At 42.9% G+C, this 144,179-nt stretch overlaps 4 protein-coding genes across 4 annotated transcripts in view; 1 reads left to right on the forward strand and 3 right to left on the reverse strand.

The window, feature by feature from the left end:
- Window positions 1-41,302: 41,302 nt before the first annotated feature.
- On the forward strand, window positions 41,303-96,745 carry LOC115198228 (protein AF-9). Its single transcript, XM_029760012.1, has 14 exons — window positions 41,303-41,475; window positions 42,075-42,255; window positions 73,771-73,853; window positions 74,157-74,300; window positions 75,143-75,181; window positions 76,257-76,385; window positions 80,055-80,660; window positions 91,606-91,678; window positions 91,833-91,886; window positions 92,009-92,147; window positions 92,425-92,524; window positions 93,161-93,217; window positions 93,504-93,575; window positions 95,161-96,745. The coding sequence occupies exons 1-14, from the start codon at window positions 41,464-41,466 to the stop codon at window positions 95,290-95,292; spliced, it is 1,821 nt and encodes a 606-aa protein (XP_029615872.1). The 5' UTR covers window positions 41,303-41,463; the 3' UTR covers window positions 95,293-96,745.
- Window positions 96,746-108,248: 11,503 nt separating this feature from the next.
- LOC115198230 (histone H2A.Z) lies at window positions 108,249-109,980 on the reverse strand. The gene is made up of 5 exons (XM_029760013.1): window positions 109,878-109,980; window positions 109,519-109,596; window positions 108,997-109,110; window positions 108,704-108,833; window positions 108,249-108,592 (listed from the first exon to the last, which is right to left on the reverse strand). The coding sequence occupies exons 1-5, from the start codon at window positions 109,878-109,880 to the stop codon at window positions 108,531-108,533; spliced, it is 387 nt and encodes a 128-aa protein (XP_029615873.1). The 5' UTR covers window positions 109,881-109,980; the 3' UTR covers window positions 108,249-108,530.
- Window positions 109,981-126,403: 16,423 nt separating this feature from the next.
- On the reverse strand, window positions 126,404-128,929 carry LOC115198231 (DNA damage-inducible transcript 4-like protein). Its single transcript, XM_029760014.1, has 3 exons — window positions 128,775-128,929; window positions 128,347-128,470; window positions 126,404-128,003 (listed from the first exon to the last, which is right to left on the reverse strand). Exons 2-3 carry the CDS (start codon window positions 128,438-128,440, stop codon window positions 127,513-127,515), a joined length of 585 nt encoding a protein of 194 aa, XP_029615874.1. The 5' UTR covers window positions 128,441-128,470; window positions 128,775-128,929; the 3' UTR covers window positions 126,404-127,512.
- An 8,449-nt stretch (window positions 128,930-137,378) lies between these two features.
- LOC115198232 (mucin-17) overlaps window positions 137,379-144,179 on the reverse strand; it is a 7,180-nt gene continuing 379 nt past the window's right edge. The window contains exons 2-12 of the mRNA XM_029760015.1: window positions 142,229-142,300; window positions 141,941-142,060; window positions 141,483-141,599; window positions 141,047-141,112; window positions 140,900-140,920; window positions 140,752-140,796; window positions 140,092-140,133; window positions 139,711-139,812; window positions 139,578-139,602; window positions 139,092-139,174; window positions 137,379-138,208 (exon numbers count right to left, since the gene is read on the reverse strand). Coding sequence (XP_029615875.1) covers window positions 138,195-138,208; window positions 139,092-139,174; window positions 139,578-139,602; window positions 139,711-139,812; window positions 140,092-140,133; window positions 140,752-140,796; window positions 140,900-140,920; window positions 141,047-141,112; window positions 141,483-141,599; window positions 141,941-142,060; window positions 142,229-142,300 — 707 coding nt within the window. The 3' untranslated portion in view covers window positions 137,379-138,194. The remainder of the gene's footprint in view (window positions 138,209-139,091; window positions 139,175-139,577; window positions 139,603-139,710; window positions 139,813-140,091; window positions 140,134-140,751; window positions 140,797-140,899; window positions 140,921-141,046; window positions 141,113-141,482; window positions 141,600-141,940; window positions 142,061-142,228; window positions 142,301-144,179) is intronic.

Genomic DNA, 144,179 nt, shown 5'->3' on the forward strand with positions numbered 1-144,179 from the left:
CAAGATGGAAAGATTCCCTGCATCATCGGACTGCCCCTGTTGCCACGAAGACACAGGTGTAGCACCGGATGACCATGACAACCGTAGCAGGACTGATCGCCCTCGCCAACCATACAGCTTGGCTATAGGCCAGTGCTCTTCCATCCTTGTGTTGTATTAACCCACCTGGTTCAACTACTCAAGGGTTTGAAGAATGGCATTTGCCCAGTCTATCCCAGGGATAGAGGGAGAGAGAGGGAGGGGAGAGAGGGAGGGGAGAGAGAGGGGATAATGGGTGGAGATAATAGAGGGAGAGAGGGAGTGAGAGGAAGGGGATATAGGGAGATAAAGGTAGAGAAGGAGAGAGAGGGAGGGGATAGAGGGAGGGGAGACAGGGGATAGAGGCAGGGAGGGAGGGGATATAGGGAGAAAAGAGGGGATAGAGGGAGAAAAGAGGGGATAGAGGGAGAAAAGAGGTGATAGAGGGAGAAAAGAGGGGGCAGAAGACAAGGAGGATAGAGGAGGATAATTTAGAGTCTGTTGCTGGATGGAGGGGGGATGGGGGATATTTCATCTCCTCATGCCTGATTTATGATCACACACACACACACACACACACACACACACACACACACACACACACACACACACACACACACACACACACACACACACACACTCACACACACACACACACACACACACACACACACACACACACTTTTCATCAGAGCACAGAACATCACTCACATGGCTGGGTGAAATGGCGGATGTCTGCCCCAGTGAAAGCATCCACTAACCCCGATGTTCCTGCTGGAATGTGTGTGTGTGTGTGTGTATGCATATACAGTATATATGTACACATATCGTATAGGAATGAGCGTGTGTGTGTGTGTGCCCACACACATTCGCATGCACACAGTAGATGGATGTGTTGCTTGGTACATGACGCACAGAGCCTGCCTGTCTCTACCATGCGCTGTGTCTTGGCCAGCCAGTCATTCATTTACCAGCCTAGAGAGCTTAGACAGTGGACCATCTGGGCTTGAGGTAAAGGGTGGGGCTCTGCACCACGGGGCGAGGAGTGCAGGCCAGGGTTAGTACAGTGTGTGTGTCCCTGTTCCCTGGTCAAAAATAGTGCACTATATAAGTTATCAGTTATCTTTCTAGAAGAATCTGCGTTGCACATTTCCCTCATATCACTGTGTCAGCCATGAATAGTAGAAAAGTGGTCCTGTGTGACTCAGTTGGTAGCGCGTGGAGCTTGCAACGTCAGGGTCGTGGGTTCAAGTTCCACCCAAGCATTAATGTAAGTTGCTCTGGGTAAAACATGTGAAACTGTATGCAACAACTACACACACTATTTTCAATCTCGTAGTGTAATTCAGTGACAGAAACGACTAAATATATTTTTACCAGGTATTAGTGTTTCCCCAGCAGTAAAGGGCAGAGTAATGTTAAGAGCTGAGATGTTTTTGATTATAGGGAGAGGGATGAAATGACAAGGCTTTATGGTGGAGGCCACAGAGGAAGTGATTCAGAAAATGACCATCTCCACAAAGGTCAAGTCAGCCCCTGTTCTTCTGTAGTTTTAAATAGGTCACAGGGATCAAGCAAATGTGCTACATTATAGTGGAATAGAATGGCATGTTTTTTTAAACCTTTATTTAACTAGGCAAGTCAATTAAGAACACATTCTTATTTTCAATGACAGCCTAGGAACAGTGGGTTAACTGCCTTGTTCAGGGGCAGCTCAGCTCAGGGATTTGAACTTGCAACCTTTCAGTTAGTAGTCCAACACTCTAACCACTAGGCTACGCTGCCACCCCTATTTAAAGACAGGTGTGTGTGTGTGTGTGTGTGTGTGTGTGGTTTCATGTGTCCTGTTCTTCTTTAGTTATCTCATTATATTACAGCTCAATGGGTAATACTGTAGGTATTATGGTCACTTGCTCCTAATCTTCCCCTGGATGGTTGTGTGTGTGTGTGTGTGTGTGTGTGTGTCTACCAGAGCCAGGAACAGTGTTGTTGGTACTGTAGCTCTGGTACAGCAGCTCCGTTCTGCTGCATCTCCAGCTCCGCCCAACGACCCTAATGAACAAACATAGAATTAGGAATTAGAATACCAGAATGGACATGAACCTTCTTATGATGGGATAAAGGCCAGCCATTTTGGTCAGGAGGTTGGTCAACCATGGTTTGTCAATGCTGTGATAAAATATTGTGTAAAATAATGAATTTTAAGAATTTATCTGCACTGTATGTTTTGTAGCTAGCTAACCATGCAGTTTTAGAGGAATGGGTGGTAGGTAGACTAGCGGTTAAGAGCATAGGGCCAGTATCCTCAAGCTGACTGTCACGTCCTGACCAGTAATAGGGGATATTTGTTATTGTAGTTTGGTCAGGACGTGGCAGAGGGTATTTGTTTTATGTGGTTCGGGGTGGTGGTTTGTTTAGTAGGGTATTTGATTTATGTATTCCGGGGGTTTTTGGGCACTGTTCTATGTCAGTGTATTTCTATGTTCTGTGTATAGCCTTGTGCCTTACCAGCCTGTGAATAGTCGTTGTGTTTTCTTTGTGTACGTGTTTATTTTGGTTCTCCTTCTTCACCAAATAAAAGAAGATGAGTGCACATATTCCTGCTGCGTTTTGGTCCACTTTATCCGACGACAACCGTTACACTGACTAGGTGGAAAAATATGCTGATGTGCCCTTGAGCAAGGCACTTAACCCTAATTGCTCCTGTAAGTCACTCTGGATAAGAGCGTCTGCTAAATGACTAAAATGTAAATGATTCTATTCGCATGTGTAAAAGATGTCATGCTGGTTGCTTAGCAAGTACCACAATTGGCTGATACCTGGCACGAGCTCTACCCTGCGAGCACGTGACTCCTCCTCTGAGGCATCTCACCAGGTGGTGTCATGTGAAAAGAGCGTCTAGCTATTCGCTGGCGCAAGAGGGAACACTTCGGACTGAGGAGTAAGTTTCACACATCCCCACGTGCTCCACATGTGCACGTTAGATGTATGCATGTGATATGCCATACTGCCAGTATGTCAACCACAGGAGGTTGGTGGCACCTTAATTGGGGAGGACGGGTTCGTGGTAATGGCTGGAGCGGAATGGTATCAAATACATCAAACACAGGGTTTCCATGTGTTTGACACCATTCCATTCGCTCCGTTCCAGCCATTATTATGAGCTGTCCTCCCATCAGCAGCCGCCACTGATGCCAACATTCCATTCAAACAATGCAGTCAAGCCACAGCAGTACACTGGCTGAAATCAGTTGATGATGGGACTTAGACAAGTTGTAAATGCAACAAGTACTGATATTGTATCACATGATAGCACTCTCAGCTTTCCACGAAACAAACATCTAGACATGTATAGTCTGTTTACATGTATTATAGAGACTATTTATACAGAAGATTGTTATAAAACCTGTATAAACTGTTATATGACAATATTTTAGATTGACAATAATTATATTACACAATTTCTGATATATCACATGCCTTACTTTTATTTTTCTACATAAGTAAAATCAGGATTATGCATCTACTGCCATTCATTCCAATTAGACTGGTATGGATTTCTCCCTGACCAATATGGCTACCATTTTCACCCCATCCTGGAACTTTTAGGGTTGATGACATAGCCCCTCTAGTAATTTAATAGGATCTGTATGACAGCAACATGATCACAAATACACCGTATTCATACTGAACAGCAAACTCAGATAAACAGAAAGACATGCAGTATTCATACGGCACACACACACACACACACACACACACACCTGTAGGATGGCATGATAAGCTCGCCTCCTGAACCCTCGCCAGGCCTGTGATAGAAGACGGGCACGATGCCACTCGGAAGGCTGAACGGTCACCTGACCACAGAGAGAAGAAGAGAAAGACTGATAGTCTATGTGCATACATGTACATGTGTTTCAGCACAGTATGTGTACAAATGAACAGAAACATGCGGACGTAGGTCGTCCATCTTTTAACATGTTCATATGAAAATAACTGAACATGTTCCAAAGATCGAAGATCATCCCACACAAAAACACTCCTTGGTGTAGAGTTTTCATGGAAGGCGTTTTGCCTGGCTAGTGGAAGCCTGTATGTACACAAACTCATTTAGAAAATTAACTCTCATATAGAAAACACTTGGGATGAATGGACTGCTATAATAAACAGTTTGTGGAGCATGTTGAGCATGCCTTAGACTGTTACTGTAGCGTACAACCAACTGTCCATTTCAAACTGTTGGTTGCATCACAGGCGATCACCAGATGAAACCTCTGGAAGTGTGTACAGATGTAGGATCTACATTTGAACACCCTGTTGCAGGATAACTTTCCTGCAATGCAGGACATTTAAAACCTGTAGTGTACTTGAGATTTAAAAAGGCTTATGAAGTTTGTAATTTCTACTTTGAAAATTCAGACTTGATGTCCCATTACGAAAAATGTATCAACCCCTACAAAAATGTCCCTTAATTACAATCCACAGAATAATTATATTCCTGTTGCTGCAGGATTATTTTCCTGCTGTAGCAAACTGGCTCAAATTAAGATAATACATCTGAAGAAATGTAGAAATGGTCAGGTTACTTTCCTCAAGAGAACCAAATATCTCAGGCATGGACATGACAGACAGCCACTGATGATTATAGAGGGAGAGAAAGAAAGAGAGACAGGACACAAAGAGAAACTGAAAAAGTAAGGGCAGCAGAAAAAGAAGAAAGATTGAATGTGAGTAGACAGAGAGAATATGAGCGAAGGAAAGAGAGAAGAAATATGAGCTGGATGGGGAGAAATGGAAAGGTGTCTACACACAGAGAGAGAGAGAGAGAGGGACAGAGGAGAGCTCACCTGGTGAAAGAGAGTGGCTAACACAGCGTTCCCCAAACTCGGTCCAGGGGACCCCAAGGCATGCACAAAAAAAACGAAACGTGCAACAAGGGGGGGCCCCCAGGACCATGGGCTAACATCTGCTGGTAGCTCCGCCCCCTGCTGAGGAGGAAGCAGTTGATTGGTTGTCGGTCTGGACAGGCAGGTCATAGGAGAGAAGGAAGCAGGCTAGAACATACAAACATTAATCACATAAACCTTAATTTGCAGAAGACCTAGCTAACCTGGTCCTAGTCAAATAAATGATCAATATTAATTTGAGAAATGTTACCTTTATTTTCATGAACAGTATACTAAATGCATAGTAAATCGTGCAGTCAAGAATAGTTTATTTTGAATACATTTAACTGACTGGATGATTCACCATTTTTATTAATGTATCCTTATATTTCAATTCAGGTGACGTCATTGAGATCTTATTGAACCTCTCTCTTTGCGGGTGTACGTGTGTTCCTTCCTACCTGCCAGGCTGGAGACCAGGCTGTTTGTTTTTGTCATAGGTTTTCAGCATGACGCCTGGGATCCCCGCTACGGTTTTCTCCTGGTTCGACCGGAGGCTGCCCCCTGTCAGGGCAGAGCGGTACACCCTGCGGAGCACCTGGCCCATTCACAGGGTATGTCAGGATGAACTCAAGTGCGCGAGCTGGAAGCCTCAGTCAAATACTATTTAAACCTAGGCCTATGTAAGGGATGTCATAATGAAAGTCCCCAGCCAGTGTAAGACCAGGGAAGTGTGTTCACAGTTTCACACGCAATGGGAGACTATGGTGTGAACAAACATACTTTATTTTAACGAGGCAGAGAAGGGAAGAAATGGGAAAGAGTGGCCGGGGACATATGTGAACAAAGCAAGTCGGCAAAAGGACATTTAGTGTTGGTTTACTTCTCAGAATTCCTTATCGTTTAATATAAATAACACGCTTCATTAAATTACATTGGAGCAGGCAACTGGACAGGGGTAGAATTTGGCGAAAAGCGACTGTCTTGAAGGATCGGGACGAATTTTTGATTTATTTGAGTCAACTGCTCTGTGGTGTTGCGTTTCAGCACAGAGACAGTCCTCGGTGAGTATTGCTGAATAGTTTCACACAGAACAAATACCGTATTGAATTGAGTTCCCGAAACCCCGAAAGTTGGCACGGTGCTCGATACTGCCGCTGTGGCGTGTATTACAGGACTGACATCAGCTATCTTACTTCAGCTATACTGCGCCAGGTTGCCTAGCGGTTAGCGCGTTGGGCCAGTAACTGAAAGGTCACCGGTTCAAATACCTGAGCCGACAAGACGAAACATCTGCCAATGTGCCATTGAGCAAGGCACTTAACCCTAATTTGCTCCAGGGGTGGCGTAATACTATGGCTGACCCAGTAAAACAACACATTTCACGGCACCTACCAGGTGTGTGTGACAATCATTTTTAGTTTCCTTTTCCTTTTTCATTATATGACTTTATCTACTTATTGACTTGTTTTTAAACTTGAAAGGAGAAAGAACCAAGGTAGTCAGAGATGTGGGGTATATTGGACAGGTACAGCTTCTACCTGGTAGGACTCAGAGGGATGTTAGGCCAAGGAGCCTTCTTTCTCCTTCTCTTTCCCCTGTTCCTCCTCCTCACTTTCAGGAAGCTTTCTGGCCGGCCTGGCCTATCAGGGAGACAAGCCAGCATACCAAACACATGATTGGCAAAAAATATGAAGACAAAACAGCATAGCAAGACTCAATGGGCAAAATATTTGACATGTCCTTTTGGCTAAATTCATATCTATTGAGACTTGGAATTTAGTCATTTTTAGCAGACGCTCTTATCCAGAGCAACTTTCAGTAGTGAATGCATACATTTCATTATTATTATAATTTTTTCCGTACTGGTCCCCCATGGGAATCAAACCCATAACCCTGGCATTGCAAACACCATGCTCTACCAACTGAGCCACACGGGAATGAAGCAGAATGTCAACACTATAAAGTTGCTGGGTGGTTGAGAGTGTTGTCTCACTAGCTTGGGGAGGTGAAGGAGTGTGTGTGCTGCCTCTGGGAACTCTGAAGTCTTGTAGCCACAACTGGCTACCTCAGAGTCCTGGAACACACACAAATGTGTCAATGTTGTGCGTCTGTAACATTACTGTAGTGAACAAAAACTGTGTATGAAAAATGTATGCTGATTTCTCTGGTTTCACCAACCTTGTTGAGAGCAAAGCCCCAGAGAAAGCTAACCACCTGTCTTTGAGTTTCTGTAGGGTGACAAACCAATGAGTACGGTTACATGCACACAATAACGCGATTACTGTGCATGGTCAGTTCGATTAAAAGGTTTACATGCTTTGCAAGAAGAACGATTCACCAAATAATATTTTTTACATGGACACATCTGACATCAGGTTACCTGATGGCACTCTGATAAAAGCCCAAAAATTGCCAATGAAAATAAACGTTCCACCACAGCGAACACACTATTTTTGGGAAGCATATTTGATTCTGATTTCGGACGTATAAAGTTTGTATGTGAGGCCTACCTTTACTACGCTACACTCAGTTGTTCCGAACTCACTTCCCTTTTTATTAAGAGGGAGGCTCTCGGCTGGTGCTAGCATATGCCCAGATCAAATACACCGCTGGAACACCCGTTAAGGTGTTTACATGTCCTAAAAATTCAAAAGATTGCTCAGAAAACCAGATGTTTAATCGGCGTATGCTTACTTCGATTTTCATCTTACCCCGATTAAGATAAGCAGAGTAAGGTGTTTACATGACTAATGCATAATCTGCCTACTGCCATAATCCGTTTAATATCAAATTATTAATGTGCATGAAAAAGTCTTGGTCTAAGGTTCGGGTGTTGCTTAAATCTAATCTAATACCTCATACTCCTCTGTTTTGACAGTGAGCCACGAGCTTCACTATGACCTTTGGAGCCACAGCTCAGCTTGGGGCCCAGGGCCCTCTATGTGGAGCCCATGTCCACCAACTTGAATAAACACATCATCAATGTTTACCGCCAGAAAACAAAGCTATCCTATGTTTGCAATAGATGAGTAAGACAGTATTCTGCCCCCACGGAAATCTAATGAACATAATAAAAAAATACCAAGCAAAATCTGTCTGTTTAAGCTAGATATATCCACCGCATCCGACGTTATCTCCGCTCCGCATCTGAGGTGGAAGGTGGAAGAGCTAGAGCGGTGTTTGTCAGACCATGAGACACCCTGAATATCGGTCTTCTCACAAAAACATCTGTAGCTATAGAACACTAATAGGACCCCTCTGTGGCCAGCTGAGACTCTCACGAACACTATGGTGCCTCCGTTTGCTCTAGGACACCCACAAGCCTCACAAGACTTGTCTGAAGGTCCCTGGTGCCAGTTAAAAAAATGTATGCAAGTTTATATGGAGATAGTTTAGTGCCTAAAATAATGGGATAAATACATGTAAAAACGAAATAAAACAAAGTTTCCTGATCTTTCTTATCTTATTTCTTATACAGACAATTCAGAACGAACTGCTTTTAGATTTTCTTTGAGACTATCTGTTTTTCCATGTGTTGAATCTGTTATTCAATGCGTTTCTATTAGCTAATAGCAGAAATGCCAAATTCAATGTTTAATCCCCCCCAAAAAAAGTCTATATATTTTTTGATACCTTAAGGGGTCTTAAAATTGTAATAGCTAAATTATCCTTGGTATGACCATCTTAAAACAATTCCATATGTTAGATAGGATGCTAAGGAGGCAGTGGAGGCTTTAGGGAGAACACTGAGGAGACAGTGGAGGGTTTAGGGAGAACACGGAAGCAGCAGTGGAGGGTTTAGGGAGAACAATGAAGAGACAGTGGAGGGTTTAGGGAGAACCCTGAGGGGACAGTTTAGGGTTTAAGGAGAACACTGAGGGAACAGTGGAGGGTTTAGGGAGAACACTGAGGAGACAGTGAAGGGTTTAGGGTGAACACTGAGGAGACAGTGGAGGGGTTAGGGAGAACACTGAGGGGACAGTGGAGGGAACACACAACTGATACAGACACACACACTTCAGAGGAGAAGACCACACACAAACACACTCACACACACACAAACACACACGCAAACACACTCACACACACACAAACACACTCACACAAACACACTCACACACACACAAACACACACGCACACACACACACACACACACACACACACACACACACACACACACACACACACACACACACACACACACACACACACACACGACAACCATGACACTTTTCAAAGACACTCCTGCATGAATTAGTACACATGAAAGCAGGCACTCTTGGCAGGCTTTGCATCTTATTCAATGAAAGACAATGATGCAAACCTGAGTAATCTATTCTTCAGCTTGTTTACACACTCATACTCAGTCTCTCTTTCACACACACTCACATTTTTCTTTACCTCGCATTATATACTGCTCAAAAAAATAAAGGGAACACTAAAATAACACATCCTAGATCTGAAGGAATGAAATAATCTTATCAAATTCTTTTTTCTTTACATAGTTGAATGTGCTGACAACAAAATCACACTAAAATAATCAATGGAAATCCAATTTATCAACCCATGGAGGTCTGGATTTGGAGTCACACTCAAAATTAAAGTGGAAAACCACACTACAGGCTGATCCAACTTTGATGTAATGTCCTTAAAACAAGTCAAAATGAGGCTCAGTAGTGTGTGTGGCCTCCACGTGCCTGTATGACCTCCCTACAACGCCTGGGCATGCTCCTGATGAGGTGGCAGATGGTCTCCTGAGGGATCTCCTCCCAGACCTGGACTAAAGCATCCGCCAACTCCTGGACAGTCTGTGGTGCAAAGTGGCGTTGGTGGATGGAGCGAGACATGATGTCCCAGATGTGCTCAATTGGATTCAGGTCTGGGGAACGAGCAGGCCAGTCCATAGCATCAATGCCTTCCTCTTGCAGGAACTGCTGACACTCTCCAGCCACATGAGGTCTAGCATTGTCTTGCATTAGGAGGAACCCAGTGCCAACCGCACCAGCATATGGTCTCACAAGGGGTCTGAGGATCTCATCTCGGTACCTAATGGCAGTCAGGCTACCTCTGGCGAGCACATGGAGGGCTGTGCGGTCCCCCAAAGAAATGCCACCCCACACCATGACTGACCTACCGCCAAACCGGTCATGCTGGAGGATGTTGCAGACAGCAGAACGTTCTCCACGGCGTCTCCAGACTCTGTCACGTCTGTCACATGTGCTGTGTGAACCTGCTTTCATCTGTGAAGAGCACAGGGCACCAGTGGCGAATTTGCCAATCTTGGTGTTCTCTGGCAAATGCCAAACGTCCTGCACGGTGTTGGGCTGTAAGCACAACCCCCACCTGTGGACGTCGGGCCCTCATACCACCCTCATGGAGTCTGTTTCTGACCGTTTGAGCAGACACATGCACATTTGTGGCTTGCTGGAGGTCATTTTGCAGGGCTCTGGCAGTGCTCCTCCTACTCCTCCTTGCACAAAGGCGGAGGTAGCGGTCCTGCTGCTGGGTTGTTGCCCTCCTACGGCCTCCTCCACGTCTCCTGATGTACTGGCCTGTCTCCTGGTAGCGCATCCATGCTCTGGACACTACGCTGACAGACACAGCAAATCTTCTTGCCACAGCTCGCATTGATGTGCCATCCTGGATGAGCTGCACTACCTGAGCCACTTGTGTGGGTTGTAGACTCCATCTCATGCTACCACTAGAGTGAAAGCACCGCCAGCATTCAAAAGTGACCCAAACATCAGCCAGGAAGCATAGGAACTGAGAAGTGGTCTGTGGTCACCACCTGCAGAACCACTCCTTTATTGGGGGTGTCTTGCTAATTGCCTATAATTTCCACCTGTTGTCTATTCCATTTGCACAACAGCATGTGAAATTTATTGTCAATCAGTGTTGCTTCCTAAGTGGACAGTTTGATTTCACAGAAGTGTGATTGACTTGGAGTTACATTGCGTTGTTTAAGTGTTCCCTTTATTTTTTTGAGCAGTGTATTTTCACACTTTAGCATTTGTGCTAAACTGATAATGGTGCCAAAGTGTTTGATCAGAATATATGTCATTTGACCACAGTACTAACATGTCATTTCCAGCATGAGACATTCAAAATCCCATAATTTCTTTAGCTGGAGGTCTTCTATAAAACTGAGCGCTGTCTTTTGCCGTACTAGTTATATCAGATAAAAGTATGTAATTTCCCACTACGTTGAGGATATCCCCCTGTGTTAGGGGATACAACGAAGTACCTTGTGGTTCCCAAGGTTTGGCAGCGAGTAGAGCACAGCGTGGAACAAGTATGGGTCCCACTCCTTCCCCAGCTTAAACAACAGAATAGGAAGGAGGGATGGGACCTGCAGAGAGAGAGAGGGGGGGACAGACAGAGAGAGAGAGAGAGAAAGAGAGAAAGATGGGAAAGAGGAAGTGAGAGAGAGAACATGAGTGAGACAGACAGACAGACAGACAGACAGACAGACAGACAGACAGACAGACAGACAGACAGACAGACAGACAGACAGACAGACAGGAAGGAGGGCATGCCATCCTGAAGTACTTTTTTATTGTATGGGGGAGAGAGAGGGAGTAAATGGGGGTAACATTTCTACTTTCTTGCCGAGTTCTTCACACATCATTACGGGCAGCACTAAGCTGCACACTGTCACACCCGATCCATCTGGCCCGCCGCCCCCGCACAGGGTAAGGAAGTGGTGAAGGAATCGTCAGGCTTTGAACTTTGAAAGTTGCGTTCCAGCACTGGTGTAACCCCGCCCTCTCTCTATCTCTCGCTCTCTCTCCCTCTTTCTCTCTCTCTCTCCCTCTTTCTCTCTCTCTCTCTCTCTCTCTCTCTCTCCCTCTTTCTCTCTCTCTCTCTCTTTCGCTCTCTCTCTCTCTCTCTCTCTCTATCTCTCTCTCTCTCCCTCTTTCTCTCTCTCTCTCTCTCTCCCTCTTTTTCTCTCTCTCTCTCTCCCTCTTTCTCTCTCTCTCTCTTTCCCTCTTTTTCTCTCTCGCTCTCTCTCTCTCTCGCTCTCTCTCTCTCTCTCTCTCTCTCTCTCTCTCTCTCTCTCAAGGAGCTCCCTGTTCTTTCCTTTCTGAGTTACTCTCTTTCTGTTTTCCTCTCTCACTCTTTTTCTCTCTCTCAAGGAGCTTCTTAATCCTTCCTTCCTTTCTATCTCACTCACTCACTTTTTGTCTCTCTCACTCTTCCCCCTCCCTCTCTCTCTGTTTCTCTCTCCCACTCTCTCTCTCCTTCCTTCCTTCAAACCTCTCACAGACAGACGGACGGACGGACGGACGGACGGACGGACAGAGAGTTGTACTATAGAGTCTTTCCCTGGAGGCTCTTCCCATTCCAAGACTCCTAACTAAGCTCTCTCTCTCTCTCCCTCCCACAAATCCTGACAGACGTGTAGGGCCTTGGGGGCAAAACAGACAACCCAAGCCAAATTAGTGTCAGTTCAAGTGGAGGTATCATCCTCCCATGCCAAGACAAGAGAATATGGAAAGGGAACTAAAGGAAAATGAAGCCGTTTGTTATAAAACACAAACAGGATTTACAGCTTGAACTTGTATAGCTGCTTTTTTCATATCCTTCAATAATATATACAGTACCAGTCAAAAGTTTGGACACAACATATATTTTATATTCTTCAAAGTAGCCACCCTTTGCCTTGATGACAGCTTTGAAGATTCTTGGCATTCTCTCAACCAGCTTCGCGAGGAATGCTTTTCCAACAGTCTTGAAGGAGTTCCCACATTTGCTAAGCACTTGTTGGCCTCTTTTCCAATTCATCCCAAACCATCTCAATTGGGTTGAGGTTGAGTGATTATGGAGGCCAGGTCCTCTGATGCAGCACTCCATCACTCTCCTTCTTGGTCAAGTAGCCCAGATGGGATGGTGTATCACTACAGAATGCTGGGATATCTATTGCTGGTTAAGTGCCTTGAATTATAAATAAATCACTGACAGTGTCACCAGCAAAGCAACCCCACACCATCACACCTCCTCCTCCATACTTCATGGTGGGAACTACACATGCGGACATCCTCCATTCACCTACTCTGCGTCTCACAAAGACACAATGGTTGGAACCAAAAATCTCAAATCTGGACTCATCAGACCAAAGGACAGATTTCCACCGGATGAATGTCCATTGATAATGTTTCTTGGCCCAAGCAAGTCTCTTCTTCTTATTGGTGTCCTTTAGTAGTGGTTTCTTTGCAACAATTTGACCATGAAGGCCTTATTCACAATAGGCCATAATATGGATTTGATCTTTTACCAAATAGGGCTATCTTCTGTATACCCCCCTACCTTGTCACAACACAACTGATTGGCTCAAACGCATTAAGAAGGAAAGAAATTCCACAAATTATCTTTTAACAAGGCACACCTGTTAGCTGAAATGCATTCCAGGTGACTACCTCATGAAGCTGGTTGAGAGAATGCCAAGAGTGTGCAAAGCTGTCATCAAGGCAAAGGGTGGCTACTTTGAAGAATCTCAAATCTAAAAATGTTTAACACTTTTTTGGTTACCACATGATTCCATATGTGTTATTTCATAGTTTTGATGTCTTCACTATTATTCTACAATGTAGAACAATCCTGGAATGAGTAGGTGTGTCCAAACCATTGACTGGTACTATATATAAAACATTTATGCAATCAGGACAAATGAGGTAATGCACACATGTCCAACATACAGCCATACAGTAACGTGCAGGTCTGCCAAACAGCAGTCCCTAGGGTCAAATGTGGCCAGACAGAAACTGTGGCCAGATAGAATGTACACAACTCCAAAAAGCAATGAGCTATGCAAAACTGGCGGCGGCGAGTTACAAAAATACGCTGGACATATTTGCGTGTTTTTGCTATGTGGAACGTGGAACGTCCTTGCCTTCTTGTGTTGCGTACGTAAGGTATAGATTAGGCTTAATACCAACCTCTGGAATGGGATTGCTCAGTGGTTCCCTCCTAAAATCATATAGCCCCTCCTACCCCCAACAGCTGTTCTAACCTCTGAACTGAGACAGCGCGGGATTAACTCCTTGAGTCCTGCGGGACGTATCTGTAACCCTCACCCTCCCTGTGCCCCCATTAACAGGGTTGTAACCTCTGACCCCTCCCCATGGATCGCAGGGCTCCTTCTTTTGAACCATTCATGATTTGGCCAATTAACATGGTCTTATGGACACCATGGTGTGATGAAGAATACCACCTTTGGGGGGGGGGGGTACTGTCACGTCCTGATCAGTAAAGGGGTATTTTGTTATTGTAGTTTGGTCAGGACGTGGTAGGGGGTGTTTGTTTAGAGTGTCTCGGGGTTTGTTGGTCTATGTGCTTATGTAAGAGAGGGTGTTTGTTTAGAGTGTCTCGGGGTTTGTTGGTCTAATCCTTACGACGCCCGTGACAGGACATGCCCGAAATTGACAGATTTCTGGATATCAATTTGAGACGTTTTCTAAGATATTGGAGAGACCTATAGAACCTTCTGGCTTTATTGCATTATTCAGAGGGGCACCACAGGAGGCCCGTCTAAACAGTTCTATGGGCAACATACTCTTCTAGCTAGACGTCTTATACTATTCAAGTGGAAGGATCAGTTTCCTCCTACTTTTAACCATTGGATAAAGGAAGTTATGCATCATCTCAAGCTAGAGAAAATACGCTACTCCGTTAGGGGATCTGCAATTACACTACAATTACATTTTATAATATCTGACAACCTTTCCTATCCTTTGTAGAAGACACGGACCCAACTAATTTCACAAGTCCATAAACCAACCCAAATTAGAATTTGTATCATTATTTTTACTGTTTTAACATTTTGTTTTATAATATCTTAGCATTTTTTTTACTATTTGATTATTTTACTCACTGTGTATCATGCCTGCTTTAAGTCTGGTTTTGGGGTGGGGCTCTGTTAGAGCATAGGGGGTTGGGGTGGGTTTGATTTGGTAGGGGATCAGTGTGTGTTCTGCCCTCTACCTATTCTGTCTGTTATCTGTAGAATCATCAAAAATGTCAAATAAAAAAACCTCTGGTTTCATCCCAGAATGTTGGCATTAGAGGCTGTGGACTTAAGTTTAGTGCTCTGTGAAAGAGCTATTTTCAGTTAATTATATTTTGGGGGAATCCTCTTAAATGCACCAATGGAAGTGTGCCAGGGTACCAAATTCATAGTATGAAGGCAGGAATGTTCGTGCCAGAGCAAAGAGGATAAAGCACTCCTCCACTCCTTCTCTTCACCTTTTTCTTTCTTTCTTTCTTTCTTTCTTTCTTTCTTTCTTTCTTCCTTCCTTCCTTCCTCCGTTCCTTCCTGCCTTTCTAATTTCCTTCCTTCAGGGGTAGAAGAAGGAAAAAAGGGGTCTTTCTCTGAGCCCTCGGCTCCATGAGAGCGCCGGCTCTGCCACTGCTACGCCTAAATTAGCATAACACACTTATCGCTCCCAGTTCGCCTGGACCGTGCCCTGTTGCCTAGCAACCCAAACATCTGCATGGCTTATCGTGGGGGTGGGGTTAGAGGACAGTGAGAGGGGGGACATTTTCTCTCCTTTTAGAGGTAATGGCCACCTGTGTTCTCCAACACAATAATCAACCATCTGATCCTTCCTTCACTTGTAGCACTGCAGTGCCTGAAGATGCTACTAGTTAGCATTGTAGTGACAAGACAGAGACTTGAATACAGGGACATGAATACTGTAGGTACTAGCCTAGCCTTATGTTTCTGGCTTGTAAAATCTTGTGTTTGCAGCACCCTGGTTTCTGTACGCTGCGGCAGCCACAGTGGAGATGGTGGTGTCGTGATTTAGCCTCAAAGTTACTGAGAGATATGGGGGTCAGAGGATAACCTAGGCATAAATAACCTACTTCTCCCCACCTAATTAGCAGAACTACAGGCATAAATAACCTACTTCTCCCCACCTAACTAGCAGAACTACAGGCATAAATAACCTACTTCTCCCCACCTAACTAGCAGAACTACAGGCATAAATAACCTACTTCTCCCCACCTAACTAGCAGAACTACAGGCATAAATAACCTACTTCTCCCCACCTAACTAGCAGAACTACTGGCGCTCAGGGAGCGATTACAGAATCAAAGGCGTGCAGTAAGCTGTTCCAAAACAATTTGCTATGGTTTGCTGTTCTGTACACGACAAGGCCGGCAAATTATCCAAAAGGGAAAAAAATCTTGTTTCTCGTTGATTGTACGTGTAATATTTATGTGTGCCATAGAGTTGAACTTGTTTTTTTTGTTGAACAGTCTAATTAAATAAATGTGGGTCCTGCATGTGGTTAACAGTAAATTCAATAAATGTGTTCCAGTGTGCAGTTTCCAGTAGCTACCTGTGCAGGGTCTGCCTGGGGGAGGCAGACTCAGAGCTGCAGGGGATAAAGATACACTATATATGCAAAAGTATGTGGACACCCCTTCAAATTAGTGGACTCGGATATTTCAGCCACACCCGTTGCTGACAGGTGTATCAAATCAAGCACACAGCCATGCAATCTCAATAGACAAACATTGTCAATTGAATGGCCTTCCTGAAGAGCTCAGTGACTTTCAACATGGCACTGTGTGACGACCCTCCCACTCGGTCTGCCGAATTCTTTCTCTTTGCTCTTGTTTTCCTTAATAGGATGTCGGTGGGCGAAGCCGGGAGGCTCGTCAGCGAAATGGGACACACCTGGATTTGGATGTGTCCCGGGGATAAATACACCTTTCTCCCCCATAGTCTGAGGAGACGCTCTCTATTCAGACATACTGTTGTTTTTGGTTGCGGCATTTTGGGGGTTCTTTGTGTTCATTTGTTTTAGCACCTCTCAACACCCCTCATTATCACCATCTATGCACGCATCCACTTACTTACACTACTGACTACACACACACCATTGTTACTTGGATATAGTTTACTTTATTAAATAAATAAATATGTATGTTATTTCTTTATTTCCGCGTTGTCTCCCTCTTTGTTACGGGCTACGAACCGGTTCATAACACACTGTCATAGGATGCCACCTATCCAACAAGTCAAAGCACATTTCTGCCCCGCTAGATCTGCCCCGGTCTACTGTAAGTGCTGTTACTGTGAAGTGGAAACTTCTAGGAGCAACAACAGCTCATACGCGAAGTGATAGGCCACACAAGCTCACAGAACAGGACCACCGAGTGTTGAAGCACGTAGCGCATAAAACTGCCTCTGGAAGCAACGTCAGCACAATAAATGCTCATCAGGAGCTTCATGAAATGGGTTTCCATGGCCGAGGAGCCGCACAAAACCCTAAGAACACCATGCGCAATGCCAAGTGTTGAGTGGCGTAAAGCTCACCGCCATTGGACTCTGGAGCAGTGGAAACGCGTTCTCTGGAGATGATGCATCACGCTTCACCATCTGGCAGTCCGATGGACGAATCTGGGTTTGGTGGATGCCAGGAGAATGCTTCCTGCCCCAATTCATAGTGCCAACTGTAAAGTTTGGTGGAGGAGGAATAATGGTCTGGGTCTGTTTTTCATGGTTCGGGCAAGGCCCTTAGTTCCAGTTAAGGGAAATCTTAACATTACAGCATACAATGACATTCTAGACGATTCTGTATTCCAACTTTGTGGCAACAGTTTGGGGAAGGCCCTTTCCTGTTTCAGCATGACAATGCCCCCCGTGCACAAAGCGATGTCGGTGTGAAGAACTTGAGTGGCCTGCACAGAGCCCTGACCTCAACCCCATCGAACACCTTTGGGATGAATTGGAACGCCGACTGAGAGCCAGGCCTAATCGCCCAACATCAGTGCCCGACCTCACTAATGCTCTTGTGGCTGAATGGAAGCAAGTCCCCACAGCAATGTTCCAACATCTAGTGGAAAGCCTTCCCAGAAGAGTGGAGTCTGTTATATTAGCAAAGGGGCAATGGTGGAAAAAGTACTCAACTGTCATACTTGAGTAAAAGTAAAGATACCTTAATAGAAAATAACTCCTTTAAAAGTGTTTCACCCAGTAAAATACTTATTGAGTAAAAGTCTAAAATAATTTGTTTTTAAATATACTTAATTATCAAAAGTAAAAGTATAAATCATTTCAACCTCTACAGGATTGGTGGGTCCCCCTCGGGACGGTTGAGCTAACGTAGGCTAATACGATTAGCATGATATTGGCAGAAAGCTTAAATTGTTGTTAATCTAACTGCACTGTCCAATTTACTGTAGCTATTACAGTGAATGAATACCATGCTATTGTTTGAGGAGAGTGCACAGTTATGAACTTGAAAAGTTATTAATAAACCAATTAGGCACTTTTGGGCAGTCTTGATACAAAATGTTGAACAGATATGCAATGGTTCATTGGAGCAGTCGTAAACTGTGCACATACTCTGCTGCCATCTAGTGGCCAAAATATAAATTGTGCCTGGGCTTGAATAATACATTATGGCCTTTCTCTATCATTTCAATTACTGTGATTATTATTATTTGACCATGCTGGTCATTTATGAACATTTGAACATCTTGGCCATGTTCTGTTATAATCTCCACCCGGCACAGCCAGAAGAGGACTGGCCACCCCTCACAGCCTGGTTCCTCTCAGGGTTTCTTCCTAGGTTTTGGCCTTTCTAGGGAGTTTTTCCTAGCCACCGTGCTTCTACACCTGCATTGCTTGCTGTTTGGAGTTTTAGGCTGGGTTTCTGTACAGCACTTTGAGATATCAGCTGATGTAAGAAGGGCTATATAAATAAATTTGATTTGATAGTACAAAAAAATACCAAAAAACGCATGTTTTACCAGAGCTAATGTGTTATATTCTCCTACATTCACTTCACATTTCCACAAACTTCAAAGTGTTTCCTTTCAAATTGTATCAAGAATATGCATATCCTTGCTTCAGGTCCTGAGCTACAGGAAGTTAGATTTGGGTATGTCATTTTAGGCGAAAATTGGAAAAAAAGGGTCCGATCAAGCAAACGAGATGGCACATTTATTTCAGATGTTTTTAAATGTATAGATAGCCTTTGTGTTTAGTGAGTCCGCCAGACCTCTTGCTGCTGGTGATTATCTGATCCACCTCTACGCAGACGACACCATTCTGTATACTTCTGGCCCTTCTTTGGACAATGTGTTAACAACCCTCCAGACGAGCTTCAATGCCATACAACTCTCCTTCCGTGGCCTCCAACTGCTCTTAAATACAAGTAAAACTAAACGCATGCTCTTCAACCGATCGCTGCCTGCACCTGTCCGCCCGTCCAGCATCACAACACTGGGCGGTTCTGACTTAGAACATGTGGACAACTACAAATACCTAGGTGTCTGGTTAGACTGTAAACTCTCCTTCCAGACTCACATCAAACATCTCCAATCCAAAGTTAAATCTAGAATTGGCTTCCTATTTCGCAACAAAGCATCTTTCACTCATGCTGCCAAACATACCCTCGTAAAACTGACCATCCTACCGATCCTCGACTTCGGCGATGTCATTTACAAAATAGCCTCCAATACCCTACTCAAGAAATTGGATGCAGTCTATCACAGTGCCATCCATTTTGTCACCAAAGCCCCATATACTACCCACCACTGCGACCTGTACGCTCTCGTTGGCTGGCCCTCGCTTCATACTCGTCGCCAAACCCACTGGCTCCAGGTCATCTACAAGACCCTGCTAGGTAAAGTCCCCCCTTATCTCAGCTCGCTGGTCACCATAGCAGCACCCACCTGTAGCACGCGCTCCAGCAGGTATATCTCTCTGGTCACCCCCAAAGCCAATTCCTCCTTCGGCCGCCTCTCCTTCCAGTTCTCTGCTACCAATGACTGGAACGAACTACAAAAATCTCTAAAACTAGAAACACTTATCTCACTCACTAGCTTTAAGCACCTGCTGTCAGAGCAGCTCACAGATTACTGCACCTGTACATAGCCCATCTATAATTTAGCCCAAACAACTACCTCTTTCCCTACTGTACTTTTTATTTATTTATTTATTTTGCTCCTTTGCACCCCATTATTTCTATTTCTACTTTGCACTTTCTTCCACTGCAAATCTATCATTCCAGTGTTTTACTTGCTATATTGTATTTACTTCGCCACCATGGCCTCTCATCTCATTTGCTCACATTGTATATAGACTTATTTTTTTCTACTATATTATTGACTGTATGTTTGTTTTATTCCATGTGTAACTCTGTGTTGTTGTATGTCTCATACTGCTTTGCTTTATCTTGGCCAGGTCGCAATTGTAAATGAGAACTTGTTCTCAACTTGCCTACCTGGTTAAATAAAGGTGAAATAAAAAAATGAAATCAGAGGCAATAGGGATGACCAGGGATGTTATTTTGATAAGTGCATGAATTGGACCATTTTCCTGTCAAAATGTAAAATGTACTTTTGGGTGTCAGGGAAAATGTATGGAGTAAAAAGTAAAGTACAGATTCCCAAAATAACGACTTAAGTATTACTTAAGTATTTTTACTTAAGAGAGAGGTGAGTGAAAGAGAGAGTGAGAAAGGTGAGTGAAAGAGAGAGAGAGAGAGCTGAGTGAAATACGGAGAGAGAGATGAGTGAAAGACAGAGAGAGAGAGGTGAATGAAGAACAGAGAAAGGTGAGTGAAAGAGAGAGAGAGAGAGAGAGTGAGTGAAATACAAAGAGAGAGAGAGGTGAGTGAAATACAGAGAGAGAGAGAGGTGAGTGAAATACACACAGAGAGAGAGGTGAGTGAAATACAGAGAGAGAGGTGAGTGAGAGAGAGAGAGTGGTGTGTGGTAGAAGTAATTGTAGATAAGAGACAGGTTACAAAGCGAGGTAACAGTGTGTGTAAGGAGAGGAGGCTGAGAGAGGGATATAGTGTTGGGTCATTACCCAGTGTGAGAAGCCCTGTCTGCTGGGACAGATCAGAGCCAAGCCCGCTATCATCTCCTCTACCGGGAACTCCTAGAGACACACACAGAGTCAGACACACACACACGCAGGCACACACACAGAGTCAGACACATATACACACACACACACACGCACACACGCAGGCACACACATAGAGTCAGACACACACACACGCAGGCACACACACAGAGTCAGACACACACACACGCAGGCACACACACAGAGTCAGACACATATACACACACACATACAGGTACACACACAGAGTCAGACACACACACATGCAGGCACACACACAGAGTCAGACACACACACACGCAGGCACACACACAGAGTCAGACACACACACACGCAGGCACACACACAGTCAGACACATATACACACACATACAGGTGCGTGCGCACACACACACACACACACACACACACACACACACACACACCACACACACTTTAGAGGAAGTGGGACTACAAACAGATCCTCAAGGGGTCTTGACAACGCAGGGATCGTAAGCGCACTGAGCTCAAAAGATTCCATCTCAGTCTCTGACAACAAGAGGAATCTTTGGAGCTGTGTGCGCTCCCCATCCAATGCTTTGAAGAGATTAGGATCACACAGGGAGTTGGATCTGGATACACTGGCAGGGCAATGTAGACAGAACCTTAACAAAACTTCCACAGCTGCAGGCAGACAAACAAGCTAAAGAGCTGCTATGCTTTGTGTCTGTCTGTGTGGAAACGGTTTGCTGGGGGTTCTTCATTCTTTTATACTGAGAGAGCAGTATGACATGACCATAAACAGCGGTGCAACATCGAAAAGCAAGAGGCTGATCTCATTAGAACTCACACAAACTGTTTTCTGATCTGTGCATATGAAGGGGAGGAGGTGGGTTAAGACTAGTGAGATGCAGCCCTGGTCTACTTCGTCTTGTGTGACTGGCACACCTCTGTACGGGCTGGGAGAAGCTGGTGCAGTAGTTGGAGAAGCGGTCTGCAGTCCCCGCTGAACTGACAGGCACACAGCAGCTGAAGGGCCAGATGGGCCCTCTGAGTACTCCAGCCTTCCCCCAGGGAACCCTCCAGGGCCGGGATCAGGGCCTCCACGAAAAGCCCCGCAGCTCCAACACCGCCTGCACACAGTCCACCTATAGATAAAGACATAACACAGGTCGCGTCAATGGTCCCCCACCATACCTGCTATATGTTTTGTCTTTCACCTACTGTGTCGTGTACTGTGTCGTGTACTGTGTTGTGCCGTGCTACATTATGTTCACAGGTCCATGTCTACACTGTAAGTGGTGTGTTGTCTCAAAATAATAAAAAGAGAAATCTATCTTGTCTCACCTGCATGAAGGTACCAACTCGTAGAGACAGGAAACTATTCTGTGGCGTACCACAGGGCTCTGTCCCGGGTCCTGTTCCTTTTCCTGCTCTTCTTTCTTTTCTTGGTTCTGGTTCTGGGTGTGGTCCCCTTGCTGGAGCTCACAGTACAGGTAGAGCAGGAAGGGAGCCAATATGGTTACGTGCGCAGGCTCACCCCTACATGCACACACACACGTGCAAGTGTTATATGCACGCACGCACACACACACATACACACACACACACTGACAGGAGAATTCAATGTTAAACACACACCTGCATATCCATGTCATAAAATTTCACTTTAAAGCATATTTCAAGTAGATAATATCATGCCTCCAAGAAAAACAAACATCACACAGGTTAGCCAGCTGACAGTCATGAGTTATGGAGGACGCTCCAGCTGTACGACCAGATTACTTTGAAATGTTAGAAGGGAGAGCAGTTTGGCCTCTCTTCTAGTTGGTTCCTGTGGAGGTTTTATCGGCCACTCAAGGCCCCTGGCCCAGGTCTGGCCAAGGCCGGAAACCCTTTAGCTAACCTGTCAGCGGCCCACTGGATGAAGTCATCAATCTCCAGCAGCAGAACGGGCCAGCAGTCGGGATGGTTTTCCAGCACTGTGATGTGTGGATGGGGGCTGCCCCTGTAACACATTCATTTGTTCATTTGGCTATGCTTTGGGTTACCAGCAGGTACACAATCTCTGTGGATATGTGGAGATGAGCTACGTTTGCTCGCATGCTGTAAATAACCAGTAAACTATTCCCTATATATTGCACTACTTTTGACTACAGCACTATGGGCCCTGTTCATAAGTAGTGCACTAAATCAGGAACAGGGTGACATTTGGGACTGTCTCAGTGTATTATCAGCTCATATGTCTGGGCTTAGACATTTAAACAATAACTCATAATCAGTTATCTGTCTTGTGTCATCTCATTAAAGACAATGTAACACGGTCAGGATTTCAGGTTACACACCATGGGAAAAGTGCTGGTCTGCTGGCGTTTAGCTTGAAAGCTAATGTGACACATATGCTTTAATAAATAAAACATACATGTGGAAACAGGAAGAACCATCATCCATTGCGTCCAACGAAGACATATGGATAAATGGTTTCATGTGTTCTGTTCTTCTTTAGTTATCTCATTATATTACAGCATAGTGGGTAATTCTGTAGGTATTATGGTCACTTGTTGGGCTCCTAATCTTTCCCTGGGTGGTGTGTGTATGTGTGTGTGTGTGTGTGTGTGTGTGTGTGTGTGTGTGTGTGTGTGTGTGCGTGCGTGCGTGCGCGCATGAGCGTGCGTGCGTGCGTGCGGGTGTGTGTGTGTGTGTGTGTGCGTGCGAGCGTGCGTGCGTGTGTGCGTGCGTGTGTGTGTGTGTGTGTGTGTGTGTGCGTTCACGCCTGTGTGTGTGTAATAAAATGCTGCAATATGACATGCTAGCAGACGCCTGGCCTTGAAGACATGTGTGTGACTGACTGAGGCTTCTGGGCTTCATCGGCTAAGAGTTTGTCAGACAGATGTTCTTCTGAATAACTTATTTTGAGGCCTAAAGTAGGCTATCACTTTTTATTCTTTAAACAGTATGCTAGGAGTTTTTTGTCATGCTGATTAGCCTTAAAAACATGCACAACCAGAGTTTTTAACGTTTCTTCGGTCTACAAATCTATGTGTAACTTGATCTGTCCAAAATGTACAGAAATTCCTCCGGGACAATGGATCCACTTCTGACCACCAAGCTTCAGAAATTTGAATGTATGTAGGTGCTAAGCCTCAAGCAAAGATGAATGGAGTTTAGGTTTTACAAGAAACCAGTTAACATAGGAAGCCTTTCTAACCAACAAAGTTCCTGTCAACGCCTACAAATGGCCTGGCTATCATTGTAACAGGATCTTGCCTTGTCTGCTGTGAGACTGGACAGTAAAACAAAGAGGCAAAAAAACGTTACCAGGAAGAGCGCCAAAGCCAAATAACCCTCTTCTGAGGCTTATGCCTGCCCTCGCCCCTCACCCCCGTCTTCCCCCTACCTCTCCCTGCCACCTGGGGTTTGGGGAAGGGCTGGCGTCAGGCAGACTGTACCCGGGCTAAGATCTGGCCACGGGCCCACTGGCAAACAGAGGGCCTGTGGTGTTTCCAGTCACAACAATCCACAATGATGTTCAATTAGGTCAGAAGAGGAGCTCCTGGGGAAAAAAAGAATGTCTAGTGGTTGAAGAAAAGTGGATGAACTCCAAACCCCTGGTGGAGCTGAAGACCCCAAAGAACCTTTCATGAAAAGTGATTCATGGATTACAATAATGAGGAATCCCACTCTTTAGAATCATAAATCTGAATGTCAAGAGAGATTGGATATGACCTTTGAACCAACCAAAGGTTGAGGTTAGAACAACACACTTGAAGTGTGGCAAGGAGAAACTGCCTGCAGACAGACAGGCATGATATTGACCATTGCCCCACCTCAATCATTGCACGCATCACTGAGTGCTCCCGAAACACCAGGGGAAGGAAGTCTGTCTCTCGCTCTGTTAACTGAGAGCGTGACTGACCAGCTTGCCTTCCACAGACTCTTAGGGACAAAGCGTCCCCCTTCCCTTTGCCTCCCCCCTCCCTCCACGTCCCACAGCTTAATCTGTCTGACCATCTCTCTATCCCTGTCCTCAGGTTCCCTGTGGCTTGTCTCGGCCTCCAGTTCAATGCGGCTCATCCATCAGGCCTTCTTCTTTCTCTCTAGACAGGCCAGGCAGACCTAACATTACCTGCTTTCACAGCCAGACAATGGAGGGAGCGAAACTGACAAGACTGACCTTGCCGTTGTTGAACTGCAAGTTCACTGGCAGTGGCAGAATAGAGAGCGCTGGGTTGGAGGGTAGCGGGGCGTTAAAGGGACTGTTTGCTCCAAAACCAAAGTTTGTCAGATGTTTTCAGATATCAAAGTGATGTAATGTCGAGATGAGTCCACAATCGATGGCAATGGTGGTGTAGAAAGTCTATATGAGTTATATAGCTTAAATCCTAATGAATCGATAATGGAAGTACTGAATAGAATTAGGAAGATAGTGCTTATCTTTTCCGTTCATTTGGGATTGAGGCATACAGCTGGATCTAGCCTGATGGCGTGCAACATGAACACATCTCCACATTAGACCAGTTATGAGGTCAGAAAACCTCTGACAAAAAAAAAAAAACTGTCCCTTTAACTGTCCCATTAACTTTGGACTGTACGTTTAAGAACACACCTGTCTGGCAGTGTGTGCAGGTTACACTAACTCCCAGATGAACCCAGAACACACAAAAGGAGGTAGGGGTTGGGGTGAGGGAGACCCGACAGCTTTAGTGCCACACCAAGTCTGAATCGGAAATTGGTCAGATGCACGGGAGAAGCCTGTCTGGTTTCGAGGGACCAAGGAGGTTAACGGGACAGACAGACATACCCAGGACGTAATCCTGGGAGAATGCGGCCCACCTGAAACCCCCTATCCCCCTCCTCATGGTCCCGCTGGGTAGTTAAGTGGCTTAGTGTCCCTGTGGCAGATTGCGCGGAGGCAGCGGCGGGCAGACAGTCAACAATGGGCACCTAGTGGGTATCCTTCATAAATCCTGCAGCATTTAAACCGGCCCGGCATTTAAACCAGGCTGGTCCACCAATGACAGGCCCGTGGCGCCACCCTGGTGCCCCCGGCGCCACCCTGGTGCCCCCGGCATATTCATCTTCTCACCAGGGAATGACAGGGAGCGAGACGGAGAGGAGAGGTAAAGAAGGGAAAGGAGGGAAAGGAGGAGGAATATAGAGAAAGGGAGGGATGGAAAGAAAGACAAGGGGATGCTGTGAGAAAACAAAAGGGAGGGAGAAATAAATAAATTAAAGGATAGGCCTAACTCAGTGTATTTATCCGCCACTCTGTAACTGATTACATTGGCCCCGGGATCTTGGCAAAGGTGCATATCAAAGACCAGGGGACAGAAAGGAGGGTTCTCTCTGCAAACTCTGAGAAAAGCATCTATATGTGTTCTGGGTATAGCTAAGAGATTTTTATTTCATCATGCCTAGTATTGACGGGCCTCCAGATTCCTCTACCCCTGGTGGTTCATATCCATTCATTCTCAAAACCCGGAATCCCCATGTCTGCCTTGGAGAGTTGTATGCTGGTTAGATGGCTCAAGGTGCACACCTACTTACTCTATGGCTGTATGTATCAAGCGTCTCACAATATGAATACTGATCTAGGATCAGTGTAGCCTTTTAGATCATATTTAACATTATTACATGGACATGGGGGACCTGATCGTAGATCAGCAGTCCTACTCTGAGACATCTTGATACATACAGCCCCAGGTCACTAGTGTAGGAGTAGATGCTGGCCTTTTGTACCCCCATGATGCAATTCGACCCTACCCCCAATTCATGCTCCTTATTCCTGACACCTTAGGTGACGCCTGAGGGGGTCATGATTCATGGTCCATTGCTCCACTATGAAATTAAATCAGAGCTGGGCCTTAACAGCCCATCAGAGTAGGTTGATGTTACCCAAATTAGATATTAATCAGCATCAAGAGGATGGCTCGGCCAGAGAACAATCCTATGGAGGGGGTTGGTATGCTAACTTACTAGCATCGCTCCGAAGGGAAATGATTCTATACTTCCCAAAGGAAACCGTATTCCCTATAACGACTACTGTTGACCAGCCTTGGTTAAAAGTAGTGCACTAGGGAATAGGGTGCCATTTGGAACACAGACATGATCTATAGTCACATGATTGCAGTAGAAGGCAGAGTACTCACATATTACTATGATATCAGTGCAGCATTTCCATGACTTCACAAAGGACTAACTCAAATATTACTACTCAGAAACAGAATTATTATGACCTCATGGTAGTGTTTTCATGAAAACCCAGTAAGAAATTACTAATGTACAACATCAGTAGTATTTTCATGAAAACCCAGTAAGACTACTTACAACAAGTTATGACATAATATTTTGACTATCATGGCTACTAAATGTTATTATGACATCATGATATTATTACCACTACAGAAAGATGTTATTACGACAAAATTGTCCATGGGTAGGCCGTCATTGTAAATAAGAATTTGTTCTTAAGTGACTTGCCTAGTTAAATAAAGGTTAAAAATTACATAGTGGACTTAAAATTCAAATATACTGTATAGTATCATATATATTCCAAGATTCTCCTTTCAAATAATATTTCTTCATACTAAAGTTGTGTGGCATTTTCACAGGGAATAACCAAGACTGGATGATGATACTGTATAATAGTGTAAAGACATGTGTAGTGAACTGACCTGATGGAGTAGGGACAGGTGAAGTGGACTGACCTGATGGAGTAGGGACAGGTGGGGTGGACTGACCTGATGGAGTAGGGACAGGTGAGTGGACTGACCTGATGGAGTAGGGACAGGTGAAGTGGACTGACCTGATGGAGTAGGGACAGGTGGAGTGGACTGACCTGATGGAGTAGGGACAGGTGGGTGGACTGACCTGATGGAGTAGGGACAGGTAGGGTGGAATGACCAGATGGAGTAGGGACAGGTGGGGTGGACTGACCTGATGGAGTAGGGACATGTGAAGTGGACTGACCTGATGGAGTAGGAACAGGTGAAGTGGACTGACCTGATGGAGTAGGGACATGTGGAGTGGACTGACCTGATGGAGTAGGGACAGGTGAGGTGGACTGACCTGATGGAGTAGGGACATGTGAAGTGGACTGACCTGATGGAGTAGGGACAAGTGAGGTGGACTGACCTGATGGAGTAGGGACAGGTGGGGTGGACTGACCTGATGGAGTAGGGACAGATGAAGTGGACTGACCTGATGGAGTAGGGACATGTGAAGTGGACTGACCTGATGGAGTAGGGACAAGGGAAGTGGACTGACCTGATGGAGTAGGGACAGGTAAAGTGGACTGACCTGATGGAGTAGGGACAAGTGAAGTGGACTGACCTGATGGAGTAGGGACAAGTGAAGTGGACTGACCTGATGGAGTAGGGACATGTGAAGTGGACTGACTTGATGGAGTAGGGACAAGTGAAGTGGACTGACCTGATGGAGTAGGGACAAGTGAAGTGGACTGACCTGATGGAGTAGGGACATTTGAAGTGGACTGACCTGATGGAGTAGGGATAAGTGAGGTGGACTGACCTGATGGAGTAGGGACATGTAAAGTGGACTGACCTGATGGAGTAGGGACATGTAAAGTGGACTGACCTGATGGAGTAGGGACAAGTGAAAAGCTTGCTCCTTTGTCTCTCTGGTCCACTTGCGTCTGGAGAAACCTTCCTATCACTTTTATCAACCCCTGCACATTTCTGTCCACAATAAACAGAAGTAAAAAAGAATAAGGCCAGGGATATAACTAGCAATTTAAAGAAAACCTATAACCTATACCAGTGGTTCCCAACCAGGGGTACTTGGACCCATGTACATGGCCTATCCACCGGGGGTACTTGAGAAGAATCATGAAACCATAGGCCTACTGGTAAAATGCACATGAGGGGGTACTTCAGGGGTTCTCCGGGCAGAGATAAATTCAGTTAGTGGAACAGTAACTGAAAAGGGTTGGGAACCACTTACTTACAGTATACTGTGTCGAGGACCTTCATGATATTGGTGAGTGCACATGGGGAAGAAACAGCTCCAATCTTCATTTTGAAAAACATTTAAACACTGGCCCACGGATCACTATACAAACACCGCATCTCTGTTACGTTTTAATTTGACCCAAAAATATACTATTTTACATTGATGACTGACAGCCTGAGTCAGTCTGACAAACACTCAGACACATCCCTCTTCATCTGGGATGTTAAATACCAACCAGTCCCTCTCAGTCTCAGCGCACGCTTCATGACTGACTCAGTAATAGAAGAACACTGTACATTTACACAATGATGTTAGACGGCGCATGCCATAATATCCAAGGCGGGAAAGGTCACAAGCTGATTGACGTTCCATTTCCTGCTGTGAAGGCCATTCAAGCAAGATCAATAGTCAGCAGCAGCAGCCTGGGGAGTAGCAAGGACAGCGTGTCCCTTCCTCAGTGAAATGACTGTCATCACCTTGTTTACAGCGAGAATGCCCATGGTGTGTCCGAACAATGTAAAGAGAACAGGGCAAGGTGCCCAGACTCAAATAAATGACCATCGTTAAATGTGTTGACATGGTGACAGACCTTAATGAATATGATGTAAAAAAGAATACAAATAAAATAAACAACAACATAGGCATCAGTGTCATACAGTGAATCATAGTAACCATAGTGATGATTCTGCACGGATATGATCACTAGGCCTATACACGTAGAGTGCACTGTATTTTATTTTCTTCCTATAGCGAATAATATAGCATGATTTATACGATTGAGTGACGTCTCAATAAGGCTTACAGGAGAGCTAGGTTGAGTTTCAAAATGACTTTTAGTATAACGTGATCAGCTGCTCTACAGAATGACGTGACAATGCTGTGTAGCAGGATGTCCTTATCAGTGTTGAACCACAGAGAGATAGAGGAGGGACACATGTCTGACAGTATGGATAAGATCTGTTCAGACCCCTACAGGGTGGGGCATGGAGGCTGTCAGGAGGTTGAGGATGCTGTTGAGTACAGGTCGGCGTGGGCCTGCCTCTACCAGGAGCACCACGGCATCACAGGGCCTCTGGCCATGCCTGCTTGTAAGGGAGGGAGGGAGAGAGAAAGATTAGGCCTAGAAGGTAAATATTCCTGTTTTTGTGCTTTCAAATAACTTAAAACTCAAATAGAATGGCGCTCTACTGTTGGAGACAAAAGCACACAGCAAAACAAAGATTATTGATTATTGCCTGGAAAACCAAACTTTCTGGCCATGTTTCAAAGATATATTTTACACTACATTTGTACTCCTAGTTCCCAGCGGACTGACATGACAACCTATGAAACAGTAGTGATGGCCAAACTGTAGCCATCTGCTGTGTCATATACAGCTAACCTAATGCGCTGTGTACCTACGATGAAGAACAGCCCTCTAGCAGGTACTGTACCTGCATCCATTTGAAAGATCACCCCTGCAGTGTAAACTAAAGCTCTGACAGGTGACACTGGCCTGCAGCCACTGACATCATTTTTAATGCATTTAATGCATTGTTGACGAGACACCTTGACCTTCCCAAATACAGAAAGATGACAAGCTCCCAAGCAGTTTGCTAGATGCTACATTGAATGCATTGCAACCTCGACCATCTCAGGTTGTCTTCCCATTAAAGAAGGACAATGAGGCAGAGAGGACAGATGAGTGGAGTGGACTGACCACTAGATGGTTACTCTTAGGGCCAAACCCTGGCTGCCTGGCTGGCTGATAGCCAGAGGGAGATCTGTATGTTATCTGAACAGAGGGGGAATACGAGAGACAATGTAGCCCCCCCCACTGCACCCTACCCCACCCCAGCCCCCCACTACACCCTACCCCACCCCAGCCCCCCCACTGCACCCTACCCCAGCCCAGCCCCACCCGTTCCCCCTATATTAAAGAGCTGATAAGTGACAGGCCGACAGTGTGCAACAGCCAACTCACAGCCTCTGACGCGGCTATAACATTCACTCCCAACGACTTAACAAAGCAGCCGCAGCAAAATCCACACTACTGCAGCCCAAGCTTATGACCCGGTAAGGTCCTCATATTCAATGCTAAAAGTTGACTTCTGACAACTGTCTTCTACAAGTTGGTGTTAATGGTTGAAACTGATCGTAGGCCTTTCTTTGTTAAGTGACTTTGACTTTGTGTTAAAAAAGAGGATAGAATCCACCACAATGTTATTACACTGCACAAGGTGTTCCGTTCCATAAAATGACATTTTGTTGTGAAGGGATTGAAATGTAGAACAAAATTGTGTGCGGTGTGTAGTTAAATGTGGATAAGAGACAATAAGAGGAATAAAGTAACATTCATATTCTTTGAGTGGAAAAACACATTTGTGGTTGTTGAATTAGGCCTGAGACAGATGGTGTTCAATAATTTATGGCTTGAAATGACGACATTCAAACATTTACCTTGCTAGTCTAGCTTAGTGGCAGGTAGCTTAGCGGTAAAGAGCGTTGGGCTAGTAACTGAAATGTCACTGGCTCAAATCCCGAGCCGACTAGGTGAAAAATCTGTTGGATGTGCCCTTGAGCAAATCACTTAACCCTAATTGCTCCTGTAAGTCGATATGGATAAGAGTTTCTACTAAAATGTTAAATGTAATGTCTATGTCGAGCTTTGACCTCCAGATAGTATAAAAATCTATGTTATTTCACTTGTGCTGCATAGCACATTTTCCAAACTCAAAGAGGGATAATACTCAGCAAAACACATGTAAATGAAACTATTCCAGGGGTTTCTAGACTGCCTTTAACTTGTTCACTAACAATGTAGACAGGCCTGTACTGCTAGCTCGGCATTGCTAGTGGAAACAATGGTCCATCCTGTGCCTTTGAAAGTGACAGTCCTGCCGCTTGTGGATAGCAGAATAATAGCTTGTTGCTTGTCCTCCAAAACGATGTAGTTACTGGTTAAGGCAGGCCGAACACATAGGACATTCTCTTTACATTTTCAATGGGATACATATCATAGAATCACCACAAACTCTACCAACAGTGTAGCATTGACTGTATAGTGGCCTAATTGAACTATCTGTCTAACTGTTGCGCCTGGGGTTACTAGAGACACAATAGATTTCAGTGGAGGCTCCTGAGGGGAGGATGGCTCACGATAATGGCTGGAATGGAATCAATGGAATGGTGTCAAACACAGCCATAATACTCCATTCCAGACATTATTATGAGCCGTCCACCCCTCAGCAGCCTCCACAGATGTATAGATACAGTGCCTTTGGAAAGTATACAGACCCCTTGACTTTTTCCACATTTTGTTACATTATAGCCTTTTTCTAAAATGGATTAAATAAAATAAAAAATCCTCAGCATTCTACACACAATACCCCATAATGACAAAGTTAAAACAGTTTTTAGAAATGTTTGCATATATATTAAAAATAAAAAACAGAAATATCTTATTTACATAACTATTCAGACCCTTTGCTATGAGACTTGAAATTGAGCTCAGGTGCATCCTGTTTCCATTGATCATCCTTGAGATGTTTGTACAACTTGATGTGAGTCCACCTGTGGAAAATTTAATTGATTGGACATGATTTGGAAAGAAACACACCTGTCTATATAAGGTCCCACAGTTGTCAGTTCATGTCAGAGCAAAAACCAAGCCATGAGGTCGAAGGAATTGTCCATAGAGGTCCGAGATAATTTTGTGTTGAGGCAGAGATCTGGGGAAGGGTACCAAAACATTTCTGCAGCATTGAAGGTCCCCAAGAATACAGCGGCCTCCATCATTCTTAAATGGAAGAAGTTTGGAACCACCAAGACACACTGAGCAATCGAGGGAGAAGGGCCTTGGTCAGGTAGTCGACCAAGAAACCGATGTTCCCTCTGACAGAGCAGTTCCTCTGTGGAGATAGGAGAACCTTCCAGAAGAACAACCATCTCTGCAGCACTCCACCAATCAGGCCTTTATGGTAGAGTGGCCAGATGGAAGCCACTCCTCAGTAAAAGGCACATGACAGCCCGCTTGGAGTTTGAAAAAAGACACCGAAACACTCTCAGACCATGAGAAACAAGATTCTCTGGACTGATTAAACCAAGATTGAACTCTTTGGCCTGAATGCAAAGACTCACGTCTGGAGGAAACCTGGCATCATCCCTATGGTGAAGCATTGTGGTGGCAGCATCATGCTGTGGGGATGTTTTTCAGCGGCAGGGACTGGGAGACTACTCAGGATTGAGGCATAGATGAACGGAGCAATGTACAGAGAGATCCTTGATGAAAACCTGTTCCAGAGCACTCAGGACCTCAGACTGGGGGCGAAGGTTCACCTTCCAACAGGACAATGACCCTGAGCACACAGCCAAGACAATGCAGGAGTGGCTTCAGGACATGTCTCTGAATGTCCTTGAGTGGCCCAGCCAGAGCCTGAACTGTGCAGCAACGCTCCCTATCCAACCTGACAGAGCTTGAGAGGATCTGCAGAGAAGAATGAGATAAACTCCCCAAATACATGCGTGCCAAGCTTGTAGCGACATACCCATGAAGACTCGAGGCTGTAATCCCTGCTAATGGTGCTTCAACAAAGTACTGAGTAAAGGGTCTGAATACCTATGTAAATGTGAAATAATTTTGAGGACTTGATAACTTGCAAAGAACACGCACAGTTGGCAGTACAAACTAACAGATCGTATGTGTAAATTATAACTACATTTTATGCATTTGTCAAGCTTGCTAAGTTAGCTAGCTGGCCACTATTAAATAATGTTAGCTAGCTTGTAGAACTTCTGCAACATCACCAGTGCACACAAAAGCATATTCCAGTTGAACTAAACACAAAACATAGAGTATTTAAAACTTCTATACTTTTACATTACAGATTTAAACTTTCAAGCTAAAAAAGTTAAAACAATATCATAGAGATAGATAGAGGACATCTGGACATCTGACTACAACAGGGTCACCAGGAGAGATCAGCCAATGAAGATGTAAGTACCACCCAGTTGACTACATTAAAATGATGGAAGCCCTCAATGGCTCTGCCCATGCCAAAACAGATTATTTTGGCCACTAGAGATCTCTATCGTTCTCTATGACCAATATCTATATTTTCAGACTGTACCTCTGGTCCAGATCTGCCAAAAACACAGTTACGGTGTGCAGTAAAGGTCAAATGGGTATGGAAAACTAATTAAGAGTTCCATACGATGTCATGAAATCTTATTTGAATTAAGAATGAAGTTATAATTAAATAAATAACATTCCTATTTTTCTGACATTCATTATTATTGCATACATATATTTAAATGTGCATTGATTTGGATCTAGCTTTTACTGATGATGATGAGGAGTAGGAGGAGGAGGAAGAGGAGATGGAGGAGGATGATGATGATGAGGAGGAGGTGATGGGGAGGAGGAGATGGGGAGGAGGATAGGGGGAATCATTGGACACACATCTTGTGCTTCCTGTAAAACACCAAATTGCCACCCCCAAAAATGTTTGTGGTGTTAGATCAACATTTCACTAAAATGTGGTTTTAGCATGTTTTTTTCATGGTTGTTTCCTTCATTTCAGCATGTAAGATCATAACTGAGATTGTGTTTTTAACTGCAGTAAATTGCTGTTATCATTAAAAGGAAAATGTTTTTTCAAATAGCATTGTTGATAAGAATGGAAAATCAGCTTTCAGGAAATGGTCGTGTGAAGAAATGTTTCTGTTCTGCTTGAATTTTAAATTAACATGTGCCCCCCCACACATTGACTCTGCACCGGTACCCCCTGCATATAGCCTCGTTACTGTTATTTTATTCTTTCTCTTTAATTATTTGTCATTTTTATTTATTGTTTACTTGAGTTTATTTACTAAAATACTTTCTTAACACTTATTTTTTCTTAAAACTGCATTGTTGGTTAAGGGCTTGTAAGTAAGCATTTTACTGTAAGGTCTACAGCTCTTGCATTCGGCGCATGTGACAAATACAATTAGATTTGATTGATTTGTACCCTTGAACAAAGTAGGATCGTTGCCTTGGGATTGCCTTGGGTTTCGGACATTTCAAGACGAATTTCTCTGTGAATGTGCTGGATGAGTGGCTTGGCCAAACCAGTCCTCACAGAGCATGATGGTGTTGATAAGTTCGTAGGGTAAACAGGTGAAAACAGTGCTATTGAATTAGTCCTTCTGTTACATTAAATGTCTAGGAAAACAAAATTAGATTGAATCCTAAAATGTAATCATATCATAATGAATCATAGCCACTGTCATCGGTTTGTTCGCTTGGGATAGTTTTTTCAGCAAACATTCGGTGTGCCAAACAATTTTTATTTTATTTTATTTTATTTTTTCCTTAATTTTTTTACACTTTTTTTTTATTATCAACCCCTCCACCATCCCCCCTCTTCGGAGGACAAATATCTTAGTTTTTTACATCTTTTTGCTACATTTCACATACACAATTTACATACATGGTACCCCGGTCATCCTACAATCTAAGCTTGATGCTCTCAATCTCAGACAAATTATCAATGAACCCACCAGGTACAACCCCAAATCCGTAAACACGGGCACCCTCATAGATATCATCCTAACCAACCTGCCCTATCCAAATACACCTCTGCTGTCTTCAACCAGGATCTCAGTGATCACTGCCTCATTGCCTGCGTCCGTAATGGGTCTGCGGTCAAGCGACCACCCCTCATCACTATCAAAACACTTCAGCGAGCAGGCCTTTCTAATCGACCTGGCCCGGGTATCCTGGAAAGATATTGACCTCATTCCATCAGTAGAGGATGCCTAGTTATTCTTTAAAAGTGCTTTCCTCACCATCTTAAATAAGCATGCCCCATAAAACATTTTTTGAACCAGGAACAGATATAGCCCTTGGTTCACTCCAGACCTTACTGCCCTTGACCAGCACAAAAACATCCTGTAGCGTACTGCATTAGCATCGAATAGCCCCCGCGATATGCAACTTTTCAGGGAAGTTAGGAACCAATATACGCAGGCAGTTAGGAAAGCAAAGGCTAGCTTTTTCAAACAGAAATTTGCGACCTGTAGCACTGACTCCAAAATGTTCTGGGACACTGTAAAGTCCATGGAGAATAAGAGCACCTCCTCCCAGCTGCCCACTGCACTGAGGCTAGGAAACACTGTCACCACAGATAAATCTGCGATAATTGATCATTTCAATAAGCATTTTTCTACGGCTGGCCATGCTTTCCACCTGGCTACCCCTACCCCGGTCAACAGCCCTGCACCCCTCACTGCAACTTGCCCAAGCCTCCCCCATTTCTCTTTCACCCAAATCCAGATAGCTGATGTTCTGAAAGAGCTGCAAAATCTGGACCCCTATAAATCAGCAGGGCTAGACAATCTGGACCCTCTCTTCCTAAAATGATCCGCCGAAATTGTTGCAACCCCTATTACTCGCTTGTTCAACCTCTCTTTCGTATCGTCTGAGATCCCCAAATATTGCGGTCATCCCCCTCTTCAAAGGGGGAGACACTCTAGACCCAAACTGCTACAGACCTATATTTATCCTACCCTGCCTTTCTAAGGTCTTCGAGAGCCAAGTTAGCAAACAGATCACCGACCATTTCGAATCCCACCGTACTTTCTCCGCAATGCAATCTGGTTTCCGAGCTGGTCATGGGTGCACCTCAGCCACGCTCAAGGTCCTAAACGATATCATAACCGCCATCGATAAGAGACAATACTGTGCAGCTGTATTCATCGACCTGGCCAAGGCTTTCGACTCTGTCAATCACCACATTCTTATCGGCAGACTCAACAGCCTTGGTTTCTCAAATGACTGCCTCGCCTGGTTCACCAACTACTTCTCTGACAGAGTTCAGTGTGTCAAATCGGAGGGCCTGTTGTCCGGACTTTTGGCAGTCTCTATGGGGGTGCCAAAGGGTTCAATCCTCGGGCCGACTCTTTTCTCTGTATACATCAATGATGTCGCTCTTGCTGCTGGGGATTCTCTGATCCAACTCTACGCAGACGATACCATTCTGTATACTTCTGGCCCTTCTTTAGACACTGTGTTAACTAACCTCCAGACGAGCTTCAATGCCATACAACTCTCCTTCCGTGGCCTCCAACTGCTCTTAAATGCAAGCAAAACTAAATGCATGCTCTTCAACCGATTGCTGCCCACACCTACCCACCCGTCCAGCATCACTACTCTGGACGGTTCTGACTTAGAATATGTGGGCAACTACAAATACCTATGTGTCTGGTTAGACTGTAAACTCTCCTTCCAGACTCACATTAAGCATCTCCAATCCAAAATTAATCTAGTATCAGCTTCCTATTTCGCAACAAAGCATCCTTCACTCATGCTGCCAAACATACCCTCGTAAAACTGACTATCCTACCGATCCTTGACTTCGGCGATGTCATTTACAAAATAGCCTCCAACACTCTACTCAGCAAATTGGATGCAGTCTATCACAGTGCCATCCGTTTTGTCACCAAAGCCCCATATACTACCCATCACTCGCTTCATATCCGTTGCCAAACCCACTGGCTCCAGGTCATCTATAAGTCATTGCTAGGTAAAGCCCCACCTTATCTCAGATCACTGGTCACCATAGCAGCACCCACCCGCAGCACGCGCTCCAGCAGGTATATTTCACTGGTCACCCCCAAAGCCAATTCCTCCTTCGGCCGCCTTTCCTTCCAGTTCTCTGCTGCCAATGACTGGAACGAACTGCAAAAATCACTGAAGCTGGAGACTCATATTTCCCTCACTAGCTTTAAGCACCAGCTGTCAGAGCAGCTTACAGATCACTGCACCTGTACATAGCCAATCTGTAAATAGCCCATCCAACTACCTCATCACCATATTGTTATTTATTTTATTTATTTTGCTCCTTTACACTCCCGTACCGCTACTTGCACACTCATCTTCTGCACATCTATCACCCCAGTGTTTAATTTGCCATACTGTAATAATTTCGCCGCTATGGCCTATTTATTGCCTCATCCCCTTTATCCTACCTCATTTGCACACACTGTATATTGACTTTCTCTATTGTATTTTTTGACTGTATGTTTGTTTATTCCATGTGTAACTCTGTGTTGTGGTATGTGTCGAACTGCTTTGCTTTATCTTGGCCAGGTCGCAGTTGTAAATGAGAACTTGTTCTCAACTAGCCTACCTGGTTAAATAAAAGTGAAAAAACCAATACTTTTATATAAAGCAGTCACATAACAATAATACATTACCAAACATAAGCTCTTTAATCCCAACCCTCAGCCACTCTCAGACCATCCCACCTATCACCATAGACCACCCTCGTTTGGTTTCCATGCGCCATATATTTTTTATTTGTGCTGTGTTGTTTTACAAAATGTTGGAACCTTTCTAATCATATAGTATCCACAGATTGTGAGCTAAAGATGAAAACCTTTCCTATGAGTATTATTATATTATTTATTGACTGACTATGGCCTTCCAAATCGCCCAACACTGCTACTTGTAAGGTGAATTTTAGGTGCATGTTATGATTTTTTTTAACCATTCCTGAACCTGTGGTCAGAAACAAGCTACATAGGGGCAATACCAGAATAAATTATCTATTGATTCTGTCTCTTCACAGCAAAATCTACAGAGCTGAAATTGTTGTATGCCAAAAATATATGTAGCATTCTGTTGGAGGCAAGAATTTTATATGATCATTTAAATTGAAAAACTTTAAGTGTTGAATCAAGTATAGTTTTTTTGTACCAGTTCATAAACCATATGCCACGGAATTGGTACATTGAAAATCTCCTCCCATTTATTTGCAACCTGTATGGCGCAGCTGTCAACATTTTTGCCCTTAGATGAAACTGGTATATTCTTCTATTTATGCCAGTTCCTTTCAGCCAATTTATATCTTTAATAATATATGGCAGGCAAACAAGTTCCCCACTTCTCCCTTTTCCACTTGCCTCCTCCATTTTTGTGGTAATACGGCAATCAGTTGGTTGTAAATTTGGATTGAGCAGATATTCCCATACATTTTCGATAACTGCATATGTTACATAACTCCTCCATTTCTATTCATAATATCATTAATAAATATAATTTTAAAAAAAATTCAAATTCCATAAAGAATGTTATTTTTTAACCATAACATTTGATGTAATATTTGTTCTATCTTTTCTGGAGGATAAAACTGACATTGTAACCAGCTTTGTGTGGCTTGTTGAAGAAAGGGAGATACTTAAAAAAAAAAAATTCAATTTGCCGGAAATGAGAAGTTGTAATCTGTATGAAGACAAAAAAGGCAATTTTTGAACAAAGGATGAGCCTTTCTTAATAATCTACTGGAGAACCATTTTGGGGTTTAAGTATAAGTTATGTATGAGTGAAGCTTTTAGTTAGAGGTTTAAAGCTTTAATATTTAATACATTTAGCCCCCCAAACTCATATTCATTATATAAATAGGCATGTTTAATTTTGTCTGGTTTAGCATTCCATATAAAATGAAATATTTTTTGCTTACATGATTAACGAGTAATCTGGATTAGGCAGTGCCATTAGTAAGTAAATAAACTTTGATGGGACCAAAGAGTTAATCAATGTGATTTTTCCATAAATAGACAAGTATTTACCTCTCCATGGTTGCAGAATCAGATCTATTTTTGCTAACTTTCTATTGAAATTAATTGTGGTAAGTTCATTTATATTTTTTGAAATGTGAATACCAAGTCTGTCTACTTCACCATCCACCCATTTTATTGGTAAACTACAAGGTAGTGTAAACACTGCATTTTTTAACGATCCAATATGTAGTATGGTACACTTGTCATTTACATTTACATTTACGTCATTTAGCAGATGCTCTTATCCAAAGCGTCATAATTAGGTTTTAATCCAGAGGGGCTAGAAAAGTGATCAAGATCTTCAATGAGACTTGGATCTAATTTTGATAGCTAGCATTTTAATGGCCATAATAAATAGATATGGAGACAACAGACAGCCTTGTTTTACTCCTCTTAAAAGCTCAACACTTTCTGAGAAGTAACCATTATTTACATCTGGGGTTGCTGTACATACCTTTAAACCATTGTATAAGAGATTCACCAAAATTAAAGTAATCCAGGCATTTATATATAAATTCTAATCGTACTTTATCAAACGCTTTTTCAAAATCTGTAATGAAGACCAGGCCTGGTATCTTTGATGTTTCATAATGTTCAGTTAGTAATTGTCATATATTATCTCCAATATATCGTCCATGTAAAGAACCTGTCTGATCAGCATGAACAATATCTGGTAAAACCTTTTTTATTCTATGTGCTATGCATTTCGCCAGGATTTTCGCATCACAACATTGAAATGTTAGAGGCCTCCAGTTTTTTAAATGGACTGGATCTTTATACTTACCACCTGGGTCCTGTTTTAGTAGTAATGAAATCAGACCTTCTTGTTGAGTACCTGAAAGTCTACCATTTGTATAAGAGTAATTAAAACATGATAATAATGGATCTTTGAGTACATCAAAAAAGGTCTCATATACCTCTACTGGTATACCATCAAGCCCTGGTGTTTTTCCAGACTGAAAGTATTTTATTGCCTCAAAAAGTTCCTTTTCGGCAAGTTGGCCTTCACACAGGTCTTTCTGTAAATGTGTTAATTTTACATTATTATTATTATTAGGGAATAAATCATTTAGTGGAAATGGAGGAGACTGAAAAGAAAAAATATGCTTGGCACCATGACCTCTGCTCCCTGCAATTGGTCACCTTTTTGTCCTCGCCTCCATTCTAGTGAAATTAAGAGCTTTCAGATTAGGGCACCACCTGACCTGATCTTCAATAAAGTAATTATTACCTCTTTAACAATAATCCATGTGTTCAAGCAGAAGCAACATCAAGTTGCCCCAGCAATGACAGTAAAAACAATCGTTTTTCAACGGGGAATGATGAACAGTTGGCTTGTTGTCAAATCCAACACTTCTTAGGTCCATATGGTGAGGTCTTTATTTTGCTGCTGGCACAACTGAAGAACACACATCTATTGAAAGAAAGTGGAAACTGACACCTTGCATTCATTGATTTCTCAGTCAGAAATTGTATTTAACTCATTCAGATCATACTGTATGTATGTAGGCAGGATCATAATTTGTGGGCTATTTGGAGTATAGTCCAAAATCAAGGTGTTTATTTACTTGGTTGTCACATTATGGGCGGTGATGATGGAATGGGCATTATAGGAGGGGATGGTCGAATAAAACATGAATTGTTATCTATTTTGGGGCTCAATAATATGTTTTTTGATTTGATAAGAATGGTGTATGAATGATTATGTTGATTCAATTACTATTTGGGGAAATGTTTGAATGTATTGACATCCAGTTGTCGGCTAATTGATACTTTAAAAAAACCATCTAATAGCAGACTGTTTATCATGTTGGATTCATTGAATAATGTTAAAGTATTAGTACTAGTCATCAATGGTTTGAAGGCATGGGGTAATAATCCCTTGCCTATGTGGGGAAGTTGTGAGGTGGTTTTACCACGCATTGGTTCTCTGCGCGTGTGCGTTGTCTCATTGGTTCTCTTCCCCCTGCTCTGTCTGTCTCTTGTCAGTGCACAAAACAGCGCATGCGTCTTACTTTGCTCCTCAGTCTGAAACTCGGGGGTTGAGTTCAATTAGGAGAGACCATGTCCGCCATCAGCCATTTGCACTCCTATATCTTCTCATTTAGAACAAATTGTCGATGAAATAGCGGTTGCTCGCGGCCTCAAGAATGGCCACGTCGGTGAGTACACTGCTCGCGACCATGCTTAGGCAGGGTGTGTTCCAACGTATTGTTTTCTCTGCTCGAACAAGGCGGTATTGCCCGGCGCGTCTGAGCCGAAGATTTCCAGACATATTGATATTCAAGTACAGTAGAACTAACGTTAGTTGAGCAGCGAAGCGCGTCTAGAATGTTGCATATCTCACGTATAAAGTATGTTTGCGAAAGTGATGCTTGGATAGTAAAATCATGAAAGAAGTCTACACTGGCAAATTACAGTCTCCTTGTAATAGTTTTTCGGCGTTCAAAATGATTTTGCCGTTTGTAGCCTAGGCTACTTCATGAACATAAATACATGAATGTCTTTATAGTGTAGGGAAGGCTATAGACACATTGCTTTCTTTGCTGAAATGCAAAGCAGGATAGAGTGCAAGTGATTATGAGTAGACCTATCAAATCAGAACATGTTAACGTGTGATTTGTTTTATTTAATTTATTCCACGCATCTATTGAGACAATGTATGGTTTTACTCGTGGATAGATGTAGGTAGGCTGTACAGCATGCAATGATGCCAGCCTCCGATTGGCAACAATATGTGATATGACTTTGGATGTTCTAGGGTGCTGTTCAGGTGAAACTAGAACTCGGACATCGTGCCCAGGTCAGAAAGAAACCCACGGTGGAAGGCTTTACGCACGACTGGATGGTGTTTGTCCGAGGACCAGAGCACAGCAACATTCAGCACTTTGTGGAAAAAGTCGTTTTTCACCTGCACGAAAGCTTCCCAAGACCAAAACGAGGTAGGCATATAATTTACCCTGCCTTTTGAGTTTTACTGACATAAAATAATAGACTGCTTGATTTGTAAAGCAAAGCTTATAGCAGTAGCCCACCACTCCGGACAAATTAAGCCTATTGATTTGTGTGCGCGACCATCCTTGGCGGTTCATTGAAAATACATGTTTTTGTTATAGCCTTCACTTTGCAAAGTTTGTAAATGGACCCCCCCCCCCCCCCATTCATTTGAACATGCCCACCTGTAGCGCATGCAGAATTAATTAGATGCGCTATTGGATCATTTATACTGTAAACATCTTTGATCGTCATAGGATAGAGTTCCCCTTATGTGTGTATCTCTACAATTAAAACATAACCCGAGGGGTTAGATTAAAGCATTATTGGGTTGTTTTGTAAACCAGTTTTAGTAGAATAGGTTACTAATTCCACCCCACAAGTTTTATAAGAGATTGGGCAACCCAAATGAAGGTGAGAGTAAACTACAAACCGTAACAACGTTGCTAGGTTTGGCATTAATAACTAGAAAGGCTAAATGTGACCACTACCCAGCATTTGGTGATGGTAAACATAAGAGGGCTTGTTCAAACAGTGGAGAGCATAGTGGTTGTTTAAGCTTCTGGCATGGCTGGAAGGGATCAATTATAGTATTTGTTGGTTTGGTATTTTTACCTCCTTTCCTGCTGGTGTGTTGTTTGGTGTGACAAATGCAGGGAAATGTGCCAAAGTCGATGCCTTGGAGAGACCCTGTCATATTAATTACATGCGACTCAGATTACCAGGGAACATTTGCAGTTTATTGGGAACAGTTGTAAGATCATGCTGTTGTTCAACCATTTCATTATTTACTCTCCTTTTAAAACGATAACCCCACTACTCTCAACAGTCTGAAGAATAGTCATTGCATCAAGAAAAATATGCGTTATGCAATGTACCAAATGGGTTCATAGCCTGCTGAGGTGCAGGAGAACCACTATCTTTTACTATATAAATAAAGTCTTTTGCGTAGGCTATTCATTTATAACTCTTACTCTTTTATGCTTTCACCCCTATATAGTATAAATATTAGTGACTTGATTGTCCATTTTTGTAGGCTGTTAAACATAACCTGCCAGTGTCTTCTAGTATCACACAGTGATGTTGTTGCATAGACAGCCCTCTCATAGGCTACACATCACATACCTGTTACGTTATCCAGGGAGTTTTACAGTTCACAACATGGTGTCATTGTGATGTTTACCAGTATCACCAGTAAGTGTCCGACGCGTTCCATTGACAGCTGGGCCCTGTCTGCTGTCATGATGTTACCAATACCCTATAGAAGCATAGTGATCTGATTTTCACTCCTATTTCTAAAATTCAAAAATGTCACACGAGTTGTCACAGTTTTGATTTGACCGGATGAATTTCATAGCCTATTACAATATTCATTAAAAGGCTGGTAGATTTGAACACAAGACAACCGTAGAACCAGCCAGCCACCACCATAAGGTTGTTTTGCTGGTGCTGCATATGCTCGGTCTCTGTTCACTGGTGCAGGTAGGCTACAGTCTGTCGTACATGGTTGACTGTACAAACCCCTCTCTGCCAACCCCCCCCCCTCTCCCCCCTCCACACATACAACCCACCAAAGGCTGCTTTTGAGTCTGCTCTTTAGTCGGCTCTTTGTGGTGCAAAGAGACAGAACAGCCTGCTAGACTAGTGCCAAGGAACGAGGTTGAAATCAGTTAAAAGAGAGGCTTTGTTTCTTTCACTGCGAGAATACTGAAAAAACAATGTAATTGTAAGCTGTCTTGCTACTGGACTTTTGAATACACAAATAAACAGTTGCTGGTAAATGTTTAGTTATTTTGTCATAACACCAATGTCATGTTCTGTAATAGCTGAGCTACAGAGCTTCATTTGAACATGGTGGCAAGTGAAATAGAAATGTACGATGTATTTGGTTACGAATCCACCTTAACCATCAGTTTCCTGCTAAGTCATTTAGCAAATCAGTGTTCTGTCAATAAACTGGAATGTCTGGCCATTTACATGCGTGTTGAAAAGAAACCGTATTTTTCCCATTTCAACGGGCATAAATCTATAGTGTGTAAATAGAGGGGAGGGGGTCAAGGCAAGGGCTAGTATACAAAGTGTTGCTTGTATTTGATGCTCCAAAGTGCTGCTCCAATGCATGCAGTGAATTCTTGAGGCGTATGTAACCGATCTCTTCCCTAGTCTGAACACCTGACCGGAGAGGAGAGTTGGTGGTTAGCGAAAGTACTTATTATCATCCAGTACTCTGATTTATGGCACAGGAATAGATGCAGTTCAAAGTTCAAAGCTCATGAGAACAGATGAGGTGTTTTATTTCTACCGGTGTGTGTGAACTTCAAGCTAAACGCGTACCTGATATGGAAACAGCGCTGCGTGAGATGTATGTTCCGAAGAAGGCCCTTTGATGACGAGGTGAGCCCAGTGAGAGTACCCCCCCACCCCTTCTTGATAAATATTGTGCTGGGCCTGGAGAAAATGTCCCAAAAACCCATCAGAAAGATGCTTAACCTCGTGTAAATCACCTGATGACACATGCCATGAGATCCTAGCCCAGTCTCAAGGAGGTGAATGGTATTCTGGTACTTCTGTGTGTTTTCACATGGTGACAAATTGCCAGCCTAAGTACTTCCTTATTTCTTAGGAAGGGTTTTGTATAAAACGTAGACGCAATACATTTGGGTGCGTGGGTAATGAGTGACTTATTTCTTTTGAGGCATTTTTTGGGGAAATGAGCAGTGTTTCCATCATTGGGTATAGTGGTTCATTGTTACCCTCTTGTCGGCACAAGTGCTGTCTCACTTATCAAAACGTGGTGTTGCCTACAGTGACATTCGTTACTTTGTTAAGGCAAGCTCAGGGTTTTCAGGCTAGGCCATGGTTTTAAATTCTTCCAGCCTTGCTTAAACTCGAGTGAAAATGAAAGCGCATTTGGATCTTGTTTACAAGGATAATGTATTTGCAGCTTATCACTGAATTTGACCAATTGGCACTCTCCTTTTAGGCTGAAACCTGCCTTGGCAAGTTCATGCTGTATCATGGTTAGCAAACTGTCTCACAGGTCTTGTTCTGAAACTTGGTGGTATCTCGACCTGTTAGGGGAGTTTACCTGTGTTTTGATAGTACACCTACATTTGACAACAGTAGAAAGATACTCTTATGTTACGACAGGATACATTTAGCTTATGTAGAATTGAATGAATCGAGCTTGAAGACTCTTCAGGAGCAGTGTGGCATCGGCACCCTCTCTCTGTTCTGTTGGGTACAAGAGACGTCCACAAGCCGTCTTCAGCCCGGCTGAAGCCCCCCACCCCTACCCCTCCGGTACCTTTGATCAACATTGGGCCCCTGACGGGCGAAGCCAAAGAAATTGAGGGGAAACCTTGTAGCGTAGACAAGCATGTGTTTGACAGTTTTAATACTAACAGTCTCGCAGAGTGGTCTCATAAGGGCGCAGCTGCCTGCCCCTACTCCTGCAGAGACGCACAGACACTCCTTCCAAGGAGGTGCAGCTCGGCATTAGGTCAAGAATGTGCAGCTCTGCATTAGGTCACTCTTCCACTTTCTCTCTTTCTTCCCTCTTTCTTTCTCTCTTTTCTTGTGAGGCGGCTAAACGCTGGCTATACTGTTTTAATATAGTCCGTCTTGCAGCTGTTGTGGATTACACCAGTGCCTTCTCCTCACTTGAAAGGGAATCTTTTCACTCACCTTGCTTTGAAAAATGTATTGTGGATGGTTATACTTTTTAGCCATCCTAAATGTGAAAAATGTGGCATAAATGTAGAGTAAGGCAGGCTATATGTGAATTAGGAAGAAAACTAAAATGGCTAACATTTGTCACAACAGGAGTGGTCAGTTACTGTCCCTATTCTCCACTGTGCTGCTCTCTCGGTTAAAGCTTCCAATTTGGAGTTTTATGGCCAGCAAGACATTTAAACGGACCTGAAGAAAATGGCTATGATTGGCTGCCATGCTGTGTAGCCTTGGAAACCTGATATTTAGTGCTGTGGGAAGGAGTGTAAGACCGACCCCATCCCAAAATAAATGGACTGGAACACGGTTTGGTCGGCATATTCATGATATTCATATTCACCGATATTCAGAATGACGAGGGATTCATTTCTTTCACTGGCCATTTTGCCTGTCATTTCAGGTTCTGAAATGAGCACTTACTCATATGCTGTGTTTTCTGTAAGGGTGCTCTCACCTGCTTCAAAGCCAGTGGGGAAAAGCTGGCCTTTTCCCATTACTCCTCAGTCATAATCGTAATTCAAAACCTCAGTGACAGTTTTAAGGCCTGATGGTAATATATCATGACTGTTGGCTCTATGGGAAGTTTGATTTATTGATTTTAGGGAGCTGAGCGGGTCACATTTGTGTCACTCTCTAAATATATTTCCCTGTGGAAAGATGCCAGTGAACTGATGGTTCACACCGGCAGAGACGTCAACAAGGTATTGGTCAAAACGGGCTCTCGGAGCGTTGTTCCGAATCTTAAATCTTATCCTCTATTCCTGTTTTTGCTTAACCAGCCTTTAATTTTCTACTTGTTTGGACGGTTCTAGCTCACATCACTTTTACTCCCCTGGCCATGATGTGGTGCTTAGGAAGCGAACTGGAGACTTTGCTGTAGCGCTCCGCTCACGTTCCCCCACAGGTGCACTGATTTTCAGTTTCAGTCCGGGAGGGGAAGCTGCTTCTTCTCAACACATTAAAATTAATGATGCAACGGTCTATAAAGTCACAGTGCCGCTTCATTATCGCCGGCAGTTGAGTCCTGGCGTTCAGGTGTTGCCGTGGCGACGGCCGCTGCGAATGGCATCGCTGTCGTGTCGGTGGAGCTCACCAACCTGGAAGTTGGGTCTGGACTGGAACCGAGAATGGGCTATTTTTGTATTGAGCTCCAATGGCACTCTATTTGGCACTAGCACTCTATTTGGTGCCATTTAATCAAATCAATTTTGTCATATGCTTTGTAAAAAAACAGGTTTTGACTAACAGTGACCTGATTTATTTACTGGTCCTTTTCCAACAATTCAGAGTTAAAGATGAGAAAAAACACACAACGAAAAATAATAACAAGTAAAAATAACATGGCTATATACAGAGTGTGCCTGTACCGAGTCAATATGCAGGGGTATGAGGTAGCTGTGTGTGTGTGTGTGTGTGTGTGTGTGTGTGTATATATATGTAGGGGGAAATTTGAATTGGTGCAATAATGGGTCAATGCAATTTTATTGTGTTTTGAGATGCCTCATAAGATGTGCAGGTAATATTTAATGAATAGTGTCACTTAAAAGGGATACTTTGGGATTTTGCCAATGAGGCCCTTCCTCAGAATCAGATTAACTTTTGGATACCATTCATTATGTCTCTGTAAAGTATGCAGGAAGTTAGAGGTGGTTTCACAAGCCAATGCTAACTAGTGTTACCATAGACTTCCAGTCAGAATGCTATCTGAAAGCAGATACCCATAGACTTCCAGACATTATGCCCATGCCAGTTTGCAATTGCGCTAGAGCTAGTTAACAACTTGCTTCAAACTGCACGCAGCGAAATAAAAATGGTATCCATGAGTTCATCTGTCTCTGGGGAAGTAGATAAAGGGCCTTTCGGCATTACGGGGGCGGAATGGGGGAGTTGACAGAAGCGTTAATAGATCTTTCTGTGGAAACAGACTGACAGTGAAGGGCTCTTTTCAGGCTCTTTGTTATTATTCTGTAAAAGAAGCTCTCCGATAACCAGATTAAATAAACTAAGCGCACACACACCTGCCCTATTCCCTCCATAGTGATGGCTTAGCTTAATGATTGGGTCAGTATGTTGGACCCTTGGGCCTCTCCTGAGCCCCTGAAGTTGTAGCATCAAGCCTTAACTTTCCACATCCTCTCTTTGCGTTTCTCCATCATTCTTTTGTGGCTTGTGTGTGTGTGTGCACATACCACATAAGTCAAATCACTGGAGTAACCCATACATGATCTCCTCAGGCTAAAACATGTCTTAGATGTTGCGTTCCTTTCCTCCCTTTGCTGTGGGTTCCCGAATGTGATCTTGTCTGGCTTTGATATTGATGGCCATATTGTCTTTGTCTGCAACGTAGAACATTCTGATTCGTTTAGGGGAGTCTGGCTTTGGAGATTGTGGTAGCCTAGATGTATGGTTCAATTTGTAGTCAAATTTGAATGTTCGAGTTTGTCAGGTGAATGTGTGCGTGACTATGCCTGTCTTTTACTAGTGGTAATGACTTTCAAAAGTGTTAATGGATCTTAACCCTCTAGAGTCTAAGCCGGGTGTTCAGGGGTCTACTAAGCTAACATATGCAATTGTTTTAAGATGGTCATACCAAGGATAATTTAGATTTGATTTTTGACCCCTTAAGGTATCAATATATATATATAATTATTTGATGAAACATTGAATTTGGCCTTACTGCTATTAGCCCATAGAAACACATTGAATAACCGATTCATACATGGATAAGCAGATGGTAAAAAAAAAAAATCTAAAGGAAGTTTGTTTTGAAGAGTCTGTCCTATATCTGAGAGAGATGAGTTCAGTAAACAATTTATTTTTGACACTGATTTAAACACCTTTTTTTTTTTTAGGCGCTAAACTACTTCCATATACTTTTTACTCGTACCGGGTTACCTTCAGGCGGGGCTTGTGGGCATCCATGTATGTGTTCATGAGAGACTTCCCTTTCCATAGAGGGGTCATATGTGACCGACAGGCTCGATTCGGTCTTATGTAGCAACATTAAAAAAAAAAAAAAAATCACATTGGATGAAAGCTAGAAAATTGTATATCATACACTATAGTTGAGGAATAATGGGGAAAGTAATTCTGCTTTGAAAGTTGATAACCTCACTTTTGAGAAAATGGCCCTTGGTACACCTACTGGAGAGCTCTTCTTTGTCTACAGTACACCCCATTCAGCATCATTCACACCCTCTTAAGACTTAGCCCCACCCATCTCTATAAGGATTCACATATGAGGCCATGTACTAAACAACCAAAGATTTCAAGACTAAAAGCCTGTTTATACTACAGGTCTGTTTTTATAAATTCAATCTGGAGTGCCAGAGTGTGCTCGGAGCGTTCGTAAACTCAGTGTTGTCAGATTGTCTGTTTGTAAATTCGGAGCGTTTCGCTCTGAGTGTTCATAGTGCACACTGGACTCTCTGGCCGAGTAGTAGGGTTGATCCGGAGTGTTCTGACCTCACAACAGGAGTCAAGCACCCAAGCTAACATTGGCTAGCTACTTCCAGACACAAATGGGAGAACAGTTCACTCTGACCGTTTTACTCGCCCTAGCAGAGCTGGATAGGCTGTTCTATGTTATCCAGAGCGTTGGTGATTGCAACTGCTGCTGGCAACATTTTAATGATGCTTTTTGCCAACGTTTACTGACACTGGCCATATTCAATGGGTGTTGCGCGTTTGTGAATTTGTCAGTTATTCTGCACTCTGGTACACTCAGACGAGAGTGCTCTGAAATCGGAGTAGATGGCCAGAGCAAATTTACCAGCTATGTCTATCTACAGTCGTCGCAGTGACATTCATGAACGTTCTATTGAAATGGTTACTTGCATAGTGGAGTCTTTTCTTCTTTTTTTTTGACTAACCAACCAGGTTCAATGTTAGCTAGCTAGCATTAGGCTATAACTAGCAATGCAAATAACTGAGATACGAATAATATTACTACGCAGATCATACACATAACATTAGCTAGCGAGCCAGCCAGCTAACGTTAGCTAGGTAGCTAACAGTATGCTTTAACTTGAAATGAAAACAACTTTCTGACAAAATTGGAAACGTGTAATATCTGCAAATGTAGCTAGCTAGACTATCTTACCCATATACGTGCAAGGATGCTTCTCCCTCTCACAGATGCCATGGTTACTCTTAGTTTGAAGATGTAATCCGGAGACGGGTGTTTTATACCACAGCCTTTTGCGTGTTCTCTTTTCGACTCTGATTGCAAATATGCAGACAAACGCCAGAATTTTCTCCTTAGCTATCATACTCTAATTCCACAGGGCATTCCACTGATTTTAAAACTTGGTCCTCCCATAAAGTGGGGAGCAACACTTTTCCAGTTCTACTACGAGATATCTTTCAAAAAAGCCGCGTTAGAAAGGATTACCTACACATACTGACCAGCTCATGTTACAGACAGAAGCGTGCTACATGGCAGACCAATCCGAACTTATCTCTCGGCATACCCAGCTATTATCTCAGTCAATCATGGCTAGCGGGAAGGTTCCTGTCTTTATCTGTGGCTAAACCAACTAGGCTCGTAATTAAAAAAATATATTCGTTTTTACATATGGCATACAAGTTTGTTATTAAGGAATGTGAAAGTTCACATGTTCCAGACAGCATTTCTGCTAAAAACCGCATTTTGACAAAACAAGTTTTTAAATTTAAATGGCTCTCCTGTGAAGAAGTGATGCGCAACAAACACCTAGTTTCCTGAAATGAGACATAAGTGGTCGGACGCTACAGACCGAAGTTGGCAGATTGGCGGTACCGACTTCAGATGAGTCCCGTGACTTGTGGGGGTCGTAGAGCAAAACCACCGACATATGCTACCGGTCAAAAGTTTTAACACCAACTCATTCAAGGGTTTTTCTTTATTTTCTACATTGTAGAATAAAAGTGAAGACATCAACACTATGAAATTATACATGGAATCATGTAGTAACCAAAAAGTGTTAAACAAATAAATATATTTTATATTTGTGGTTCTTCAAATAGTCACCCTTTGCCTTGATGACAGCTTTGCACGGCATTCTCTCAACCAGCTTCATGAGGTAGTCACCTGGAATGCATTTCAATTAACAGGTGTGCCTTAAGTTAATTTGTGGAATTTCTTTCCTTAATGTGTTTTAAGGCAATCACTTGTGTTGTCACAAGGTAGGGGTGGTATACAGAAGATGGCCCTATTTGGTATAAGACAAAGTCCATATTATGGCAAGAACAGCTCAAATAAGCAAAGAGAAATGACAATCCATCATTACTTTGACCTAAATATCTTAATCAATACGGGAAATGTCAAGTACTTTGAAAGTTTCTTCAAGTGCAGTCGCAAAAAACATCAAGCGCTATGATGAAACTGTCTCTCATGAGGACTGCCACAGGCATGGAAGACCCAGAGTTACCTCTGCTGCAGAGGATAAGTTCATTAGAGTTACCAGCCTCACAAATTGCAGCCCAAATAAATGCTTCACAGAGTTCAAGTAACAGACACATCTCAACATCAACTGTTCAAAGGAGTCTGTGTGAATCAGGCCTTCATGGTCAAATTGCTGCTAAGAAACCACCAAAGGACACCAATAAGAAGTGACTTGCTTAGGCCAAGAAACACGAGCAATGGACATTAGACCGGTGGAAATGTATCCTTTGCTTTGGAGTCCAAATTGGAGATTTTTGGTCCTGTGTCTTTGTGAGACGTGGTGTGGGTGAACGGATGATCTCCGCATGTGTATTTCCCACCGTGAAGCAATGGAGGTGGTGTGGGAGTGCTTTACTGGTGACACTGTCAGTGATTTTATTTAGAATTCAAGACACACTTAACCAGCATGGTTACCACAGCATTCAGCAGCGATACACCATCCCATCTGGTTTGCGCTTAGTGGGACTATCATTTGGGAAACTCCTTCAAGACTGTTGGAAAAGCATTCCAGGTGAAGCTGGTTGAGAGAATGCCAAGAGTGTGCAAAGCTGTCATCATGGCAAATGGTGGCTATTTGAAGAATCTCAAATATAAAATATATTTTGATTTAAAACTTTTTGGTTACTACGTTTCCATACATGTTATTTCATAGTTTTGATATCTTCACTATTATTCTACAATGTAGAAAATAGTAAAAATAAAGAAAACACCTACTCATTCAAGGGTTTAACTTTTGACCGGTAGTGTACGTGTTCGTAAGATTCACCTTTCCATAGAGGTTTGATAATAGTTTGTAGGCCAAACCGTTTGGACGCTACAGACGTTTTCGTGATAAGATTGATTTTCGAGATGTCTCATGGTCTGACAAACACCGCTGTAGCTCTGCCATCTTTTCCCACAGATGCGGAAAGCCGACATCGGCGGATGGAATGAGACGCAGGCCTTGCAAAAAACAGATTTCTAGCTTAAAACGACAAATTTTTATGGGGATAAAAAAAAATGTATTTTGTTATCTGAGCTGAATCAGGAGGAAGTGTGATGTCTTTTACGCTAGCCTTTCCCATACAGGTACAGGATGCACGCGCACACCAAGTATTCAGACCCCTTGACTTTTTCCACATTTTATGTTACAGCCTTATTCCAAAATTGATGAGGAAAAAAACTATTTAATCCATCTACACACAATACCCCATAATGACAAAGCAAAGACAGGTTTTTAGAAATGTTGACATATAATATCAGTATTTTTTTTATTTACATAAGTACTGAGTAAAGGGTCTAAATACTTATGTCGAAGCACCTTTGGCAGCGATTACAGCTTCGAGTCTTCTTGGGTATGACTCTACAAGCTTGGCACACCTATATTTGGGGAGTTTCTCACATTCTTCTCTGCAGGTCCACTCAAGCTCTGTCAGGTTGGATGGGGAGCGTCGCTGCACAGCTATTTTCAGGTCTCTCCAGAGATGTTCGATTGGGTTCAAGTCTGGGCTCTGGCTGGGCCACTCAAGGACATTCAGAGACTTGTCCCAAAGACACTCCTGCGTTGTCTTGGTTGTGTGCTTAGGGTCTTTGTTCTTTTTGAAGGTGAACCTTGACCCCAGTCTGAGGTCCTGAGCACTCTGGAGCAGGTTTTCATCAACGATCTCTCAGTACTTTGCCTCGATACTGACTAGTCTCCCAGTTCCTGCTGCTGAAAAACATCCCCACAGCATGATGCTTCCACCACCATGCTTCATTGTAGGGATGGTGCCAGGTTTCCTCCAGACGTGTGACGCTTTCTTGGTTTCATCAGACCAGAGAATCTCATGGTCTGAGAGGCCTTTAGGTGCCTTTTGGCAAACTCCAAGCGGGCTGTCATATGCCTTTTACTGAGGAGTGGCTTCCGTCTGGCCACTCTACCATAAAGGCCTGATTGGTGGAGTGCTGCAGAGAGAACCTTCTGGAAGGTTCTCCCATCTCCACAGATGAATTTAACACAGGTGGACTCCAAGTTGTGGAAACATCTCAAGGATAATCAATGTAAACAGGATGCACAGGAGCTCAATTTTAAATCTTATAGCAAAGAGTCTGAGTACTTTTGTAAATAAGTTATGTCTGTTTTTTTTGTTGGTTTTTTGCTTTGTCATTATGGGGTATTGTGTGTAGATTGATGAAAAACATTTAATTTAGTACATTTTAGAATATGGATGTAACAAAATGTGGGGAAGCGGTCTGAATACTTTCCGAATGCGCTGTACACACACCAACATTGAGCGCACACACTCTGCACACAATTTCTACACACACAATTTCTATACACACATCTCAGCTGAGGTAATTGGGTCTCCAGCCCTGGGGCTTGACATGACATTCTTGGCCTCAGACTGATTATTTCCTATTGGAGATGTGCAGAGTGTAAACCATTGCTCTCCCCCGATTTCCCCCTCATGATTTGGGAGGTCTGTCAGCAACACCCTCCCCTGCCAGAAGCCTGTTTGGTTTCCCCCTCTTCTCTGCCTGTATCCTTACCTCAGTGTCACCCCAAGACCACAGTCATGCCAGAAAGGCATACATTCTTGACTATTGCCAGCCGGCTGAATGTTGGCTCCACAGATTTTAGTTCATTTAGTTTAAGGGGGCACGAAGTTGTGATTTGAGAGACAGGCTTTTGGCGAAGTTGAGAAACCGCAGAGAATACAGTGCCGTCAGTTGTAGTTTGGCAATTGGCATCGGTCCTTCTTGGGTTTCGAGTGTCAACTGTTTGGATTTGAGGCAATTTACCTTTTTTGGCATTGAACCCCTCTTTACTTTTTAAAGATGTTGTATACATTTTACAATCCAATATTGTTTCATAGTAAAGGTGTTTTATTAATCGGGGAGAGACAGGAAGTTGGTCAACGGTACTGGGAATTTGAAGACTGCTAGAGGTTAGCAACTGCTCATGTTATGTTGGGACCTTCAGTTCATTCTACTGTTTCCTAATGACCACAGCATCAGCACTGTCACAAAGCTCCAGTATTCCTTGATGTTCCCAGCACTGGACAAAGCCCCCTCTGCCGCTCCTTCCTTGTGCCCCCCCGCCCTTCACTGTATAGCAGAGGTACCATCAGCCGCCCTATGGCCCTTCCTCCGCCTCTTCGCCCCCTTCAGCCTCTGGCCAGAAATCAAAGAGCTGCAAGAATTTGCCAGTAATTGTTTTACGACTCGGCAGAAATCATACCTACTTGTATAGGTGGAGCACAAAGGTCCCGGGCCGTGAAACTGCAGGCTGCCTGCCGCTGCTGCTGTTCTTGCTGGCATGAAAGGATTGGGAAAGGGGAGGAGGTGGGGATGGAGAGGGGGGCAGCCGCCTGAAAAACAGGAACTGAGCCGTAAATGCTCACTCTCCCCTGGTTTTGTCAATGAAAGCGAGGGTGGCGGAAGTGCTTTATGGAAGCACTGCTTTATAAGGGCTGTCTGTTGCCAGGTCTTTCACTCTTGCTCCCTGCTTACCATACATTTTTAAAATTTAAACATTTTACAGAAACTAAAGCTGGAACATTTTAGTCAAGACTTGCTGCTGTTAGTGATTTCTTCTCATTTTCAATAATGAGCCAAATGGCTTGGCTGAACTGGGATATGAGCACAAGGAGACATTTTAATTAGTGTGAGATTAATACACTCCTGCCATACTCTTATGGCAATTTGTTATTCTTGGGTACTGTCTTGATGGACTAAACTGATTCAGTGTTTGTGAAAATTGAGAGTGGGGTCTAAACGAGTGGCCTCACGAGAAACGTTGATATGAAAATGGTTTCGGTTCCATTTTGGCCTCCAGGTTTCCATCAAAGACTAGGTTTTCACAAGATGATTCCAAAGGCGTGCAATGTATAATAATCAAGAGGGGTGAGGGACTTGATATGTGGTGGGCACAGCAAGGATACAGGGCAGAAATCCGACCTGCTGCTTCGACAACGGGGAATCCTTCAGTGGCCGTTGTCAGTTTGGCAAGCAGTGAGAAGCTTAACTCAAACTCTAAACATGGCTGGGAACTCAACTCCACTCAAATTGTCATAAATCCCACAAACCGCAGGCTCAATAATAATGTCAGAGGAAAAAGAAATAAGATGTTTCTTTTAGTTTAACAGTTGAATTTTTGGCCAGAAAAGGGTTTTTCCCTCTTGTTTATCATATTTCTTTGCAATTGGTCACTTTTTCAAAGACCGGCCGGTCACTGCCTTTTTAAAAGAAGACTAATAAACGATTAGTCTGGGTATTTTTTGGCAGTCCGTAATTTAAGTCATCTTTTGTCATGCTCCTTTTTTCCATTCACAATGGTTGGAAAGACTGTTTTTACTTGTAAAATATGAGAAGTGTACAAGTTGTCAGTTGGAAGTGTTTTCACACAGCAACTTGTGCCTAATTTATGAAGCCTTTTTTTTATATAAAGGCATGTATAAAAAGACTATTGAAGATTTTTCTCATTTTATGCATTGTTCGACTAGGTCTATCATGAGTAGGGCTGGGATAATTAATACCAGTATCGCGATACTCATTAGTATCATGGCAAAGACACAAAACATGAGGCGGATTTAACTTCTTTTAAAACAGCCTTAATGTTGGAAACAAACATCATTATGTTGTCATCCAGAGTCACATTTATTTTCCAAGCTATAGCAAACTATTTTACATTCAGGAGGTTTTTAAAGGAACAAAGAGTTTGGTCTGCTTTGTTTTATTTTTTTGGCATGAAAAAGTTTGCGATACTGGTATAGTCCCAGCGCTAATCGTGAGCATGACCACCTTGTAATTTGCTTTAATCAATCCCCATATGTATGCAGTGTAGGCCAATTTAATCTTCCCCACCTGCACCGCAGGGGCCTTTTCTCAATTAGCGCAACTCCTTCGTCTTCTCTGAAAAAAAGTCAAAGGTAATCGAGGAGAGGGATGAAAAATGAGCTTGTATGAAATGGGACTCCCCTTCGCCACTTGCGCGTCATCAGGCAAATGACTTTTTACAGGGGTTGATCCCAAAATAAATGTGATAAAACAAAGTTAGTTGTGCAAGGTATTTTATAGGTAAAACAATAAGTAGCGTATCATTTTTTTACGTGTGCATGCTTTTCTCCGACGACAAAACAAAAGCTGATTTCAAAGGAGGTGTGGCAGATTTCAAAACTCTTCGGTGAAGGACTCTGGTAGGATGCATACACATGACTATCCTCGATGAAGGGTGACTATCGAGGAGGGGACGACACTTCCGTTCGCCTACTAACCAATTGTCATCTCCGCGACCACTTATCGGTTTCTGGGTCACTGAGGAGGAGAGCGGGTGGAGGACGGACTTTTATCCAAATGAGGAAAGGCCAGGGAGTTGAAGGTGAGTGGGAAATACTTCCTGGTCCAGAGAAGTTTGGGGGTAATCCTAAGGCAAGGTCCCCCAGAGAGCAGGCCTGAATGGAGGCAGCGATGACAAACAGGTGATGCAACACTGGCTTTGTTCCATTTCACACGATGGCGATTGTCTGCGTTTCCTGATAGCTTTGTTGTCCTTCCATGTAATATGTTTTTAAAGGATAGTTCACCCTAATTACAGAATTATGTATTGGTTTCCTTACCCTGTAAGAAGTCTATGGACAGGGTATAACAGCAATCCATGCTTAGCTTTAGTTTCCTTGTTATTATCATGTTCAAGTCATCTAAGTGACTTTGAGCTTCACAATCAATTTTAGATACTTCCGGATGATTCGGACATGGTGCGCAAAAAATGCTAGTGTCGGTCCAATGACAAATGCTAAAATGTTAGCGTTTGGAAACTGTGCCAGAAAAATAAAACCAAAGCATGGATTGCTGTCAGTGTAAAGAAACCGATGTGTCATTTTGTAATTTGGGTCAACTATACCTTTAACCTCTGCCAATTTAGCCTTCAAAGAAGTTGCTAGTAGAAGAAAGGAAGCTGCAGAATGGATGGCTATTTTAGAGGAAATTGTAACATTCAAAAGCACAGATTTTATGAGAATATTTTTTGGGGGAAGATATTTATGAAATCTCCCATCCTACCTTGGCTATTCCAGTGGGACCATACAGGACCAAGGTCTGTGGTTGTATAAAACCCACTGCATTTGAAGAAACCGGACACGTGGAAGTCAATGGGACGGGGAAACAGAGGGCCAGAGGTTGAAGAAAGAAACAACCTTGTCTGAGAGTGCTTTGAAGGCTGGGGGAGCAGATTGAACTTGGAGAGTGATGGAGCAACCACCAATGGCCTCGCTGACTGATGGCCAGCTGGTGCGCTGACAGCAAGGCGCCCTGGGTAAAATATGGCAGAGGGGGGATTTGGTGTTCTTAAACCTTTTACAAGCTGGGGAGCTCAGTGAGGTGCACTGAAAACAATACTGTACAGGAAATGAAATCGCCTTGCAAGGAAGTGAGACTGGTCAGTGCGGCCACCATTAATGGCCTTTTAATTAGAACCATAATGGAATTCTACCCAGCAACTGATCACCCTAGTATGGTGCCAATTACGGGATGTGAGTGCCCTGTTCCTAATAAATATCTTGCTGTCGTTTGTTGATTGGGGATGGGGTCGGTGTTGGGGGTTTTGCGATAAAGGAATGTGTCTCCTTACCATCTCCGCTCCTAAAGGTCAATTACCTGGGATGGCTGCTGGCATCAGGGAGAGATCACAAATCTAAGAGGGGCTTGGTGGGGCTATACCTAGTTCAGTCCAGGTCCCATGCAGACTGAGTTAGTCAATCTGTTTGCCCAGTAACATGCCTTTGTTGGCGCAACGACGTGGTGTTGCACACTAAATGCATTGTCTTGCTGTGAATGGAAGTTAAGTGATTTTGAAAACATTTGAGAAATAATAATCATAGTTTTTAATGGACAAGTCTTTCCAATATTGTTAGAAAACTATTCTTGAAACAAACAAAAAAATATGCTCTTGTTTGGAGCTTACTTTGATGAGGTCAGCCATGGACTGTTAAGCTTAGTGTTAGGAGAGCGTTTTCGCCCGGTGCTCGCAGCTGTGGTTGGTTGGATGAGGATATGTGTTCACTGTTCACCCCTCTACATCAGCGTCGGCCTGGCCGCTGAATCATCATTCAGTACGCTCACATTCAGTGGTTTTGGATCAGTAGAGGTAAGGAGAGGGGTGTATGGGACTAGAAGTTGCACCTTCAAGATCTAGGCTAAAGATCAGTGGTCTATTTCTGAACCGGGGGTTCGGGGTATAGGTGCAGGAACCATGGGGAAACAAAGGCAGAAGGGGGAACTTTTTAATGCTGTTGTCATGGAGTAGGCCAGCCTATTCTCATGAGATCTAACCATAATGCCCCTAAAATACTCTCCTCACACCGATAGTGCCCTTACTATAATCAGGTAGAATAGTGACTCGTGATGTTGTAGAGCTCTGGCGGTAAACCGAAAATGATCGACATTGATCACTTATTGCAGGCATATTGCTGATTTCGCCCATTACGATGAGTAGCCTATAGGTCTACTACAGGAATTAGACGTTTTAAATGAAATGGGTTTTTGTTAATGGGACAATTGATGGGTACAACTGTCAAAGTAGTAGTTTAAAGGCTAATTTGAAAAACTATGGTTGTGCACGTTGATGATAAACTTATCATTATCGTATCAATTCAGGCAATTTTTTTTTTTTTTTTTTTTTTAGCGCGATACGGATTTTTGTCCAAATCAACCAACTCTGATCCTGTAAGGGATGCTTGAGGAAGTCGTCCAGTGAATCTCAGTGGCAGATGTTTATGATTTGGTTACGAGGTTTGTATTGTTCATGTACTCCCCCTGAGAGCTGCTGCCATGACACCCTGAAGCTTCAGGGACACATCCCCCTCCCTGTCTTTGGTGTCTTCCCATGTGGTAGGCAGATTTACACCTTTGTGTTAGAGTCCCCACCCCCCATATGGCGAGGTGTGCTTTGTGGAAGGAAGTGCTCTCATCCCTGGTTCTCCCCCTCTTTCTTGTTTTCCCTCCTCAGACAAACAAGCAATGAGGAGAGGAGTGTGCCATTTGAGCGTCTCTCCACTAATCCAAACGTCCACATTGGCAAACGGGAGCAAATTGCCTTTACAAAGAGTTGGGCACCGACAGGAGTCAGGAAGGAAACGGGGATGACTGGCTGAAATTGCTTTGATTAGCGCATGAGTTGTCAGGATTGGTGGTGGTAGTATTTTTATACAGCGCTTTTCATTACAAACTACAATCCCAAATTCACTTAGTAGTAGGGGTCAAAACTACAAGTAGTAGTCAATCAAGTGGTTGAAATAGTGGACAAAACTACACTAAACAGTACTGGCTTAAACTAGAAGGTAAACTTGACAAGGGTTGGCATGCTGATGACTCATATTAGTGTAGCCGCCTGCATGAGGAATTACACTGGTGTTTGATCCAAGCATGGATGATGATGATGATGATAGTCCTAGTTGAATGTTTAATGCCTATTATTTTCAGATCACAGTAGTGAAATTCTACTTCCCTCCCCTTTTTTGATTGGACAGACAAATAGGTTGTGGCTATTGAAAATGCTTAGATTTTCCTGTAATCAGTCTTGGGCTGCTCGTGGGCTTGTACAGCAGTCTGCAGTGCAGCCAGTCATATAGGTCAATAGTGCAGAAGAAAGAAGGCTGGAGCGGGAGCGAACGGGTAGAGGAGAGCGTTGGGGCTGTGGTAATTAAGTAGTCCATGCCTGGGACCAATTATCGGCAAACCGATTTTGTAAATGGCTTGTTATTTCAGGTTGGCTGCAGCTCGGCCAAATGAAAATGAATGAACAGATTTGAAGGCCTGACCACACTCCCCCCCCCCCCCCCCCCCCCCCCCTGCACTTGAGCATTGTACAGTTCTGTCTGCACTCTTCAGTCAACTCCTTTAAGGCCATAACCTTCCACCTTCTGATGTTTGGCCCCGTGGCCCTTGCTTGATGAGGGGATATCCTGGATGACACCTTTTTTGCAGTGTGTGCTGATCCTAAGCGCTTAGCGTATGGCCCCCTGTGTATTGAGTCCCTTGCTAACTCGATTAGTCCAAAGAGGAGCAGGTGACCTCTCCTCGGGGGGCCCCACTGGACCCTGTGTGGGGCACCATGACCCCGGTGTTGGAGGGAGGATGTTCATTAGCGGATTGAGGTCTCACCCCTGCGGAGCGTCTAATCATTACTCTCCATAGGTTGAGCAACTCACCACCACTAAATCGTCTCGATGCAAGCAGACTCGCTGTTCCGCCGCTGAAGTTTGTTTTCAGGAGATAAGCAGTGTTCCTTTTCACAACTTCATTTGTCTCTAGTGGGAGTTCACCATTTGGCATATGACCATTTGGAAACCTTTGAGCAGAGCATAAGTTGTAGCCACATGAAACAAAGCTTTTGTCAACACTTGTTGTAAGTATTGTTTCTTGTAGCAAGTTCAAAAAGACCCATAGAAATGACAACCTTAAAGTTGACTTGGAGGCATCTAAAACAAATATATTCTTCCAGTTGGGAAGACACTTGACCTTTCTGCATACATACATTGCAATGTAATATTGTGGTATTATACACTTTGTATTGTAAATGTGTAATGATGTAATTGTTTAAATCTTGTTTGGACCCCAGGAAGAGTAGCTGCTGCCAATGGCGATCCAAATAAGTACAGCATGGTCTGTCATTCAAGACCTCGCAGCTGGGTCTTTCGATTAAAAAAATGGACATCGTTCACTGTGGCTTGATGGCCTTTTTCAGACACTAGAATCTAGATGCTCTAATTAAACGATGCCACACACAGTTCGTGCACCTATTATGTTTGTTTAAAGGTGAGGCTGCTGAGTCATGGATAATGCAGTGTTTCAGCTGAGTCACGGACCAAATGTTGTCGAATTGAAAGGGTCATACTGAAGACTAACTTTAAAGGACTTGTGTTTTTAAACTGTTAGCTTTATCATTGTTGAATAAAGCTTGAAATTGAATTTTACCAGCATGTACCTGTTGCATCAATGGAGGCTACTCTCTTTTTCTATTGCTCCTTAGGCAGACGGAGGCCCTGTCTGAGCTAGAAGCTCTCCTTTACCATATTATGTACCATATGGAGTTTGACAGCATGTCTTCTTTGACAGTGTTTTATTCAGCCACTTTGACCGATCGACTTGACAGATTTTAAAAAAATATGTATTTTCTCTTGAAAGTGCCTTAGGGTAAAGTCTTGCGTAGTTTCAGTGGATAAACTGTATTCTAGTTATCTTAAAATATGTTAAGTGCATCTGTTAGAACTCAGTTGGATGATGGTTCTAATCCCAAGTACAATACAGTAAGGGCACCACGTTAAGTTAATTATCGCTCCCCATTCAAGGTGAAGGGGCGCAAATAGGGGAGGGCAGGGGTTTAGAGGGAAATCAAAGATTTCGTGGGCGGAAGGAGCTTTTGGTGAAGTAGATGAAAGACGTTTTCTTGACGATTTTATTTTTCCAACCTTTTTCTTTTACAGTTCAGTTCTGTGTCATCCAACTCTGGCTCATTACAACTCAGTCGCTGGGGAAAGGACAAATGCATTGTTCTATGATTGGCATCTCGGCTTGATCTGCGGGGGGAAAAAGTGAGTGCCTCGGGCTTGCTCAATAAAAAGGCTCTCCCTTCCAAAACTTTGCTGTAATTGTTGGCAAAGTTCCTGTTACAGGTCAATGAGTGTATTGTGCACCTCGCTCTTCCAGTCGCTCCTTTGCATGTACAGTGAGTGACCTTTTCAACTTTGACTAGGGAAACGTAGCCAAGATGGTACCGCAAAGCCAACTCCCCCACCCTTTCCTGTCTGATGTGACGCACACAGAGGGAGGGTAAGATAGCCAATGTATTGGCTTGGTAGATCAATGTATTTGCTTTCTCATCAAATTGATGAGTTCCTTCTAGGGTCACTTGTTTCTAGTATGTTTTAGGAGCACACTGCTTATAATGGTGATCTGCATTGCACAGGTTGCTGTCCAGTTTAGCTGCATCATGAGACTTACCATGCAACAGGGATCCTGCATTGAAATACTGATAAGCCTACTGATTTAGGCTTCGAGAGCAAGTACACCATAACGGGAGGCCAAGTACGTCAAGCGATAGGACGGCCACCTGCTGCTTTTAGCGGTTCGTCGTCGTCGTTGTGTGTTGGCGAGTAATACTTTTTTTAGTGGGTGATAAATGAGTTGATGAAATAGTTTCAAAACATTGGGGTTGTGGTGATTTAACAAAGCCTACAGAGTGAGTGGTTTGATTCGACATGTTAGAAACCCCAACTGCTGCAATACAATAAGCAGGCTGTTCGTTGGTTGATTGATTGATCCATAAAATGTAAATTACAGCTTCCAATGGCTATAGGGGATTTCAAGACTGGTGGATGGATTGTTGAGCTTTGCTGTGTTAAATGATTGGGGAGATCCTGCCTGGGCAATGAGGAGGGAGACACTGTGGGAGGTAGACCAGGTGTTTGACGCTAGCTAACCCTCCGAGGAACCACCCTCCAGACGGTCTCACAGGTCCACACACCTGCTTCTTTACTTGTTTCACACCCACACAGGAAAAGGAGCTGGAGGCTAAAAGAAGAGAACTGCTCAAGACTATCGTACACTGTTTCTGGGTGGTGTAGCTCACCTTGTCAACCCAGGTTCTACATAAATAAGGCCAGTTGGTTGCTGTGAATGGAATCTTTTGGCCGCATGTAATTGAATCTGACCTGACCGCGCAATTAATCATAACCTACAATATTTGCTTAGTGTTATTGGGTTCTGGGGCAGCACGTACCCCAGCGGTGAGGTCGACCCCCGTACCACCCCAGCGGTGAGATCGACCCCCGTACCACCCCAGCGGTGAGGTCGACCTCTGTCTAGCCATCCCAGCAGTCAGTCATTCGGAGCTGGTGTAATGTGAGCAACTGGCATTCTGTCTGTCGCTGCAGTTTGGCTCCTTAGCTTTCTGTTTCTAGGCTACTTCCAGCCAAGACTCTTTAGGGGACGAGTGCTGTTTTGACCATTCTGACAATGTTTTTATATTTACATTTTGTCTGGTTTTCTATGAGATTTGGCACATTTTGAGTGGTTGGCATACACTGGTGGAGAATGCAGTCATTTTTAAAACCCCTGTTTTGTTTATCCTTGTTGGTTGTCCATGTCATGCTGTGCCCTGCCATTTTACTGCCTTTAGTAGACTATTGTCTGACCTTGACAGTTTGACTGAACTGACAATGGCAAGCCCCAAATCGTTGTATGTGTGTGTCATTTCAAACAGCCAATGGTTCCTCCTTTTTTAAAAGTTGCGAGCTTGGACTTAGAGGTACCCATAATCACAGCTTCTTTGCTCCAGACCACCACAGTTAGAGCACTCAATATGCATTTGGGTCCCAAGGTTTTTATATGACCAATCATATCGAGTGCTTCCAATGACGAATTTTGACACGAGCCACCCTTGCCTTTTTGGCGTTCTTCAACAAAGATGGCTGACAAAAGATTACGGTGGAACCAGATGTAAGTTGTCATAACGAGTCAAGCAAAATATTTACAATTGAGAGCAATATGTTAGTTAATGTAGAGACAAACGTTTGTACATATTTTTTTGTCAAAGTTAATTCACGAAAATCGCTATTTAGCAAGTTATCCGACTTGCTAACATTAGCCAGCTAGCTAGTGTTAGGAGAATGAATTTGTAATTTGTGTTTAATGTTTTAGGGACTCCTGAGAGAACCAGCAAACCAGGCTGTCGTCTTGTGAAACAGTGGATGTAAAGAATCTAGCTAGCTAAAGCATTTACTGCAAATTGAATGTACAATTGTGTAAGCTTGCCTTGCAATGCAGCTGAAGTAACATAGCTAGCTAACTATTTACTTGCTTATTGTGTAGTGGAGGATTAAAAATAACTGTATGCCTATGGATGTGTAGCTTGCTACAGTATGTAGCCGGTCTGTGTATGGACCCTAAAACGAATATTCATACCAATCTATGAACCTCAGTTATCATAGTTGTATCAACTTCAAGTCTGAATGGCATTAATGAAGCCTATGGATAGAGTAGAATATAATAACTTTATTGTGCCAAGGATGCAAGTCCTATATACACATGTACTGTAGTTATTACCACGCATGAGATTCCCACATTGTAGACTGTACATTGAATATATTCACTGATCATGTACTCTTCCATGGCAAATAAAGGTGTGGTTCAGGTATGAATCTCTGAGACATTCTTTTTCAGTCATGTCAAAATCCATTATTTGAATGATGCTGTCTGCATGTATGTATTACAATTATACACTTCAACAGTGTTTACCACTCCTGCTCCTGGGATATCAATGATTACACATTGTAACTATGTAATAGACTAGAAACATAATTGATTTGTAATTCATATATACAGAGAGGAAAAAACCAATACATTTCTAACTCCCTTCATCTGCATTAATCTGAGAACACAGGATAATATTTCAATGAGATACTTCATTTCAACCAGTGGAGAATGTGAAACGCTGTATTGAAAAGTTCATTATCCAGGTGTTATAAATGCATTATTATGATAATTGTAATATTATAAATACAAGTTCAATCTGTACTTCAATGCACATTTGGTGTGCATTATTAAATGAGGAAGAAAGACGAGGTGGGGAGAGAGGTGGGGAGAGAGGTGTAGAAGACAAAGGGAAAGAGGTAAGAACAGTGGCAGACAGCATATGAGTCATGAATTAGTGCTACCCTAATATTCTCTCAGTTCATCACAATTGCTGTGTCTTCTAACCAGCCTTGGGCCCCCAGTTGGCCCGAAGGTTTTCTTAAGAGCGGGTGAGGTGGCGATGACGGGATTGGCTTCCTCTCTCACATCAAAACATACCTGCAGACGAGAGAGCATAATTAAGCCTTGTTTTTTTTATTGTAACACGGTCAGTCATCTTAAATCAGGAGGTGAAATGCAAAACTGACCTTGGATCATTTAACTCTGGGACTACTACACCTCTCTCTGTATTTCAATGTAAAGCATCTCTTTAATAATACTTCCTGTTGACCCGACCAAGTGACCTCTCACCTATGATCATGCTGTGCCCTCAGTTAAGATGCGGGAGGGGTTCACCAAAACAGCTGATAAAACCTAGAGGATTTAGGGAGAAGGGGGAGAGACTTATTGTGTGTGTGGTCTCACCTGGTGTCCACACTAAGTGGCTACGGAGTACTTTATGCTGAAAAGCAGACACGAGGACAAACAATAGAAGATGTCAATAGAAGATACTGTATGTGACGCAGACACCCATCGGAGTGTACCTGGGACATTTAAATATAGAGGGCTATGTGTCTCACCACTTGGTTATTGCAAGGCTAACCCCCAGGGAAATCATGACTTGGCAGCAACAGATAATCCAGTGAAAATGGCTGTGTTTATGTGGTGTAAATCTGAAAATTAGCAGCTGACATCTTAAGGGTTTTTTAATGAATGCATGTGAGACAGGTTCCATGTACAACAAGACAGGCAGAGAGGAAGAGAGAGAAAGAACACAGAACAGTTTAATTACCTCTGGTTATGGACACTTTTGCCAGAAATAAAGCTTCCACGGCCTGGTCCTCGGGCAGTGAACATCTGACTATCTACATTTTCGACCCCTTGATCAGCTCGCTCTCTGAAAGTAAAGAAAACAGCTTATTTTTTTTTATAGATATGAAAACAATAACTGAGAGATGACCATTCGATCTAAAGCAGCAAATGTAATTTTCAGGGTACGTCAGTACAGCCCCGCGCTGCTTACCAGAGTCCTTCTTCGTAGGTGTCCGCTATGACTTCCTTTGTGTCGGAAAAAGTTGCTTTCAGAACAATTATTTTTGATTGAACATAAAGGTTTTGCTCTCGACAAAAAGACACAAATGTACCTCCATAGCATAAAACAATTTGCCTGTGAATAAGCACACCTTCATACAACGTGCTACTGTCTGCAGAATTCCTGACGCACAACCGAAGATGCTGCCATATCCTGCCAGCACGCCCACAAGCGAGCCACTCAGGAGCAGAATAATGACGCGTGGAAGAGGGAAAGGAATGAGATTTGTTGCAAGTTGAGGAGGGCGGCTAATAGCTGAACAATAGACTATTCACCCTTTACTAAAGAATAGTCTAATAGCTGAGCTAGGTGTGAAAACCCATTCCTCCTATCACAGACCAGATTTGCCCTAACGACCAAGGGGTAGCTTGCTACTCCATGTAATAAAGTAATGACTTTTCAAATAAGTTACCTTATACATTATGTTGGCTGACAATTTGTTAGCTACGCTGTCCTTACGAACCACATACCGGTACATACTGCTGTAATGGTATGCTACCTAATGGTAGTAGTTATACATCAAACTTGCCAGTGTATTAGCCTAATAGGCTAATTATCTAACTACCCAACGTTTATTGACTTGATTATTCTTGTCATTCTTAGCTAAATGGTATAGTCGTTGTGCTTTCTCAATGGACATTTGGGTGCTTTCATAAATTCGCTCTGGCTATCTATAGCGCTGAACACTTGCGCGAGCACATAGCAAATTAATGGAATCGAACATTCGCAGAGCCTGTTTTGACTGGAGTTTATTTTACCACTACAATCTGTTCATCAGACAAAACTGGGGAGAAAAAAATTGTTTAGAAAGTAAACATCCGCACCTCTGGTGTCAGCTGTGCTTATGTCTGCGTAATAAAATAGTAGGGATTTGTTTTTACTTCTATTTCTGGTCTAGCGATCGATGACAAACAAGCTCGCTGCCCGGACTTACATAATTAAAGAGAAGATTCTCTTGATTTAAAATGGTGCCCGTGTAACAGTTTTGCTTCCGTTCCTCTCCTCGCCCCTACCTGGGCTCGAACCAGGGACCCTCTGCACATATAGACAACAGCCACCCTCGAAGCATCGCTCCCCAAAAGCCACAGCCCTTGCAGAGCAAGGGAAACAACTAATTCAAGGTCTCAGAGCGAGTGACATCACCGATTTTTGAAACGCTATAATATTAATCAAATGAATTAAGCCAAATTTCTTAATCAATCCCATATACTATGTTATTACAAAAAAGGTTTTAAATTCTCTGGTAATGACAATACGGAATGCCATCAAATGCTTCTCAAAGATGCCCTCTGGTGGTCAAACTAGCAATAACTTACAGTAACAGAAGAAATAGGTGAGAATTAAATGACATGCCACAGAATTCTGCAGCAGCACGCAGGGTGTGCCGCAGTAAGACGCAACTTTTTTAAAGGAGGATCCACTGTATATTTTTTTTTCTTGTGCCTTTTGCTATTTGCCTCATGACTCCTGCATGCTTTGCTGACTATGAACTTTCTTGTTTACCCAACCGTGGGACAGAGTTTGTTCCCACACTCGGAACTCTGACTCTCTATTGGTTACAGACTTTTGGCCTCCCATCCTAATCTAACCACCTCTCGCTGGCTTTGTATTCATGTTGCCTGATGAAATTGCTGTACAATATGATCTTGTTCCCATCTAATGCACATTCAAATGTAATAAATCAACACTGGAGAGCTCTCCCTGTCCTCTGCCGTGCCTTGATTGTATTACTGCTGATGATATCTGGAAATGTGCATGTTTACCCTGCCCCATCATGTACTGTTGCTAGCCCCAATTCTGACTTGTGCTCTGATTATCTGCTTCACTGATTTCTGCTCTCGTAAAAGCCTGGGGTTTCTGCATGTTAACACTCAAAGCTTATTACCTAAAATGGATCAATTGAAAGTGTGGGTTCACAGCTCCAATCTAGATGTTTAGTCATTACTGAGACATGGTTAACTTCTTTGGCCTCAACTCCTATTAACGGGATCGATTTGACAACATCCGGTGAAATGACAGAGCGCCAAATAAAATAAAAATCATACATTCACAAGTGCAACACACCAAATTTAAAGCTTAACTCTTCCAAAGGTGGGAGAGTGGCACTTTACCAAGGATCAATTTCAGTGCTCGGTTGTCTCCACCAAGTCTGTCCCCAAACAATTTGATTTGCTGATTTTAAGCATTAAACTTTCAAATAGCACTTTGTTGACTTGCTGGGTGCTATCATCCTCCATCAGCACTGGCCTGTACCCTACCTGCCCTAAGCTCTCTCCTGGCCCCTTACACTAACTCTGAATTTGTCCTGCTAGGTGACCTAAACTGAGACATTCTTATACTACCTGACCAAGTCCTAAAGCAATGGAACACCCTAAATATTTCTCAGATTATTACCAGTCCCATAAAGTATGGCTCCAAACACCCAGAAAAGACTACTCTCCTCAACGTTATCCTTACAAATAATCCTGATGGGTAATAATCTGTATCCTGTAATGACCTTAGTGATCATTGTTTTACAGCCAGTGTTCGTAATGGCTGCTCAGTGAAATGACCTGTCCTGATTTTGTCATAGACGCTTGCTAAAAAACTTTAATGAGCAAGCCTTCCTTCATGAACTGGCCTCTGTAAAATGGTATAGAATCAGCTTGATCCCCTCTGACAAAGACGCTTGGACCTTCTTTTTTGATATTTTCAGTGGTATTGTTAACAAACATGCCCCATAAAGAAAGTGAGAATTAAAAACAGGTTCAGCCCGTGGTTTGACTGTGATCTTGCAGAGTTACTCCACCTGAAGAATTGCATTTAGCGACAGGCTCGGCACACGCATACTCACGCGCATACTGACTGGCTCTCGTTCAGGCAAATGAGAAATAAGTGCACTCAGGCTATCCGGAAAAAAGTTAGTTACTTTTAGGAGCAGTTCTTTCTTTGGGTCTAACCCCAAGAAGTTCTGGAAAATAGTTAAAGACCTGGAGAATAAACCCTCCTCCTCACAGCTGCCCATGTCCCTTGATGTTGATGTGATTGTTACTTACAATAAGCACATGGCTGAGCTCTTTAGTCACAACTTCATTAAGTCAGGATTCCTATTTGACTCAGCCTTGCCTGTCCAACATTTCCTCATCTCCAACCCCTTCTAATGCAACTAGCCCCGATTCTCCTCTTTTTTCCCCTGTCCCACTACAAAGTTTCTCCTTGCAGGTGGTCACTGAGTCCGAGGTGCTAAAGGAGCTCCTTAAACTTGACCCCAAAAAAACATCTGGGTTTAGGCTCTTAGGCTTTGCGATGATAGGGGCAGCAACCTTATCTTTGACCTTTTTTTAACCTGTCTCTCCTCTTTGGGGAGGTTCCCATTGCTTGGAAGGTAGCCACGGTTCATCCTTTATTTTTAAAGGGGAGATCAAGCTGATCCTAACTGTTATAGGCTTATTTTAATTTTTGCCCTGTTTATCAAACGTGTTGGAAAAATAATCAACTGACTGGTTTTCTTGATGTCTATAGTATTCACTCTGGTATGCAATTTAGTTTCTGCTCAGGTTATGGATGTCACTGCAACCTTAATGATCCTCAATGATGTCACCATTGCCCTTGATTCTAAGCAATGTTGTGCTGCTATTTTTACTGACTTGGCCAAAGCTTTTGAGACGGTAGATCATTCCATTCTTGTGGGCTGGCTAAGGAGTATTGATGTCTCTGAGGGGTCTTTGGCCTGGTTTGATAACTACCGCTCTCAAAGAGTGCGTTGTATAAAGTCAGAACATCTGCTGTCTCAGCCACTGCCTGTCACCAAGGGCGTACCCCAAGGCTTGATCCTAGGCCCCACGCTCTTGTCAATTTACTTGAACAACATTGCTCAGGCAATAGGAATCTCTTTCATCCATTTATATGCAGATGATAGTTTTATACTCAGCTGGCCCCTCCCCGGATTATTAAACGCTCTACAACAAAGCTTTCTTAGTGTCCAACAAGCTTTCTCTGCCCTTAACCTTGTTCTGAACACCTCCAAAACAAGAAGAATGGTAAGAAGAATGAATGCCCCTCTCCCCACAGGTGTGATTTACTACTTCTGAGGGTTTAGAGCTTGAGGTAGTCACCTCATACAAGTACTTGGGAGTATGGCTAGACGGTACACTGTCCTTCTCTCAGCACATATCAAAGCTGAAGTTAAATCTAGACTAGGTTTCCTCTATTGTAATCGCTCCTCTTCCACCCCAGCTGCCAAACTAACCCTGATTCAGATGACCATCCTACCCATGCTAGATTACGGAGACGTAATTTATAGATCGGCAGGTAAGGGTGCTCTCGAGCGGCTAGATGTTCTTTACAATTCGGCTATTAGACTTGCCACCAATGCGCCTTATAGGACACATCACTGCACTCTGTAAACTGGCCATCTCTGTATACCTGTCGCAAGACCCACTGGTTGATGCTTATTTATAAAACCCTCTTAGGCCTCACTTACCCCCAAATGAGATACCTACTGCAGCCCTCATCCTCCACATACAACACCCGTTCTGCCAGTCACATTCTGTTAATGGTCCCCAAAGCACACACATCCCTAGGTTGCTCGTGTTTTTCAGTTCGCTGCAGCTAGCGACGAACGAGCTGCAACAAACACTCAAACTGGACAGTTTGATCTCAATCTCTTCATTCAAAGACTCAATCATGGACACTCTTACTGACAGTGACTGCTTCGCGGGATTTATCGTTATCTCGACCTTCTTGCCCTTTGCTGTTGTCTGTGCCCAATAATGTTTGTACCATGTTTTGTGCTGCTACCATGTTGTGTTGCTAACATGCTGTGTTGTCATGTGTTCCTACCTTGCTATGTTGTCTTAGGTCTCTCTTTATGTAGTGTTGTCGTGATGTGTGTGTTGTCCTATATTTTTTTTTAAATATCCCAGCCCCCGTCCCCGCAGGAGGCCTTTTGGTAGGCTGGCCATTGTAAATACTCGGTAATCGCTGTTCTGATAACCTGTTGAGGCCAGGGGGCAGGATCTTATCCCGGTAATGGGATTCATTGTCATGTGACCATGGCGGGGAATTCAAAACTGCAAGAGTAATCATTTCAAATAATCAAATAATCAACTATTTTCCTCCATTTGAAAGATATATCTCCTAAATCTAACCACGCTGTCCGATTTTCAGAGGCTTTACGGAGAATGCATAAAGTTAGGTTATGTGAGGAGAGTACATTGACAATAGCTGCGTGTAATGTTTAGCCAATTCAAAGAAGGGCATCAACAGACAGAAAACTAGCTAGAATTATGCACTTACCTTTGACAATCTGCATCAGATGACACTCATAGGACATTATGTTAGACAATACATGCATTTTTAGTTCCATCAAGTTCATATTTATATCCAAAAACAGCATTTACAGTCACGGTGAAATTCAGAATTTTTTTCGGCTCAAATGCTCCCAGTGAATCCAGCATTACAAATCACGGAATTACTATTCGAAAACATTGGTAAATTATAATATTGTCATTCAAAGAATAATATATTATCATCTCGTAATTGCTACCGAATGGCCAGATCTCAAAATAACTTTACTGGGAAATCACATTTTGCTATAAACTGGGTACTATGCTAACAACATAAGCTAAGCTATAAGCTAAGCTAAGCTATGCTATACCGTTAGCATTAGCATCATCTAATATCGATAATAACATTCTAAATATCCCCTTACCTTTGATTATCTCCATCAGAAGGCGCTGCCAGCGATCCCAGGTCCAGAACAAATGTGGTTTCTTTTGACAAAGTTCATAATTTATGTCCAAATAGTTAGCGTTCAGTAGGCTCCCACAAAATGAGGTGGGCAGTGTAAAGTCACGCCGAAAAGCAAAAAAAAAACCTAGTAAATAATCTATTTATGTTTGTTCAAACATGTCAAACGTTGTTTAGCATTAATCTTTTGGTCCATTTTTAACGTGAAACATCAGTAAACATCGGTAATATTTTCACACAACCTATCAAGTGTCTAGAATAAACGATTATGACAAAGAATCTTCTCAGATTCATGCGCAGGTGCAAAAAATGAAGTGATGACGTGTCAACTTGTAAGCATTCTAATTCGGTCTGTATTCATCACAGATGCTTCAAACAACTTTCTAAAGATCGTTGACATCTAGTGGAAGCAGTAGGAGTTGCGAACTGAATCCTTTCTCACTGTGGTATCTTTAAAACAATGACACTAAATAGTACAGTCACAAAATTCTCATTTTTTTAAATCTATTTTTCACAGGTTTTTGCCTGCAATATGAGTTTTGTTATACTTACAGACACCATTCAAACTGTTTTAGAAAATTCAGAGTGTTTTCTATCCAAACCTGAACAATAATATGCATATTCTAGCTTCTGAGTTGGTGTAGGAGGCAGTTAAAAATGCGCACATATTTTTTTCCAAAATTCTCAATACTGCCCCCTGGCCTCAACAGGTTTTAACTGACTTGCCTAGTTAAATAAAATATAGTGTACTTATCCCTCCAAATGAGATGAAATGGGCAATGGAGCCCATTGTACATTGATAAAGCACTAAGTAAATGTCCAATCTGTACTGGCTATGGTTATGCTGCTCATACTAATCTGTAAAGACTAGCAAAAGCTAAAAGAATTGAAATGGAGTTAGTAAGGCAGCTGAAAGGCAAATTGAAGAGAAACTACTATCAGTAAATACATATTGACTCCACATGCAGACAAGCTGGCAGTCTTGCTGCAAAGCCCCCTGGGATGTAGAGAATGACAAATGGGTGTCTGAGGTTGTCCCCTGACCTGAAGCGCAGGTTGTTTGTCCTGATCAGCCTGATGGGAACTAAGTGTGTCGTGGTGTGCTGTTGGGAAGATCCAAGTCTTTGGGATGTGTATTTGTATCTAATATAAGCCCAGGGTTTCTGGTATCGACATTGCGTCAGATTATTGGCGGAAATTGTATTCATGTTTTATAATGAGATCCCATGAGAGAGCGCTGCATTTCATGTAGTGTCTTGGCACTGGCAGTGTTGAGTTGTAAGCAAGTGCTGCTGGCTGGCAGCAACAGATTCCAATTCCCATTAGTGCCAATGTCTTGTACACACGTACACACACACACACACACACACACACACACACACACACACACACACACACACACACACACACACACACACACAAAGGGCTTTCTGTTTGTAATCTTAAGGTAGCATTGATGAATATGCATGGTCAAATACCTATTATATTAGAGCCATGCTTGGAAATGAACTGCTACCTTGAGACTTGGTGCTGTTGTCACATTCACATAACTTTTTTTTATTAAAGGAGAGGGGAGAATCACTCCCTTTCCTATTCAAGGCTTTATTAACAGAAACATTAGAAACAGTGGAAGATCGGTGAGACGGGAGCACACAGGGACACACTGCTCCCCAGATATTTTATATATCCTTGAGGGACTCTATGCACACACTGGCATTTGTTACATAGGACACGTCACACCTTTACAAGTGATGCCTGCGTTGAGTGAAAAGCTGATTTTTCTCCCCTTCGTTTCAGTGTGTAAGGATCCACCCTATAAAGTGGAGGAGTCTGGATACGCAGGCTTCATCTTGCCCATTGAAGTTTACTTCAGAAATAAGGTACATTTTTAACAAGGTTTCGACGCGTATTGCTTACTGAAGATCCCAAGCTGTGAACATATGGCTTAACCAGATTTATGTACCATTGGTGACCATGATCGTTGGTATTTTTTTAAATGATCTATGTTGAGCGTTTGAAAAATGTCACACATTTAATGTGGTCAGTGCTGATGTTGATCTTTTATGAATTCCATATGGTTAACAAATTTGCTTTTGTATGACTGTTTACCATTTTGGACTTTAGTACGCAACTGACTTCACTCCTTTCTTTTGTTCCTACGGATGTCCCACTGCTCTTCGCAGGAAGAACCTAAGAAAGTGCGCTTCGACTACGACCTGTTCCTACACCTGGACGGCCACCCGCCTGTCAATCACCTGCGCTGCGAGAAGCTCACCTTCAACAACCCCACGGAGGAGTTCCGCAGGAAGCTGCTCAAAGCCGGCGGGGTACGACAAGACTGGAGGGTGGGGGAGGAACATCTCAATAGCAGGTGTTTGTCCTAATAGCCTTAAGAATGGGTAGCCATACTGGATTTACAGGCTTGCTCCATCCCTGCTTGAGGTAATCATCAGGACAAGGGCTGGAGCAAAGCCCTGAATATCCAGTATGGCCACCCATGCTTAAGGCTATTGAGATAAACACCACCTGGAAAGGTAAACGATTTAAATGACAATTCAGAAGTTAAATGGAACGTAGACCAATGAGTAGCTCTTTTTAAAAAAACGACCTTGCTGGCAACTAGGTATCATTCATGTCGGTCACACATCAGACCTGCCATTGGCAGGAAAAAGGGCTTATCAGGTCAGCCATTGGCAGGCAAACCACTCTCACAGTCATGTTTTATGACTGGAATGAAGTGCTTTTTTTGTTTACTCACACGTTTGTTCTTTCTTCCCAGTGCCCTCCAGAAAGCCTTGTGCCCACATAGGAATGTCAATTTTGGAATAGATTTCTTAATTATTTCAGTGGACAATATCTTCAGGAACTTATGGAATTTACAAGATTAGGGGTGTGTTTTTATTTTTAGCAGGCCCCCCTGCCATGCTCATTCCAGTAACACACCAATGCTTTATGGCTGTGCGCACAACACTGTGCACTTTAACGTAGATTGGATTCCTTTTCAGAGGAAATGAATAAGATTGGCAACAGATGTGCACTGAATGTGATGTGGTCTAATTGAGAGACTGGTTTGTCAGTCACATTTCTTCAGCCCACTGGATGTTTTCAGGCCTTCTCCAGTACAGCTGACTGCTGCGTGTACACTGACATGCTTTTTGTGTGTCCACAGCAACGGGATCCTAACAAAAGAAGTTTGGAAGACTCTAAAGTAAGACTTATGTGAACTAGCGTTCTCTTCAAATTGAAACATTTACGTAAGAATGTGTTGATATTGTATCTTCCCCAATGCTATGACTCTCTCACTATGGCAATATAGACTTCTAAGCATGACCCACAGTAAAATTTGGGACCTTTATCCAATACGCACAGTTGGATGAGCTTCTATTATTTCTGAGACTTTCCGCATGTTGTTGACCCAGTGTTTCCTCTACCATTGTAAAGGCGGAACCCACCCCGTGCCTTGCTCTATTGTCCCCTTCTTCTATTGGAGAAAGGGTAATGGAAACACCGGAAGGTGGGGAAAGTTGTATGAAAGGAAATGCTTACTAAGTTGTTTTGGTGCTGACTCACAGCAGCTCATTTCAACTGCAGGGCACTGGAGCTTCTGAGAAACAGGCCGCGTGTTCTCAGTGGCGCTTTAACCCTTCGTTAACCTCTTGCTGCTAGGCAAGACATGAAACATTCATTCTTCCCTCGGCTGCTATGTTGAAGTGACACCGCAAACAAAATGCACCCTCAAATTTAGACCCACAGTAAAGCAGCTGTGTTGTCTTTTCTTCGCGTGCTCACTGTCATTCCATGCAAAGCAATGACTGCCTGTGAGGGATTCCAGGAACAACGTGCAGTGTTAAGTGCTCAAATGTTAAGTTTACTGCTCTTGGCATCGACGAGACCACTACGATAATACGTTAGCCTGGCTTAAGTTTTTGTCCAAACAAAAGCAGTCTTAAGTTTCACACACAATCCACTATTATAAGCAGGAATTAAGAAACTGTCCAATTGATGCAGTACTTTCAATTCAAATAGATTCATAAAGCTCTTCACTCCCAGACTGAGCGCACAATAAGATACAAAACTCAGTTTTACACATGCTGATCAGGACAATATAATTCTGTTAATGTCTTTTTTTATTGTAGTGTTTTGTTGTCTTTACTGTTATGTTGCTTCTGTTGTAGGTTTGATTCCCACATCTGCTACATTTCTATATTAAAATGGGTGTCACCTATGATCTATAAGTCACTTCGGATGAAGGCATCGGTTTAATGACCCCATTTTGCTTCCAGGTGATGGTAATGCAGGAGGGCTCCACGTCTCTGTTCGGCCAGCATCTCAAGCTGCCCACCCTCCCCAGCAGCTCCCTGACATTGACATTGTCTGATGCTAAGAAGAGCAAGGCCTTCCCGGGGTCAAAGGTCAGTGGCGGTCTCCAGGTACAACCCGGGGCTAGACAGTCTCCCCGTCCTCCCTCTCGTCCCCAAAAATTCCCACTTCTTCGAAGTCTCCCCCAGCTTAATCCCTGCATAGTTGGCTAGGTTCAAAGATGTTGAGGGTATTTGAAGTCTGTGGATTTTCCAGAGATGCTCGACTTGGGCTTATGCAAGGTATGCTACTGATAGCGGTTATAGCAATGGCCATAATGTATCCATTAGGCAGTATATAAAAGTCACTCATTTTAAAGCCTGTTGAAACTTGGTACGTATCAGTGTTTCATTGTGATGCAATTGTTCTCTAGCAGTCGCAGAGAACCAATTTTAGAATCATGGATGGAAACGACATGTATATGGGGTCTAACTGGCATGTTGCTTTCATTAAGTGTTATTTTTAGGCCCTTTAAATGGTATCATTTACCACGGCCCGGCAGAGCCCACTCCTGCAAGGGCCGGGTTACGAAAGGCCCGGTGCACATGGAAACGGTTTCCAATCCAAACAGACTGTGTGTGATGGATTACTGATGGAGCAGAGGGGTCACACACACACACACACACACACACACACACACACTTCCACTAACATCCAATGGCAACCCACCTACTGTTGTCTCCTCTCCTTCCGGATCACTTGTACCCCACATGGCTTTTTTAAGTGTTACTGATTGCTATGGCAGTCTGCCTTTTTATACTTGACTGTAAGTGCATTTTTATAGGCAAAACAAAACTGCTGAAACTCGTTATTGCACATTACTCGTTGAGCTGTTTTGGAGTTTTTTTTAAATTGCCTTGACAGTTCTAAGCAGAACTGTTATGTACAGCGTTGTAATATTTGCTGTACATAGTGCTGAGTGGCAGGTCATTATTACAAGGAGACTAGTAAAGTACATAATGCACACATCCATATACTCAATTTAAAATGTTACCATCTTAAGTAACATGGAATGTATTTGCTGGTGCTTGGCATGAAAAGTTCTTTAGAACAGTGAAATGCCTGCAGATTGTATTAACTTGCAAAGAATCCTGTGATACTCTTAGGACTGTAGCCGTTTGACATTCAGCAAACGTTGACATGTACATTTACGGGGTACCTTCGACTTTGCTCAGTCCATTCACTTTCATGGCCTCTCTAGGTTTACATGTTCTGGGAGCATCTATTAACGTGCCAGTCTTTTGGTATGGGGGGGGGTTGGCTGTTATTGATAGAGCATCACTTTATCTCCACCTTTTACTGGTCTAAAACAGTTTTGTGTGAGCAGGTTAGCAGCTAGAGGTCCAAGGGGTCAGGAGCAGATAGACTAAATCAAAAGGTTTGGGCAGGTCATAACACACCCCTACCGTCTAGACGTGCTTAATGGCTTTAAGACATCTATGAAATATTGACTGGGGGCCAGAAGGCGTGACCCCGGGACACACGGGTCACGTCGTTTAGTTGGAGAAAAGGAAATGCACTCGCTTCCACCTCCAGGTTTTTTTTTTTCACCGTCCGCGCAAATTAAGGTCGCGCTTACAGCTGTTGAGTCTTCCCTCCCTTCCCCCACATTCTGGACAAAACAAGTTCCCAGGTCTCTTCTCAAGCAAACTGGAATCCCCTTTTTTTCCTTTTACCTTGTTGTTAGACTCTTCATTGACACAGCAGTACAAGAGCCCCAGGGTGGCTCAAGGGCTTTCTCTTAAATTAATGAACACTGATTATTAGGATTCCTTTGATATGCTATGGCCAGACTTAACATTGTCTTTGCTCATTTAGTTGTCAGGGGTGTATAGATTTGAGCATTGTAATCAAGCCCCCCACGCTAGAAGCCAAGTAAATTGTCCCCGGTAGAGAATTATTTTTTATTTTGACCCCAATAAATCTCACTGTGACGTGGCAAACCTCTAATTTCATTATCCCTACACATTTCCCTGGAATATCTAGTCAACAGTCTAGACTAATTTCAGTGGTACATACAGTGCCTTCAGAATGTAGTCATACCCCTTGACTTATTCCACATTTTGTTGTTACATCCTGAATTCAAAATGAATTAAAAAAAAACAATCTCACCCATCTACACACACATAATGACAGGGAAAACCATGTTTTTAGAAATGTTTGCACATTTATTAAAAATGAAATACAGATATCTAATTTACATATGTATCCACGAGTCAATACATGTTAGAATCCCTTTGGCAGCGATTTTACAGCTGTTAGTCTTTCTGGGTAAGTCTAAAGGCATTCCACACCTGGATTGTACAATAGTCCCAGTGTCTGTTGGAAAGCAGATTGAACTAGGTTTCCCTCTAGGATTTGCCTGTGTTTACCTCTATTCAGTTTATTTTTATGCTAAAATAAATCCTTAGTCCTTGACGATGACAAGCATACTCATAAAATGATGCAGCCACCACCATGCTGGAGGTGTCCCAAACATAACAATTTGTATTTAGGACACAGTTAATTTCTATGCCACATTGTTTTTCAGTTTTACTTTAGTGCCTTATTGCAAACAGGATGCATGTTTTTGAAATATTGTAATTCTGCACAGGCTTCCTCTTCACATTTGTCAATTAGGTTATTATTGTGGAGTAACTAGAATGTTGTTGATACATCCTCAGGAGAAAACTATCACAGCCACTAAACTCTAACTGTTTTTAAAGTCACTATTGGCCTCATGGTGAAATCCCTGAGTGGTTTCTTTCCTCTCCGGGAACTGAGTTAGGAAGGACGCCTGTATCTTAGCAGTGATTGGGTGTATTCATATACCATCCAAAGTGTACTTAATAACTTCACCATGCTCAAAAGGATATTCAATGTCTGCTTTAAAAACGTTATCCATCACGAAATTCACTGCTTGACTGAGGGATCTTACAATTATCTGTATGCGTGGGGTACAAAGATGAGGTAGTCATTCAAAAATGATGTTAAACACCTATTGCACACAGTAAGTCCACACAACTTATTATGTGACTTGTTAAGCAGAGTTTTACTCCTGAACTTATTTAGGCTTGCTGTAACAAAGGGGTTGAATACTTATTGACTCAAGACATTTCATCTTTTTATTAATTAGTAAAAATGTATAAACAATTCCACTTTGACATTGTGGGGTTATTGTGTGCTGGCCAGTGACATCTTAATTGAATCCATTTTAAATTCAGGTTGTAACAACACAACAAGATGTGGAAAAAGTCAAGGGGTGTGAATACTTTCTGAAGGACTGTATGTACAAAAGGCCTTGAGGTCAAGAAGTTAGTTTTCAGCCCCTACCATCTGCTCTGGACACCCGGGAGTTACTATTAGCCAAGCTTTTTGACCCACGTTGTTGCTAATCGCCAGTGTGTCAAACAGACTAATTAGGTGTTTGCCCTGTCGTGTCCACTGACCCCGAAGTGGGATTTCTCCATTCATCGACTTCCCTCTTGCCAGTGCGTAATCCTTGGAGCATTAGTTATGGCTGAACTAACCTTTCGTTATTTACAAAGCTTATGTAATGTTATATGTAATCCAAATGGTTTAAGATGTTTCACTAACTATCAATAAAATGTTAACCTATCCACTAAACTTAAAGGTAGCTCAAAACCGAACTCGAGCAAGTTGCTAGGATCCTATAGATGGTCTATCATCAAGTTATCTAAATAAATTGAGACCTAATCTTTGGCCTGTGCTTTTTGCCGCAGGACAGCTCCAAAGGAACTGGCGCCCTCCTCACCACCACCACTTCTAACAGTAGCAGCTCATCCAAGCTACACAAACCCTCAAAGGACCACAAAGACAAGCCTATAAAAGAGACCAAAAGTGCCTTCCGAGACTGTGGCAGGGAACCCAGCAAAGCCTCCAAAAATTTCTCCAAGAAACCCAAAGAGAACCAGCCTCTTCTTCGTGACAACCCCCCCATCCCCAAGATGGGCTTCAAGGAGCCCAAGGCCATGTCCAAGGAGCACCGGCAGGACGGGGGCTACTCGCACGGGGCCGGGTCTGGGGCGGGGACTAACAAACGACTGTCTGTCACTGACTGCGAGGACCACGTGACCAAAAAGCGCAAGAAAAACTTATCGGAATTGTCTTTAAAACCGTCAGGGGGCTCGTCCCTGTCGCACGCCCAGTCCCACCACTCGGATAAGAAACTGCTGAAGGACAAATCCCAGGTGCAGCCTGCTAAACTGCGGGTGGACGGCCGCGAGGTGCTGGGGGAGCGCAGAAAGGCGTTGACGCTGCCGCCGTTCCCGGAGCTGATGGATGTTAACTACTCTGACATGGAGGACAATATGTCCACCAAATCAGAGGTGAGTGAGGCCTTTTTGTACTTGGTGTTTTTGTTGGTTGGTGTGGTCTGTCTTGACCACATTGGAAGTAAGTGTTGAATTATAGTTTCATGTCTTCTGGGCTCTACTTTGTAGCTCCTACAATTTATTTTAGTTTTAAAAAAGGATTGATTCAGGGACGTGTAATTCTAGTCCTCGTGGCCAATGTCTGATGGTTTTCATCTCTTCCTTCGAATCAGTGAGTGGTGAAAACCAGGTGTACCTTTTGAGCAGTCCATGACATTAATGGATCGATGAATTGTTCCATTGCTTTCTGTTACTGTTACGGCTTCACATGCAGGAACAACAGAGAGGAGGCAATCTTAAACATGGTGGGTATTCAGCTGCATATGGGCTGCTTTTGTATGGATGATGGTAACAAGAAATGGATACCTCCTAAACCACCACCCATCTCCATGAATTTCCCACCCGGTGTTCCATTTTGACAAAGCCCAAAAAGCTGCCCATGCCAAGCGACTATAATGTTTGCAGGTTTAGAATGTTCTGCAAAATGCAGGATGCAGTTGCGTAACTGTTGCATTCTGAAGACAGCGAAAAATTGACAATTTGCTACTCTACTCAAAGAATTACAGTTCTGGGAATGCTTTTTTTGTACTGCATTCTAGATCCTTTGGAAGCATCATGTTGCTGATGGAGTCAAGATGGGGAAAAAAATCTGAAATACCCCCCCTCTCTCTTTCACATTGGCCGTGTCCCAATACATGTACTTGCATTCTAAACTGTAGGCATTTTGGGTATGCACTTTTTTTTATTTTTATATATAGTATGTGAAATTTTGAGAATGTATGCTTTTAAATGCCACGATGTCACACTCATTTCGGATTTTCATCTAGTAGAATTCGCTGCACACCATTGAGAACGAGAATAGTTTTTCGAGACCGACGTGTTTGACAACCGCTGATGATCAACTGTACCAAAATGAACGAATGGCGGCAATCAACGCAACTGTGCATTTAATTACACATTCTCAGTAGGATGATACTAGTATGCTGATATTTGTTGCTTACTGCATTTGTTTTTACTTAACAGTACATTCTAAACAGTATGTAGTATGATTACTACACAGTATGCAGTTTAAGTAGTAGGCAAGCCTAGATTTCAGACACGACTCCTGCCTCTTATTTAAAACTTGAAATGAATCCGTCGGTCTTTCAGAGGGTTGCCAGCTCCTTACGTGTTCAGTGAAGAAACTCGAACACAAAGCAGGGACTGTTTTATTAGCAGAAAAGCAAGCTGGGTTTTACGACACCCAAGGAGAATGGGAAAAGGACGCCATGAATAGCCAAGAGTTCCTCTTTAATCTTTTGCCTTTAGAAAGGAGGAAAAAGGGGCCAAACATTCTGCATTTATGGCAGAAAGCATCGCATTGTCCTTCTCTGTTTGCTTTCAACTGTTCTCTTTCATGCCCATGGCGTGTTCACTGGCCCCACTCCAAATACATTACACACACACACACACACACACGCACACGCACACGCACACGCACACACACACACACACAGACGCTAATCTCCCTTAACCATTTCCCTGCCAGAACCAGCAGAGGCATTGCAACCTAAAGCCAAACGTGTCCACGGGGTGGGATTGGTAGGAGCTGTGTGTGATGGTGGGGATTTACCCTACAGTACTGGTCTTAAATGGGAAGTAGGGTGGGTGCAGGGTGAGTGGAGACAAATGCCAGGTGCTCAGTCCTCTCCACGGGCTGCCATGACGACCCTGGTGGCCCAGTCCTGGCTAGCCCTACTCGGGTCCTTTTGATCTGGGCTCCCGCCGTGCTGTGTAGGCCTGGGGTAAACAAGGAACCACCAAAGTGGAGGGAGAGAGTAGTAAGAAGAGCAGAAAGCCTCAAGGCCCCGCCAGTACACACGGCTAGATCATATGAACGGACTCGTAGGTCAGGCTAACCTCCCTGTCATGTAATTGAGACAGGCTCCGCATCATGGACGTGTCCATTTGTTGGCGTTTGCCTAATTTTGTGCCACAGTAAACAAGCTGGTCCCTCATCTATATGAAATGTGTAGGCTGTGTGCACGTCACCTTCCATGCTGTCCTGCTCCTTTCTCAGAGAAACGGTAGTACTTTGCGGCTGGTTTTGTGTTTGTGGAGTGCTACACGTCTGCGAGTTAAAAGTAGTTTGTGTTAGATTGACCTACTCCACGACCAAACTGAAAGCTCACAGAACCTTAATTCACATCAAAACTAGCTTGTTTGCTCAACCTCCTGCTGAATCGAGAGCAAATTAACAGACGTTTTGGCCAAGTCCAGCGACGTTCATCTTGTGCCTGTCTCGCACTTTGGGACCCTCTGAAAGAGAAGAGAGGGCAGATTGATTAGAGCAATCTAATACTAAAGTCATGTTTATTGTCCTTTAAGAGGGCTGCTTTGGTGGCTTTGAGCAAGGCAAGACAAAAGCCCCTAAAGCAGAGTGGCGGTGAGATTTACGACGTACTGAAGAAGCCTGGACCCATAAACCAATAGACCAGCTGCATGTTTGTTGTCTAAGTTGACGGCCATTGAAGTTTCCATGCCTTTTGACCTCGCTCTGTACCTAGAATGGCTCTGTACCATGCCCTAAGGGGCGAACTGTCTATTGGAGGCTCGCGCTCTCTATCAGCACTCTCCTCTCTCTCGAGCGCTCTCTATCAGCACTCTCCTCTCTCTCGAGCGCTCTCTATCAGCACTCTCCTCTCTCTCGAGCGCTCTCTATCAGCACTCTCCTCTCTCTCGAGCGCTCTCTATCAGCACTCTCCTCTCTCTCGAGCGCTCTCTATCAGCACTCTCCTCTCTCTCGAGCGCTCTCTATCAGCACTCTCCTCTCTCTCGAGCGCTCTCTATCAGCACTCTCCTCTCTCTCGAGCGCTCTCTATCAGCACTCTCCTCTCTCTCGAGCGCTCTCTATCAGCACTCTCCTCTCTCTCGAGCGCTCTCTATCAGCACTCTCCTCTCTCTCGAGCGCTCTCTATCAGCACTCTCCTCTCTCTCGAGCGCTCTCTATCAGCACTCTCCTCTCTCTCGAGCGCTCTCTATCAGCACTCTCCTCTCTCTCGAGCGCTCTCTATCAGCACTCTCCTCTCTCTCGAGCGCTCTCTATCAGCACTCTCCTCTCTCTCGAGCGCTCTCTATCAGCACTCTCCTCTCTCTCGAGCGCTCTCTATCAGCACTCTCCTCTCTCTCGAGCGCTCTCTCTGGCAAGCGCGCTCTCTCTCTCCTTGCTTGTGCTCTCTGTGCTCTCTCTCTCTCGCGAGTGCACTCTCTCGAGCGCACTCTGTGCTCTTCTCGCTCTCTCTCGTCCTCTCCTGGCTCGCGCGCTCGTCCTCTCCTGGCTCGCGCGCTCGTCCTCTCCTGGGCGCTCGTCCTCTCCTGGGCGCTCGTCCTCTCCTGGCTCGTCCTCTCTCGCTCTCGAGCGCACTCTCCTCTCTCGCTCTCTCTCGAGCGCGCTCTCCTCTCTCGCTCTCTCTCGAGCGCGCTCTCCTCTCTCGCTCTCTCTCGAGCGCACTCTCCTCTCTCGCTCTCTCTCGAGCGCACTCTCTCGCTCTCTCTCTCGCTCTCTCTCTCGCTCTCTCTCTCGCTCTCTCTCTCGCTCTCTCTCGAGCGCACTCTCCGCTCTCTCTCGAGCGCACTCTCCGCTCTCTCTCGAGCGCACTCTCCGCTCTCTCTTGAGCGCACTCTCCGCTCTCTCTTGAGCGCACTCTCCGCTCTCTCTTGAGCGCACTCTCCGCTCTCTCTTGAGCGCACTCTCCGCTCTCTCTTGAGCGCACTCTCCGCTCTCTCTTGAGCGCACTCTCCGCTCTCTCTCGAGCGCACTCTCCGCTCTCTCTCGAGCGCACTCTCCGCTCTCTCTCGAGCGCACTCTCCTCTCTCTCTCGAGCGCACTCTCCTCTCTCTCTCGAGCGCACTCTCCTCTCTCTCTCGAGCGCACTCTCCTCTCTCTCGAGCGCACTCTCCTCTCTCTCGAGCGCACTCTCCTCTCTCTTGAGCGCACTCTCTGTGCTCTCCTCTCTCTCGAGCGCACTCTCTGTGCTCTCCTCTCTCTCGAGCGCACTCTCTGTGCTCTCCTCTCTCTCGAGCGCACTCTCTGTGCTCTCCTCTCTAACTCTCGAGCGCGCTCTCTCTCTCTCGAGCGCGCTCTCTCTCTCTCGAGCGCACTCTCTGTGCTCTCCTCTCTCGAGCGCACTCTGTGCTCTCCTCTCTCGAGCGCACTCTCTGTGCTCTCCTCTCTCTCGAGCGCACTCTCTGTGCTCTCCTCTCTCTCGAGCGCACTCTCTGTGCTCTCCTCTCTCTCGAGCGCACTCTCTGTGCTCTCCTCTCTCTCGAGCGCACTCTCTGTGCTCTCCTCTCTAACTCTCGAGCGCGCTCTCTCTCTCTCTCGAGCGCACTCTCTGTGCTCTCTCTCGAGCGCACTCTCTGTGCTCTCCTCTCTCGAGCGCACTCTCTGTGCTCGTCCTCCGCTCTGCGCGCTCGTCCTCCGCTCTGCGCGCTCGTCCTCCGCTCTGCGCGCTCGTCCTCCGCTCTGCGGGCTCGTCCTCTCCTCTCTCGGGCTCGTCCTCTCCTCTCTCGGGCTCGTCCTCTCCTCTCTCGGGCTCGTCCTCTCCTCTCTCGGGCTCGTCCTCTCCTCTCTCGGGCTCGTCCTCTCCTCTCTCGGGCTCGTCCTCTCTTTCTCTCGGGCTCGTCCTCTCTTTCTCTCGGGCTCTCCTCTCCTTCTCTCTCAGGATGGTTTTAACGTTGCTCTTCTTTTTACAAGTGCCTAGTTTTTGGCTGGACAAAAGAGAGAGAAGCGTCTTGATTTACAACAGAGGCCTCTGACCATGCATTTGATGTCGATGAGACACCCAGACAGACAAACAGGCTGTAAAACGCTCCAGAGGGAGAGAATCAAAGATTCTTGCATGACTCCCCAGGACCACACAGGGGGCTCGGTTTTAGTGCACCCCACTCGCCAGCCTGACACTTGGCAGCTTCGGGTGGGTTGTAGTGTGTGTGTGGTAATGGACATGTGCTTGACGCTTCCACAATTGGAATGGAGATGCCTTGCTGCACACCTCACAAGCCAGACAGGAAACGGAAGCCATGCGGTGATCAACACCTGGAAAACCTCCAATCCAATGAATTACTTCCATTTGTGTCCTCTAGAAAATAGTTTTGCCTCTCCATTCAGGCTCCATTCGAGCCCTTATCAGCTGAAAACATTTTGCACTAGCCATGTCCTGGCTGTAAATCACTGCTTTGTGCTGCCTTAGCTTGGTTTTTCCAAGGGGTCATCTGAGAGGAATGTAAACAAATTAATTCAGATTAACTTTAATGGCTCCTTCAAATGTCCTTTTGGGCCACCCTCCAAAGAGGATTAACTTAATGGTTAATTATTTTCTCTTTCTCCTGAAAGGAACCATCAGCTTTAGCCCCTTTTATGCTGACTTAAAATAGCGGGCAAAATGTACAACTACTTGTTGTAGAGCGACTTGGATATGGAAGTTGGTGTAATCAGTGAACTTCTGGTGACATTTGGAGTGCAGTATTCTATGCACACATCTTCCTCCCTGTACTAAAATGAGTGTCAGTCAGGATATGACTAGGTGATGATCTATATACAGTTGAAGTCGGAAGTTTACATACACCTTAGCCAAATGCATTTAAACTGAGTTTTTCACAATTCCTGACATTTAATCCTAGTAAAAATTCCCTGTCTTAGGTCAATTAGGATCACCACTTTATTTTAAGAATGTGTATTAAATTGTTTAACTTGGGTCAAACGTTTGGGGTAGCCTTCCACAAGCCTCCCACAATAAGCTGGGTGAATTATGGCCCATTCCTCCTGACAGAGCTGGTGTAACTGAGTCAGGTTTGTAGGCCTCTTTGCTCACACACACTTTTTCAGTTCTGCCAACAAATTTCTATAGGATTGAGGTCAGGGCTTTGTGATGGCCACTCCAATACCTTGACTTTGTTGTCCTTAAGCCATTTTGCCACAACTTTGGAAGTATGCTTGGGGTCATTGCCCATTTGGAAGACCCATTTGCGACCAAGCTTTAACTTCCTGACTGATGTCTTGAGATGTTACTTCAATATATATATACATAATTTCCCTCCCTCATGATGCCATCTATTTTGTGAAATGCACCAGTCCCTCCTGCAGCAAAGCACCCCCACAACATGATGCTGCCACCCCCGTGCTTCACGGTTGGGATGGTGTTCTTCGGCTTGCAAGCATCCCCCTTTTTCCTCCAAACATAACGATGGTCATTATGGCCAAACAGTTCTATTTTTGTTTCACCAGACCAGAGAATATTTCTCCAAAAAGTACGATCTTTGTCCCCATTTGCAGTTGCTAACCGTAGTCTGGCTTTTTTATGGCGGTTTTGGAGCAGCGGCTTCTTCCTTGCTGAGTGGCCTTTTCAGGTTATGTCGGTATAGGACTCGTTTTACTGTGGATATAGATACTTTTGTACCGGTTTCCTCCAGCATCTTCACAAGGTCCTTTGCTGTTGTTCTGGGATTGATTTGCACTTTTCACACAAGTACGTTCATCTCTAGGAGACAGAATGCGTCTCATTCCTGAGCGGTATGATAGCTGCGTGGTCCCATGGTGTTTATACTTGCGTACTATTGTTTGTACAGATGAACGTGGTACCTTCAGGCATTTGGAAATTTCTACCAAGGATGAACCAGACTTGTGGAGGTCTACAATTTGTTTTTCTGAGGTCTTGGCTGATTTCTTTTGATTTCCCCATGATATCAAGCAAAGAGGCACTGAGTTTGAATGTAGGCCTTGAAATACATCCACAGGTACACCTCCAATTGACTCAAATTATGTCAATTAGCCTATCAGAAGCTTCTAAAGCCATGACGACATTTTCTGGAATTTTCCAAGCTGTTTAAAGGCACAGTCAACTTAGTGTATTTAAACTTCTGACCCACTGGAATTGTGATACAGTGAATTATAAATTAAATACATCCACAGGTACGCCTCCAATTGACTCAAATTATGTCAATTCGCCTATCAGAAGCTTCTAAAGCCATGACGACATTTAATGGAATTTTCCAAGCTGTTTAAAGGCACAGTCAACTTAGTGTATTTAAACTTCTGACCCACTGGAATTGTGATACAGTGAATTATAAATTAAATAATCTGTAATCAATTGTTGGAATAATTACGTGTGTCATGCACAAAGTAGACGTCCTAACTGACTTGCCAAAACTATAGTTTGTTAACCTCTTACATCTAGATGTGCCGCTAGCGGAACGCCTCGCCAATATCCAATGATAGAGCGTGGCGCGAATTACAAACACCTCAGAAATCCAAAAACTTCAATTTTTCAAACATATGACTATTTTACACCATTTTAAAGACAAGACTCTCCTTTATCTAACCACATTGTCCGATTTCAAAAAGGCTTTACAATGAAAGCAAAACATTAGATTATGTCAGAGTACCCAGCCAGAAATAATCACATACCCATTTTTCAAGCTAGCACATAATGTCACAAAAACCAAAACCACAGCTCAATGCAGCACTAACCTTTGATGATCTTCATCAGATGACACTCCTAGGACATTATGTTATACAATACATGCATGTTTTGTTCAATCAAGTTCATATTTATATAAAAAAACAGCTTTTTACATTAGCATGTGACGTTCAGAACTAGCATACCCACCGAAAACTTCCGGTAAATTTACTAAATTACTCACGATAAACGTTCACAAAAAACATAACAATTATTTTAAGAATTATAGATACAGAACTCCTTTATGCAATCGCGGTGTCTGATTTTAAAATAGCTTTTCGGTGAAAGCACATTTTGCAATATTCTGAGTAGATAGCCCGGCCATCATGGCTAGCTATTTTGACACCCACCAAGTTTGGCACTCACCAAACTCAGATTTACTATAAGAAAAATTGGATTACCTTTGCTGTTCTTCGTCAGAATGCACTCCCAGGACTTCTACTTCAACACCCAATGTTGTTTTTGTTCCAAATACTCCATAGTTATATCCAAATAGCTGCGTTTTGTTCTTGCGTTCAAGACACTATCCGAAGGGTGACGCGCCAGCGCGTATCGTGACAAAAAAAATGCAAAATATTCCATTACCGTACTTCGAAGCATGTCAAACGCTGTTTAAAATAAATTGTTATGCTATTTTTCTCGTAAAATAGCGATAATATTCCGACCGGGAGACCTCGTTTTCGTTCAAACACTGAAAATAGAAAATGGAGTCTTCACATGCACGCGCGCACCTGTGTCATTGTTCTCAGAACGACCACTTTCCAAAACCCCTACTGTTTTTCGCCCAGGGACTGCAGAGTCATCATTCCCCGTTCTGGCGCCTTCTGAGAGCCTATGGGAGCCTTAGAAAATGTCACCTTACAGCAGAGATCCTCTATTTTCGATAAAGAGGCTATAGAAGGCCAAGAAATGGTCAAAGGGCACTTCCTGTATGGAATCTTCTCAGGTTTTGGCCTGCCATATGAGTTCTGTTATACTCAGACACCATTCAAACAGTTTTAGAAACTTTAGGGTGTTTTCTATCCAAACAAATAATTATATGCATATTCTAGTTTCTGGGCAGGAGTAATAACCAGATTAAATCAGGTACATTTTTTATCCGGCCGTGAAAATACTGCCCCCTATCCTAAACAGGTTAACAAGAAATATGTGGAGGGGTTGAAAAACGAGTTTTAATGATTCCAACCTAAGTGTATGTTAACTTCCGACTTCAACTGTAGCAGTGGTTCTCAAGCTGTGGGGCGTGGGATCAAAAGTCGTCTTTCCCAGGGGAGACCAGTGATCAATATATTTGAATTGGTTTGTGTTAAACTCGGGTAGCATGATGACATTTAATCTGATGGACGATGGTCTGACTCAACACAGAACTTGAGTTGTTGATTTGCACGTGAAACTCTGAACGCAGCAGGTTCGACGTGCATGCGGCATCTCCATTGGGATTTTTCTAGACTACGTACCTGTCTGGCCCCAGAAATGTGTCGCCTTTGCATTTTGGGAATTGAACAGAATCCCCTTTTATTGTGAGTGTACTGCACAGTCTACCTTTTGTTGGCTGCCTTCCTGCCCAACTGTGTTTGTGAGGTGTGAATACTGTTCTCAGCCTAAAGCATTGTAAATCTACGGTCATTAGGTTGTGTATGTGTGACAAGCCCAGATTTACGGGGGAAAAGACTGTTGAGCCCATCAGGATGGAAGGTAGAGAGAAGATAATGGGAATAACTTTATCTCAAATCACCTGTTGCGAAGTGTCACTCAATTCAATTTCAATTCAATTTAAAGGGCTTTATTGGCATGGGAAAATTTTTTACATTGCCAAAGCAAGTGAAATTGGATAATAAACAAAAGTGAAATAAGCAATAAAACATTTACAGTAAACATTACACTTAGTTCCAAAAGAATGAAGACATTTCAAATGTCATTGTCTATATACAGTGTTGTTATGATGTTCAAATAGTTAAAGTACAAAAGGGAAAACAATAAACATAAAAATAGGTTGTATTTACAGTGGTGTTTTGTTCTTCACTGGTTGCCCTTGTCTTGTGGCAACAGGTCAAAAATCTTGCAGCTGTGATGGCACACTGGTATTTCACCCAATAGATATGGGAGTTTATCAAAATTGGATTTGTGGATCTGTGTAATGTAAGGGAAATATCTATCTCTATGGTCATACATTTGGCAGGAGGTTAGGAAGTGCAGCTCAGTTTCCACCTCATGTTGTGGGCAGTGTGCACATAGCCTGTCTTCTCTTGAGAGCCAGGTCTGCCTTTGGCGGCCTTTCTCAATAGCAAGGCTATGCTCACTGAGTCTTTACATAGTCAAAGCTTTCCTTAAGTTTGGGTCAGTTACAGTGGTCAGGTATTCTGAAACTGTGTACTCTCTGTTTAGGGCCAAATAGCATTCTAGTTTGCTCTGTTTTTTTGTTAATTCTTTACAATGTGTCAAGTAATTATTTTTGTTTTCTCATGATTTGGTTGGGTTTAATTGTGTTGCACTCCTGGGGCTCTGTGGGGTGTGTTTGTGAACAGAGCCCCAGAACCAGCTTGCTTAGGGGGCTCTTCTCCAGGTTCATCTCTCTGTAGGTGATGGCTTTGTTATGGAAGGTTTTCTGGATTTTGATAATTAGCGGGTATCGGCCTAATTCTGCTCTGCATGCATTATTTGGTGTTTTACGTTGTACACAGAGGATATTTTTTGCAGAGTTCTGCATGCAGAGTCCCATTTTGTGAATTCTTGGTTGGTGAGCGGACCCCAGACCTCACAACCATAAAGGGCAATGGGTTCTATAACTGATTCAAGTATTTTTAGCCAGATCCTAATTGGTATGTTGAATTTTATGTTCCTTTTGATGGCATAGAAGCCCCTTCTTGCCTTGTCTCTCAGATCGTTCATAGCTTTGTGGAATTTGTCTGTCCACTGATGTTTAGGCCGAGGTATGTGTAGTTTTTTTTGTGTGCTCAAGGGCAACGGTGTCTAGATGGAATTTGTATTCATGGTCCTGGCAACTGGATAAAAAAAAAATTGGAACACCATTTTTTTTGTCTTACTGAGATTTACTGTCAGGGCCCAGGTCTGACAGAATCTGTGCAGAAGATCTAGGTGCTGCTGTAGGCCCTCCTTGGTTGGGGACCGAAGCACCAGATCATCAGCAAACAGTGGACATTTGACTTCAGATTCTCTCCCTCTTTCTCTACCACTGCACTACACCTTTGTGGTAATTGTATGCTCCCCTAACTGGACTCATTGGCTGCTGATAGCATCACTGTCCTCCCTCAGTGTTTTGTGCACACTGTGTTTGCACCCTACGCGATGGGCTTTGTTCACTCTGCGATCGCTGGTGTTACCATGTAGTATATCTCTAATAGTTTATGGGTCTCTTGTATCTCTCCCTCTCTCCTTTTCCCCAGTCGGAGCAGCCCAGTCCGGCCAGCTCCAGCTCCAGTTCCAGTTCAGGCTTTGCAGCCAGCCACAAACGGCAAGGTAACCCCAGAACCTATGCATACACACCTTTTTCCAGATCACCCAGAAATAACTATACATTTTTTGGGGGGATTGGTCACGACAAAGGGGTGGTATTACATTTTGAATCACTTCCACTCACTTCTATGCGTGTGTTTTTGTTCCATGGACACAGTGGCCGAGTTCGTCCGCAGGAAGGTAGGGGCCGTCCCTGGCACAGCCCACACAGGTATACTCACGCCTGACTACAGTCCTGGGATGGAATCACAAGACTAAGCATGATGAGTTGACAGTGAAATGTGTATATGAAGTTGTGAGCTCCTCTTCACTGACTCTCTCTCACACACACAGTGTTAGGTCCCCTTCGTTCGATAATCCATGACCTGCAGTCGGAAGACAATGAGGACGACTCGGAGGACGACGACGACAACGACATGGACTCTGACCTGGAGCGACCGGTGCACACGCACATGACACACCGCCATCGCCGGTAGGTAGCGCCTGGCCATTGTCATGGCCCTTCTGGCCCCTCCCGTTGTCGTGTTCAATAGGGCTGTAATGAACTGGCAACTCGGGTACCGCCTGCTATTGTTGTGCCCTTGAGCAAGGCTCTTTATCTAAAAATAGTTTCAGGGACACTGCTCTGACCTTGTGCTGCTCCTAGGTGTGTGTGTGTGGTTGTACGATTGGATGAAAAACAACCTCAGACTAATTCCTATTTTAAATAATAGTTGTATTGTAATTCCTGTCATCCTCTTTGTCTGCAGGGTCAGCTTGAGTGACGGCAGTGAGAGCGAGAACAGCTCAGCCCCCTCTCCCCCCTCTCGACACGAGCCCCCGCCTTTACTAAAGACCAGTAATAACCAGGTAAGACCAGTAATAACCAGGTAAGACCAGTAATAACCAGGTAAGACCAGGTGAAATGATAAGCAGTTGTCAGAGGATTGTTTCTTACATGTTAACAGTAAAATAAACTCCCTGATGTTGAATATTTTCACATCCTAGAGTAGCCAAACAATAGTTCCCAACCACAATTAGTCCAACGGAATTGACCAAATATGTTTTTTCCCCCTTTTTATGTAAATATTTGTATGTAAATACTGTATTAGCATAAACACTTTGCTGGGAGGAAACCTTCTAATGTGTAGTTTGCCATTTTGCTCCTCATTATGAAATTCAACACGGCTGTTATTGTTATCCAATGCTGCTCGTAGGGAAACATCTGTCGTATTAGCATCCCGTAATTCCCATGATGCATTTCCTTCATACGCCAACCACACTGTTATGTAAATAATGACTGTTGTGTGAACAAGTCAGCGGTTTCCCAGCGAGCACGTATGGTAATTCCTTATCTGGGGTTGTATTCCTTAGGAACAAAACAGAAGCAAACCGGTTGAAACTGGAATGGTCCGCCTTGAACTAGTCCAAAAGAAACACTTGTTTGCCATTGCGAAAAGTTTTGCTACGTTGTGTACTAATGAATACAACCCTGATGTCTCGCAGATACTGGAGGTGAAGCAAACGAAGCAGGATAAGAATAAAAACATTGACTGTGACAAGGTGAGTAGCTTCCTTGCCGTTGGGTTTTATGTGGATTAGGTCATACCAGTGGAGTTACATTGGGTGTAATCTTACGCTGAAGAAGTCTTCATGTTCACCGAGGCTCATGTAAATGGACAGGACACAGACATTCTTCCTTGGTCATCCAACCTGTTACTCTCTCTGTCATAGTCCCAGATGGTGTGACTAGATAACAGGCCTGGGTCAAATACATACTTGAAGGTTTGCTTGATTTAGCTTGAGTTTGCACTTTTGGAACTATTGAATTGGTATCTCACTCACTCAGGCTTACCTGGATGAGCTGGTGGAGCTACACAGACGACTGATGACACTGAGAGAGAGGCACATACTACAACAGGTGAGGTTTAATACTGTGTGTGTGTAGGACATGTGTTTTCAGAAAACAACCTGTTTGCAGTTCATGTTTGCATAGAAGATGTTACTTGCTAGGGTGGTTTTGTTTGGGCTTGTATGTCAAACAAATTCATACTGTATGTTACTCGACACATTACAGTCGAGGACTTCATCTATGTGTGTCTGGAAACTATAGATTATTTGGTTAACCTTTTTTCCACTCCGTCTAAGAGCAAACGTCCTGTTGTTTATGTTCACAAGGCCTATCATATGACAGCATTAATGGCGATTCCCAGCCGCAGTTGCCAAGGAGCGGCCTCGCTCTTCCTCGTTCTCCTAATGAAAAGTTTGGCTCCGAGCAGCATCGGTGGAAAAACTCATCCCCAAACAACATTAGCATGTGGAGCGCTGACTCGTGGCGTAATCAAGCTAATCCTCTGAGCGTTTAGAGAGTTCGGAGCGGCGTTCCACGTCCTCAGAAAACGAGACATGGGAATGATTAACTTTCCAACCTCCCAACACTGTTTTTCCTCCCCAGTCTCTCTGTTTGGGGAAAACTACAAATTTAAGAATGGGCTTATGTCATTGTGGAGTCTTTTTAAAGTAGATTGTCTGTCTGCCCATGGGAGATTTTTTTTCTTTTTGTCATTGTGATGAAAACCAAAAATGGGGACTGTGTTTATATCCAATAGAAATTAATCTGTCATGGCAAATGGAAAATGGAAGTATCAGCCAAAATGCTGTCCTACATGACCAAAACCAGGTCTGAAAAATCTTGGAGTGGTTCCATCTCTGCGGATACAAGCGGGGGGAGGGGGTTGTTGCGACTCGACTTGCAAGCGTCTATCTGCTGTGTCATAACAATGGGCGGAGTCTCCCTGCACTCCTGAATCCAGCCTGCGCTCGGAGGGAGGAGGAGAAATGTGTTCCATCCGGCACTTTGTAGTGTGAACCGGATCAGGTTTGGGTCCCCATTACGCTACAACACTGCTGTTGCTTCATCAACAAATACACACAAGTGCCCGTAATTACCACGAGAAAGATACACACACACACACACACTCCTATCGGATGAGAACTAGAACCAATAAGACACCAGCCAAGGAAAAAGCATCATTCCCATTAGGGTCTCTCCCTCTCTGATTCAGGGTTCTGCATGCGAGGGATGGGATGGAGTGAATTGGGGGGGGGGGGGTCCCCATTCCAAGTTCAACCAACACTAGCCCACCAACCGCTCAATGACTTTTCCCACAAATGTGTTTTTAATAAGTATTGTGTGAGGTCCAACATTGTCTATAACTAGGCTGCTTTCTAAGACAGTACTGCACATACAAAGAAACTCAGCTGCTGGTCAATACAGTTTAATATCAGCTGCTTAGACATACTATATTATCCAAGCAACATTCCTCTTTTGTTTTAGGAAGAGGGGGACATGCATGGAATTGAATTGGTCTGTTTGTTGAATGTGGAATATTCAACGTAAAGAAATGTGTACACTCTCTCCATTCTTGCTGGGATTTGGGTTTACATAATGTAGTTTGAGTGTTTAACTGACAGCTTTTCTTTTTGTGCCTTCTCTTGCCTCCCAGATCGTCAACCTCATTGAGGAGACTGGACACTTCCACATCACAAACACAACTTTTGACTTTGACCTCTGTTCCCTGGACAAAATCACGGTACGGAAGCTCCAGAGTTACCTGGAAACCTCTGGGACGTCATGAGGTCTGGGAGCAGGTAGCTGCCACGAGGAAGAACTTTGGATTCTTCCTGTTATTTGTTTTTTTACTTGAACTTTCGCTGTGTTGCAAAAAAGACTACCGGCTGGCCCCTGCCCTGGGTCCTTGTGCCTGGTGGTTATGGTCGCGCCACTCTACTCGTTGGAACCTGGCTCTCCACACGACCAGGGTAGCCCGCGAGCGACACAGACCTGAACGGCGTGTCGCATCACCCTTGAGATGAGTCCTGTCGACCAGGAATATCACCCAGAAAGCCTTGAAAGAATTCCACAGTTAACAAAAACAATTGGGGGGAAGAAACGGAGACCTTGCTCTTAAAACGAATGTGCATATTATTATCGTGTGTGTGTAGTTTTTGTTCTTTGTGACGAATGATGCATGTTCAACACTGCCTTACCACATTTGTCAGTCTTTATTTATTGAGTTTGAGTTTCAGGTGTGCGTGTTAATAGTAGCAAAACAGAATTAGTCTTGTGCAAGCACTTCACAATATGCATCTCTCTGGCTCTGGAAGGATGGTGGAGCAACGTTCAGATTTCAATTATCTCGTGACGGATCAGTCAATCATCCCTCTCTCTATATGAGGAATTCTGCCTTCTCAAACGGTATGTTATCAGTACCCAATTGTACAAGCTGAGACCTATCATGGACTCACGATTGTATTAATTGCAACAATTTATATTCCATTCTTGGTACCAAAACTTGAATTGATGTATTGGATGATGACTAGGCAAATTTCAGAAGTGTGCTACATGTCGTTTTTACAAGCTCTCGCTTGTATTCCGCAGCTCTTAATGTCCACAAGTTGAAACCGTGTGCGTGTGCGTGTGTGTGTGTGTATTGTCAGCAGGCCTGTGCTAAAAATGAACCATTTTGAATCCTGGGATTTTGATGGAAGAAATGTACTCAAAGATATTGAATCTTATTTATTTCACGGGGAAGTCGGTTGCCAAATCAAAGTTGTGTGTTAGAATTGAGAAAAAAATCGAACTGAGAAAAACATGTTTTTGTTCAACTTGTTATGGAGGACATTTTCCTTTTTGCTAATCTGAGGAATTAAAGTTGATTTGGTTTAGTCTGCCGAGCGACGCCTCAATGGGAATGAATACCAGTGGTCGTAGGTACTCACTGGGCCACACAAAGGCAGGATGTTGTGTTTTGATTGACCCATGTCTGCCTTAAGTTCTTGTGTATTCTTAGGACATACAATAAAATGTGTATTTTGTACAGATGAGGATATGTGCAACCTGTGGTGAAAGCAGTTATTGGCACGGTGTGATTTTAAAATGTGTCTTTTTGTACGTTGTTGCAATGTCTTGTTGATTGACTCGCATTTTGTCCTAATTTCTCCAGTTTAATTTCTAAGCCCAAAGATGTTTGTTTTGGTTGGGATGTCATGATGTAGTCTTTATTTGCATATAAACTGTATATGTGATAACAATGTCATCCTTCATTTTTTTTGGAAGGTTTGAAAGTATACCATAGATTTAAAATCCCAACAAACGTGTGCTTTAGTCAAAGCTATAACTGCCTTGTGGTGCATCCACATCATGCAGCTAATTATTTCCTACCAGTTAATTTCATCAATATACTTAACTTTCTTTCTTAGAGAATACAGTTCAAATGCAGACCCCCTTCAATATACTTAACTTTCTGTCTTAGATAATACAGTTCAAATGCAGACCCCACTCACACTTAGCTAGTTACATGTGGCCCACATTTCTTTTTTTGCTTTATTTGGGAGAGAAACAAGATTATTTAAGGAATATCCTGTATTTGGTGAGAAGGGGGTGTTAGGAATGGACATAAACACCAACCTTTTCAAAGGGCTATTTAATGCATGGGTCTGTGCAGGAGGGTAAAATGTTACAGAACATTAACGTTTAAATATATTGTGCAGAACAGATATCGGTCCTCAGTTCAGCTCCATATACATTGCATTCCTATCTGCAACATTCTGAATGTTTTGCTCTACTGAATACACCCCAGTTATCCTCTGCGTCTAGCAGTCATCTCCATCATTCTCCTATCTCTTACCTATTAAGATGTACAGGGTGAGTTTATTAGAGAAATTTGCAGTCTTGAATGTGGACATTATTTTCCTCAGTCTCTGCTCTCAGTTCTACCTGATCAGACCCTTTACTGTGTGGTTTCTCAGACACGTTGCAGAGTTGCAATTCCAAATGCACAGTTGTAATTTCTTTGAGGACACTGGTTTTGTGTGATCCAAGGTTTCGCATTTGTGATGTTTCCTTCTAGTCACTGAATTCCAAGGACAACTTGGTAATTTGATAACAACCCTAGTTTTCTTCAACTAGCCACTGAATATAAATGTCACTATTCTTTTAAACTAAGTGTAGATGATTTCTGAGTGGGTGTTGATTCATTATATTTTGATTCTTGGAGACCTAAAGTAAATAGGTAGCCTTGTCCGAGCCAGAATGGTCTGTTAGTGCAGGACTCCATCTCCTGTTTCTGTAGTCTACAAGTACACCCCCTTGACCGGATGCTAGTCTGTCGCTGAGACATAAGAGCAATTGTAAAAGGGGAAAAGTTCACAAACACAGTTTAATGATGACAGGTCTCGGGTCAGAATGTCAATCCCTTCAATAAGATGACAGGAATTGTGTAGCATGTGGTTTTTAGGTTTGTTAATGTGGTGGTTGGACCTAAACGTTTGGAAGGCATCCAAACTCCCCATTTTTGGCGAGGGGATGGGAAGGTGAAGGAAGTCTCATGCTCAGGCCTTTCATCAAGGGGGAAGGCATTTGTCTCTATCAAACATGGATCAAAATGGTTGCTCACCAAATCGAAAGCCTTTCAGATCTCGCTGCCAAGATTAGTTGCACTGGGCCATGTCCAGGAGTATGTAACATCACAGAACGTTAAGATAGAAATGTATTGTTTCAGACAATATTCTGACATGTAGAATATGGAATCACATCGGCTCTATTCATTAGCCTATATTTCTATCTGCAACACACAATATACCCATATTGATTTCAATCGGTTTGGATGAGAGGAAAAGAAGTGAAAGGGGATACCACTTTAGACTATTGAGATGCACCCCCTAACAACCTTCCTTCCTGTTGTCCTCTAGAATCAGGGTTTCGTCCAAAATGACACCCTATTCCTTGTGTAGTGCACTGCTTTTGACCAGAGCCCTGCACTATAATAGTAGTAAGGGGTGCTGGACGTGTTACGCCATGGCCACCAACGGATGTGTTACGCCATGGCCACCAACGGATGTGTTAAGCCATGGCCACCAACGGATGTGCTAAGCCATGGCCACCAACGGATGTGCTAAGCCATGGCCACCAACGGATGTGCTAAGCCATGGCCACCAACGGATGTGCTAAGCCATGGCCACCAACGGATGTGCTAAGCCATGGCCACCAACGGATGTGCTAAGCCAGCCAACTTAACACAACATTTGGAGCAGCTGGACAGTGGGAATGGTGGCGGTGCCAAGGTATTTCCAGAATGTGATACACTTCTAATCGCGTTAACACGGCTCCATCATACTCCACAATTCTGATTTGTGTAAGAGCCCGAGGCTATTCCCAATTGGCCATTCAGTTATCACACTATTTGCAGGAGCGGAAAATAGTCATTCCCAACAGGAATCTTAAAGACATTACTCGTTCTAGAAATCATTTACCAATGTCACTATTGTTGCTGGGGTTTTTTTGCCTTTGGGAAGTTACTTAATGCCAAGAATGAGATTGAGAAGGTTTAAATAACCAGAACATTTACTGACTATGTATTTCCTTTTGTCACTTTTTTAAGAAATTTTGTCTCTCTCACTCTGTGTGGAACTAGAAAGAAGGGGCTTGCTTACACTTCACTTGTTTTGCTGACATAACGGTTTCAGTAATATCTGAGAGCATTATACTCTGTCACACCATTTAAGAAGAGGATCTTGTTTGATTGTGGTCTGTCTGAGCAATGCTGAGTGCTGGCAATTGCATCACTTCAAAGATGTTCACGCAAGCTTATTTTCAATGGCCTGGTTTATGTATCCGTGTACATATACATGATAGTGCAGGCTACGAGGCAACAGGGCTGAGCTTCAGAGCTTAACCAGCTGCTTTTTGTCACTCGATAATTATGGATTTGACATGGCTGGATCCTTCAATCGTTTTCCCCCTCCTTTCTTCATGACAGTGTGTTTAGATTGTCCACAAGTTTTTTTGTTTTTTTTCTCCCCCAGCCATGGTTCTTCTCAACTCTACACTCGTTGGGATTCGCTGCAGCAGACACACCCCTGCGTCGTCCGCAGCAACGACACCATCCGACGACGAGATCATAATCCTGAGAGAGACGGTGGGGACGAGAGGAGGAGGAGGAGGATGAAGAGAAGTGTTTTCCATTAGTGTCTGCCTTGGGGATCCTGGATGACTTTAAGCTGTTGCACAGTGTCCAGCCACAGAGAGAGGTCGGTGGAAGCAGTTCTGTCATGGCCAGCAGCAGAACATCCTGTTTGAGCTACCAAATACAATTTCCTCAACAACAAAAAAAAGCAGGATGGGGAGAGACCTCTGAAATAAGCACCCACAGAAGAGACATTGAGAGATATCTCTCCCTTTCTTCCGCCACCCCTCTGGAAGGCAATCAAAAAGCACCTAAAGGAAGTAATTAAAGCTGAAGGTTGATGAAAAGTCTCACCTCCCCTACTGTCTAAGCCCCCTCCTTCCCTCCCTAAAGGCATGCTCCAGACATCACAAAGAAAAGTGTTCCTTTGCGTCCACAGGTTTACACTGGCTCCAGTGTTGTTCAGCAGGCAAGAAAAATGACTTAACTGTTTTTAGGATGACCACCTGTAGGTGTCCAATGAGAAGGCTAATTTGTGTTTTCAGTTTGACAAAGTGACTTACAATATGTTATCTGAGTTATGCATTGTGTGCTTTGGGCATGAAATCCATCATCTGTAGACAAATGAAGTAACATCTGCTAAAATCGACTCAATATTCAAGTTGCAATAGGCCTACTGTTCACCCAAATTTAACCTAAAGTGTGAATAAGCCATGTCAAGTGTAATTCCAGTGTACTGTCTATTTTCAGGGAGGAAATTGATGGTGAATGGCATCCACCGAAGCATTCCCGCCTCCCATTTGCCAAGAGATTTCATCCTCCCAGACTAATCTGCTATTGTCATAAAATTTGCCCCCAGTGACAATAATTCAAAGGCATTTATCATATGCTTTAGCTTAGTTCTGTCCCGGCTCTTTTTTTTCTCTGTGTGGCCAATCGCGTTGACCTTGCTGTCAGCTCTCCTGTAAAATTCTGGGTGGCAGCTCTGTTGCCCTGAAAGCGGCATACAAATTAGCTTTTTAAAAATCAGATCAAGTTATGTAAAAAAACAAAAGCAAGCAGACATCAAAGAGGATGAGGAGGGGAGGCGAGCAGGGTGTGGGGGGGATCCCCCTAGCTAACCATACAGACAGGGGGACCAGACGAGGGCTGCATAAAGGGTTCCCAAACAGCCGGGTCCCCAGACGCCCTGGATTTGATTATTTATCCAGCCCCCCTGCCCACACCCTCCTCTTTCCACCCCCAAACCTTGTGCCATCCCTTCAAATGAGACCAGCTTTTTTGGAATGAGTTACTCCTAGATTTGGTTTTTGATTTCAGTGGCAGTGGGCTCCCCCCCACCCTGACAGCCCACCCCAGTCTGTGTGAGCCCGCAGACACTCCCTCACAAATGCGCACACACACAATGCCTGCCACAAAACCCTCAGAAAAGGAGAGGGGGGGGGGGACACAAGGGGAGAAAAGTAGACAAATCTGTTGGAACCCCAACTTTCAATGGAATCTCATCCACTAAAGACAGATTCCAGACCTGTTCTCTCATACTGCTGTCTGTCTGTTCTGGTGACTTGGCCATGCGTAGTGTGCTGATGTATTAGGAAAGCTGAAACCAGCAGCACCTAGCCTGACCTGCTCAGCATTCAAATGCGACCGGCCAGCCAGCAACCTGCCACCAAACTGACCAAAGTGTTGAACTTGAAAGAGGAAGAGAGAACATCTCGAATTCAATCACTATGCCTGTTGACCATCTTTCCCTTCCCTACTGTCTTGTCAAACCACACGTTGCTTTTTACTAATCAGTAAGTATATCCTCCTTCATGATATATTGTGCTGGGAAGATATTATACTTAAGCAATTAGGCACGAGGAGGTGTGGTATATGGCCAATATAACATGGCTAAGGACTGTTCTTAAGCACGACGCAATGTGGAGTGCCTGGATACAGCACTTAGCCGTGGTATATTGGCCATATACCACAAACCCCCTCGGGCCTTATTGCTATTATAAACTGGTTACCAACATAATTAGAGCAGTAAAAATAAATGTTTTGTCATACCTGTCGTATATGGTCTGATATACCATGGCTTCAGCCAATCAGTATTCAGGGCTCGTACCACCCATTTTATAATTTTGCATTACTATCATATGAAGACAAAAATGTTTTGTGGGGAGCAATAAAATATAAGAAAAGATAAAAAATGAACTTTAACACCAGGATGAGTAGTAACAAAACTGTAAGAGCATAAAAAAGTTATTCAGTTACTCCAGAGCCATATAGTTATATACTGTATATTTAGATATTTATCTAAATATATAGTTAAGCCTACTCCTGTTAATAATGATCTCAGTTCTGTAATACTGGATTCAAAGGTTCATAATAATAGTCAACAGGAAACCCCTGTCTTGCACGGCAGCACTTTCCTCCATTGACAGTAGTAAATTCCCATTCCCATAATCTCGTGATGACACGCTGATATGCACGTTCCATTAAAACTTCATAAAGCTTAAATACTCCCTGTGCCTCTCTCTGAAGGCCCCAGATGTGGAGGATAGTTTCCAGCAGGATGTAGGGAAACTCCATGAATGCTTCCCAATGGCACTGTATTCCCTATATAGTGCACTATTTTTTTTAACAGAGCCCTATGGGACCTGGTCAAAAGTAGTGCACTATGTAGGGAATAGAGTGCCATTTGGGACGCACCCCAACTGTACAGCCTCAAGGTGTGCACTGCTTATTTCCTGCAATGTAATTGAAAACAAATGACCCTTTTCTTTCTCATCTTAATTAACTTAAAGCGGTTAAAGCGGCAATCGGCAGTTGAAACAATTATAAAGCGTAACCGCTGTTTCAGTAAAAAGCTGAAGAATGGGGCTGGAAAAATGTAACCACTCATAAATGGAGTTATGAATTGGAGTGACCATCCATAATATCAAAATTATAGTTTGAACCATGTTTTCAGGCTACATTTTGTGTTTGTTTAGATTTACTTTGTTTAAACATTTGTGTAAAACCAAGCTTATATTTTGGGTTCTGATGGGGTATGGCAGTGGAACTAAGCTTATGTGGCATTTCTAAGTTATATTCTACAAGCATCAATGGGTACATATCAATGTATATGTCCAAAAATGGATGTAGCATCTACAGATTGCCCCTTTAATGGTTCAATGCTGCGGTGCTTTGTTGACCCGGTTCTCAGTTTGGGAACTGTGTAGACTGAAATGGTCTTGATCGGGAAAAAGGCTCATTAGCCAACTGCTTTTCATCATGGATACAAAACAAATCAATAGGCCAATAAATCGACTGCCTTTGCAAAATAGGATTAATTGAAGAACAGCTATTTAAAGGAGTACATCACTTTGATGTTCTTACAGTGGATATTAGAATGACCTAACATTAACTTGCCACAGTAAAATGCTTCACACTCAGTGTATGGGACTTGGTCTTCCATCATCCAATGAGATTGTGAGCTAACCTTATGAGCTGGCTATTTTATTCAACAGCAAATATGTGAAGCCAATTAGCCCGTCCTCCCCATTTCTCCTACCAGGTTCCACTGGCAGGACAAGAGAATCAACCCCTCATCCACCTACTTCACCAATCTCACCAGGCTGAATCAGGCCATGCTGTAATGCCCACAGGCTGACAGACAGGCTGACAACTCGCAGTCTTCCTGCCCTGACAGAAGAAAAGAGATGATCGTATTACTGATGATCCCGGAAGTTTCTTGGCTGGCTGGCTTTGCCCTTAAAGAAATGAGGGCGACTGTCTGTGCTCATTGCTGGTAATGAATCAGTTGAAACTCTGGAACCTTTAGAATTGGAGGCACTGCATCTCAGTGCTAGAGGAGTCACTACAGACACGCTGGTTCGAATCCAGGCTGTATCACAATCGGCCATGATTGGGAGTCCCAAAGGGCGGCGCGCAATTGGCCCAGTGTCGTCCGGGTTTGGCCGGCGTAGGCCGTCATTGTAAATAAGAATGTGTTCTAAACTGACTTGCAGAGTCATTAACAGTCATTAACAGAAATCCCATGCAGCCTTGTTTACAAGTTGGAACACTGGAATGTGAGATGGAATCTACACCTCCATTATGATGATAGAAACCCTCATTATTTACTTTACTGATTTTTCAATTTGAGTAATTATTTCATTATAGCCTACACTTTCTCTGAACTTCTAATGCGAGTGGGGCAGGTGTTGCTTCATGACAATGGACGCAAGAGCAAACTGCTCACCGATTTGTCACTCCAACGCAGTTCCATCCGCTATGCGGGAGTCAGCTATCGTCGGTTAGCGCTGATCTGATTGAATCTAGGCCCAAGTCATGTTTGTCAATAAAATGTATTTGAATGCCACATTACCAAGAATGCACTGATTATTGTGAGTCAATCTGGTAATGAGCATATATCCCACTGCACGCCTTTAATTTGCTTTCTGCTGACAAAATTGCGTCAAATTAGATTTTCAGGACACAAAGGATAAGGAGCTGTTTCATTTTTCTAATGAATGGGGAAACTATAGCCCAGCTGTTAATTACTGCATGGAGATCTACTGAGGCATTTCTCGGCAATATGTCACTCAGCATGTTATGTGGCTTCAAGTGCCCGCTGTGATACCTTACAGACAGTGTGGGAGAAAATGCGTTGGTGTATTCATTAGTCGCACAGTGTAGCAAAACATTTTTCACCATCGCAATATTTTTGCAAAGAAAACTGTTTCCTCTAAAAGGAAACATTTTTGCAACGAAAAAGCGTTTCTATTAGACAAATTCAGTTAGGGCCCTCCTATTTTGTTCCATTTGCTTCCGTTTGTTTCCTAGTGAATACACACCAGGCATATCTTAATGCATCCTAGTGAATACACACCTGGCATATCTTCATGCATCTCTTACATTATCAAGCACTGTCAATTATCAATGTTCATCCTAATGACCGAGTTCTCTCATAAATCAAGAACAATAGAATGTCAATGGACATTACTGTAACCACTAGCAAGTTATCTGGGGTGTATTCATTAGTGCACACCGTAGCAAAATGTTCTGCATCGAAAAACACGTTTTGGATCAATTCAGGTAGGTCCCTCCCCGTTTGGTTCCTAGTGAATACACCCCTGGTTTGTGAAAGAGGTAGTCAATATACACTGAGTGTACAAAACATTAAGAACACCTTCCTAATATTGAGTTGCAAGAGCAGGTATTCTTAATGTTTTTTACACTCTGTGTATGGTTTAGTTTATATAGTTCTTGACATAGTGTATGGCTAGGTGCCACCACATTTAAATCTACAAAATGTATAATCATTATGAAAAAGCTAAATTGGAACTTGAAATTGTGGGGGGAATACCTTGATATTGTGCATGTTTATAACCAATTTATAACAATTATTTATCACCGTATTTCCCCCTGCCAAGATATCTCCCTAAATATCTCCGGCGAGTTACTTGGTGAGGAATAATGTGACACTCAAGCCAAGGCCTGCCTTTGTTGTATCGCACACCTGTATAGTTAGTTCACTCCCGGCCCAGTCACAACAGCTGTAGATCTCTATTGTCATTCATGAAGTGTTACTCCTCAAAAGGAATTCTGACTTTTCCACAACTTGGGTGGCTGTGGCTAAAAAGACATGGTTGAATAAGATCTAGATGTTGGTAAATGCTATTGATCTTCAGCAGCAAGTCAAGAAGTGATCCCTTTCTTCAAACAAGCATACATTCAATAGATGCAAAGATCTAACCCGTGGTAACTGCTATAATCTTCATTTTTTGCCAGAGACGGTCTATGTTGCTAGTATCAAAGGACCAACATACACCATGCTGCAATTGTGACGCCTAGTGGCCATTATAAACTAGATCATTTATAATAATGTATATACCTGAACGTGTCCATCATAGTTATCTACAAGATAGAAAAGAGACATAGTACATCTACTGACATCCATTTAAAAAAAATCTGATGTAGTTTGATACATTGTGTCAATGTACCACTCAGAACAAACTTGGGCTTTTTGTAGATAGACGACAATAGCCAATCCGTGCTGTCAGTCTGAGCTGGAAATGTGTTGAGGAAATGCAAGAGAGCAGAAAATTCCCACAAACATTTTATAGATAGGAAAGCAAGCTTTCATAAGGTTCTCTCTGGCTGTAGCATTTGTCACGCTCACTGTAGCAATTTCTCCTGTGCTATACAGGCTCACTGAGATAAAGCCTTTCCTGCATATGAGAGTTTTAGGATTTCATTTCTGATGCAGTGACAATAGCCTTGCTGACACGACATACCTGGTACACAGTAATGGAATGCTGAAGACCTTTGGTGTCAGACTGACAGGCGCCCCATACTGGCTGAAGCATTTTGTCACTGTGCACCCATATGATTTCTCCCCTGTGTATATGTGTGCACGGATAAAGAGGTAACACTTCTAACTATGGGGTTGTTTTAAGCAAAAAGGGGTCCCCTAAATTGACAGAATGCCCCCCCCCCACCCCCCGTCTGCACTAATTGTACATAATTTTGGATGAAAGTGGCCAATATATTTCAATGTTATAGCACATCACTGTCTTGTTCCAGGCAGGTATACATCAGTCACATTAATCTATTGATGTCTTCAACTCACAATAGAACGAAAATAGTTTGTGACAGTTATCAATTAAAATGTTTATTTACATAATTGGTGAAGCAAAGGGAAATTCTAAATTGATCTGGGAGAATCTAAAAAGTTAACAGGGAAAGACTGTCATTCACCATGATTTCTAATCTTTTTGAAGTGTTATAATCTAACACAGGATGCAGTCGAAATGGCAATAGCCTTCAATTTCTACTTTGTTGACTCCGTCAGGGTACCGACACAGAACCCCTCTACTGGGTTTCTTGGACTCAGTGCCAGTGAATGACACTCAACCTAAGGTAGATTTCTGAGTCAGAGGGGAACAAGGTGATTAGCTCACTAAAGAACTCTAAAGCCAAAGATGTGTTTGGGCTGGACTCTACCTTTTTTAAAAACTACAAAGAGTCACTCATTGGCCCCATTACATCTATTGGTCAGAGGGTGTTTCCAAGGGTCTGGAAGTCGGCCATAATAACGGCCATCTTTAAATCGGGTGACCCTGCTGACGTAACTACAGGACATTAGTATACTACCTGTGGTGTCAAAGTGTGTAGTAGAGCAACTGATTGCCCACCTCAACAACAGCCCCTTCACATTACTCTCCATGCAGTTTGCCTTCAGAGCAAAACACTCCACAAAAATGTTCGACTACTTTCTTCTGGAAAATGTGAAGTCCAAGATGGACAAAGGGGGCGTTGTTGGGGCTGTGTTTCTGGACCTAAGGAAGGCTTTCGATACTGTTAACCATGAGATTCTCATCACAAAATTGTCCCAGTTCAACTTTTCCCCCGATGCCTTGAGATGGATGAAATCATACCTTGAAAGTAGAACTCAGTGTCAGAGTGAGCAATGAGCTGTTGCCCAATCTTAGCTATGATGTGGGCGTGCCCAAGGGTCAATACTGGGGCCCCTCCTGTTCAGCCTGTACATTAATGATCTGCCTTCTGTCTGTACTGGGTCTGAAGTTCAAGTGTATGCAGATAGTGATATGTGCATGAAAGAGCAAACAAGCTGCACAGGATCTCACTACTGTAATGGTCCTGGTTACAAAGTGGCTCAGTGACTCATGTTTGTATCTCAATGTGAAAAAAAACTCCTTCACAAAGAGGGCAACTGATGCTACTGAGCCAGATGTGTCAGGGGAGAAGCTCGAGGTGGTATCTGATTTTAAGTACCATGGCATCATACTTGATTCCAACCTCTTAAAAAGGTAACTCAAATAACCAAATTCAACCTAGCTAATTCCAGATTTATGCAAAATTGTTTTACAGAGGTAGCAAAACTGTACTTCAAATCTGATACTCCCCCACTTAACTAAATTGGGCCCAAGCTTGCTGTACAACATTAAAACCCATTCGTTATGTCTACAAACAGGCTCTCAAAATGATTGATAGGAAGCCCAATAGCCATATCATCCTCAAAGCATGACCTGAGTTGGAAACATCTTGTGCAGTACACCGACACGTCTTGTATTCAAGATCCTAAATGGCCTGGCGCCCCCTCCACTCAGTACTTTTGTTCATCAGAAAACCCAAACCTATAGCAGCAGATCCACAAGGTCTGCCATGAGGGGACTATAGTTCCCTTAAGGAAAAGCACCTTTAGTCAATCTGCTTTCTCTGTGAGAGCTTCCCATGTCTGGAATACACTGCCAGATGACAACTGCACCACCGATCACAAAAAAAAAATGGCTGAAGGGCAAGCAGGTTTGTGAACATAATCCCTAGTTCTGTATTGCCGCTTTCCATGTTGTCTGCAGCTTGTGAGGTATGGAAACACTTGCTTTTATGGATTTTGTTGCAGTCTGCATACTACGTTTTGCATGTCCTATGTTGCGCCGAGTGTGCTCACTGCTCATTGTAATTGTTTTTAAATAACCTGCCCAGGGACTGCGGTTAAATTAGCTGGCTGGCTAAAACTGGCACTTTTACCGAAACGTTGATTAATGTGCACTCTCCTTGTAAAAAGTAACCCAGAATGCAGCATAATGGATTTATAGGGCATAACACCTGCTAAATGATGGAACCATAGGTGCACAATACCTTGGAGCTTTATTCAAATACAACTTCAAAACATGGAAATGCCACAGGTATGCAAAAATGTACACAATAAAAACCAAACCACAGTTGTACCAAAAACATACAAGCCCAAAATAAAACAGCTTCTCTGAAGCCACTTTAAAAAAAATACCACAGATGAGTAGATGCAAGTTCATACATTTAAAAGTCCTAAAACACTACCAAGAAAATAACTTTTTAAACCATTTAAGCAGAATGTCCTGAGATGACATGACCCAATGCCACTGTTTACAGGGTTATACAGTCTTCTGCTGTCCCTTCTTTCCAATCAGTGACTTATGGATATGAGGGATGACACCTGAAACATAAAAAGTAATTAGTGGATGCAATTTTTATTTTTTTTAAGACAGGGAGATTGGTACAGAGGCAATCCCAGTGGCAAAGACTACAAAATAACTTCTGCACTTACCACCACCAGCAATCGTTGCTTTAATGAGAGAATCCAACTCTTCATCGCCTCTAATGGCCAGTTGCAAGTGACGTGGGGTGATACGCTTGACCTTCAGATCCTTTGACGCGTTTCCGGCCAGCTCCAGAACCTGAAGTTGAGCGCGTGGGTAAATATTTTGGTTACCGACTCTCGCACGAGCACATCAATTAACTTCGATTGCATGCACAGTACTGTATGGTTTTAGTGTCATGAACCGCCACATAGTGTGTCGTAAACATGTAAAAATCAGTCGCGATGTCGACCAACGTTACCTCAGCAGTAAGGTACTCAAGAATAGCCGCGCTGTACACAGCTGCAGTCGCCCCAACTCTGCCATGGCTTGTTGTTCTGGATTTCAGATGTCTGTGAATACGGCCCACTGGGAACTGGAAAGCAGAGCGGGAAACGTTTTAAGGCATGCCTCTTTACCCGTCCGTGCTATCCGTGATCCTTGAAACGCCCCTACCCCACTGAAGTTGAAATGTAAAAACGTTAGGTAACGATTATGGTCGTCCCAAGGATCCCGAATAACACTTCCATGTGTTCAGTCAAGTAGCTACCTAGCCAGCTAGTTAGCCATCAGTAAGTCGCGAGCCAATTCAACAAAATTATTTTGCGAATCAACACCCACTACCAAGTAACTCAACTAGCTAGTATCAGGTTACCAACATTTATACGTTCGCTACATAATTTGCTAATTAACAAGTAACTGCGCTACCTTGCCACACGTTTACCATAATTGTTGGCGCTGGTGTTAGCATTGTTAGCATGTAATGAATGACTGATGTACTCACCTGCAAACCGGCTCTCTGTGAGCGCGAAATGGCCTTCGTCTTAGTTTTCCCGGAGTCTTTTCCAGCCTTGCCACCAGCCTGTAATATAGAGCCATTGTTAAATTATAGATATGTATTGAGCAATTGATGCAATATACATGCATTTGTAATTAGCCAGTTTATTCGGCAGCGCGTGCTACGGTTGATAGCCAGGCGATTCGCATTGCTAAGGTTAGTTACCTAACGTAACTAGCCAACGTCAGCTACAAAATAACTTTAGCGAAGACACGTTTCTCGAATACAGGCTAATCCCCACGTTGTACTCGTTCAATAAAGTGTTAGATTTAGCAACGAATAATATTTTTATTTTTTTTAAATACCATTGTATAAAATGTTCCTGCTATTTGCAGTTGTACAGATCTTCCACGACTATTTGTCTAGTTTGAACAAGTAGTCCCGCCTCAGATTGCCATGTATTTATTGAGAGGACTTCGATCCGGGACTTTGCATGGAAGAAGCCAGCCAATCAACTCTCGAATACATTTTTTTGGGCATGGCTCTTAGCCAATCACAATGTAAAAGTGCTCACTGTGCGGGAATTTGACACGTAATTTCTCATTGCATGTTGGATAAAGTAGTTTCTATTTTATTCTCAATTTATTTAGCAGACTTTATAGCAGAGAATAACATAATATCTGTTTATGCTATGTGTGGACCTAACAGTTTTATTGAAATTAAATAGCCCAAAAATATATCTTAATAATCAACCAAATATCTGCAGTGTAAAAAATGTCTTTATGAAACATCAGTTGATAAATTAATTGATTCCTTGAGAAAAAAAACATGATTGATTACAATTCACAAACTGAAATAGGCCTACTGAGAGGATAACAAAAAAGTCTACAGAACGCTGGATATCCATCTCATTTAGATACAAACTCTCTGAACAATGCATATCTCAAAGAAATGTAATGTGCCCTTCCTTTCTATGAACAACTCTACCATTGTCAAGTTAAATATAGGGTTTGGGGTTAAAATAGTGTTAGGAGCTAAGCTTAAAATATGCTGAACAAAAATATAAAAGCAACATGTAACAATTTTAATGATTTTGAAATTCATTATGCCCTAATCTAAGGATTTAATGTGGGTGGGCCTGAGAGGGTGTGGGCCTGGGAGGGCGTAGGCCCACCCAAGTGGGAACCATGCCCACCCACTGGGGAGGCAGGTCCAGCCAATCAGAATGAGATTTTCCCCACAAAAGGGCTTTGTTACAGACATAAATACTCCACAGCTTTTGATATCCCACACCTGTCAGGTGGATGGATTATCTTGGCAAAGTAGAAATGCTCACTAACAGGGATGTAAAGAATTTGTGCACAGCATTTCAGAGAAATAAGATTTGTGTGCATAAGGAACATTTCTGGGATCTTTTATTTCAGCTCACGAAACATGTACAACACTGTACATGTTGCGTTTATATTTTTGTTCAGTGTGGGTTAAGCTGATTGAAGCTATGGTATACTAGAGATACCTAAAGTTTCTCATGCACTCTCCAACAATCAAGAATTCAAGCATTCCTTCCTTTGTAATGCAGTAAAGCACCAATGTCCTAGACACATACCCTGCACTTCAAATAAGAGGGAAGGGGACAGTTGATTCTCAATAAAGGTCAGTTAAATGCCTGCACACCTCTGAATAGGGTTTAAATGGTTACCCATTTTCCACAGTGACCCCATAATGGTTCTGATGCCAAGAGCTGCCATCATTGGATAAGGAAGGTATTGTGTAGCCATGGCCAAACCCATCCGCTCAACCATCTGCCTGTTTATTTCTGTTGGATAAAGCTCTCTGAACTGGCTCCATTGGGGCTGTGCAGCAAAGCGTCCTGACACACTGTGTTCCCTATGGGAGGAAGGAAAGTGGAGCCACTTCCTTCCCACTTCCTGCCCACATTGGTCAAAATGCATTAACATCAGACATGGGTGGAAACCATTTGGTGAAAGAAGCAAAGTGTATTGGTCACCCTGCTAGACAAGCTGTTGCTTGTCTTGAAATGTTTGGGTTTTTTTTAAAGAAAGAAAGTGGCACATCAACATTGTTGATGACAGAACACAAATAACTTTCCATTTATACAATTACCTTCTATTTCAGGGATGTAATTTCCGTCATGCAATAAAAATAGATTTTATGCATAACTGTAATATTTCCATTCCCCCACAAGATGGTAGTAGGTTAATAGTGTTTCCATTGCTGAGAATGACCTTTACTCTTTGCCTTTACTATCAATGGGGGGAGAATGCTTAGGGTCCTATGCTTAGGGCCCTTACAGATAGTTTCTGTTCCAGTACAGCACTAATACTGTAGTTGAAATAGTTTGTTGCAAACCCAATTCCGTATTTGAGATGTTTTTATTTCTCTTCAGTTCTGGCTTCGTTCCACTCTGTAATGCATGGCTCAGTTGTGTAGTAACTGGGATATTGTTGACCCATGGACAGTTTCCTCCCATCCCAACTTTAGACTTCTCAAAACGTCCTGACCCATTTACCCATTGTGCCGTGGTGTTCAGCTTGTTACTTATTTACAATGGTTAAACATTATCCAGGAGTTGGGAAATTATTTAAGCATTTTTATATGGCACCAATTGTGGTATGGGTTCAGGACGGACTAGATTCAGGGCCTCATTTTCTTTGCCAAAAGAGACCGTACTGTATGACTCAAAATAGTAGTTGCATTTATCAAAAGAGCTTCAATGGTGTGACATCCTGCTTGGATTTAGAGAGTGCTGTGAAATTGACCTTGTAACCTCCAAGCACAACACACAAACGTTAGGCATTTCAAGAAAGTAATAGGTTCAGAGGCAGAGACGTCATGTAGTGCATGACATGCACATTTGTTGCACTCATGGCCAAATGTGATGTATTTGAATTGATTATTCATAAAAGAAACAATATCTTTCTAAATGTGGAGCGCACAATTGGATAAAACTGAGGGGGCCTGCGCAGTTGCAATGAGCATGACCCAGTTCAGAGGAACTCAAACAACTATGGGGCGGCAGGTAGCCTTGTGGTTAGAACGTTGGGCCAGTAACCAAAAGGTTGCTAGACCAAATCCCCGAGCTGACAAGGTAAAAATATGTCGTTCTGCCCCTGAACAAGGCAGTTAACCCACTGTTCCTAGGCTGCCACTGTAAATAAGAATGTGTTCTTAACTGACTTGCCTAGTTAAATATATACATTTTAAACTAACATCTCCAGGCATAAGCAACATAAACAGTCAGGTTTTTTTTAGGAACTCAGTCAGGGTCTCAACTTACTGTTGAGAGTTACAATAGTAGAATACACAAGGTGCAAGTTCATCAACATGGCATAAGTCATGGCAAAATGGGTAAAATTGCTGGAAATTAGCTTTACATTTTTTTTATTTACTTAAAAAGTCTCCCTTAGGGCCCCAAAAAAGGCTAGGAGCAGCTCTGCTCCAATCGAAAGAGCAAATCAATATAGATCATCCAGGAGCAAACACAGGTCGCCCAAATAAAATGAGGAAATATAACCCAACATGCAACAATTTCAAAGATTTTCCTGAGTTATATATATATATATAAAATCTCTGACTTTTTTTATTTATATATATATATATATATATATATATATATATATATATATATATATATATTTTACAGCTTTTTTGTTACATATACATACATTTTACATACATGGTACTTTTATATATAACAACAATACATTACCAAACAAACTGTTTAATCCCAACCCTCAGCCACTCTCAGCCCATCCCACCTATCACCATAGACCACCCTTGTTTGGTTTCCATGTGCCATTCTTTTTTCAATTGTGCTGTGATGTTTTACAACATTTTGGAATCTTTCTAATCGTATATTATCCACAGATTGTGAGTTAATTATGAAAACCTTTACTATGTGTATTATATTATTTATTGACTGACTATGGCCTTCCAAATCGCCCAACATTGCTATTTGTAAGGTTAATTTTAAGTGTATGTTGTGATTTTTTTTTAACCATTCCTGAACCTGTGACCAGAAACAAACTACATAGGGGCAATACCAGAATAAGTGATCTATTGATTCTGTCAAAGTCTAAAAACTTGAGATTGTTGTATGCCCCAAATACTGAGTTATAGTTAATTTAAGGAAATAAGTCAATTGAAATAAATTCTTTAGGCCCTAATCTATGAATTGCACGATTGGGAGTACAGATATGCATCTGTTGGTCACAGACACAGAAAAAAGGTAGGGGCGTGGATCAGAAAACCAGTCAGTATCTGGTGTGACCACCATTTTCCTCATGCAGCGCGACACATCTCCTTCGCATAGAGTTGATCAGGCTGTTGATTGTGGCTTGTGAAATGTTGTCCCACTCCTCCTCAATGGCTGTGTGAAGTTGCAGGATATTGGTGGGAACTGGAACACGCTGCCGTACACGTCGATCCAGGGCATCCCAAATATGCTCTGGGTGACATGTCTGGTGAGTATGCAGGCCATGGAAGAACTAGGACATTTTCAGCTTCCAGGAATTGTGTACCGATCCTTGCGACATGGGGCCGTGCATTACAATGCTGAAACATGAGGTGATGGCGGTGGATGAATGGCACGACAACGGGCCTCAGGATCTTGACACGGTATGTCTGTGCATTCAAATTGCCATCGATAAAATGCAATTATGTTCGTTGTCTGTAGATTATGCCTGCCCATACCACAACCCCACAGCCACTATGGGGTACTCTGCTCACAACGCTGACATCAGCAAACCTCTCGCCCACACAACACCATACACGTGGTCTGAGGTTGTGAGGCCGGTTGGACGTACTGCCAATTTATCCAAAACAATTTTGGAGGTGGCTTATTGTAGAGAAATTAACATTACATTCTCTGGCAAGAGCTCTGGTGGGCATTCCTGCAGTCAGCATGACAATTGCACACTCCCTCAAAACTTGAGACATCTGTGGCATTGTGTTGTGACAAAACTGCTCATTTTAAAGTGGTCTTTTATTGTCCCCAGCACAAGGTGCGCCTGTGTTATGATCATGCGGTTTAATCAGCTTCTTCATATGCCGCACCTGTCAGGTGGATGGATTATCTTGGCAAAGGAGAAATGCTCACTAACAAGGATGTAAACTAATTTTTGCACACCATTTGAGAGAAATAATATTTTTGTGCGTATAGAACGTTTCTGGGATCTTTTATTTCATCTCATGAAACATAGGACCAACACTTGGTCAGCCATGGGACAAAGGTCAGTCATTTGGGTCAGGGAGTTGGTCAATCATTGTTTGTCAGTGCTGTGATAAGATATTATGTAAAGTAATGAATTTGAAGAATTTATCTGCACTGTATGTTAGCTAGCTAGCTAGCTAGCCAGCTAGTTTTAGAGGAATGATTTTCAAATTAACTGCCAATATGCCAACATTCCATTCAAACAATGCAGTTAATCCACAGTCAGTAGATGATGGACTTAGACAAATTGTAAATGCAACAAGTACTGATATTGTATCATATAATAGCACTCTCAGCTTTCCAAATATTTTTTGGGGGGGACTTTAATGTTGGTTTACGTATATTTTAGAGGGTATTTTTACAAAAAATGTGCATAAAACCCGTATAAACAATATTTATGATTATATGACAACATTTTAGGTTGACAATAATACCATTACACAATTTACAAAATATTACTTTCTCAGATCTTGCGGGGGCCCCACGAAACTGTGGTATGCCACTGGCAGCAGAGAAGTAGGAGTGCTCTCTCAATCTCTCACCAGTCCCTTGACAACGGGCTCAATTCACTGGGTTACTCCTGGCATCCCAGCAGGGAGACGTGACTTTCTACACACGTGCCAAGCTCTGAATCTATTTTGGTGCTTTTGGAAAAGGTTAAACTGTCTGAAGGTTACAAAGGCCACATTTAGAAAATGAGTGATAAATATCAACCTAGCACTACGGAGAATGGGAAGGTGTGCCTGCACAAGAGGGTTAACATGTTTTTAGTTTTCAGAATATGGGGAAATGGATGTTCTATCAGTCAGGTATATGCAGGCGCCCTTTACAGGGTAACATCTTGGTGTTAGTTGTATCATGCCTCTCGCAAGCTTAAAGGGATAGCTCACCGAAATTACAAAATTACATTTGGTTTCCTTACGATGTGAGCAGTCTATGGTCACTGTTAACAATATTTTCTCATGAAGTACATTGTTGATTTATCACTTTAATCTTATATATTTCCAGGGATATGGTAGGTCATTGTGTTTTAAGGTGACTAAACATATAGAATCTGTTGAAGGTTATCATCACTTAGTAAACACTTCGTAGAATACTTAGAAACATTCCTCAAATGAACATTTACAAGGACACATTGCTAATGTTATGTACCGATGTGCGTAAGCGAATGGTTATGTAAAATTTTTTTTTAGACGCAACTTATTTTGGTGTACTCGAGTCTTGGCAGCAGTGGCGGACAGTGCATTGGCAGGGACCATCCTAGCCCGAGGTGATTTTGGGTTGGACGGCGACCTACTTTCAGCATTCAAGAAAACGTCAACAGAGAGACAACGCCCCCCTTAGGTGGCGCCAGAAAAACGAATGGTCCCAAGCCAATGGCCTGTTATAGGGATGGATTTATTAGGTTCACTCGTACTTATTCGGATCGGTTCATTAGGGGGGAACGTCCTGTAAAATGTCAGCCATTGGTCAATACAAGCTACATAACTGGGTGTCAATGTCCAAGCCAAGCCCCCCTCCCTCCCCAATGAAGAACGATCAACATCACCAGATGTTATTTCAATTTAGTTGGCAAGTACATCTATGGGCCTCTTGGGGGCGGTAAAATTTTGAAGGGCGAGATTAGCTGACGCTGTAAAATAACACATTTCACTGCACCTATCCGGTGTATGTGACAATAAAACATCTTATTATTATTATTATTATAATTAGGCATACTGTATAGTCAGCGTTGGGTAGCCAAGGCCTCAAAAGTGGATTAAAGTGCCTATAATATTGGTTTATCAATACTTGGTTGATGAAACCTTTTCTCGGTGCTATATACTATATGCAGAAGAAAAATGTCCAAATCTACTCAGAATGAAGAAAAAATTATAATATCTGAGGCACTTACATCAGAGAGGTTAGAAATATAATTCATCATCTTTGTTTACGTTGTAAACATGTCACTCATTACTGTACTTGAAATGTTATATGTCTGACATTGTGAGGAATTAGACTGTATTTGGCAGAGAGTTGTTGTTTGAGGATTTAGGTTGCGTTGTATAGGTGGTGTGGTCTGTTCTAGAACTGACAGTAGCTATAAAGTCTAGATTAGAAAGTGCATGCCATTCATTAGATTGAGTAAGAGTTCCAATCTTTTTAAATTGACACATGGCAAATAAACTTAAAACTAGTCTAGTTGGTGCATTTCTGTCATATCTAAAGAAGCAGTTGTTTAGAAAAATAACTGTAAGATCTCTGTACAATTTCAGACAGCGACAAATAGGGTGTGTTGTGAGCTGTGTACAGTGTTTGAGCCTGTGTAGTAGTGTGTTTGGGCGGAGTGTTTTTTGCCTGTGTAGTGCATTTGGCCTTTGAGAGGAAAGAGTGAGAGTGATCTTGCTCCCCTGTGTGAGGAGCAGCACAGCTCTGGCAGGCATTTCACTAGATCAGCAGACAGTCCTCAGCACCAGGGTCAGGCAGCTGCAGCTGTGCGCACACACACACACACACACACAGACACAGACACAGACACAGACACAGACACACTTACACAGCCACACACACACAGACACGCACACGCTTACGTACACACAAACACACAAAGGCACAAATGCATACAGACACACACGCTTAGAGACACACACACAAACACACACACACACACACATAGGATGAGACTGCAAAAATAATTCACAATGGGATAACCATACACATTTCTAAATACATATCATGATACTGCTCACTGGGCACACCTCTGGTTGAATCAACGTTGTTTCCACGTCAGTTCAATGAAATTACGTTGAACCAATGTGGAATAGACGTTGAATTGATGCGGCTGTTTTTTGTGTGTTTTTTTTAAATCTCAACAGCAGCTGTACAAGACTGAGTGAAGGACTGAACAGTGATTGGGCCTGGTTGCGATTGGAGGAGGTATTTGCAACTGTAAAAGGGGAATAGGGGATACCTAGTCAGTTGTACAACTGAATGCCTTCAACTGACATGTGTCTTCCACATTTAATCCAACCCACTAGTCCACATCGAGCTCTGCCTCACAGGGTGAGAGACAGAGAGAGCCTGATGATCACTCAGAACAAAGGGGAACGCCTCCAGTAATGGACGACAGAGGCGGGTTCTTTATCGTGCCAATGAGCACCCAAGGCTTTTAATGTGGAACCCAGACAGAGACATCCCCCTTTGTTCACAGCTATTAGCATGAGGGTGACCTTCCGAGTCTCTCAGCCCTGGGGAAAGTGTCTGATAGAGCGGTTAAAGGCCTGGCTGACGCAAACAAACCTGCCGCACAGAGGGTTAGTCATATTGTTTCTGGTTACATCTCTCTAGCCCCATCCCTCAGCTATTTACAAAAAAAGTGGCGGGTGACCTCTTTTTTTGTTTGATTTCCCAGATTGCCTCTGTGCAGTAAGACATATCTGCTTTTGAAATGTAACTAAGGGATTCTTGAAAGTCGGGACATTCCTTGTCCGACAGGGAAACTGTATTTTTATAGTAAAAAAAGAAGAAGATTTTGTTTAATTATTTGAGCTTAAAAGTGACATTTGGGGGAATTTTATAAAGGGAAAATATTTTTTAAATATTCTAAATAAAAAACAATATTATTAATTTCCATGTCGGCTCTGTGCCAGAAAATGCCCCTGTCCAGAACAAAGGATCACAATTTCAAGCTCCCCCAAAAAGTGTTTTAAATTCAAAAAACTTGAAATAAGAATCATGCAGTGTCTTGCAATGGCCTTCTCCTACTTCAAATCAACGCATGGTCCTGAAAGTCCATTACTTTTGCTAGATTTTTTTGCTAGATTTAAACAAACAATTTTGAAATCACCATGGTCACAACCATAACCTGTCAATTCCATCTCCCTTATAGATTAAGGTAGAATTAAGTTATGGTTCAAATGTGTTAATTTTAATTAGATTTTAGAGTGATAAAGCAACTGAAGAAAAACTAAATTGCTACTAAGTATACCACTTGAATAATGAAGAAGATTATGCAATATGTCAAATGTCAACTCTGTCAGAGTACTGATAGAATGGTTGTTTTTATTAGAGATATTCAAGTGAATCATTTTCCATATTTTACAAATGTTTCTACAGCGCATTTATTTTTAGAGGCAAATAGACAGTTGATGACAGTTTTGCACACTCTTGGCATTCTCTCAACCAGCTTCATGAGGTAGTCACCTGCAATGCATTTCAATTAACAGTGCCTTGTTAAAAGTTAATTTGTTGAATTTCTTTACTTCTTAATGCAGTTGAGCCAATCAGTTGTGTTGTGACAAGGTAGGGGTGGTATACAGAAGATAGCCCTATTTGGTAAAATGCCAAGTTCCTATTATGACAAGAACAGCTCAAATAAGCAAAGAGAAACAACAGTCCATCATTACTTTAAGACATGAAGGTCAGTCAATCTGGAAAAGTTCAAGAACTTTGAAAGTTTCTTCAAGTGCAATCGCAAAAACCATCAAGCGCTATGATGAAACTGGCTCTCATGCGGACCACCACAGGAAAGAAAGACCCAGAGTTACCTCTGCTGCAGAGGATAAGTTCATTAGAGTTACCAGCCTCAGAATTTGCAGCCCATATAAATGCTTCACAGAGTTCAAGTAACGGACACATCTCAACATCAACGGAGGAGACTGCATGAATCAGGCCTTCATGGTCGAATTGCTGCAAAGAAACCACTACTAAAGGACACCAATAAGAAGAAGAGGCTTGTTGGGCCAAGAAACACGAGCAATGGACATTACACCTGTGCAAATCTGTCCTTTGGTCTGATGAGTCTTTGTCTTTGTGAGATGCAGAGTAGGTGAATGGATGATCTCCGCATGTGTGATTCCCACCGTGAAGCATGGAGGAGGAGGTGTGATGGTGTGTGGGTGCTTTGCTGTTGACACTGTCAGTGATGTATCTAGAATTCAAGGCACACTTAACCAGCATGGCAACCACAGCATTCTGCAGTGATACGCCATCCCATCTGGTTTGCGCTTAGTGGGACTATTTTCAACAGGACAATGACCCAAAACACACCTCCAGGCTGTGTCAGGGCTATTTGACTAAGAAGGAGAGTGATGGTGTTGCATCAGATGACCTGACCTCCAAAATCACCTGACCTCAACCCAATTGAGATGGTTCGGGATGAGTTGGACTGCAGAGTGAAGGAAAAGCAGCCTGCATATGTGGGAACTCCTTCAAGGCTGACCTTCAAGGCTGACCTTCATGAGGAAAAGCATTCTTCGTGAAGCTGTTTGAGAGAATGCCAAGAGTGTGCAAAGCTGTCATCAAGGCAAAGGGTGGCTACTTTGAAGAATCTCAAATATAACATATATTTTGATTTGTTTAACACTTTTTTGGTTACTACATGATTCCATATTTATTATTTCATCATTTAGATGTCTTACTGTTATTTTACAATGTAGAAAATAGTAAAAATAAAGAAAAACCCTTGAATGAGTAGCCGTGTCCAAACTTTTGACTGGTACTGTATATTTCAAATTTTGTTAATATTAAGAAAAATATTTGTGAAAGAATAGTTGAGATCGTACTGTCTTTCAAGAATCTCTTGAAAGACAGTAAAAAGAAAGATTATGCTGAAACAAGACAAAACTCACTTTTGTTTTTAATTGACTAATTTTCTCATCAGAAAAACAAGACTAGATGCTGTGTACATAAACGTTCAAACTTAAATCACATGGTGGATACTGGATAGACAGTACGTCAAAAAGCTATCAAATTAAGAGCACAGATACTGGTTCTAGGGGCGCAAAACAAAGGGTGTACTGCCAGAGCCACAAACGTCTCCAGCTCAGATTGTCCTGGTGTTTACAAAGATGATCTTGAACATTCCCCACAAGACAGCCAGCCAATACTTAATACCATGTTGATGTACAGTATGACGTATGCACACTCTGGTCAAGTTCATCAAATTTCAATATTCCTGGAACAGGGCCCCGATCTGAGTCAGGGGTTATTCTATGGCCTTAGGCCCTACCCCTCTCCTAAGACTCCTAAATACCCATATCCAATGACTTGGGAAGAGAGACTACTAGTGGAAAACATCGTGTAGGAAGCAGTCACGTTGACAAAGAGCCTGTGAGTGCTCAAGAGAGAGAGTATCCATCATGCCTACAAAACATTTGAGTGGAGGGTGGGGGGGCTCCAGTACTCTTCCATATGAAGCCCCCGCTCCTGACTTGAGATGTGTGTGCGTTATTTGAACTTTCGTATATACATCTTCCATTGAACATAGTTTTACGAGGTTTGGCCTTGAGGCTAATTACTTTAGGCCTCTGTGTTGAGTGTTTTCACACTAGGACTTCAACCTGGCTTAAAATCTGTTTTCCAGTCATGGCATATCCAAACCTATGCTTATGCTAGTGGACATTATATTAATTGGTTTGGGTTGAGGTAAGAGGTGTGGAAGGAGAGGAAAGGACAGTTTCAAGTATTTACTGTCTTCAATAAACACTGAGGAAACTCCAGCTCAAGACTACGTATGGCTACGACCACAGGGAAGGAGCAGGTCAGAGAGAAATATATGCCAAGATAAAACACTTAATTTCAGCAAAACAAATTTGATGTATACATTGCATACTGAAATCAAATTTCAAGAACTTAAAGACAAGAAATCTAAGGATAGTTCACGCAAATTACAAAATGACAAGTTTGTTTCCTTACCCTGACCGTGCTACAGACAGTTATATATAGGTCCGCTAATAATGGACTTTAAAAAAATAACAGATCAGATTTATCAGGGGTTGCTGCAGCATCCCTACTTCCCGCTGCTATGGATCCAAACCTCTCTGCCAATAACAGCAAATGTTCTGTTCTCCCCTCCCTACTCAAACCACTCCTAGCTAAATTCTTGCTTGAGAAATTGCTCTTTGCTAAGAAGCTATTTGTTTCTTTTTTTTAACATATTAAATTAAAACATTTACAGTAAGGTACTTCATTTTTACCCAGAAATGATTTAATATTGAGAAAAAATGGCTGCATTGACCTTTAAGGGTGTGCAAGGCTCTGTAATGTTAAGGATACATGTTGCCCCATGTATAATTTCTGTTTACAAATTACAGATTCATAATTTGATCGTAAAAAACATAACTTTGCAATAGGTCTGGTACTATAGTGGCCATACATTCTAAGGTCTAGAATCTAGGCCTTATCTAGACCACTGACCCTAAACCCTTCCATCATAAAGCATTCGAAATGGTGAGAAAGTTCATTAGAGTATTCATACTCTGTGTTGTGCCACCTTAGTGAATGTCCCACAAAAGTGACATAGTTAGAGCCCTCAAATTTGGCACCTTCTCATTAAGTGTCCAGTCGAGTCCAGCAACGTTGTCCACAGATCAGTCTAGAGGCCCCCCTACCATTAAAGAGTCAGCGAGAAATGTCACACTCTCTCTGCCTGTTATTAGCCAGGGGTCATCCGGTCATCTGATGTACTTACATAAACATCCCTCTGCGCTATTTACGCACAAGCTGCCACCTCCGAACCGCTACGCCATCTTGACCAGTCATGGAATGCCAGTCGCCAGCCCTAGAGCATGTTTACCTCTGCCTAGGCCCTACAGAACCAGCGTATTCGTTAAGATCATGGACATGATGCGATTTTTCAATGTATCATCATAGCCACGGGAAGTAGGGGTGCTGAGGGTGTTGCAGCACCCCCTGAAAAATCGGAAGGAAAAAATAATATTAAGAAGAAAAAAAAATGTATCACAAAAGTAGTGCACTGGGCTTTTACTTGTGTAAGCAGAACGATATAGACGTCTGTAGTGCTGGAAAAAACTTTTTTCAGCATCTCTGCTGTAGGTAACTATAATAAAGAACAGTATTTTGCAGGATTCAATAGTTGGAATTGTAAGAATTGTTGTCCTGTCATTTTCTCAGGGATTGTTATTCTAATGGAACCAGAAAGAACAAAACCCTGTCCTCAAACATTTACATCAAAAGGTGCAAAGTTACAGTTGAAGTCGGAAGTTTACATGCACCTTAGCCAAGTACATTTAAACTCAGTTTTTCACAATTCCTGACATTTAATCCTAGTAAAAATTCCCTGTCTTAGGTCAGTTAAGATCGCCACTTTATTTTAAGAATGTGAAATGTCAGAATAATAGTAGAGAGAATGATTTATTTCAGCTTTTATTTCTTTCATCACATTCCCAGTGGGTCAGAAGTTTACATACACTCAATTAGTATTTGGTAGCATTGCCTTAAAATTGTTTAACCTGGGTCAAACATTTTGAGTAGCCTTCCACAAGCTTCCCACAATAAGTTGGGTGAACTTTGGCCCATTCCTCCTGACAGAGCTGGTGTAACTGAGTCAGGTTTGTAGGCCTCCTTGCCCGCACACGCTTTTTCAGTTCTGACCACAAATGTTCTATAGGATTGAGGTCAGGGCTTTGTGATGGCCATTCCAATACCTTGACTTTGTTGTCCTTAAGCCATTTTGTAACAACTTTGGAAGTATGCTTGGGGTCATTGTCCATTTGGAAGACCCATTTGCGATCAAGCTTTAACTGCCTGACTGATGTCTTGAGATGTTTCTTCAATATATCCACACAATTCTCCATCCTCATGATGCCATCTATTTTGTGAAGTGCACCAGTCCCTCCTGCAGCAAAGCACCTCCACAACATGATGCTGCCACCCCTGTGCTTCACGGTTGGGATGGTGTTCTTCAGCTTGCAAGCATCCCCCTTTTTCCTCCAAACATAACGATGGTCATTATGACCAAACAGTTCTATTTTGTTTCATCAGACCAGAGGACATTTCTCCAAGAAGTACAATCTTTGTCCCCATGTGCAGTTGCGTAGTCTGGCTTTTTTTAATGGCGGTTTTGGAGCAGTGGCTTCTTCCTTGCTGAGCGGCCTTTCAGGTTATGTCGATATAGGACTTGTTTTACTGTGGATATAGATACTTTTGTACCCGTTTCCTCCAGCATCTTCACAAGGTACTGCTGTTGTTCTTGGATTGATTTGCACTTTTCGCACCAAAGTGCGTTCATCTCTAGGAGACAGAACGCGTCTCCTTTCTGAGTGGTATGACGGCTGCGTGGTCCCATGGTGTTTATACTTGCATACTATTGTTTGTACAGATGAACGTGGTACCTTCAGGCGTTTGGAAATTGCTACCAAGGATGAACCAGACTTGTGGAATTCAAAAAAATTGTTCTGAGGTCTTCGCTGATTTCTTTAGATTTTTCCATGATGTCGAGCAAAGAGGCACTGAGTTTGAAGGTAGGCCTTGAAATACATCCACAGGTACACCTCCAATTGACTCAAATGATGTCAATTAGCCTATCAGAAGCTTCTAAATCCATGACATCATTTTCTGGAATTTTCCAAGCTGTTTAAAGGCACAGTCAACTTAGTGTATGTAAAGTTCTGACCCACTGGAATTGTGATACAGTGAAATAATCTGTGTGTAAACAATTGTTGGAAAAATTACTTTGTGTCATGCACAAAGTAGATGTCCTAACCGACTTGCCAAAACTATAGTTTGTTAACAAGAAATTTGTGGATTGGTTGAAAAACGAGTTTTGATGACTCCAACCTAATTGTATGTAAACTTCTGACTTCAACTGTATGAGCAAAGACACAAAACATCCACATCAAAGTGTTAAAAATCATCTGTCCTTGGTTGCAACACTCACTACCGAGTTTCAAACTGCCTCTGGTAGCAATGTCAGCACAAGAACTGTTCATCGGGCGCTTCATGAAATGGGTTTCCATTGCCTAGCAGCTGCACACAAGCCTAGGAGTACCATGCGCAATGCCAAGTGTCGGCTGGAGTGGTGTAAAGCTTGCCGCCATTGGACTGGAGCAGTGGAATCGTTCTCTAGAGTGATGAATCATGCTTCACCATCTGGCAGTCCGACGGACAAATCTGGGTTTGGCAGATGACAGGAGAACCCTACCTGCCCGAATGCATAGTGCCAACTGTAAAGTTTGGTGGAGGAATAATGGTCTGGGGCTGTTTTTCATTGTTCAGGCTAGTTCCAGTGAAGGTGAATCTTAACTCTACAGCATGCAATGGCATTCTAGATGATTCTGTGCTTCCAATTTTGTGGCAACAGTTTGGGGAAGGCCCTTTGCTCTTCTAGCATGACAATGCCCCCGTGCACACAGCGAGATCCATACATAAATGGTTTGTCGAGATCGGTGTGGAAGAACTTGAGTGGCCTGCACAGAGCCCTGACCTCAACCCCATCGAACACCTTTGGGATGAATCGGAACACCGACTGTGAGCCAGGACTAATCGCCCAACATCAGTGCCTGACCTCACTAATGCTTGTGACTGAATGGAAGAAAGTCCCTGCAACAATGTTCCAACATCTAGTAGAAAGCCTTCCCAGAAGAGTGGAGGCTGTTATACATAGGCTGGTCATCTGGGTTTGTATCTGTAGACTTTCCATCACCATAAAGAAAAACTATGCACAATATAGTAATTTATTACTTTGAGACATCAAGTGGTTTATGTGATGTGGCTCAATTGGTAGAGCTAGGGTTGTGGGTTCGATTCCCACGGAGGTCCAGTATGAAAATGTATGCACTCACTACTGTAAGTTGCTCTGGATAAGAGTCTACTAAAATGGAAAGGCATGAATAGACCATTTCAGTTTGAGAAATTAGTTGCATTTGCAAAGTATTTCAAGAAACTGCAAAACACATCAAGCATGTATTTTCAGATGGACTTTGGTACAGATCACTCGTTACAAATGGTTAACACTTTTTTTTTTACAGAAGTAGTGCACTGGGTCTTCACTAGTCCTGTATTAGCAGATGGATAGACAGCTTCAGCAGGCTTTTTTCTGCATCCCCCCCCCCCAAAAAAAAATGTGTAAATTCAACCCCTATAAAATATTTTCAGAACACCAGTGTGTTGTGAAATTTGAAGAATTTGGAAAAGATTTGTCAAATCTAGATTTTTTAAAGCTGCTTCTGTACTTCTAGTGAAAACATCTAATGCTGCAAATGTCAGACAGCCAAAGTTCGTTGAAAACTGTCTAGATGCTTTTTATAGTGAACAAGTTTGAAGTGCCTGGCTCGGCAGATGAATGAATTGTGCAGTCAAATGGAGCAGAGCAAATAGACATTTCATATGGTAAATTTAGCTGGTGGTAACTTGTGGAATAGACACCGGCTGAAATGTAGTTAACCAATCAGCATCAGACCCACCTGTTGTATGCTGCTAGATGACCCAAGGCAACAGGGAGGCAGTCAAGGACCAGTAGTTTTTCCCCCCCAGTGTCATGCATATGAGAGACTATGAAATGGGCATTTCTAGATGGGATAATTCTGTAATGCACCATGCTGAAAATTCTGTGTTATGCCAGCCCCCCAGCACAGAGAATCCCACTGGTCATGTTCAGGTTTGTATTGCTGCCACGTTTTGAAAAGCCTGTATTGTGCAACTTGTGTCATGTCTAGTGTCTCATTCATAGCACCAGAATAGATGCCACAGCTGGCTAGGTGATGGATTAGCCAAAAGCTCTAGTACAAGACTAGTGGCAAGTCAATTTCTTACCATTTTAAAACACTTGCATTCTGTAGTCAAATTCCAATTTTTCAAAATCACCAACTTCAGTTGAATGCAACGCAGTTGAACCCAGATTGGAAAACATTGAATTAATATTTAAAAACACTTGACAAGTCAGTTTAAAATGTTTTATTGTCAAAAAGACAAGATTCCCACTTCCTGCAAAAGGAATTTTAAAATCCTCAGTTGCTTAAACACTGCAACAGTGAATTGAGAACGGCATTGCAACGACAGAAAATGGTATAAAAAGAACCTCCACAGAAATCCCGTGAAGCTAGGATCTAAACAAGTGCAAAAAAATAAACTGATTAACATTTTCTAATGGCAGTTTAAGGCATCTGCATCCAGAGGTTGGAGAGCCTGCGCCATTGATGAGCAGCATGTTCACAAGGACAAACATTCAATGACTCGCTAACAAACACATACCCACAAATCAGCATTGAACACCTACATTATGGCCCCTGACCACTTTCCAAGTCCTGTTCCTCTAGGAGTGTTTACTTTGCTGAACACAGTGGACAAATCTGGAAACAAACTCCAGACTGATGCAACTTCAAAGTGGCTAGTGACTGAACAAAGAAAAATATGTACTTACTAAAATGTGGAAAACCAGGACATCAACATTAAACATGAATTGCCAAATCTTTATAAATCATGAGTAGGAAAATTATTGATTACCAAAGACTATCAACCAAGAGTGGCAGGTAGCCTAGCGGTTAGAGCATACAGCCAGCACTGAAAGGTCACTGGTTTGAATACCAGAGCAGACAAGGTGAAAAATAAAAGCTGTCAATGTGCCCTTGAGCAAGGCACTTAACCCCATAAAACACATTTCACTGCACCCATCTGGTGTTTGTGACAATATAAATACTCAGAATGTTACATTTAACTTCAGCTGATTGGAAAAGTCTGTTCAAATATTGTGAAGTCAATGACAGTAATGCTAATCTTGTTCAGGCATTAGACCATAACACATTACAGTAACCAAGCCTGTCCATTTTGAATAAAGCTGTACCATTCTGGACATTGGAACAGACAGGCTGGTTGACCGGCCTTTGGACACCTCCAATAACCGTCGTATACCACTACTCTATCGCTTGCCAAACTGTAGTCATACAAAAAAACATGTAGAAAAGACCCTCCAGGAGTGATTTTTACATTCAGACACTCAAGTGTAGAAGTGCATTGTACCCTTACACCACCCCAGTCCCACCACCATTGCCTCAGTACTCTTCTACCACGGTACCAGCCGAGGAGGAGTACAGCTTCTTCTTGATGAGCCGGAAGCCCGGACTGAGTTTGAGCACATGCCTGAAGCCTGGAGTGAAACAGGCGCCAATGTGCAGGAAGTCTCGGAGGCTGGGCCAGGCGCTGCCATCCTGTTTGAACACCAGCGTCAGCTCAAAGGTGGGCACCACGTCTGCGTTGTACACGATACGCTCCAGCTGCTTGCAGCACTTCTCCTGTTCCAGGTGCACATAGAGCACACAGCCACGCATGCCGCACGGCTCGCCCGACGACAGGCGCAGGACGTCACGCGCTATCCTCCGAGTGAGCTTCTCCGGGACCAGCACCTTCGAGCAGTGCAGCGTGGTCTTTTTGGCCCGCGACAGGCAGGTCTCGAACATCTTGGCCAGCTGCTGACATGTCCTGTCCTCAGACACCTCCACATTCAGGTGGGGTTCAGCCAGACAGTGGTCCCAGAAATCCAGCTCTAATTGAAGACAAAAAGACAATAGCTGAGTGAAGGTGCGAGGCAAAAGCACATTATGGAACAAACACTGAACATTTGATGTAGTGTCTCCATAAAGTACAACTTTCATTAACAAATAACTGAGTCCTGTAGGCTAGCACAGAGCTGATGAGAAAAGATGACTTCATCTTTTGTTGACTTCACCATCCACTCCCCTCCCACCCTCCTGCTCCATTCTTCCCTGCAGCTATGCACCAATATTGAAGTAAACAAGCGCTGGAGACTATAGAAATGCCCAGTTGCAAATATAGGCCTACACATGAAAGTATACATTGCAGAATAATAATACTACTTCCAAGCTTACCATTGTCGATACAAGCCTGGTCGTATCTACGGTCAACCAATTCTGATATGCATTCAGCGTTTTTACTGTTCAGTGTGCTTGTAGCAACAACCATAGTGACACCGTTTGTTCCTTTTTGAAAGTGCTGTAAAAAACAAAACGGGAAAATGTTCAATAACAATTTAGCAACAATTTGCAAGCCAACTTGGCATAGATAGTCTACATAACTTAAAAGCTTTGTTTTGATGACAAGTTGGCGAAAGTTTCTTGCTAGAATCAAATTGTAAACTTGCATCTAGATAACGTTACAACCAAGTTAGCGTTACCTAGCCAATGTTTCGAAAACTTTGTATAACAACATTTTTGATTAGTCCTCATGGTGTAGCAGAACGTTTGCTCGCAGAGTATTAAAGAGTATTAAATGAGGATCGCATAAAATAAACTCTTACCTTGATGTTTGCCCAAAATAAATAACTTTTTTAAATTTTTTATAAAGGTTCTCTTATATAAATACTTCCCCACATAGGGTCAACAACAATATTTCCCCCCGAAAGCACAACCACACTGAAATCCACACTGCCTACAGCTAGAGAAAAGGGTCGGGGCATATTTATACCGTTCTCCTCACAGCTGACGCAGCTTTGACCAATCGGAATCATTTTATCGTTCTGGTACTGGCTGAAGTTTACCAAGCAACACACCTCGCGCTTGTCAGGGCGCTCAGATAACGTCTGCCCAGAGGCACATGATTGGCCACGGAAAAAATTGCGTCAACCAATAATCAAGGAACATTACTTTGTTGCTAACTGCATTTTGCAATTACTCGCTCACCTGCGATAATTCATCAGGGAAAAAGTGTTAGTAGTCAAATTATTACCATAAGGACCATATTCAACAGGTAGTCTCTTAAATTCATGTATCTTTTGTACTTCATTGTTCAGAATTTGATGAGATGTGTGCATATCCATGGTTGCTACCTTACTTTTTTTCAATCTGTTTTGTGTCTATCTATAACATGATATTATTAGTGGCTGAGAAATGTATGACTGGATGGATTGCACATTCATTTTGCACTCTGGGTACATTTTAAAGGTGGAGTAATGGATCTAAAATGGCTTGATGCTCTCCTAAATTTAATTAAGAAAACGGAGCATAAAATGAGACGAGACAGTTGCTTCCAGACACCTCTGGAAATGGGATCTGGGGAGCCTCACTGAGCAGCTTCCCAAAGTCATGGAGTGAAATTGGTGGAAGGTGTAATAGAACACATCAAGGGTTACCTTGACAACTCACACAAAATTATTCGACTGCTCTGTCATTCACTACATACTTTAGTCTGAGACGGCCATCATTGAAGTCGTTTGTATTGATGAGTGCAATAAGGGGTATTTTACAAACAAAGTCATCAGTGATTGGATCGTCTCTAACCAATCAGAGTATCAAAGCCAATGATGAATTTTCAAACTGCCGCTTTAGCCACGTGTGTTCTGGCTTTAGCCCAACCCATCGGTTTCTGGATCAGATAGCCCCGAATGTGTTAGCATTCGTTGAAGGATCAGGGAGGTACTCAGATCCAGACTCATTGCAGAGAAGAAACTAACGTCCGTGGGCATGGTGTAGCGTTTGGCTGGAGCAAGGAGTCTGTGTAGTCAGGCAAATCAAGATAAGTGCAGTAAGGTATGTTGTCTTTGGTCTCCTGTGCGTCAGAAGACTGTTAGCCCACTGAGCTAGCCTAGCGTTGCTTTGGGGAATTTACATACATTTTCATTAACTCATCACATGAGCATTACTCACCAAACCACCTAAATTACACTTCACCCCCGTTCGCCATCCTCTTTCTCAGAGACCCATGCCGGTCACGGAACCAATGTGACAGACTGGGCTTGAACCCAGGAGTCCTGTGTCAGAACGATTGGGAACTATTTCACGCTGGGATGATTTTTACATGACATTCTGCACGGCACAAGACTCTGAGCTAAATCCTCAGCTCAGGAAGCAATCACTAGTCTTCAGTTCTCAGGCAAAGTTACTCATCACAGACTTATGCAGTATGGAGAGACACTGGCAGGTTTGTGTGCATTGTTCAATAAGATGTTTGAAGAGTGATGTTTAACTGTAGCTGCAGCGCAACAGCCACACTCTGGGAATCCATTATCAATCCATCTCAACAGCCATTTGATTTCCCCCATGCAATCTGACTCCCCAGGCCTGGCCCTCCCTCTTTACAGCTGAGGGTAATGGAATCCAACGCACCAGGGAGCTCTGGCTGTCACATGGATAGAACAAGATACCCCTAAAAAAAACACAGTCACATGCATTTCCAGTGCAACTGGAGACTAGAAGAACAGTTAACATTGCTAATGTTTTAAATTTAATAAGGGCATTACACAACAGCCAGACTAATATTTGCTGATAAGGATGCCGCTTTCACATGCTAATCGCAACTAGGAAACTTGGAAATGTCCGACTTGCTAACTGGTTGTAGTTATACACGTACCGTGTTCATGACTCACAAACAGGGTTGCCAGGTCCCTCTGGCAGGATTCCCCCAAAAAACCTTTAAGGCCATTTTCCCCCACATCTGTATAAAGTCAAGTTCCGCCCTCTTTCTGACCACCAATGCGAGGTCAGACAGTTTTCCCCCAGCGAATAATAACAAAGCAAAAACAGGTTTTTAGAAATATTTGCAAATGTATAAAAAAAAGAAGAAACATCACATTTACATATGTATTCAGACCTTTTACTCTGTACTTTGTTGAAGCACCTTTGGCAGCGATTACAGCCTCGAGTCTACTTGGGTATTACGCTACAAGCTTGGCATACCTGTATTTGGGGAGTTTCTCACATTCTTCTCTGCAGATCCTCTCAAGCTCTGTCAGGTTAGATGAGGAGCTACTCCTTGTCTTGGCTGTGTGCTCAGGGTCGTTGTCCTGTTGGAAGGTGAACCTTCACCTCAGTCTGAGGTCCTGAGCGCTCTGGAGCAGGTATTCATCAAGGATCTCTATGTACTTTGCTCCGTTCATTTTTCCCTTGTTCCTGACCAGTCTCCCAGTCCCTGCCACTGAGAAACACCCCCACAGCATGATGCTTCACTGTAAGGATGGTGCCAGGTTTCCTCCAGATGTGAAGCTTGGCATTTCAATCCTTGTTTCATCAGACCAGAGAATCTTGTTTCTCATGGTCTGAAAGTCTTTAGGTACCTTTTGGCAAACTCCAAGCGGGCTGTCATGAGCCTTTTACTGAGGAGTGGCTTTCGTCTGGCCACTATACCATAAAGGCCTGACTGGTAGAGTGCTGCAGAGATGGTTGTCCTTCTGGAAGATTCTTCCATCTCCACAGAGGAACTCTAGAGCTCTGTCAGAGTGACCATCGGGTACTTGGTCACCTCCCTGACCAATGCTCTTCTCCCCTGATTGCTCAGTTTGGCCGGGCCGCCAGCTCTAGGAAGGGTCTTGGCGGTTCCAAACTTCTTCCATTTAAGAATGATGGAGCCACTTTGTTTTTGGGGACCTTCAATTCTGCAGAAATGTTTTGGTCCCCTTCCCCAGATCTGTGCCTCGACACAATCCTGTCTCAGAGCTCTATGCACAATCCCTTCAACCTCATGGCTTTGGTTTTGCTCTGACATGCAATGTCAACTGTGGGACCTTATATAGACAGGTGTGTGCCTTTCCAAATCATGTCCGATCAATTTAATTTATCGCGGGTGGACTCCAATCAAGTTGTATAAACATCTCAAGGATGATCAAACAGGATGCACCTGAGCTCAATTTCAATTTCAAAGGGTCTGAATCCTTATTTAAAAAATACCTTATTTACATATTTTTTTTAAATGTGCAAACATTTCTAAAAACCTGTTTTCCCTTTGTCATTGTGGGATATTATGTGTAGATTGATGAGGACAAAAATGGATTTAATCCATTTTAGAATAAGGCTGTAATGTAACAAAATGTGGGAAAAGTCAAGGGGTCTGAATACTTTCCGAATGCAGTGTATCTCCCTGTATCTCTCTGCAGGTCTACAGTACACAGGCACACCCTCTATTTCCTACAGCCCTCTTGCTCCATTTGGGGATCTTTACAACTGGCCACCTCCTTCTCTCTTTTCTCCTCCATCTCAGCCTTCACCCTGGCCACTTCCTTCACTGAAATGAGCAGTTATTGAGAGGCATTGTGGTTATACCAAAACAACGTTTATCTCTGCCCCCTGCCGGTTCAGTGTTCAATTTCAGTTGAATCATGAGCAGATTGGGTTTGGGTGTACTCTGCACTGCACTTCCTCGTTCAAGCAAATGACTAGCAATGTCTTAAATTCCAAAACACATTTTGTGTGAGAGCTAACATTGTGTGATAGCGTTTTTCACAAAATAGTTTTAAATCAACTTCCGGTGGTTGCGGCATCGCTAACCCCAACTCATAAATTGGAGAATCCGGCTTTAGAGGCCTGGTTGAATCAAATATATTAAGAAAATATAACTTTTTAATAGACAGAACTGTATTTGGCACTATGGTCTGTCTAAGACTTTGAAATGGCTGTAATAAGGGCAATAGTCTTCAGTCCCTCAGTTTGCCTGTGTGACCTTCAGTTTTAGTGAGTAAAGCGAGTGTTGCCAAACTCTGCCTGTGAAATATTCCCATTTGTCGAATCAGCTTCCCTGAATGAGGCAAACGTATCCCTGGTTGAGCTTCACATTACTAATCCAGTGCAACGGAGGAGGGTCCTCTTGTTATCTCCCTGCCCAAGGGGCCTGGTATGCTGGCACCCATTTCTTCTCAGCGATTCATGACTCCTATTGCATCCCCTGACCTTCTTGTGGAATCTAACAGGAGGCCCAGCATGCCTCTTCTGTTGGGTTGCATTTCTCTTCTACGGTATAATGGCTTTTGCAACAATTGGATGTGCATTCCGCCACTTACTGTGCGGGTGGATAATAAGTGTCCAAAATCCACCTTCTTCACAATGAGTGTATCGAGATAACTTGATTGACTTAAAACATTAGCAACTGGTTGCATTGCATCCAACCCCATATCTTCTTCAACACTATGGCCTCTTGCCCCTTCGACTCTCTTCACCGCCTCCACATAGGAGATCTGATGTCCAGCCCTGATCCTTGACACCTCGACCTCCTTCACCCTAACAGGGCACTCAAGGAAGTCCAGATTATGATCCCATTGCGACATTTCCATTCACAGATTCTTCAATACCATACTTTGTCTGTCTGCAAACATTTGACATGTGACCATATATTTTACAATTCCCACACTGTAGTGGTTTGGACACAGACGCTCTCACCGCATACCTCACATATCTAAGCTTTACATATTCAGGTAGAGTCTCCTCAAACAACAATGGTATCGATAGGATTTTCTCCTTCCTTCCATTTACCATATGGGTCAGGCGACGTGCACTGACCACTCCTGCCATTTTCTGAATAAGGTACTTGTCATCTATATCTAACGAGACTCCAGCTATCACTCCTTTGGCAGGGTCACTGCTCCGAAGATCAATACAAGTTACTTCTGACGTGGCCGATTTAGCCAGATCCAGGGCACGCTTCCTCTGTTCTTCATCAACACAAATACCCAAAACAAGGCCGCTTCTAGAGCCCCTTATTGAATCCACCTTTCCCACTGCGCTCTTCACAGTCCTCGATAGTACAAATGGATTTCCAAAATGAACCTCCCATTCTAAAAAAATGCAGTCCAGTAAGAAATTCATTATTGGACTGCTCTTTGTCACACTTTTCATCAAGCAATGCTTCCATGGACGCTGCCATTTTGCAACAGTCATCCATCTCCCATTTTGGAACCGTCATCCATCTCTCATTTTGGAACCGTCATCCATCTCTCATTTTGGAACTGCCATCCATCTCCCATTTTGGAGCCGTCGTCCATCTCCCACGTGTCTCTCTTCTTCCTTTTATTTCTCTTCCACATAATCCCCAGCGACATAATACAGTTGTCACTAGTTCACTATAATAAGCAGGTCATGTCTAAGAGGCAATTTGTTACCTGTATTGTTGAATCAAATCGTTTCCTGTTTTAAAATTGTAAACGTTGAAAGCAGTGATGCAGCAGGTTTTTTATTTCTGATTAAACTGAAACTGAAGCAAATGTTTGGCATGGTGCCACCAATGAAACTAAACCCACATCATGTCATAAATGGGGTCACACAGTACCTTCATAAAGTATTCATACCCCTTGATTTATTTCAAATTTTAGTGTTACAGCCTGAATTCAAAAAATGAATTAAATAGATTTCTTTCTCTCACCCATGTACACACAATACCCCATAATGAGAAAGGGAAAACATTTTTTTTAGACATTTTAGCAAATGTATTAAATTACATACAGAAATATCTCATTTACATATGTATTCATACCCCTTTGCAATGCCACTCCATATTGAGCTGAAAGGTGCATCCAATTTTCTTTTATCATTCTTGAGATGTCACTACAACTTGATTGGAGTCCACCACTGGCCAATTCAATTGTTTGGACATGATTTAGAAAGAAACACACCTGTCCATATAAAGTCCCACAGTTGACAGTGCATGTCAGAACAGAAACCAAGCCATGAGGTTGAAGGAATTGTCCTTAGAGCTCCCAGACAGGATTGTGTCGAGACATAGATCTTGGGAAGGGTACCAAAACATTTCTGCAGCAGCATTGAAGATCCCCAAGAACACAGTGGCCTCCATCATTCTTAAATGGAAGAAGTCCAAGGACTGTCTGTAGATCCCCGAGATAGAATTGTGATGAGGCATATATCTAGGGAAGGGTATAAAACAATTTCTATAGTGTTGACATTTTCCAAGAGCACATCATTGGGAAATTGAAAAAATATGGAACTACCCAGACTATGCCTAGAGCTGGCCATCCAACCATCCAACCAATTTGAGCAACCGGACAAGAAGGACCTTGGTCAGGGAGGTGATCAAGAAACCAATGACCACTCTGAGAGAACTACAGAGTTCCTTGGCTGAGATGGGAGAACCTACCAGAAGGACAACAGTCTCTACAGCACTTCACCAATCTGTGCTTTATGGGAGGGTGGCCAGATGGAAGCCACTCCTGAGAAAAAGGCATATGACAGTACGCCTGGAGTTTGCAAAAAGGCACGTGAAAGACTGTGAGAGCACCAGTCAAAAGATTATGTGGTCTAATGAGACAAAAATTGTGCTCTTTGTCGTGAATGCAAAGCGCAATGTCTGGAGAAAACCAGGCACAGCTCATCACCCATCCAACACATCCCTACCGTGAAGCATGGTGGTGGCAGCATCATACTGTGGGGATGCTTTTCAGTGGCAGGGACTGGGAGACTGGTAAGGACAGAGGGAACAATGAATGGACCCAAATACAGGCAAATCCTTGATGAAAACCTGCTTCAGAGTGCAAACAACCTTAGACTGGGCCGAAGATTTACATTCCAAGAGGACAATGACCCCAAACATGCAGCCAAAGTAATGGAAGTGACCCAGTTTCATGTTGAGATGGTTGAGGGTTGACAAGAGATTAACTGCCTCTCTTCTAGTTTTTAAGATAAATATTACTGTGACAAATTCCAGATTGTTTGCATAATCGAATAACATTCAGCTCAAACACCTGTACATTCCCCACAAGACATGCCACCAGGGGTCTCTTCACAGTCCCCAAGTCCAAAACGAATTCACGGCACACAGTTTTATACAGAGCCATGATCGCATGGCACTCCCATCTCCAATTTCTCAAGCAAACAGCGAAATTACCTTTTAAAAAATTGATTAAACAACTCATGGAACAGCGGGGACTGTGAGGGGACACACACACACATACACACACAGACACTCTAACACACATACTTTTTCAGTTGTATTGTTTGTATTCCTTTTTTAGTTGTATTGCATATCGTTGTATTTAAAATGTGTTTTGTTACTTTTCATGTTTTGTGGACCCCAGGAAGAGTAGCTACTGCAAAACCTAATGGGGATCCTAATTAACAAATGGCAATGAGTAGCTAAGCTCCATGGGTAGGGAGTTATAGTAGTCTATGAGGTGTCCTCTGGGGTCATTTTCTGGCCCATATCTTTGCATGTTATAATACATATTAACGCTGTATCATGGTCTTTTTTGTTGAGGAGTCAGTGTGATTGTTGGTCTGGCTGGTGTGTCATAGTGTTCCTAGTCAGCATTCTCAGAGAACTGGAGTACATCCGAATAGTCTCTTATGTTCCACCTGCCCAATAAGAGAGTATTCCTTGGAGTCTGTCCACCCTTTCTATCAGGGCCTGCACTGAGAGGTTGAGTATCTGGAAGGACAACAACTCTATGCGTACCTTTGTGAAGACCTACATATCGCAGAAGCTCCTTCCTCATCATCACCAGTTGCACTAGCAGAACTCTTCACCACCCTCATCACCGCTTCCTCCTTGTTCGCCCCAGTGAGGGTAATGTCTCGTAAAGGGACAATACCCTCTTTGGTGTGCTATTCTTCGGCTGTGCAGTTCTGAAAGGTTACCAGGCTACATTAGCCATGCTGTTTCCTTTGATAAAGAAGTAGACACTTTACAGGTAGCGAATCAAGTAGGCTCTACTTGCTGCGCATCTCAGAAGATTACTAGGCCTGTGTTATAATATAGCCTATTCAAATGGTTACTCAGACAAAGCATTGTGAGATCTGATAATCAGTGCAGTTTGGCAGCAAAGAAAGACAACCTGGTTGGAACTAACCCTCCAGGAGTGATGGGAGCAGCTGGGCCTGGACTTTGCTGTCTATTAAAAACGTGTCTACTATTTGGGAATACGACACGCTTATAAGGTCTGCTTATTTGCATACCGGTAAGAACCAATGGTGCATTATATAACTCAACACATTCAAATCAATCAGATACAGTGTGTAGCCAGGTGTAGTCAACATCCAAAATCAACATTAACTTATGCATTGTATTCCTGGCGCCAAAGTTTCATTAGCATGTACGGACGGGTGCAAAACAACAAATATTCAACCAATGCCGATCAGTCAAACAGCGCTGTTCTGTATTTGAGAAATTCAAATAAACATTGACCAGAGGGAAATCTTATGGATTGCTCCTTTACAAAAAAGAAACACATTTAGTTTATTTGCTTTCACCACAAATTTTATAAAACATACATCTGTGATTTTAACAAACCCAACCCTCCTTGGGAAACATTTGACAAAAGTTTTCTGACAAGAACAGCTAATATACAAAATAACTTGTTCAAAAGCAGGAAACTTACTGGTAAAAGAGCTCATCTTTACAATCCTGGCATTTACACTGAAAACTAAATAATTATTTTAAACAGATTTAAAGCATAAAGCATTGTTAACCATGTGTACTGGTCACTAACTGGTTTAAATCGAGGAATTGTGTGTTGAATTCAGGTTCAGTACATTTAATCAAATCAAAACCAGTATCTTGAATACAGGGGTGAGACAAACAATCATCTTACACTCAGACAATGACAATTTAGGTTAATTTATTCATATTAATTCAGAATCCAGCATCATTTTCCTGACTAAAATGTCTGGATGTTGGTCTTGATTAAGTTAAAATCACAATTCCTTCTTGACTAAATTACCATCAAAATTGGAATACACAAAACAATGACGTACATAATAAAAAATGCTATATCTTCTAACAGACATGTGTTCAGTTAAGAGCCGCATATCCTACAATACTCACAAACCATATACAAATGTTCCCACTTTAGTAACTTTTGGGATTCTGTGACGCCATATTTGATAGTCCATACAGTTTAGATCGTTGAAGGTGAAGGGATCTGGACCATTTTTTGGGTTGTAAGTGCTCGTCCTCATCCATTGGTCATTTCGAATGGGATGGCCTCATTTAGAATGGGATGCCCTCCCTTTTATCTTGCAGCAGCTGAAATGGAGAGTTCAAAATTAACAAACTAGTTATGTATTATAAAACCCTAACCCAGGATCTAATTTGACAGGTGTGGTTATATAAATGAGACCGTTATATTACGACATCCCTCGCATTAGAATAGGAATATCCAGGGCCACGATCAGTAGCCAAAGGTTGTCAAACATTGTAGATAGAAATGCCAGGAATAGAGACAACGTGATTCCTTAATTTAAATGACAGAGGCATCCTTGTTCTGCATAGTACATTTCTATCTGAATGTTCCATAACGTTGCGTCCTGCTGAACTCACCCCTGGTGCGTTTGCTTCATGGTTGCTCAACAGAACAGTAGAGTTCAATGTTGTATTATTGTCCAGATATCAGAGTTTACCAGCAAACAGATAGAGGCTCTGATTACAGTGAAAAGGGAGGAAGGTAGGGATTGTTATGCCTAATTCCCATTTGGGGAGGTAGGCCTATATATGCCTGAGGTGCAAACTACACACAGGGTCTGCTCAGGGCACATTGACATTTGCCGGCCCAGGGAGCCACACAATAGGTCCCGTCCAAAATAATCTGTGTTTGTGTGAGGAAGTCCCCATCTCTCATCCTCTGCTGGTCTTTCAAGGGTGGGGACGAGAAATCACAGGAAACACCTTCCCCTGTTCTCTGCAGCCCAGGCTCGTTCACTAAATGTGCACAATGAGATATTAAAAGCTCCAGGCTTCCCTGAAATAATTGCAGGTCCACGCCTGATGAAACATAGTTTGTAGAGGGATGGTGGAAATGAGTGCGAGAGCCTGGTTATGCATTCACCAGAGTTGCTGGAAGTATACAGTATAACAGCGCCTCACCGTTTGACGATACTAACCTGCTAGTAAGTAAACAGTTTAAATGTACCATTGTCTTCACCGCCTGAAGACTTCACCCCGAGAAGCATGACACCGTCTTTGGCGTTGTCCGGCCTGCTCTGGAAAGAGGCACTGCAAAGAGGAGACAGCACGGCATATTGGTGGTAAAATAGTCTTTTTTGACGAGATCACAGTATATTTAAACAATAAGGCCTGAGGGGGTGTGGTATATGGCCAATATACCACGGCTAAGGGCAGTTCTTAAGCACGACGCAACGTGGAGTGCCTGGATACAGCCCTTAGCCGTGGTATATTAGCAATATACCACAAACCCCAGAGGTGCCTTGTTGCTATTATAAACTGGTTACCAAGGTAATTAGAACGGTAAAAATACATGTTCTGTCATACACGTGATATACCACGGCTTTCAGCCAATCAGCATTCAGGGCCTGAACCACCCAGTTTATAATTAAACTGTTCAAATGGGGTCTTGTCTAAATGGTATTTTTAGGTACAGTCCAACGACTATACTTACTTTTCTGTTCCATTATCAGTTATCTCTGTTCAGGGACAAAAAAAAATGGAATAATGAGTGATATTTAGTTTGTAATGAGTATGTAGACATAATGCTGTGTAGAGTCACAGCTGTTTCAGTCATTGAGTAGTACCTGTGTGATCGTGGTCCTTCATGCATTTACTTTTCAGAAGGAACACGACAGCAGCCCCCACAACTGCCAGGACTGGCAAAAGAATCCACAGCAGGTTCTTATCTGAAGACAAAGAGGAGGTATATCTTTCTTTAGTGTGGCAGACAAAACTGTTGTTTTTCACATCCTATGAGAAGTTGGATTAGTACTATTGTTGGGACAATGTGAACTGTAGGCAATTTATGATGATTTGTAATCAAACATGGCTTGACTATTGACTTTGCACACACACACACACACACACACACACAACCCAGTCAAATGTGAAGTGTGTGCACCCTCTGGTGGGTGTGGTAGAACATAGATGCTGAGGTAAATGGGTCCATAAAGATGCTACATTACCTGATTTAGGAGTTTCCGTCTCTTCACCTCCAGCCTTTTGACCTGGTAGAAAACAATAACATAACGTAAAACTCCATATACTCTGCAGTGTGATTTATGCTGTAACTTTGACCTTTCGATGACCACGAGAAGGAGATGCTAGTTGCATAATACACTACATGACCAAAAGTATGTGGACACCTGCTCGTCGAACATCTCATTCCAAAATCATGGGCATTGATATGGAGTTGGTCCCCCCTTTGCTGCTTCACAATAACAGCACTTACAGTTGACCGGGGCAGCTCTAGCAGGGCAGAAATTTGACAAACTGACTTGTTGGAAAGGTGGTATCCTATGATGGTGCCACATTGAAAGTCACTGAGCTCTTCAGGTAAGGCCGTTCTACTGCCAATGTTTGTCTATGGAGATTGCATGGCGATGTGCTCGATTTTATACTCCTGTCAGCAACGGGTGTCGCTGAAATAGCCGAATCCACTCATTTTAAAGTGTCCACATACTTTTGTATATATGGTGTTGGTAACTTGTCATCTGGATAATGTGTCCATTTAAAATGTTCTGGTTATTTTGCGGACCATGTGTTTTTCAGTGCAAGGAAAATGAAGTACCATTCGTGACAATGTGAGTTTATTCCTATACAGATGATGGTAGCAGAGGACGTACCAGCATCTTGACCCGTATTCTTACTGTCCTTGACTCTATCTTGACCTGGAAAAACATTGTCATTTTTATCATTATACCATCGTGTTTTCCTACACAGGTAGTGGACAAAATAGTGAACTGAGGGACAGTGATGGTGCTTTAGACATACCTGTATTTTCATCCTCTGAACCTGAAGACAACATTCATGTCAAAACATTGTTATGGGGTCATGGTATCGTTAACCCAATGCAGTACTTGCTATCCTCTAGCCTCTCTCTATTGTGATTTGAGAGAGGGTAAATAAATCATCTCCTACCTGAGAGCATTTTGTTTAGTGGGTCACTCTTGGTAACAGTTGTTGGGGCCTGGGTCCCTTGTGTTCCTGTGCGAACGAGGTAGAATGCACTCGTTCAGAAAATGTCTAACATTTTAAAAGATCTGGGGCAGTATTAAGCTTCTCAGAGTAGGAGTGCTGATCTACAGTAGGATCAGGTCCTCCCTGTCCATGTAATCTTATTCAGTGTGACCTGAAAGACAAGACTGATCCTAAATCAGCACTCCGAGATGCTGTATACATGTTCGAACCCTGGCTCTTATGATCTGGTTTTACATCTGTAGAGCTCATTGCACAATCACGTGAGCACATCAGACCTATTGTATGATGTAGGACCTCTGTCATAAAAATTAAGTTCACAGAGAAGACAGATTACATTTCAATAGCCAATTTAAATGAAATGTCTATGAAGTCTCACCATTATCCTTAGTATATGGAGATGTGGACTTCACTGTGACTTGGGGTGAGGATGAAATCTTTGTATTTTCTGTTACTGTTGATGTAGCAGGCGCTGAGGTAGAAGTCTCCTCTGTCTCTGGAATGCAAAATCAGTCTTAAAGGAAAATCCCACCACAAAACAATATTTTGGTATTTGTTTCATTAGTCCATTATTGATATAGTTCCAAAAATGTTTTGCATGTCAGCAATCAAGTTTACAAGATATATCACGTTCAAAATACAGGAATACAGCCGGAATGATGCATTTTATGATGCTGTGTTAAGAGCAGAGTTTCTAAACCAGCATACTGTACCTATCTCTAAAGATTGAACACTTTCTAATGTTACAATGTCCTAATGTTCTGACACTTATTTGAACTAGAACATTAGGACATTGTAACATTAGACCATGTTTTGAAAAGTTTTTATTTGACTTACTGGTTGGGGTCACACTGGTTGCAGGAGCATTTGCACCAGGGTTGTTTACAGTGGAAAGAGGAACAGTCATGACGGGTGTCGTAGTTTCTGTGACGACAGACTTAGCAGCAGGATAAACATCTGTGATGCGAAAATCTTTCAGACTTTAAAATGCAACCAGCCTTTTGAGTGTTCATTTTTTGTTTGTAATAAAAAAGAAAATCAGGAATCCCTGAGATTTTTTCAAATGACTATCCCTGTCTCTTGAAATATTACCTCAGTAACTCAAATGTTTTATAATATACCTACCCGAATATGCATCTGGTCGTTTGCCTGTTGTTGATTGTTGTGCTGGTTTTAGTGTGGAAACATCATGAGCATCTGAACAACAGACGAGAGGCAGACAAAAACAATTAAATAATTCAGTGAGTTTAGTTTTTAGATGTAATATAATATATTGTAGGCAGATACTTCCTGCTAAGAGAACCCTTTATCAATTTAGTTTTGTATATATTATGGTGGGACATATTTGCAAGGGGGGGGGGGGGGAAATGTCTCTGTCCACTCCATAGAGGCTTGCACTGTAGCCACTAGGGCTTTACTTGGGTGTTTCCTGCAGATGTTTACATTCATGCAGGAAGGAGATTTGCTGCCGATTGGATCATTTCACTTCGAAACGGTCAGGACAATGATCTCTCACCCTCTGTAAGAGAAGGAGCAGTTTGGTTCTCACTGGCTATCTACAGCTCCAATCACCTTTCTGGGCAGAGCAGGTCCTGGATCTGTGCCCATGCTCGAAGCAAAACAACAAATCAGGAGACTCCCTCTTTATTTTTTCCACAAGCCCAAGTAACCACATTCATTTGTCTCGGCCTGGACGCCAAACAATGTTTTTTATTCCTATATGTTCTGTCTTATTATCCGTGTTGTCCGATGCAATATGTCTCATGGAAAGATTGCCAATAATGGCTAATCTTAAGTGAATTTGTTGCATAAATTCACTGAACTTGCAGAGACATGAAATATAAACGGAGAGTACGAAACATTTTAAGCATACCTTCCTAATATTGAGTTGCAACCCCCCTTTTCCATCAGAACAGCCTTAATTCGTCGGGGCATGAACTCTACAAGATGTCGAAAGCGTTCCAGAGGGATGCTGGCCCATGTTGACTCCAACGTTTCCCAGAGTTGTGTCAAGTTGGTTGGATGTCCTTTGGGTGGTGGACCAGTCTTGAGTGTGAAAAACCCAGCAGTGTTACAGTTCTTGACACAAACCGGTGCGCCTGGCACCAACCACCATACCCTGTTCAAAGGCACTTAAAAATGTAGTCTTGCCCATTCACCCTCTGAATGGCACACATACACAATCCATGTCTCAATTGTCTCTAAGCTTAAAAATCCTTCTTTAACTTGTCACTTCTCCTTAATCTACACTGATTGAAGTGGATTTAACAAGTGACATCAATAAGGGATCATAGCTTTCACCTGGTCAGTCTGTCATGGAAAGAGCAGGTGTTCTTAATGTTTTATACACTCAGTGTATGTGTAAAGCACACAATCTGCTGAACAGTGTTCCTCACACACACCTAATAAAGACTATTTTGTGTGTGCATCTGGTCTTACAATTGATTTTTAGTAAAACAGGGACGTTTCAATGTCCTGCCAACAGCTTTGGTGCATCTCCCTGTCAACCTTCATGTCCATATGCCTCCCTTGGGCGACTTGTACCGTGGGGAGGTCTCTGAGTTATCCTGGTAACACTTGACACACCTTAACCCGAAGTGTTATGCTACGTTATTAACATTCATAGCACCTTATTAAGGGTTGAGGCTGTACCTTCCTCCACATGTGGCTGATAAGGATAATATACCGTTTTTTGGGGGGGGACACTACACAAGATTCCAATCGACAACAACAAAAAACAATGCTGCTCTTATCTCAGGCTCGTACCAACGGAAAAATGCACATAGGCATCATTGGACGTCCCCGGAAAAATGTTCAAAGTGTGAGCCTCTCTTAGAACAACTCACAAACATACTGTTCTGGATATGTTGATTGTGATCGGCAGTCGTGTTTCGTGTGTTATTATATAAGATATTTAATGACCCAAATGTCCATATGCAAGATTTTTTTATTTGCAAAACAAGTCTGATTAAGACAATAAGTAAATACAATTATTCTACTCATCAAGACAACATAAAACACTATACAATGCAACTACTGGCAAGTCTTTTTGCCTATTTTTTTCAAGCATCCATTT

Source organism: Salmo trutta, chromosome 8, assembly GCF_901001165.1.
Source record: "Salmo trutta chromosome 8, fSalTru1.1, whole genome shotgun sequence".
Taxonomy (NCBI): Eukaryota; Metazoa; Chordata; class Actinopteri; order Salmoniformes; family Salmonidae; genus Salmo; species Salmo trutta.

Excerpts from the sequence above, each read along its gene's own strand:
- LOC115198228 (XM_029760012.1), top strand. Across the intron at positions 92,148-92,424 it reads ATGACACACCGCCATCGCCG|GGTCAGCTTGAGTGACGGCA; the intron begins GTAGGTAGCGCC and ends CTTTGTCTGCAG. Across the intron at positions 93,218-93,503 it reads AAAACATTGACTGTGACAAG|GCTTACCTGGATGAGCTGGT; the intron begins GTGAGTAGCTTC and ends TCACTCACTCAG.
- LOC115198230 (XM_029760013.1), bottom strand. Across the intron at positions 108,834-108,996 it reads TTGAGTACCTTACTGCTGAG|GTTCTGGAGCTGGCCGGAAA; the intron begins GTAACGTTGGTC and ends GCTCAACTTCAG. Across the intron at positions 108,593-108,703 it reads AGCAACGATTGCTGGTGGTG|GTGTCATCCCTCATATCCAT; the intron begins GTAAGTGCAGAA and ends TTTATGTTTCAG.
- LOC115198231 (XM_029760014.1), bottom strand. The coding sequence starts at position 128,440 with ATGGTTGTTGCTACAAGCACACTGAACAGTAAAAACGCTGAATGCATA. Across the intron at positions 128,004-128,346 it reads CCAGGCTTGTATCGACAATG|AGCTGGATTTCTGGGACCAC; the intron begins GTAAGCTTGGAA and ends GTCTTCAATTAG.